The sequence below is a fragment of the Nomascus leucogenys genome, chromosome 6 (genome assembly GCF_006542625.1).
Source record: "Nomascus leucogenys isolate Asia chromosome 6, Asia_NLE_v1, whole genome shotgun sequence".
Lineage (NCBI taxonomy): Eukaryota > Metazoa > Chordata > Mammalia > Primates > Hylobatidae > Nomascus > Nomascus leucogenys.
This window is the reverse complement of record NC_044386.1, coordinates 100,132,973-100,235,992: the sequence shown is the minus strand read 5'-3', so window position 1 is coordinate 100,235,992 and position 103,020 is coordinate 100,132,973. Positions and strand designations below refer to the sequence as shown.

General features: G+C 43.0%; 1 protein-coding gene across 1 annotated transcript; it reads right to left on the bottom strand.

Moving 5' to 3' along the window:
* Positions 1-13,096: 13,096 nt before the first annotated feature.
* On the bottom strand, positions 13,097-74,916 carry ABHD17C (abhydrolase domain containing 17C). The gene is made up of 3 exons (XM_030814899.1): positions 74,008-74,916; positions 19,035-19,214; positions 13,097-14,570 (listed from the first exon to the last, which is right to left on the bottom strand). The coding sequence occupies exons 1-3, from the start codon at positions 74,595-74,597 to the stop codon at positions 14,351-14,353; spliced, it is 990 nt and encodes a 329-aa protein (XP_030670759.1). The 5' UTR covers positions 74,598-74,916; the 3' UTR covers positions 13,097-14,350.
* Positions 74,917-103,020: the final 28,104 nt, after the last annotated feature.

The window sequence follows — 103,020 nt, the reverse complement described above, 5'->3', positions numbered from 1 at the left end:
AATAAATCATCCTTACTTTACAGGTGAGGATGCACAGAGAGGTTAAATACTGTCCCTGTGACACAGCTAGTAGCAGGTGGATCTAAAATTCAAGCTCAGGTAAACAAATGCCACAGATACATGTCGAACCACCCTACCCTCATCCTCCCAAACGCCTAAAGATTTGATGCCTTTAATCACTTTCTCAGCATGTGTTTTTGTTGAGAAAAACAAAATGTGTGTAATACACACTATAAAGTGTGTATTACAATTTAATTTTTTTTATTTGCTCACTTGTTTATTGTCTGTTTCCTCTACTAGAATATAAGCTCCAAGAGGACAGGAGCTTTGTCTGTTCACTGCTGCATCCCTAGAACCAAACTGAGTGTTTAGAACCGGAAACATTTATTGAATTAATGAATGCATGAGTAAATTCTATCCATCAGTCAGCTTGGCAAATAAGGTCTGATTAAAAGAATGTGGGCCAGGTGCGGTGACTCACGCCTGTAACCCCAGCATTTTGGGAGGCTGAGCCAGGTGGATCACCTGAGGTCAGGAGTTTGAGACCAGCCTGGCCAACATGGTGAAAGCCCATCTCTACTAAGAACACAAAAGTTACCTGGGCATGGTGGTAGGTGCCTAACTGATTGCAGACTCCTGGGCTCAAGAGATCTGAGCCCCTAGGCCTCCCAAAGTGCTGGGATTACAGGTGTGAGCCACCCCACCCAGTCTATGCAATCTCTTGTTGGTGGACATTTAGGTTGTCTTCCAGGCTTTCGCTATTAAAGAGTTTTGTATGTCTTACAATGTGAGCGACTTCTGGTTGAAGGTTCTTAATCTTGGCAACACACTGAAATTACCTGAGAGGCATTTGCAAGTGCTGATGCCTGGGGTGCCACCCTCAGAGAGTCCAATTTAATCAGTCTGGAGGGGTTTCCAATGGGCACTTAGGGATTGAAAGCCACTGCTCCAGAAAGGGCCTCTCAGTCTCCAGTGTGTACATAAATCACCCAGGGATACAGGTTTTGACTCAGTAGGTTCATGGTAGGACCTGAGATTCTGTATTTGTGAGAAGCTCCCAGCTGCTGCTGGTCCATGGCCCCACTGAGGGCCAACTACTTGGGGACCTGAGCCAGAAGAATCGCTTGAACCCGGGAGGTGGAGGTTGCAGTGAGCTGAGATCATGCCACTGCACTCCAGCCTGGGCGACAATGCGAGACTCTGTCTCGAGAAAAAAAAAAAAAAAAGAATGTGTATTATATTTTTTATTGTTCTTTATGCACCAAATGGTCCTTTTCTTTTTTCCCCTGAGAGACAGGGTCTCACTATGTTGTGCTGGCTGGTCTTGAACTCCTGGCCTCAGGCGATTGCCCAGTGACCTCAGTCTTCTCTTTTTTAATTGTTCTATTTATTTATTTATTTTTTATTATTTTTTTTCTTGAGACAGAGTCTCACTCTGTTGCCCAGGCTGGAGTGCAGTAGCGTGATCTCAGCTCACTGCAACTTCTGCCTCCCGGGTTCAACTGATTCTCCTGGCTCAACCTCCAGAGTAGCTGGGACTACTGGCACCCACCACCACGCCCTGCTAATTTTTGTAGTTTTTCAGTAGAGACAGGGTTTCGCCATGTTGGCCAGGCTGGTCTCAAACTCCTGACCTCAGGTATCCACCCACCTCCGCCTTCCAAAGTGCTGGGATTACAGGCATGAGGCACCGTGCCTGGCCTCAGTCTGCTCTTTACATATATCTTTTCTTAAATGATTCTGAGAAGTTGATGGTGCTGAAATGGTTCATATGGGAGTGGCAAGAAATTAGAAACTAATTAGAAGCTTCCTAATTAGACACTAATATGTCAACTGGGATATCACTGGGAGGAAGAATCAGTAAATAAAATTCTCTTCAAAGGACAAATGGAGAGAATATATTGATCGTATATAAAGGATTTGTGTCCAGAATATATAAATAATTTCTTCGAAAAAGAAAAATATAGAACACTCTATCAGATAAGTAGTCAAGAGTCATGTACAGACATTTCGCAATATAGAACTTACAAATGACCGTATGTTTCTGAAAAGTTGCTTATTCTCATGTGTAATCAAGAGCATAACATTTCACATCCACTATTTCGGCAAAAATTTACAAAGTTAGAGGATGCCACGTGTGGATAACTAGAACGCCCATCCTCTGTTGGTGGGAGCGTAAATTGGTGCCCTTCCTTTGGAAAATGACTTGGCATTACCTGGTGAAGTTGAACAGGCAGATCCCCAATGACTCAGCAATACTCAGTGGGGCCATGGACCAGCAGCAGCTGGGAGCTTCTCACAAATACAGAATCTCAGGTCCTACCATGAACCTACCAAGTCAAAACCTGTATCCCTGGGTGATTTATGTACACACTGGAGACTGAGAGGCCCTTTCTGGAGCAGTGGCTTTCAATCCCTAAGTGCCCATTGGAAACCCCTCCAGACTGATTAAATTGGACTCTCTGAGGGTGGCACCCCAGGCATCAGCACTTGCAAATGCCTCTCAGGTAATTTCAGTGTGTTGCCAAGATTAAGAACCTTCAACCAGAAGTCGCTCACATTGTAAGACATACAAAACTCTTTAATGGCGAAAGCCTGGAAGACAACCTAAATGTCCACCAACAAGAGATTGCATAGACTGGGTGGGGTGGCTCACACCTGTAATCCCAGCACTTTGGGAGGCCTAGGGGCTCAGATCTCTTGAGCCCAGGAGTCTGCAATCAGCCTGGGCAACATGGCGAAACCCCGTCTCTACAAATAATACAAAAAAATCAGACGGGCATGGTGGTATGGGCCTGTAGTCCTAGCTACTTGGGAGGCTGAGGTGGGAGGATTGATTGAGCCTGGGAGTTGGTCAAGGCTGTAGTGAGCTGAGATGGCGCCACTGCACTCCAGCCTGGACAATAGAACGAGATGGTGTCTCAAAAAGAAAAAAAAACAGATTGCATAGAGTATATTTATACAATGCTACACAGCTATGAATATAAATAAACTAAACTACAGCTGTATGGATTAACATCGACAAATCTAAAAGGCATCATGTGGAGTAAAAGAAGAAAGCAAAAAGGCCAGGCACGGTGGCTCACGCCTGTAATCCCAGCACTTTGGGAGGCCGAGGCAGCTGGATCACGAGGTCAGGAGTTCAAGAGCAGCCTGGCCAAGATGGTGAAACCCTGTCTCACTAAAAATACAAAAATTAGCTGGGCATGGTGGCACATGTTTCAGTCCCAGCTACTCGGGACGCTGAGGCAGGAGGATCGCTTGAACCTGGGAGGCGGAGGTTGCAGTGAGTGGAGATCACGCTGCTGCGCTCCAGCTTGGTGGACTGAGTGAGACTGTGTCTCAAAAAAAAAAAAAGAAGAAAGCAAATGAAGAGTACAGCAGTAGGATTATACTTGTACAAAATCTTAAAGAGCAGATTATATAACATACATACATACCATACATATGTGATATATGCATATGCACATATATACATATACATATATCACATACATTTTTACTATATAGAAAAGAAAACGAGTGAGAGGAAATTCAAGATAGAGGTTATTCTGGAATACAAGAGGAAAGAGAATGTGATTGGGGGAGAACGGGAGAAAGTGAGTTTCTAAGGTCCTGGTAATATTCTATTTCAGGTTCAGTAGTAGGAATATGGGTTCCCCCTGCCTTAAACTGTAAAAATATCTGTTATCCACTTCTTTAGACAAAATGTTAAAATTTTAAATTTAAAAAAAAGTTGTTTAAAGGGCAACTTTCCTGTAAGTTCTTCTGAGCCCCCTTCTTAAATATAACTCAGGCTTCATCAAACATCCTTTTCTGCCCTCTTCTGAGCTGGCTCCCTCGGCCCTTGCTTTGATACCAGCATAGAGAGGGTCCACTTCTTTCCCAAACTGGCTTTTTATTTTAGGGACCCTGGCCCTCTCCAGGTCCCATCCTGGAATGTGCTGGAGGGGCTCAGAAGCCATGTGTGTCTCACAGACCTATCTGCAGGGCACGTGGGAGCCTGAAGAAGGGAGGTCAGGGGGAGTGGGATTCAGACAGAAGACAGTATCTGTGTAGGTCTGGAGGCCCTGGGCCCATCTCCACCCACACCCAGACAGAACCAGACAGGGCCAGGTGTGAACAAGCTGGGGCCAGCCAAATGGTAAATCATTTAGCAGCAGAGTAGTGATTTTAAGTAACAACCTAGTGAGGGCACAGACAGGGTAAACTGTCTTACCCAAGAGTTTTCAAAGTTTTTCTGTTTTGTTCTAAACCCAGACCTCGCCCATCCATTTAATGAGAGGGTCCAAGCCTCCATTACCTCTTGCAAGGTATTTATTTCTACCTACAGAATTTCACCTGATCCTTACTTGACTGTGTAGTCAAGGAATTACTACCATTTCAGAGATAAGGGACAGGCCCAGAGCTGTTAAGGGATTTGTCCAAGGTCACACGGTTCCCATGGCACAAAAACTCCCAGCTAGACCTGCTGTCTCTGCATCCAGGACTCTGTCACTGTCTTGTCTTCTTCTGGGCTTATAAACATTTCTACTGTCCACTCTGGTACATCCAGAGACCCCCTCCTTACTCAAAGAGTTCTAACAAATTCATGCCTCTCCCCGGGATTGACTGTGGGATAAATCCAAGCTCCTTAACCTCTCCATAATCTTCTCTCACAGTTCTCAGAGGCCAAAAATGTTGATTTTTAAAGAACCTGTAAATATCGTCTAGTTCTGTGTTCTTAACCTTTCAGAATCATTGATACCTTCTGCTGGAACTGTGGATTTTCTCCCCAGAAAAATGCCCATAGGTATAGGCATCCAAAGTACGGCATGCAGTTTCAAAGGGGGTCATAGATCCCAAGACTCCTGTTAAGAATTGCAGATTAGGCCAGGCGCAGTGGCTCACGCCTGTAATCCCAGCACTTTGGGAGGCTGAGGCGGGTGGATCACGAGATCAGGAGTTCAAGACCAGTCTGGCCAAGATGCTGAAACCCCGACTCTACTAAAATACAAAAAAAAAAAAAACTTAGCCGGGCGCGGTGGCAGGTACCTGTAATCCCAGCTACTTGGGAGGCTGAGGCAGGAGAATTGCTTGAATCGGAGGGTGGAGGTTACAGTGAGCCAAGATCGCGCCATTGCACTCCAGCCTGGGTGATAGAGAGTGAGACTCCATCTCAAAAAAAAAAAAAAAGAATTGCAGATTAGCTCATCAATGACAGACTGGATAAAGAAAATGTGATACATGTACACCATGGAATACTATGCAGCCATATAAAGGAACAAGATCATATTCTTTGCAGGGACATGGATGAAGCTGGAAGCCATTATCCTCAGCAAACTAATGCAGGAACAGAAAACCAGACACTGCACATTCTTGCTTATAAGTGGTAGCTGAACAATGAGAACACATGGACACAAAGAGGGGAACAACACACACTAGGGCCTGGCAGGGGAGGGTGGTGGGGAAGGAGTAGCATTAGAAAAAAGAGCTAATGCCTGCTGGGCTTAATACCTAGGTGATGGGCTGATAGGTGCAGCAAACCACCATGACACACGTTTACCTATGTAACAAACCTGCACATTCTGCGCATGTATCCCAGAACTTAAAAAATGAAAAAAAATTTTTTAAGAACTACAGATTAAATATGGTGGTTCCTCAAAAATTAAACATAGAATTACCATATGATCCAGCAATTCTATTTCTGGGTCTATACCCCAAAGAATTGAAAGCAGAGTCTCAGACATATTTGCACACCCATGTTCATAGCAGCACTATTCATAATAGCCAAAAGGTATAAATAACCCGAATGTTCACCAATGGATGAAAGGATAAAGAAAATATGGTTGATATGGTTTGGCTCTTTGTCCCCACCCAAATCTCATCTTGTAGCTCCCATAATTCCCACATGTTGTGGGAGGGACCCAGTGGGAGATGATTGACTCATGGGGGCGGGTCTTTCCCATGCTGTTCTCGTGATAGTGAATGGGTCTCACAAGATCCGATGGTTTTAAAAACAGGAGTTACTCTGCCCAAGCTCTCTCTTTGCCTGCTGCCAACGATGTATGATGTGACCTGCTCTTCTTGCCTTTCGCCATGATTGTGAGGCCTCCCCAGCCATGTGGAACTCTTAAGTCCAATAAACCTCTTTCTTTTGTAAATTGCCCAGTCTCTGTTACGTATTTATCAGCAGCATGAAAATGGACTAATACAGTGGTATATACATACAATGGAAACTTATTCAGCCTTAAAAAGGAACAAAATCTATCACATGAATGAATCTTGAAGACATTATGCTAAGTGAAATAGGTCAGACACAAAAGGACGAATACACTTAATGATTCCACACATATGAGATACCTAGAGTGGTCAAATTTATAGAGACGGAAAGTAGAATGGTGGATGCCAGGGGCTTGGGTGACAGGGGAATGGGGAGTTAGTGCTTAGTGGGTACAGAGTTTCAGTTTGGGATGATGAAAAATTTCTAGAGATGGATAGTGGTGATGGTCGCGCAACAATGTGAGCGTACTTAATGCCCCTGAACTGGCACACCTAAAAAAGGTTTAAAAGGTAAATTGTATGTTATGTATGTCTTACCATACACACATAAAAGAACTGCAGATGGAATGGACCCCTTACTTCACACAAGAGGATTCTGAGGCCCAGGCAGTGGCCAGGGTCTCTGGCTGAAAAGGAACAGGGTCAGGAGCAGGCGGGCCTCCTGCACCAGGGCTGCTTCCTGGCCCTCTGCCTGGAACCCATCCAGCAGGGCAAGCTCCGGGCAAGTTCCAATGGGAAATGCCTGTGTCTCCTGTTGAAATCCCAATGGGCAAAGCCTCAGATGGAAGTATTAGAGCTGGACAGAGTGAAATGCGGTATTTATATGCACTTCATTTATTGGCTGCATAACCCTCACACACAGCAGGAGGCGATTTGCCCCGAATACTTGTTCTTTTTAGTAAAAGCAGCATTTTCTGGGGGAGTTAGATAGTGCCATCCAGTGGTGTTCCAGAAAAAATTATGATAACAAAGGCTCTTACTGATACCATTTTATATAACTACTTCACATGAATCCTGAAGAATGGGTTTGGACATTCCTCTTTGTAAAGGCATATTAAGGAGACACTTAGAAGGCCAGGTGTGGTGGCTCATGCCTGTAATCACAGCACTTTGGGAGGCCAAGGCAGGAGGATCACTTGAGGCCAGGAGTTTGAGACCAGTCTGGGCAACATAGTGAGATCCCCACCTCTACGAAAAATGAAAAAATTAGCTGGGTGTGATGGCACACACCTGTGGTCCCAGCTACACGTGATGCTGGGGCAGACGGATTGCTTGAGCCCAAGAGTTTGAGGCTGCAGTGAACTAGGATCACACCACTGTGCTTCAGCCTGAGTGACAGAGCAAGACCCTATTTCTAAAAAAAAAAAAAAAAATTTTAAGATTTTCAAGATACATTGTTATGTGATAAAAGTGAATACCAAATAGTTCATGTGTATGACTTCCCCCCACTGCTTCCTGCACCTCCTCCACACCCCTAAACTTGGACAAACAGCTGACTATGCACCAAAATGTTAACAGAGGCACATTTCTGTTGATGAGATTCAACTGCCTCTCTTTTTTTTTTTCTTTTAAGAGATAGAGTCTCACTCTGTCACCCAGGCTGGAGTGCAGTGGCGTGATCATAGCTCACTGCAGCCTCAAATTCCTGGGCTCAAGTGATCCTCTGGCCTCAGCCTCCTGAGTAGCTGGGATTACAGGTGCGAGCCACCACGCCTAGCTCTTGAAAATATTTCCATGTCACTAAATGCTATTCTATGGCATTATCTTTTATGGTTGCAGAGTAATTCGTTGTATAAACATAATAATTAAATCCCTATGGCTGAAAACAGATTGAGAGCTTTCACTGTTACTAAGAGCAGAGCAGTAATTATCCCATATAATTCTATCTCATCTTGATTATTTCCTAAGGCTAAATTCCTAGAAACAATGAGTTAGATTAAATGAACACTGTTAGGATTTTTGAGTCAAGGTGTACTTTAGAAAGTTTGTACCTATGTGATATATAAAGTTAACGGCGTCATTTTAGAGAACCCATTTATCTACACCCTCATCACCAATGGGTATTATATTTTAAATATTTATACCAAGTTCATAATTTAAAATGAAATTTTACTATTTAAATCTGTAGTTGTTTGCTATATTTGATTATTTAATTAAATTTATATGATTATTACAGACAACAATCTCTTATGAACAATCTCTTCATGTCCTATACTCTTTTACACATGGAGTGTCTGAATCATTGGATAACTGAGTATATTTTTACGTTGTCTATCATATGCTTTGTAATGTTTTACTCCAAATTTGTCATTAGAGTATGCTATTTTTAATATGAAAGTTTTATATTTTAAATAAACCAAATCTAAAAATTTATTCCTTTGAGGTTTCAAGATTCATTTTGTCACCAATTATTTTATTAATCTCTGTTATTAATTCTAAATCATCATTCAATTGTTTCTCTTGGGTGTTACTGCATGAGATATACATATCTCATTCTTTTTTTCTTTTTTTAAACCATTTTATTTTACTTTATTTATTTTTTGAGACAGGGTCAGCCTCTGTCACCCAGGCTGGAGTGCAGTGGTGCAATTTTGGCTCACTGCAACCTCCCAGGTTCAAGCCATCCTCCCAAGTAGCTGGGATTATAGGCATGTGCCACCATGCCCGGCTAAATTTTTCTTGTCTTAATACATGGCTATAACTTCTGGAATTATATGAACCACAAAGAAACTATTTATATTAATAATATAATTATTAAGTATATTAATGATAACTGCGATGAGCAGGGGAGGACAGAATATGGAGACAGCACTTGGGAGGGGCATTAATCTAGAGTCAGGTGTCAGGCAAGGCTTTCTACACTACAGAATTGGAAGGATGGAGGCTTTTGAATCTTGAAATTTCTCACGTGGAATTCTTTATTCTGGTAAGGTATATATCTCCACCTTTTTCATCTTCAGTTATTCTGGCTATTTTTGGCCCTTTGTTCTTCCATACAAATTTCAGAATCACAAATTTCTAGAGTCAGGGTCCAGAAATAAACCTGTTGGGATGTTGATTGGAATCATATTAACCCCACAGATCTATTTTGGAGGCACTGATATATTTAAATAGTGAGACCTCTTATCCATAAACATGGTATATCTCTAATTTAGGTCTTCTTTCATGTCTTTCAAAAATAACTTTTTCTCCTGAATGTGTCTTGTGCATGGTGTGTCAGTCTCAGGTATTTAATGTTTTTTAATACTATTATAAGTGGCATTTTTCTTTTCTATGGCTTATTATTTTTCCTGATTATGGAAATAAGGTAGATTTTTGTATATTGATTTCGTATCTAGCAACCTAAACTCTTATTAAATCTAATAATTTATAGATACTTTCAGGTTTTCTACATAGACAATCATAACGTGAAAGTAAGTTTTTTTCATTTTTTATAATTTTTATTAAGGTATGTATACTTTACATATAAAATCTATCCATTTTATATGTACATTTGAATGATTTCTGACAAGTTTAGTGAGTTGTGCAACCATCACAATAGTTTGGATTTACAGCATATTCACTGCCTCTTCTTTTCCATGTCTTCTATCTTTTTACCTTTTTCACCCTACTGAACTTGCTAGAATTTTTTGTGTAACTTTGAAGAGAGTGAGGGTAGTGGATATTATCTTTAATTTCCAATCTAAAGTAGCATAATGCTTCTGATGTTTTGCCTCTGGTATAATGCTTATTATGTTTTGGGATAATCTCTCTATATAAAAGTTTCCCCCTATTCCTTGTTTAATAAGAGTTCTTTTTTTTTTTTTTTAACTTAAATGGGACATTGAATTCCAGAAAATATTTTCTCTGTGCCTATTGAAATGATCCTACAAATTTGCCCTAAAAGAAGATAGTTTCCAAGTAGATCTTCTGCCTTGGAGGGCGCTCTAGGTTTTGTTCACTGCTCTGAGATTCACCAGACCGGAAAACCAGTGTTCAGATTAAACCAGTCCAGCAAATTCCTTCAAAGAGAAAACTAGTTTCAGTGCTCCTCCTTCCTGTCAGTTCTTATCTTTACTTTGCATTTGGCCTGCACACAGGTCTTATTTTCTTGACAGTTCATGCATCTGTTTAGATTTTTACCATTTCATTCAGTAGTGTTAGTTGTTTTCAGTGGAAGGGGTGGTTCACATCCCAGGACCATCACAAAGCAGAAAACAGAAGTCACGAGATCTTCTAGGTTCATTATTGCACTGAGTATGTTTTCTGTGTTACTATTCTAAGTGAGGTATTATTGTAAGTGAGGTCTTTTGCCATGATATTTCCTAACTAGTTACTACTAGTAAACAGAAAGTAACATTATCTCCTAATGTTGTGTTTGTATAACTAGAATTTGATCATGCTATTTGTTCTTTTGATAGAGGATTGATTTTGCAGTATTTTGTTTAGCACTTTTGCCTCTGTACGTGAGCTCCACTTTAGTCTCTGAGTATGAATGGATGTGTGCATGCATGCACCTTTGGAACTGTTAATATACTATGGAATGATTTCTTAATAGTTTGAAGGAATTTATTCTTATAACTGCCTGGACCTAGTATACTTTTTTGAAGATAATTTGGTGCTTGCTTTCCCCTAGTTCTTCAAATGTTATTGTTCTATTCTCTTTTGAGAGCTTCATCTTAAGTAGCTCTGCTGTCAGTAGTACAATTTACAGTGCTTTACAAAGCACAAAATGCCGGGTGTGGAGGCTCACACCTGTAATCCCAGCACTTTGTGAGGCCAAGGTAGGAGGATCACTTGAGGCCAGGAGTTTGAGACCAGCCTGGGCAACATGGCGAAACCCCGTCTCTACAAAAAACATAAAAATTAGCCAGGCACGGTGGCTAATTCGGGAGGCTGAGATGGGAGGATCGGGAGGTTGAGGTTGCAGTGAGCCATGATCACATCACTGCATTCCAGCCTGGGCAACAGAGTGAGACCCTGTGTCAAAAATAAAGCAAAAAATGGACAGTATTTGCATAGCCATGATTTCATTTAATGACTATGTGCCCTAAGTGTGGTCAACAAGGGGGAAAAAAAGCATCAGAGGCCCAGAGAAATTAGGGAATGAGGTCAAAATCACCCAGCTTGGATACAAAGACAGATTAGATATGGTCCTAACCCTCTCTCTCTCTGAAAAGGCTCACCTGAAAAAGACCAGAACAGACAGACCCTCCTCATGTGTTTGCACTTTCAAGTCCTAGTTCTAAGAAAGGGCAGTAGCAGGTACCTATAGAAAGGGAGCACTGAGAGAGGGGGCATTCAATTTTCAACTTGAACCCAAGATGATCCCTCACATCAAGAAGACACACCTTGCCCTGTTCTGGGCAGGCTAATACACTTGTGATCATTTCCTGAAGTGATCAAGTCCCCGAAGTCTATAGATTCTATATTCCTCCTCCACACACCAAGAGTCACAGAAATGTTCCCAAAAAGAGTATTTTGACAATTCATTTGTCCTTTCAAATCTTTGATTTTCACATTCAAAATTCAGTCTTGAACAAGAGTGCTAACAGGTTTTTTTGTTTTTTAAACCACAGACTCATTCTATTTTGAGACAGTAGCAATCATCCCATTCTTGTTTTCAAACGACGCAACAATGATTTAAATTAGGATTTGAGATTTTCATGCAATTATAATGACTGATCCAAATCTGTATTACTCTGCTTAATTTTAGGGATCATAAAGCGTAATAATAATCAACAGAATGAATAATAATATGGTCACAATATCTTGCTCTGAATGTTACTTCTAGGCCTTTAATAGTTACAAGGATTTTCACAAGTTTAAGACATGAATTCATATATTAGAAATAATACATATACCTTCTCTGTACTTTGCAAGGACTTCAGGTAGCCACTTAATTTCTCCTTCTTGACTAGGGAGAAAGAAATAGTAAGGCACTCAGAAAGGAGACGCTTCCTCACTTAGTGGAAACCAAACACTTGGAATCCGGCCCCAGGTCTGAATGGAGAACAGCTCTAGAAAAAGCCTGCAGCTCAGGAGGGGTGTCTCTCAGAAACCAATAGAGGACTTCTCCCTGGGATTCCCACTGTTACCACACATGCAGTTCTCAGAGGAATGCTGTTCCCACGCCAAACCCTGGCAAAAGGTGAAGAAACTCCCCTCCTCAGTTTTGGGAAAGCATGAGCTGCTTCCAGTGGATACAAACCATCCACATCAAGTGACAAAACCAATGAAGCAAAAGGCTTTGCCACCTTAGTTTCTGTTATTGTCAATCTTATCATTTCCCGATATTTGGCTGACGAAAGGAAATTTACTAAATAGTTTAGGAGAAAAAAGGGAGGTAATGATTACAGAAGATGCAAGCAGCACTCAAATAGAATCAGAAATCAGGTCTCTGGCAACCCTGGTCCGCTGCTCTCTGGCCCCAAAGGCAGTTCATTGCTTGTGCTTTCTTCCCGCCTAGGTCTCCCAGACTTCTGGGACAGGCATCACCACTGAAGTTTGCTGATGCCCCCTCAGGTAAGCCAGCCCCACCCCCCTGATTCAAGATCAGGAAGTAGCCGGCATATGCATGTGTGCACACATTCACATGTGCATACTCTTAACGTCTTCATACCTTCCTGACCACCACTTCCTCCTAATGCACCCTCAGGAGAGTGCGTTCCAAGAGTTGAAAACTAGCATCCCTCAGTTGCTCTTTTCTGCTCAGGTGGTTAAAGGGCTGAAAACTACGGAACACACCTGTTTCAGGCTTCCCAAAAAAAGAGGCACTGTCCTTCCTCTGAGCCAGGTCACAATGAGGTCACCTTCATCAGTTTTGTTTCATAGCCAGAATCCACTGCATCCTCTATTTAGGTATCATCTGCACTTTACTGTTATATGCTTTATATCCTGGCTTCTTCCAAAAGTAATCCAAGGCCTTTTATAGAACAAAACCATATACCTTGAGAAAGATGGTGCAGTTTGAAAGCCTCAAGGGTTTCTTCTTACTTTAAGACAACAAGTTGTTTTCTTATTCACTATTTTCTTTGATGGGGAGAGGAAGAAAAAAACTGCACAAGCCCACACATTCTGATCCATGCATCCTTTATTCCATTACCAACCACTGTGCTGCATCCAAGCAACAGTACACAAACTGGCAATCAACCGCAGTCCAGTTGTACAACGATCTGAGGCTTACAGTACATTTAAGGCTTTTAAATTTGGAAAAAAAAATTAAAACCAAAGAACCCCCAAATCCAACCCCTAACCAATGCAAGTAGTATAGCAATGTTACGCATCTCCTATTTCTGATGCTTATTTGGCGCAACCTCCAGTGTCAAAACCCAAATAATTCCTAAACTAAAAAGATTAGTTTAGTGAAATTTTAATTACATAAATTCTTCAAAGCATAAACTTGGAATTTTTGTCTTGGAAATGTTATAAAATTTTTAATAGCAAAACATAGGAATAAAAACATATTAACAAAATGTATTCAATCATTTACATTACAAACAAGGAATTTGCAGTTCATTGTTGTAGCCTGACAAAAGAAATCATATCTACCATTAAGAATCTATGCACAACGTGATTGCAAATATGTACAGTACTTTAAAAAAGCCTACAAGGAGGACTTTACAGAAGGAAAGTCGGCTAGGCTCTTTGTTAAACCAACCAGACAATCAAAATATTAAAACTCTGTTGGCTAGTAATAAATTTACACTTAAAAAAACCCCTAGTTTCTTTTTGTTTAAGAATATTCCAGTTATATTTATATGGTTACAGTTGATGAAGCTGTACATGATAGTTCCAGTAAATTATACCCTTCAGTTCATTTGTCCGGGGAAAGATCAGCATGTTAACAAAAAATAATAAAGGAATTTTCACCACACTAGCTTTCCAGTTACACTACCACAGCTTCACAAATGGATTGAACCCATGGATCCAGTGGCAGAAAGAGAGCTGCATGTCAAATACTGAGAACATTGGTGGAGACAGGGGCAAGTCCTGCATGAATGTCAGAAATGATGGGTAAGGTTGAGAAACAGATGCGAGGCTACTTTATACAGCACTAAAAAATTGTCCCTACATTCAGCTCTCATTCCCATTCCCGCACGGTAATGAAGCTGGGAATCACGACTGTTCAGTTTAACGTGTTGTGTGAATTAGCAGAACCACCTCTAGATACAAAAGACTGAGATTTCATCAGCTCTTTGATTAGAACACCCTAAAGGCTGGGCACTTCTTCATGGTTATCAAGCCTTTACAGCTACCCAGTTAAAGCATGTGCAAAACAGAGGACTCTTCTGTTCACAGTAAATGAGGTAAGATCAAGTTGTTGTCTTCAGGAATTAGGAAGTTCGTGAGATATGAACTGTTTTAGTCTTTCTAGGTATTGTGCATAAAGCTCTATGTCATTATGCCCAGCCCCTTCAACCCAGAGGGGCTCCACGGCTCGGGGACAGCGCTCGTACATTGCTAGGCCATGGGAGAAATCAATGACCTCATCCTCTGTACCGTGAATGACCAACACAGGAGAGGTGACTTTAGATATCTTGTCAATGCTGCAAAACAGAAAGGGGGGAGGCAGAAAGAGGACTCCATTAGTTATGCTCACAGACAATACACATTGCATTTAATGATGTTAATAAATCTCCACAGGCAGGGAAATAACACCGCGGGTTTTGTTTGTTTGTTTTGTTTTGTTTTGTTTTTAAATTAAGGACTTTATCTTTTAAAGCAGTTTTAGGTTCACAGCATAATTGAGAGGAAGGTACAGAGATTTCCCAGATACCTCCTTGTCCCCACACATGCACAGCCTCCCCGATTATCAATATCCCCTACCACAGCAGTACATTTGATGAACCTACATTAACATATCATAACAGTATGGCTTTTTCTTGCTTTATTTTTTTCTGGTAATTTAGTTTTTTTTCTTAAATCAACTTTGCATTTTAGAATAATTTTGAATTTGCAGGAAAGGTGTAAAGATAATACAGTGTATACAAAAATCAGCCAGGCATGGTGGCACATGCCTGTAATCTCAGCTACTCGGAAGACTGAGGCAGGAGAATTGCTTGAACTGGGAGTGGGTGGTTGCAGTGAGCTGAGATCGCGCCACTGCACTCCAGCCTGGGCAACAGAGTGAGACTCTGTCTCAAAAAAAAGAAAAGAAAAGAAAAGAAAAAGATAATACAGTGCCCCGACATACTCCTAACACATTTCCTATAAGGTTAACATTGTACATTACCGTGATACATCTGTCAAAACTAAAACACCAACGTGGGTGCATTACTATGAACTAAACTCCAGACTTTATTTGGATTTCACTAGTTTTTCCACTAATGTCCTTTTTCTGTTCCAGGATCCAAACAATAATACCACACTGCATTTGGCTGTTGTGTTTGTTAAAGTATTTTATTAAAGACAGAACTCTTCAGAGCATCAGACTAGCAAACTAGTAACTACTATTTTTATATATTATTTTGTATATTATTTTTAGATATTTTTATATTTATATATTATTTTATATATTATTTTTCAAGAGAATTTTAAAAAGGGCCAGAACTTAACATATCAAATGAATGTCTCTTTGGAAAGCTGGACACTTAATCTGCTGCCACTCAAGTCTTCAGAATTCTGAAAGCTACCATCAGAATTGACTCAAAGATACACACCCCATTTCATAAAAGCAAGCACCTCGTTTAAAAAAAATAAAAACTGTACTATTTAGCTTGAAAACTTAATGTAATGCCTAGATTTTATTCCAAATGACTTCTCTACAAAAATCAAATCTACTCTCAAAGGATGAATATTTGAGGATCTTGAAAACAATATGCTTCAGGCTCTGAAAGCATATCCAAAAGAGGAATCCAAAAGACTTAAGCATTGGTTGAGCTGGGTGTGTAGGCGACTTCTCTGATCGGGATATCGGGATAACAGTCATTTCATCCACAAATAAATCAAGAGAAATGGCTCTCTCTCCATTCTGTCCTGCCAAAGAGCCTCTTGTAGTTTACTTCTCTTTCCATATTTGATCCTAGTCGAAGTTACAAAAGGATACCAATTAGTACTATTTGTGGGAATCTTTTTGTTAAAAGTAACAGCTAACATTTTTAAAACATTTACCATAGCCGGGTGCTTTGCACTTAACACACAAAATCTCTTTTAATATTTAATGAAACACAGTGAGAGGAATGACCACCTCTGTTTTATCAAGGAGGAAACTGAAGCTCAGAGAGATTATTAAATAACAGGAATGAGGTCGTGGAGATAATAAAGAGCTCTAACATCAATTACACATTCCAAAGATCTACAAACAACTGTCATCTAGCCTTTATTAAAAACTCAGGAAGCCGCGGACCATTTCAAGACATCCCAGAAAGATCGCAAAACCTCATCAGCCATGTAATTTGCAAAGATCAGAGCCACTGTGGCAGTATTCAATTATGCACATTAGAAATCTTATTTGGAAACCTGCTTTCCCCCTATATTTAATTTTAAAGTGACTTCCTTTAAGAGAGTTCAATTATACTCAATTAAAAAGATATTTACTCAACAGTTACAATGGGCCTGGGACTATGCTCCACGCTGTAGCTTAGGAGAATCTCCACTGCCTGCAGGGTGTATTTAAAGTTGACTGCCATCATCTGATCCCAAGTGTGAAGGAGGTAAAAGAAAATAAACTACAAATGAAATACTAATCTGTATTCTTTTTCCTTTTTTAAAAATTTGTTTTAATATTAAAAGGAAATGTGAAAGTATCCTCCTTTAAGGAGAGGGACACAGATGATTCTGCCATTTGGCAACAATGGACATACTAAGAAAATGTTTACCAAATTCAAATTCAATTCATGATGAAAGTCAATGCAACCATTAATGGTTTGAAATCTATCATATTAATAATTTATGGCATTAAATACGAGGATTTGTCTCCCTTGTTGTCTCCAATCACCAGCCTTTTAAAAAATTTTTTTAAGAGACAGGGTCTTGCTCTGTTGCCCAAGCTGGAGTAAAATAGTATAATCCTAGCTCACTGCCACCTCAAAGTCCTGGGCTCAAGGAATCTTCCCACCCCAGCCTCCTGAGGAGCTGGGACTATAGATGTGTACCACTATGGCTGGCTAACTTGTTAATCTTTTTCTGTAGTGACAGGATCTTGCTGTGGTGTTGCCCAGGTTGGTCTTGTACTCCTGGTCTCAAATGATACTCCGGCCTTGGCCTCAAAAAGTGCTGGCATTACAGGTGTAAGCCACTGTGCCTGTCCTCCAATTACTGACCTTAATTCAATAAATTACTTAACCTCTCATTTCCTCATCTGTAAAATGAGCACAGTAATTGGACAAACATCTTTTTTTTTTTTCTTTGGAGACAGAGTCTTGCTCTGTCACCTAGGCTGGAGTGAAGTGGTGCGATCTCTGCTCACTGCAACCTCCGCCTCCTGGGTTCAAGCAATTCTCATGCCTCAGCCTCCTCAGTAGCTGGGATTACAGGCGTGCACCACCATGCTCGTCTAATTTTTTTTTTTTGTATTTTTAGTAAAGACGGGGTTTCACCATGTTACCCAGGCTGGTTTCAAACTCCCGAATTCTGGCAATCCACCCTCCTCAGCCTCCCAAAGTACTGGGATTACAGGCGTGAGCAATCGTGCTCGGCTGACAACTTCTTAAGACTCTTGTAAAGATGAAGGGGGACCATGAACATGAAATGCATAGCCCGATACTTGCCATACCAAATAAACTCAGATAAGATTAGTTGCTAATTTGTTGTTAATCATTTAAAATTTGTTGGGATGGCTGTATTTTAAGGTATATGCTAATTTAAAAGCCAGGAAAAAAAAAAAACCTATTAGTTTTGTTGCCAGGGTAACTCCCCGCATTGCTTCCCACAAACATGCTAAGTATCCGTCTTTCAGCAAACTGGCCTCTCATTACCAATTCAGCACAAATAAGGCCACATTTGAGAGGCACATTAGCCCTACTTAGCATTCCCAGCCACGCCACTAGAAATTTGCAGTGCAACTTTCCCATGAAGCCAAATCTCATTGAATCCTGGTACAAACTGCACAAAACTGAAGTTCACCCAAGGTGTTAACAGAAGGTTCCCTTCTGTGAAAGGAGACAGTCTGTATAATAGATGTTTATGTAACCAAACGATGATCTTTTATTTTTTTTCCAGTAATAGCAGGATGAAAGCAATTAATGGGTCAATCAAAAACCCTAAAGCTATGTCTTCTTTCTGCTGGGGTTTTTCTATAAAATGGCAACATAAGCTGGGCCAGTCCTGGGGTAACAATCCTAGGCCCCTTTAGCAAGCACTGTGGGAAAGGCGTAAGGGGCAAAATATTTTGTATTAAAAATACTTTCCTCATGCAGGCACCTCTGCAGGAGTGAGATCTTCTGGTCAAAGTGGTAGAGCAGAATAAGGGGTGGCAGGTGAGTTTGTTCATTTATACCATTCCTGCGGCTATTTACTGAAGATTAAAGCCTGGCTTGTCAAGTAACTCACTTTGCCTTTATTCTTCTATTTACAAAGATTAACTGAGCATGGTACCTTTTCCCTTACCTGTACTGTCCAACTGAAAAAGTAAGAGAAATTTCTAAACTGTGCTTGCTTGAAGTTTTTGAGTGTCTACACCACCAGTTGCCCCATCACATATACTGTATGCAGCTCAAGATTCAACAAGAAGTGTCTCTGAATGAATGAGCGAGTGCTGAACTGTAAGTTCCTTTAGGATGTATGGGTGCTGTTAAAAATCCTGTATATTAGAGCTCAATCAATTAACCCTAGGCGTCAGTATACTCAAGGTCCTTATACATCATCTGGGAGATTTTCACAAGTGAGTCAGGCCTGGGAGGATAAAATCTCTGGATAATGTGTGTCATATTTGCTCCCACATGCCCTGTGGCACCCAGCACAGGGTCTGACGTATGGCTGCATTCAATAAATATTTACACAGCTAATGGGAGCATCAGATATAAACATGGTCATTGGCTGACTTACCACTTGTTGGACAAGCATGAACTTACCTGGGGAAAGCATCAAAACAGTATGTTTTCCTGGTATCCGGAAAAGCCACACGCAAACCAGACATCAGAGGGGAATGGAGAATTACCGCTGCGCATTCATACCTCGAGGCCAAGTCTACCGTGGGGACAGTCCCAATGCTCTGACCATAGAGGATAATGTTCTCGGGACTCACGCCATACCTGGAGAAATCAGAGGTTGTATGCCATTAGCTAAGGTATGAAGAAAGAGAGAAAGGGACAGAGAAACCCGTATCTTAAAGCCATTAAATTCCCACATCCACCAGCTTAAAACCGTATCATCTAACTTGTATACTTTAGTTTAAGATGAATGTGAGCCTGACAAAAACAAATGTTAGGGGCCTGTTTTGGTACTAAGTGACTATGATTCTGCCTTCCACAACATTTGCAAAAAACAATAAACATGATATTATTTTTCTGGCTAATTAAATATATGCTTTATAAATTTCATTTCAGTAGCTACAGAGATGGTCATCTCATTTCCTATTATTCCCCCTTTATATTTTCTTTGCTAATCATAAACACACTTCTGAAGTAAAAACAAAAGCAGGTTTGGCAAATTGCAATATTAAAAACTCGAAGCAAAGTTTTCATGATACAAAATATATTAACATTTATCAGAAAAAGATTTACTGGAAGACAATTAATTTGAAGACAATTATATTTTCTTTAGTCTCTCTCAGGGTTAAACCCATCCAAGTCTTTCAATCCATCAGTGGGTTCTGATCCATTCTCTTCAAATTGTTAGCTAAGTAAAGGGCTGTGTGGAATACAGGCTTCATTTCCCAGCCTCCCTTGCAGCCTGGTGTGTGCAGAGACCTAAGTTCCGGCCAACTGCATGTCAGCAGAAGTGACACGAGCAAGCTCCAGGTCATGCTTTAAAGTGAATGGTGTGCTTTCCCCATCCCTTCCGCCTTCCTGGTGGTGGCAAGTAGATCACAGTGAGCCACCTCAGCCCATGCAGAAGGATGCGGCACCCTAGATATGATTGTGGAACAAAATAGAAGGAACCCGGGAAAATGCACGCTCTCTTATTATCCTACAAAGGATATCCAGAATATCTAAGGAGTGCTTAGAAATGAAAAAGAAAAAGACAAATAGGCGAAAGAAATGAAGACGAATATCTAATACACACATAGAAAGATGTGATAATTTCACTAGAACATGAAGATGCAAATTAAATCCATGAGTTACTATTTTATACCCAAACAACAGGCAAAAATGAAGAAGCCAGACAATGTTGAAAGATGGCAAGGACATGGAAAAGTGGAACGCCGTTACTTTGTAAATTAGTACAAGCACTTGGGAAAACAATTCAACATTATCTGGAAAAGTTGAAGCCAGTGAGCCAACGATTCTCCTTTTCCGAATAAATACGTATTGTAGCTTCAGGACAATATGAAATGCTTTCTGATAACAGCCTTCAGTGAAAAAAACTATCAATCCATAGCTGATGGAAATGGCAGGATTTCAGCCCAACTTCCTCCCCTCCGAGCTCCACAAAACTCCATGGAAAAATGGAGGCCTCAAAGAAAGAATTCAGGGCATTGGAACATGCTTTATAGAGAGCACCACACCTGGGTTGTGCCATGGAGAGAGGAATTAAACACATGGAGGTGAGGACTTTCTATGGGAGGCGTGCAACGCATAACCAATGCAGCAGCAGGAAAGCACAGGGCCGGCCAGCCGGCGGGGGATGTGCTAGGATAGCGTGAATTGGAAGCTAAAGGGTTACGGGCTGTCCTGGAGATGAGGGCCACTGGAGTGTCCAAGGGCGAGGTGACAATGGCAGGCAGGAGATGACAGCATGAAAAGGAAGCTGGGAGATCCGGCAGGGGACTATTAAGAATCATGCAGAAGAGAGGAAATAAAAGACTGTAACAAAAACAGCATCCGTCCTCCATTTCTAAAGTGAAGTGTCTGTGTGGCCCTGCAACTTGACACCATCCAATAAAACTGTGCCTATAGAAGAGGCCCCCAGATGCAAGTTTTGCCTGGCGTTCTTGCCTGGGGCTTCATTCCCGTTGGCGTAACAGGTTATTAAAAAATGGTCAGCACGGGCAGTTTTGGTGGGGAGGTTTGAGGAAACAACTGATACAGCAGCATCCTGTGCCCAAATCCACATCAGAGACCACGGATTTTCAAACAGAAAGCACCCTCCACGAGGACTAAATGGGGAGAGGGGTTAGAAAGGAACACTGTTCTCATGTCTCAATGCTGAAGGTAAGCTGTCCCAGGGATCTCCCCAGCAGCAACTGCCACCAAGATCCTTCTTTCATGGCCTGGGAGGGCTGTTTCAGCAGGAGTTCTTAACCTAAAGCCCAGGGAGTCTTTGGGGAGGGCATAAATAACATCAGGGGTCTCCTCCTCCCTCCACAATGTTCATCAGATTTTCAAAGTAGTCTACGACCCCAGAAAGCATATGGACCATGAGATATGGCATTACAGGGAGTCTGCAGACACCTGGAGAGAGAGAGCCTCCAATTTCCACATTTGGGGATGGGTTCTTTCCACAATGACCACTCTTGTGGACAGGGCATTCATTTTGCTATCAGTTATTTTTAAAAATCGTACGTAAATCAAAGAAAATGTAAGAGGAGGAGAGAAGTGAAAACTGAAGGCAGTTAATGAATGACACACAGAAGATTAAGAGATGATTAATACTGAATATCAAAAATAAAGTAAAAGACTTCCAGGTAAAAATGGCAACCAGACTAGCCCTCACCTTCTTTGATAAAATCTGGTCTGAGAGGATTATATAGGATAACATTATCACAGTTATGAGGAAGTGTTCATTTTACTTCTCATGACGAGTCCAACATATGTTTTCAAGATCCTGTCTTCTATATAAGACGCCATGGGACTTTACAAGCTCAGAGGTTGCACTGAATAAAGGAAGGAACAGGCACTGACCCAAGAGGCACAGCCCAGGAGACGAGGCAGAGGGAAGCGCCCTGGCCATCAGGCAGGCAGCTCTTTCTCCTGCCAGTGTCCTGGACCAGCCATCCTCAGAGATCATGACCTTCTTTAAATGCCTTCTGGAGAAGCTAGAGCTATTGTGCTTGAGGATTCTCAGTCCCTAGCCTTCGGTTCTCAGCACTAGGACACACCCAGTACCAGTCTCTACAAAGCCCACCTTTGATTCCAATGGACTCACATCCTTCGTGACAACCAACTCAAAGTTTCACTGAAAAATGTCACCAGGTAAAACACAAAAAGCACTAGTCATAAAGAAAAAAAAAAGAAAGTATTACATTAAAATTAAGAACTTCCGGTCATCAGAAGACACCCATAAGGAAGTGAAAGGACAAGCCACCAAGTGGGAAAATATATTTGCCACAGAGCCTAGATCTAGCATATACAAATAACTACTACAAATGAATAAGACAGCTGACTAAACAAGAAAAATAGAATTTCACAAAATGAGAAAAAAAGAGGGGAGGAAAAGACAGAGAAAGAGAAAAAAAGAGAAGAGTTATTCAACTTCATTAGTAAAAAAGAAAATGCAAATTAAAATAATCATGTGATAACTCTACACATTTATCAGATTGACAAAAATTCAAAAGCCTAACAATATTAAGTGTTGGCAAGGATGTGTACAAGAATGCTTATTCACTGTTGATGGGGATTTATGTTGATAGAATCAGTTCAGAAAAAGTTTGGCAATATTAAGTGACATGATTTATTAGCACATACCCAGGAACCTAGCAGTTCTACTCCAAGATAAATTCAACACACAAATAAGCGCTTACATATACCAGAAATATCTACTAGACTGAGTGCATGCCTACACAGTTAGAGACAGCCCTGAGGTGTATCAACAGCAGAGTGGATAAAGAAACTGTGGTATGGTTGTGCTGTAGAATATGTACATGGACACTAAAAGATTCATATTTTTATTTCAATAGTTTTGGGGATACAGGTGGTTTTTGGTTACGTGGATAAGTTCTTTAGTGGTAATTTCTGAGATTTTGGTGCACCCGTCACCACCAGTGAATCTTAAAGTCATGCTGTTAAGGCTGGGCATGATGGCTCACGCCTGTAATCCCAGCACTTTGGAAGGCCAAGGTGGGAAGATCACTTCAGACCAGTAGTTTGAGACCAGCCTGAGCAAAAAAGCAAGACCCCATTTCCACAAAATAGAAAAAATTAGCTGGGCAAAGTGGCATCACCTGTAGTCCAAACTACTTGGGAGGCTGAGGTGGGAGGATCACTTGGGCCCAGGAGGTCGAGGCTGCAATGAGCAGTGTTCGTGCCACTGTACTCCAGCCTGGGTGACCCTCTTAAAAAAAAAAAAATGCTGTTAGGGAAAAGAGGCAGATACAACAGAACACATACTATGTGACACCATTTACAAAAACTTAAACCTACCAAAATTAAACATCATTGTTTAGGGATATTTAATTGGGTGGTAAGCCTATAAAGAAAAGCAAGGAAGTGAATCACTAAAGTTAGGATAGTGATTACAGGCAAAAAGGGAAAGGGTCATCACTGGAGAGAAGCATGTCCTTCCTGGGGGTTGTAAATGCTGGGGATAGTCTATGTCACACCACAAGTGTTCCTTTTATAAGTCATTAAGCTGGATATCCGTGTGTTATGAACTTTTATGTATGGCAGTTATATTTCATCACAAAAAATTCTTTAAAAGTTCACCAGATACTTCAGATATGGAGACAGCCCTCACAAAACTGTGACAACTCATGGTAGATTTTGTGCTAAAAATAAACCTCATAAGGCAACATCAGACCATTAAAAATGATGTCTCATAAAGAATTAACATGGGGAAACATTCGTTAATTTTAACAAAAAGCAATAAAACGGAGCTTACAAAAACAGGGTCACAATTACATTTCTAAAAAGAAAGCTTTACATGGAAAAGGGACTTGAAAGCAATACATGCAAATGTAATAACTGTTGTCTTCAGGTGGTGAGACTGAGTAGTTTTTCTTCTTTCAAATTTTCATTCCTAATTTCCTTTAGTTATTAGGCAGTGACTTGTTGGGAAAAAAAGGGAAGCAGTATCACTAGTCCTTTCTGTGTGGAGTCGGTAGGCATGCTGCTAACTGCCAGCGTTTTTCAAAGGGCTCAGAAAACAAGAGCGTGCTAAGTCAAACGCTCAGATTTGTTAGTACGGTGTTAAGGACTTTGTCATTGCTTTTTCCTGTCTTTACTATACTGTTTGACAACAAATGAGGAACCAAGGAGGTAGATAATTCTGTGAAAGTATCAGGATTTTTAGCAGAACAGTAAGAGGCCTCTGTTCTAACATCCGGTTTTAGCAGGTGAGGACAACTCTTTTTACTGTAGTACTAGGATTTTTTTTTTCTATCAAAGTATTAGACTAGTGACCTCTATGCCAATGGTTCCAAAATGAGAAGTGTCAGAATTACTTGGGAAATTATTATTATTTTTATTTATTTATTTTTCATGTAAACTCCCTGGCTCTACACTTATTAATTCTGATCCAGTGGGTGTGTGGATTCTTCAAACTAAACACTGACTGACATTGGGCAAAAAGAATTGGACTAGAGCCTAAGGCCCCTCTAGTTCTCAGATTAAATTACATAAAAGACAGAGGGGGGAAGAAGAGACAATGAATTAAGTTTGTGTGAAACATAGGTCAGTTTAACATCATAGCTTTAGAAAAAAGATAACAAGATCATGTGAAAAGTATTTTCTCAAAAACATTAACAGTTCCAAAGTCTAAAGCCTTTATTTTAGAATAAAACAGAAGTTAAACCCCACCAGTCTGGAATAAGGCAGTATTTTTGGAGCAGCCAGAAACAATATAGGTGACACAGAAAACGTATTCATGGCCGGGCACGGTGGCTCACGCTTGTAATCCCAGCACTTTAGGAGGCCGAGGTGGGCAGATCACGAGGTCAGGAGATCGAGACCATGGTGAAACCCCGTCTCTACTAAAAACACAAAAAATTAGCCGGGCGTGGTGGCGGGCGCCTGTAGTCCCAGCTACTCGGAGAGACTGAGGCAGGAGAATGGCGTGAACCCGGGAGGCGGAGCTTGCAGTGAGCCGAGATTGCACCACTGCACTCCAGCCTGGGTGACAGAGCGAGACTCCGTCTCAAAAAAACAAAAAAAAACAAAAAAAAAAACAGAAGTTAAACCCTACCTACCAGTCTGGAATAAGGCAGTATTTTTGGAGCAGCCAGAAACAATATAGGTGACACATGGCCGGGCAGGGTGGCTCACGCCTGTAATCCTAGCACTTTCGGAGGCCGAGGAGTGCGAACTCCTTGAGGCCAGCCTGGGCACAAAGTGAAACCTTATCTTTACTAAAAATACAAAAAATTAGTTGGGCATGGTGCTGTGCGCCTAGTAGCGTCCCTGCTACTAGGGAGGCTGAGGTGAGAGGATCACCTGAGCTCATGAAGTTGAGGCTGCAGTGAGCTGAGATCGCACCACTGCACTCCAGTCTGGGCAATGGGAGTGAGACCTTGTCTCCAAAAAAACAAAACAAAATAAAACAAAAAGATGTATTCATGCAGGATTTTTAGCATTTTTAGTTATGATTTACTATTTTGGGGAGTATCACAATGGGAAAAGGTCAAAAATGATTCCTGCTAGTAAGCATGACCTTTGTGGGAAAGACGCAGGGAGGACAGGAACAGCAGCAGGGCCTACACACAGTGCTTTCTATCCCTAAGGCAGCTTTTTAAAAGTAAACATTCCTGCTCCCCAAATACAAATACACAGCCGGTAGTGGGTGAGTGCGGATCTTGAGGCCTCGGGGGCACTCCTCCACAGAGGACACCAGGCCAGACCATTCTCCTTCCCCTGCCCATTTGCCCCTGCTCCCTGGCATTGTTGAAGACATGTTGGTTCTTAATAAGGGCTAACCTTCCGCTTGAGTGCCAGATTCTTACCCCTCCCAGAACTTGAAGAATCTCCTCCCCGCCCCTGTAAAATTTCAATCTTTATTCTCTCAATGCCACAGATATATCCAAGTCTCTGAATCTAAGAAAGGACCTGTTTTCATCAGCACTCAGTGCTTGAGGCCACAGCCCCATCTCTTACCTCCATTTCCCCACACACCATCCTCCCACGCACTCAACCCTAAGCCCTCTGAAACCTGCCTTCCGCTCCTATGACGTCTTGCAAACAGCTATCAGAAGTACCAAACCCAACCACTTTTTCTCACTTCTCATCCAGTTCAACTTCTCCTTGGCAGTTCACATTGAGAACGATGACTTCCTTCTTAAAATCCATTCCTAGGCCTCTGAGACACCGAGTCACTCTTGGTTCCTCCTCCTGCCCCTGCCACAAATGGGCCCGGCCTACTTCACTGGCTCATCTTCCCCAAGCTCTAGTCTTACTATCACACTCTTACATTTTCTCTCCTACAGTCTCATTTAACCCCAGGACTTCAACTAGCAGCTCTATGCTGGCCTGATGGCTAATTTTATGTATCAACTAGCTTGGGATAAGGGATGCCCAGACATCTGGTAAAACATTATTTCTGGGTGTGTCTGTGAGGGTGCTTCTGGAAGAGACTAGCGTTAAATCAGTAGACTGGGTAAAGAAAGCATCATCAATCCATTGAGGGCCTAGAAAGAACAAAAAGGTGGACAACAGGAAAATTCTCTCTCTCTTCTTGAGCTGGGACATTGATCTCCTGCCCTTGGACACTGGAGATCCTGGTTCTAAGACCTTCAGACTTCAGGACATACACTTGTATCCTTCCCCTGCCCACTCTCACCCCCCTGGCAAGATTCTCAGGCCTTTGGCCTCCAAGTGGGAATGCTGCACCATCAGCTCCTCCTGGTCCTCAGGCCTTTGGACTGGGATGAATTACATCACTGGCTTTCCTGGGTCTCCAGCTTGCAGATGGGAGATCACGGACTTGGCCTCCATAATCATGTGAGACAACTCCCATAAAAAAATCCCCTCTTAGATATCTATATACAGTAGAGTCCTCCCACCAGATTCATGGTTTTGCTTTTCATGGTTTCAATTACCTGCAGTTCAACTGCAGTCTGAAAATATTACATAGAAAATTCCAGAAATAAATAATTCCTAATTCTGAGCAGCATGATGAAATCTCACATTGTCTCACTCCGTCCCACCTGGGATGTGAACCCTCCCTTTGTCCAGCATACAGAGTCTACACTACCTGCCCATTAGTCACTTAGTAGCTGGCTGGATTATCAGATCAATTGTCATAGTATTGCAGACTTGTGTTCAAGTAACCCTTATTTTACTTCATGAGGGCTCCAAAGCACGAGAGGCGATGCTGGCAATTCGGATATGCCAAAGACAAGTTGCAACATGCTTCCTTTAAGTGAAAAGGAAGTTCCCAACTTAATAAGAAAAAAGACAACTGCTGCTGAAGTTGGTAAGATCTACAGTAAGAACAAATCTTTTACTTGTGAAATTACGAAGAGAAAAAATTGTGCTAGTTTTGCTGCATGTACAGGGCTCAGGACTATCCTCAGTTTCAGGTATCCACTGGGGGTCTTCATCTTTTTTTAATGCATTAAAAAAACAGCTGCTGGGCATCTCCCTTGGACCAGACATGAAACCTTTAGAGGACAGAAAGATGAATGCAATATGTTTGGTGGCCTCCAGGAGCTGAGAGTCTAACTGGGGAGCCAAAACATACATATAAAAGGGGAGCACAAGCAGAAGCAAGGCTATATGTAAGATGAGTAATTTGGACATAGATGTCATGGCAGATGAAGGAAGGGGATCAAGACCAGGCAGGGTACAAGCTATGTGGGCAATGGCAATGTCTGCTCTTGGTCAACTACTGATCTGTTTCCATGTCCACTAAACACATATTTTCATCAGATTCTCCCTGGACTTCATGAAATCTGTGGTCCTGACTTAAATGTGTAAGTAGATATTTTCTGCACACTCTTCTCCAGGGAAAGGTTATTCTCACCAGTGAGACTAAACATATTCACTTTACAACACAGTCTCAAGGTAGAGTGTCATCATATTTTGCCAAGATGAGTCTAGGACTGTACAGCTGGCCCCTGGGTCCCACGGCAGGTTCTGACACTGAAATCTGACTGAAGAGCTCAGACTTATGTAGAAGGACTGGAATTGGGACAAAACGTTTTGATATTAATGATGAGAATGCTGAGGCAGTAAAGAACCATCATCATGACCTGTATCCCCTCACATTTCTTCCAGGCCAGAATTCTTATCCATATGTCTCTGTACCTGAGCACAGTCCATCATCTTCAGCCCTTGGCGTTATAAACCCCAGAATCCTTTGACCTCTTGACCATCCTACTTTGGCCAACTCCCAGTCCTGGGAGTTGGCTTAGGTAAGGGGATTTGCCAGAGGGAGAAGGCAGGAAGGCAGACGGTTGATGTATTCTCCTACTACTGAAACCACAGGCCCATCCAAATGACCAGCACAGTGAGTACAGCCTAGAAAATGGAATCCATGATGTTTCTGATCAGCATCTATCGTAAGGGCTCAAAACTCATTCAGTCTTGGGACATGTGTTTCTTCCGTCTAAGGAACTCAAGATATAGCTCAGAAGAAAGGATACTAACATGGCAGCAACAGGCAGTGTCCTGTTGCAAGTGGAAGACCAGCAGGGAGAAGTCACAGAAAAGTAAGTAATGAGGTCAAGTCTACCACAGGTCTGAGCAGGTGGCAAGATGAAAGCTGTTGGACATAGTATCAAGGGCTTAGTTAAGCAATAGAATCAGGAAGTTGGCATGTGTGGAAAGGGTAGGGCAAGAAAACAAAACAAATGAAAACAAACCTAGGCACTGACCGGGCAGCAAGGATTAGGAAGTCAGACAGGGCGCTAGTGCAGACCCAAGCTCAGAACACACAAAGCATCTGCAGAATAGATGTGTGACACTGGAGGTTTAAAAAGAAAGACGAACAGGCCAAAAGGGAAAAGACTTGAGTTAGGGAGAACTCAGACAGCAGCCCACTTGCAAATTCAAGGAAATACCCAAATGACACAGAACAACGGCGGCTGTATTGGTCCACTTTGTGTTGCTATAAAGGAATACCTGAGACAGACTGAGTAATTTATAAAGAACAGAGGTTTATTTGGCTCATGGTTCTGCAGGCTTTACAAGCATGGGACCAGTACTTGCTCCACTTCTGGTGAGGCTTCAGGAAGCCTTTCTCATAGATGGTGAAGGGGGAAGCAGCATGTCACATGGTGAGGGAGAGAGCAAGAGAGATGTCAGGTTCTTTTTAAGCAACCAGCTCTCATATGAACTAATATAATAGAGAGAACTCATTACCATGGGGAGGGCACCAAGCCATTCATGAGGGATCCACCCCCATGACCCAAACAGCTCCCAACAGACCCCATCTCCAACACTGGGGGTCACATTTCAACATGAGATTTGGAGGGGACAAATATCTAAACCATATCAAGGGCAAAATCAGGAAGGATTCTGATTTAAAATACATACAAAACCGAAAATTCAACATGTAGGGCAGTAGCTAAGGCATGCTTAATGGAGTTGTTGCCTGTGGAACCTGGCAGTCAGGATGAAAGAGAGCTCACAGGTAGGCTGTGAGTTCAGGGGAGGCTTCTCTACCTTTGAAAGGATGAGGTGAAGAACAAAGTATTTTCTGCATCAGCGAAAGGTGCTTAATAAATGTTTGCTGTTGACTACACCATGTCATTCTGAAAATGTTCTCCTCTGGTTCCCTCAATACCACATTAGCTAGATTTACCCTGCTCTTTCTGGGCACTCTTCTTCTGTTTCCTTTGGTCACTCCTCTTTCTTCTCCCACACAACAGGTTGGCATCCCTCAAAGCTCAATCCTCACCCCTTTCTGGCATCTTTTATCTTCAAATTGATTTCCTTGTATTAATAGAACTTGTCCAATGCCAGCATCTAGCACAGTGGTTGACATATAGCAGTTATATGATAAATATTTATTAAATGAATAAATGGGTGGCCAGACTCTCTAAAGTTTGTTCATCTGCCCCCAGTATTTCATCTGAATTCTAGCCTCCCCACCCTTCCTTTCTTTTGATGCTTCTTCCTGAGCACTCCATCACTTCACATGTAACATCTCCCAAACTTGACACTTCATATTGATTCCCCAATCTTTCTGTTTCTATCAATCACCATGCCCTATATCTCATGGGCTTGGGAACTAGGATGAATTTTTCACCTTTCTCTCCCCTTTGTCTCTCACACACTTGTAGTCACTAAGTCCCACCATTTCTAACTTTGAGATGTTTTACAGACCCATTGTTTCTCTGACACCACTTCTGTTGCTTTGTGGTGGGCTACAAATGGCAGCATCTTTTGGACAATTAATCAGGGTCTGCCTTCTGTTTGGTTTGTGAACCCGCACAGTTTGCTCAATGATGAACATCTCCATCCAGGTACCCAGAGTCTGTTACCCAGAGTCTTTTTTTTTTTTTTTTTTTTGAGACAGAGTCTCGCTGTCGCCCAGGCTGGAGTGCAGTGGCGCGATCTCGGCTCACTGCAGGCTCTGCCCCCCGGGGTTCATGCCATTCTCCTGCCTCAGCCTCCCGAGTAGCTGGGACTACAGGTGTCTGCCACCTCGCCCGGCTAATTTTTTGTATTTTTAGTAGAGACCGGGTTTCACTGTGTTAGCCAGGATGGTCTCGATCTCCTGACCTCGTGATCTGCCCGCCTCGGCCTCCCAAAGTGCTGGCATTACAGGCGTGAGCCACCGCACTGGGCCTCCAGAGTCTTTCTGGAAACTTTACTCTTGCTGCCTGTACATCCCTCTCCATGGTGCTCAGACTGCCCCACAGGGACCTTGGCTGCTCAAATTTCCCACCAGTTCTGTCCTATCCTGTTGGTTTCTGTGTATCAGCTTATGGTTGAGAAGGAAGCAGGTGTTACGGTTCTTGACTACTGACCTGGTGTCAATCCATTGCTGTACCCTGACTCATGCTAACAGCATACACTCTGACAGCCTACCGGCTTCCATCCCAGCTTCTCCCTTTTTCCCAAGGCAGAACCTGAGAATCCCCCAGGTATAATCAATGCCCACAGCTGACCTCTTCTCTCCCAGACCTGTTTTCCTTCCAATTCTATCTATATAAACTGCCCCACTCATGTCACTCCCTACTCCAATCCATCCTTCCCAACAGATATATCTTCCTTGAAAAAAGAAAAAAAAAAAAACACTTTTTTTTATGCTGCTTTGTTCATCAAACTCTTTAGGCAATCACTATGCTTAGGATAAAAGTCCATGTCCACAATCTAACCCCATCCAACTATTCCAACCTTTTCTTTTCTCTCCAGGCGGCCCCCCTTCTGCTCTTGTGGCTCAGGCTCTTCCCTCACTGGCTCATGAACACCCCCTGCTAGGAATGTTCTCCCTCCTTGTCATCACCTGGACAACTCTGGGGTCTTTCAGGTCCATTCCAGTCCTACCTCGTCCTTTCATGTTTCTTGACTCCTCCAGTCTACAGACAGAATTTTCTTTCCTGAGCCATCCACTCAGATGCTTAATGACAGGAAGGTGGATGTGTTTAACCGTACCGTGGCCTGCCCTACACTTACAATGACGATGTAAGCTCCACAAGGGTAGATAAAATTGTATCTCCCTTTGGGCAAGTTAACAATTTCCAGGCTCATGGATCAGTGAGTTAGGGGGCACCTTTTGCTTTGAACAGAATGTGATTCTAGCCAAAAGCTGTTTTTGAACAAATTAAAATTAAATTTCAGACACAGTCATCATTCCAGTGGATATATAATCCATTCGAAGTTTACCATCATCTTGGGGATCTAGACAGGAACAGAATCTCTTGTAGCGAAAACAAAGACCGTAATAATATTTGGTAAGCATGTAAGCATTAACGTTTTTAAGCATGATGTAAGATTTTCTTAAAACAGAGCACAAGAAATTAAAGTCTCCCAATTTTTACCAGGGGGAAGCCACAGACCTGAATCATTACTCTTTGTCACAGGCAGTGCGATGTGTGCAGTAATCCCCTTTGCAAGTTTTTGTTCTCAGCCTCTCCCAATGTCTACCATCCTTTTGCAGTCACAGGCTATGCTGAGTACAGGTTGATCAGCACAAATTTAGGTTTTCATTCCCACTCAGCATATGGGAATGGGACATGCCCCCAAGAGCACCCTGAAACCGAGGGTTTGGCAGCCATCTCAGGAGCAAGAGGAAGCACTGAGGCAGGAAGTTCCTGGGATGGAGGCTGACAGCGCCAAGGAGATGGTGTCTCATGGGAATGATCACTTATAAGGTTAAAATCTGTTTGTTTTTGTTTTAATGTAAGGCTTGCTTTTCCTTCTACAACCATGAACAAGCCTGGCCTCCCTGAGACACACTGCATCCTGTTTAAGTTAATGGGCCTTGACTTTGTCCTTTGTCAGGAGCTCTCCCATTTATCTTCAGAGAGGCACGCTTGGCACAGTTCCACTGACTTTGAAGTCAACATTTTAAATATTTCAGAGTTAGAATTCCTAGCGGAAATATCTTAAGACATAGGACGAAGATAAATACACAAGGTAACGTGAATGTTAACTGAAGGATGAGGTCTGAGGATATTGAGAAATCCTAATAACTTTATAAACTTTAGATAAACATTAAAAAAATAAAAAGTAAACTTTAGAGAAAAGCCTCAGAATAAAAAGAGTGAATATGCAAGGGAAGCAGGTGCGTAAATAGGACGAGCCAGAAAACACAGTCGGCCATGTGGAATACTTTTGCCCTCAGACAAACCTTTTAGCCAAAACTTAACAAACATGCTTTATATTTTAATTATGAGGAAGAGGAGGAAAAAAGCATCAATCACCTAAAATGTACTTATTTTTCCTTAAAATACACCTTTGTTTTGAGGAACTGTCAAAAAAAACAAAACCACGTTTGTAGATTTAGAAAATTTTTTAGCATTATACTAAGTAAAATTTCACAAACAGATTTCTATCCGTTGTTCATTCCAATGGTGAAAACAAAGAAAACACATTTTAAAGTATCCGCTGTTTTGGTGCTATTTGAATAAAAATTTAAAGGTTAGTAATGTCTGCTGTATATTTTTTCCTTTTTCCAATTTTTAACTAATCTGATTAAAAGGGACATTTATAAACAGCTCATTATAACCCCTGGAAGTTTCTAAAACCTGGGCACAGTCCAGGAATTCTCCCAACAGTGGTTATAAAAGAAAACATACCAAATACAGCATTAAAAGTAGGCTGAGTCCCTTCAACTAACACTGGATGTAAGAAGGGTAAACCATGTGCCCTTGAGTTACAGGTCTTTGGGGAAATAATGAAGGAAATGAGATTCAAACCAAGAAATAACACTAAAACCAAGTATAAATGTAGGCAAAGTTAATATTATGGTCAAGTTCATTGGAGTACAGCAAAGAGAACGATCAAAATGGGGACCTGAAAGTCAGAAAAAGCTTCAGGTAGAAGGTGGAGCTTAAAGCCAATGTCAAAGGAGAGGAGATTTAAAAACATGAAGAAAGGCAACAGCAGCAGGGGAGGGAGAGTCTCTCATGCACACGGCACTGGAGCCTGCCCTGGCTGGAGCGAGGGTTTGATGTTAGGAAGGAGCAGGGAGGTAAAAACAAGGAGGAAACAGAGTGTGGAAAGGCTTGGGAATGTACACAAGATCTGACAAGGTGGAGGTGGGTGGTGAGTGTGGCAATGGGAAGGAGGGTGATGGGTGGGAAGAAGTGCTTTGCAGACGAGTGTTGCTCTCATCCCACATGTATGTAGCAGGTAGAGGGGCACAGCGAGAGATTCAAAGACAATTCTATAGCTAAGTGTTGAGAAAATTGGCACAAATTGGGAGGTTGGGAAGCAGATAATAGGTAGAGTTGGATTTTTGTTTGTTTCAGTAGGAAATAAATTTAGTTTGGGAATATATTGAGTTCCAGGGAAATTTGGAACACGCTAATAAGCAGGGCATAAAAGGTCAACCTCTCAGGGTTAATTACAAAGAAAAATCTTCCTGAAACTGTTTGGATATCTATGTTAAGAAAGAGCAGGCCGGGCGTGGTGGCTCACGCTTGTAATCCCAGCACTTTGGGAGGCCGAGGCGGGCGGATCACGAGGTCAGGAGATCGAGACCATGGTGAAACCCCGTCTCTACTAAAAATACAAAAAATTAGCCGGGCGTGGTGGCGGGTGCCTGTAGTCTCAGCTACTCAGAGAGGCTGAGGCAGGAGAATGGCGTGAACCCGGGAGGCGGAGCTTGCAGTGAGCCGAGATTGCGCCACTGCACTCCAGCCTGGGCGACAGAGCGAGACTCCATCTCAAAAAAAAAAAAAGAAAGACCAGTCCCTGAGCTCTCCACATTCTTTCTCCTGCCACAGTGCAGAGGAAGACAAGTGGCTGGAAGTAGCAGCCTGGGGGATATCTGTTCAAGCAAGGAGACAGCAGCAGATCTAACAGCAGAGGCTCTGGAAGGCCCAGGTCCCATGCAAGATGATGATAACGTAATGCACAGAGTAACAAGGGCATTTTAGGAAAACATAACTTACAAAAGGGCTTGGTGTGGTGAAATACCCGCTAATCAATGTAGCCTTTCCTAAACCTATTCACTCATTTCAATATATATGAAGACAAGCTTTATCTAATTTTTGTAAAGCGGCGTCCACCCTTAATGTATGACGCTTCATTCTATCCTAGATGTTTGAAATTCTTTTCAAATAGTGGTTCAAGGAAGGGCCCTCTGTGTCATGTCGAAATCTACCTTCAAAAGAACGTAATACTTTATGACATTCAAGACTATTCTCTCCTATCATATACCCTTTCTCTGTGCCAAAGCAAAAATAAACAAGACCTGACATGACTTCATTTTAATTTTTTAAAATTTTAAAAATTTTATCTTCTATTTTTCAGAGGAAAAGTTATAGTCCTAAAAAATATAAAATTACATCTCTTTGGATCTGCTACAAGTAAAATAGAATAATTTGCTTGAACTTATCTGAGTATAATTGCGCATGAAACTGTTCTAATAATAATGGAGATTCTTTTGGCATTCTATAATTATTTAACATGTTGGAAAAGCCAGAAAATGCTGCCTTCTCTCTACAACTGCACAAATATCTGTCCAATGGTTAGAATGCTACCTCCTCCACAGGGCATTTGAGCAGATTGCATGAGCTGGCTTATATAAAACATCTAGGCCAGGCATGGTGGTTCACACCTGTAATCCCAGTACTCTGGGAGGCCGAGGTGGGAGGATCGCATGAGCCCAGGAGTTCAAGACCAGTCTGGGCAACATGGTGAATCCCTATCTCTACCAAAAATACAAAAATTATTCTGGCATGGTGGTGCACATCTGTAGCCCCAGCTACTCGGGAGGCTGAGGTAAACCCAGCCAAAAGTTAAGGTACAGATTTCATGAATTCTCTATGTTGGGGAAAAAAAACTTTAAATATTGAATTTAATTATCAATTTGATTGCCAAGGCTGAAAAATATTTCTCAGAACTAGAAACTCAAGTATCTAATTTCTAATTGTTTTATCTCTTTGTAGGATGAGTTCATACAAGTGCTATAGTGGAGGAGACACAGATGGTTGGTGAGTTTGCCTGCTTGACACTGACTTGCAAATGACTGTGAATCTGAGTTGAGACAGCAATGCTACATTTAGTTCCTGCACTAAAACTGCTGAGATATTTGCCAGGAAGTTCTTGGATAGTGACTTACTGGGGATAGAGAACGTGTATGACCTGCTCTGTCTTTTTGGAGCATCCCTCTGCCTCCCAGTCCTTGAACTCTAGGTGTGAACACACATCCAGGTCTGGGCAATGAGAATATTGAATCCTCCTGGCCAGAGTGACTTCTTAGGGGATAAGCCTAGGACCCAAGCCTGGTCAATCCCTGTCCTCCCTAGGATGTCAGCACCCTCTTCTGCTGAGCCTGGGGCCTCCTTGAGAATTACACAAGGAAGAAAGCAAAGCTGAGAGCGAGTGAGCCTGCTTGATGCCATCGTCTGAGGCCCTGTACCCAGACATGAGAGGTTGGAGTCCTCTCTCTTAAGGCTGGGCTAAAACAGGGATTCTGTAAGTAACCTGGAGTATGTGGTCATGATCATGAGGAGGTCGGGGACAGGGGAGGGAAGGTGGAGATTCGTAGAGGACGTAGAAAGAAGAGCATGCTCTGCAATCAGACAGCACAAGGTCTGAACCCAGCTCTGCCTTGCACCTGTAGCACCCTCTCCACGGCCATAGAAAGGTGGAGTAAGGCTTGCCTCTGGGACTGCTGCAAGAATTAAACAGGCAGTGAGTGAAACTGACAGGCTGGGGCAGACCAGCCTTAATCCTCTCTCTTGCACTTGTAGTCCTTCACCCATCCAGGCCACCTTCCTGTTTCCATAAACAGCGAAGCCTAGGTGGAGTCAAATGCAGCCCCAGGACACCACAAGGCCACATGTGAACTGAAACCTGAATGCTGGCCCACTTATTCCATCAGCTCCGGCTCAGCACTGCCCACTGTTGCTGTTTACTCCCTTAAATGTGTTTTGCAAACATTCAAAATGGAAGTGTGTTAAACAGACACTTTCCGCTGGGCAGACCCCATGAAGCAGCTGAAGCAGCCCTTTGGCCCCTCCTTGATGGCATCTTCAGTTCTGTTCTCCTTGGCCTAATCCTCTCTTTGTGCCTGTCTTACCTTCTGTTTTCCTTGTATTTCCTACTTTCCATTCTGCAACCAGAAACCTTCTATCCCCCCACCCCGTCCTTTTTAAAAGCTTAAAAAGTTCATAGCATCATTTGTGGAAATATACCAAACACAGGATAGAAATGAAAAGGCCCTTAGAGAATCACACAGATGGTCCACTTTATTTCATAGAGAAGGAAACTAAAGCTCTGAGAAAGGTTAATGACATAACTCAGAATGGAAACTGCCAAGAGAGCTGCTTGCGATAAGCCTATCAGAGTCTGGGATATGGACTAAACATGGAGAAGCACGGTGAGCTCAGTGAATTACAGAAGCTGGCAGAAGCATCGCTAAATTGAGGTAGTTAGCACAGCTTCTGCATCAGGCACAACTGTCTGATTCCACCACTGCAGCTAACAAGTCTGGGGCAAGTGGTCCAACCCTGCTCTGGGTGTCCATTCTCTCGTGTGTAAAATGGGGCTCTGAACTAACAAAGCTGGTGTGCAGCTGCCCAGTCACATTAGTTATCACCACCCCCTCCTTTAGCTCACAAGGAAAAGCAATTTGGAAGGAGTCTGTCCAGAGCACCAGCCTGAGCATCTCAGATGTAAATGGCACTTTAAACGTGAACATTCCATACAATGAGTGCAGAATCTCAGTTTGAGAAGATGAAGTTCTAGAGATGAATGGTGATGATGGCTGCACAAGGCGAATATCCTCAATGCCACAGCACTGTACATTTAAAAATAGTTAAAATGGTAACCTTTATGTTATGTCTATTTTACCACAATTTAAAAAAAAAGAGTCAGCATTCCTCTTAAATCCGGCTCATGCTCATCATTTTCTTATTATATAAGTACCAAGGAAAATTCCAGCTCTCCTGAATTCTAAATGAGATTTTATTATAAAAGTAAAAACAGTAAACAGTAAAATTTGTCTTTTATTGTAAAATCTCTAAAATCCAAGGGCATTAACAATTTGCAAAAAAAAGAAAAAAAAGATTATAAAAATATACGTGTCACTAATACTGTATTCTTTTACAAATCCGGTAGAACATTCTACACATGATCTATCTTGCTGGTGAGGTAGAAGGTTCAGGGAAGCTTGGTGGCAATGACAAACCTGGGATCTTGTAAGAACTCTTTTATTTAAACATGATGATGACCTCCCTGTCATGAAGACCTTCCATTACCTCTCCTCCTTGCCTGGATTTTTAAAAAGTACAACGAAGGAAAACAACTCCTTGGAAAAGCTTAAGTCTGCCATCCTTTTTGGAGATGAAAGGATTCCCTGAGGAACGTCACTTCTAACAGGATGCCAGTGCAGTAAGCGGAAACACAGACAGAAGTATTTCTTTTAGCAGTACCTTTCATTTGAACAAAATGGTAACAGAACTCCAATTTCTATATTTGAACACTCAAGGGCAGTTGTTAAAGAGGTTGGCTGCATTCTAAAATATCACCCCCACCCGTCTGTCAAGGACATGGGATTTGGGGTTCTGCGTGCCAGATCTGGTCCCCACGGCCTCCACACAGACGACGGGGACTGTATGACTCACAAGCCTTACCACATGGACTCTTCCATTTCCTTTTAAAGTCAGTCTAAAATAAGGCCTTGAAGTAACTTCAACATTATATTTTAATTAAAATACTATGTAGTGTACAAACATAATGAAACAAATCCTACACCCTGATTTATCATAAACAGGAAGCCTTTATCGGCCACTAAAAACATTGAGCACCGTGACATTAATAATTCAAAATACCCAGCTAGCCACATGCCATCCTATTCATTTCACCATAAACAATTACAATATCCTTATAACCCAGTTTTTGGAGTAAAATGCAATAACCAGAGATAAAGCAGCATAAATAGCAGATTCCATTTCCTTTGCAAGCAACACAAGCCTGTAAAATCGTGTGCTCTGAAGTAAGCACTTCACACGCTTTTTGTCCTGCAAGTCCACGTTTCAACCCTCATTCTCAACCTTGGTGTCTTGCATTTATCCTGTCATGCTAATGACTTTTCTTTGGCAGCACATACAATACTGTGTCTCCTAGTTTAAATCATTTCAGAAATGGAGAGGCCTCATACAAGTTGCATGCCAACGTCTCAAACAGCTACAGAAGTAGAGCTGCGTTTTCATCCTGAAATAAAACTGTTTTGTCATTGCAAAAAATTCAGACTATGACAACATCTAGATGTATTTATCATACACACTAAGGAGCCTGGTGGAGAGGATCTCCATCCCCATCCATCCAACAGGAACTCAGGGAGGGAAGAGGAGGCCTGGCCACCAGAAGTGGATTCCATGGGCTATGCAGGACGGGGAACTACAGGACCCCAACTGGTGGTCCCAGATACTGGGGTTAAGATGTTCAAAGGAAAGGGATCAAGGTGGAGTTGTTCTGAGCATATGAAATTTATTCCATTTCTCTGGCGAGGCTTATCTATAACCATCATATGTCTATGCCTAGGTGCTCATTTTGAGCCCTTCTTGTCCCAGCTTTTTTTTTTTTGAGATGGAGTCTTGCTCTGTTGCCCAGGCTGGAGGGCAGTGGCACGATCTCGGCTCACTGCAGCTGGGTTCATGCGGTTCTCCTGCCTCAGCCTCCTGAGTGGTTGGGATTATAGGCACGCACCACCAAGCCTGGCTAATTTTTGTGTATTTTTTTAGTAGAGACAGAGTTTCACCATGTTGGCCCCCAGGCTGACCTTGAACTCCTGACCTCAAATGATCCTCCCACCTCAGCCTTCCAAAGTGCTGGGATTACAGGCGTAAGCCACTGCACCTGGCCTGAGTTCTCTCCTCTTTCAAAACCCACTGGACCTCAAACAGCCCTGTCTCTCTAAAATTCCACCCAAGATGCCATTAGCTTCTTGAACATATCAAACGTGCAAGTTCCTTTCCTCGGCCCTAGTATGCTCCTGCATTATTATTTCTAATACATCCGACTCCCTGTTGACAATTCACCATGATTTTTTAGTTCCCATCAAAGAAAAGCAATGTGGAAAAGGAGAGTTTTAACTATATAATTTTAAAGGTAGTCAAGAACTGTTTTTTTCACCCAAAACTTGAAAGCAATCAGAATGATACACAATCTTCTATACAGTATTAACAAATGCTTTCCATAACATAACTCCATTTGTATGCATTTTTATCATAAAAAGCATGTTTTTCACCCTTTTCTACAACATATTTCATCAGATTGAAAAATGTGAAACAATATGAACAAAATATTTATGAAAATATTAAGATTTTATTAAGATTTCATATTCACTAGTTCTTTGGCACAAAGCAAAATTTATGTAAATAAAATGAATATTTGAGTTGATATTACATAATAAATACCTCAGTTGAGCTTATTTTCTGCCCTGCTGGTTACACGCATACATGCTGGCTAGGTTCTCTCTGTGAGGCCTCCCAGGAACCAGAAACAGAGAAAGGAAGAATTTATTCCTCCAATGGTTACCAGGCACCCACAATGCACCTGTGGTGCCCACAAGCTGAAGATACGATAATAAACAAGGAAGACCTGAGTTTTGCCCCTCATGGGTCTTATAGTCTAACAATCTGATGATAAATGCTATTTCTACTCTAAAACAAGAATGGCTGCTTTTAAAGCCTTGCCAATTCGTTTCATATGGCTGGCACTCACGTGTCTCATCAACTTGAGAAAGATACAGACTTTAGAAAATCTGTGCTTTAGGCCGGGTGTGATGGCTTATTCCTGTAATCCCAGCACTTTGGGAGGCTGAGGCAAGAGGATCCCTTGAACGAAGGAGTTCGAGACCAGCCTGGACAACATAGTGAAACCACATCTCTACAATCAATCAATCAATCCAATCTGTGCTTTTTGATAACTAATTTGACTACTCGGGAGGAGATGCCCTTTTATCTTCAAAAAGTCTCAATTTGATTCACACGTCAGAAGGCCCTAAGTTTAGTGATTTACCTGGTTTCATCGACTTAGATGTACTAAAGAAAGTGAGGTCAAGGACTCTGAGCCCACAAATCACTAGTCCTGACTCTAATGCCCAATAAAAATGCCCATAGGCATTGAGGTGACTTACCTGCCTTTAGATTTCCTATCTATCAAGTGAGGGGAACGGATGAGGCCTGGATCTGCCTCCTCTGGTCCTTCTCAGCTAGTCACTGTCACTTCTCCTAAAAGCTCAGCTCTACCAGGTCATAAAGCATGCTTGATCAGGTCAGACCAAAGGTGTTTTCCAGGGAGGACTGAGGTCTCATCTGCGTGTGAATAGCAGTCCTGGCTCTTGGAAGGCCCCTGTACACCAGGAAGACGCCAGGGACCATTTTGGTGAGTTTGTAGGTGGGTGAGTGTGCGTGCACGTGTTCATACAGTCACTCTCCTTAACAGCAGGTGCTTGCTCTTGTTCATTATTAGAAGACACGTGGAACACAACAGAATAAAGTATAATAAAGTGATGATGGCACTCTACATACCCTATCTCTAATCCTGACAACAGTTTGCAAGGTGGTGTCATCAGCTCCATTACACAGACCAGGAAACTAAGGTTCCTGCCAGGTAGGTGAATCGCCCAAGACCACAACGCTCTTAGGCAGCAGAGCCTGGCTGTGAACCCAGGTCAGGTGCCTGCCTCCAGAGCTAAGCCCCTCTGCACAGAGCCATAAATCTCCATGGAGCCACCAATGACGGCTGCACCCAGGGAGGAGTGGCAGCAACAATGCTGTGTCTTGAGTGGCAAAGTGAAGTCTGGAGTGCAGAGGCCTGACAATCCCTATGGACGCACCCCAGCCCTTCCCCTAATGCCACACTCACATTTTTAAATGATGAAGAACCAGAACCTTACTCGAAAACCTCGGAATTCATTGTGCAGCAGCAATCAGGCCAAAGAACAGCACACATGTCACCTGACTGGTCATTGGCCCCCTCAACCTTGGGAATGCTCACAGACCCCACTGCATGCAGCTCCTCAAATAACGAGCATTGGTCCACAGTCCTCACCCGTACTGTTCCCTTTCTTCCCCACCTTTTGCTCACCCAATACTTGCCGAGTTACCTCTGGGAAATTATCTTTATTTCTGGAGACTGATTATATTCTAATTTGAAAAGAATGCTATGCTATGAAACTGATTGTTAGCCAAAGGATCAAGAGTGGCTCAAAGGAATCTGGACTATTCAAACCTTCTAGGATAGCAAGGCTAATGAGGGCACACACAACATTCCTTATCAGAGGCACAATGGGGCTATGTGGTTCCACCTGCCAAACAACCAGATAGTTTGAATTTCTCATCTTAAATTTCTCAAGCAACCAGATACTCTAACACGCCCTCTCCACTGGCTGAATTGCCCTCAATCTCTGCTTAAATGCACTAAACTACTCAGTGACCCTAGACGATTCAGATCTCTCACCATGTGGGAGAAGGAAAGATTGAAAGTTCAGCTGTTCAAGGGCATGGAAAAGACATCAAGGTCAGGTCTCCTTAAGAATTCATCACACCCCCTACAACACTTTCAGATGAGTTAACTGTATTTTCTTTTTGTACTTTAAGTTAAACCTTTCTTTCTCCCTGTCTTAAACTACAAGATTTGAATACAGCTATATATGACCTCTGACAGGACTTATTTCAACTTCCAGCACTAGGCAGCTACAGACACACAGAAGGAACAGACAATCAGAGGAAAGCTATAGACATGTAAAAATATTTTATAAAGTTTAAAAAGGGATCAACTTAAGAATCAAAGTAAATGAAAGCTATGGCACATTCCTTAACTACAATGCAAAGGTTAAGAAAGAAAAAGGGTTGGGTGTGGTGGCTCACGCCTGTAATCCCAGCACTTTGGGAGGCTGAGGCAGGTGGATCACGAGGCCAGGATACCATCCTGACTAACATGGTGAAACCCCATCTCTACTAAAAATACAAAAAATTAGCTGGGCGTGGTGGTGGGTGCCTGTAGTCCCAGCTACTCGGGAGGCTGAGGCAGGAGAATTGCCTGAACGCAGGGGGTGGAGCTTGCAGTGAGCCAAGATCTCGCCACCGCCCTCCAACCTGGGCGACAGAGCAAGACTCCGTCTCAAAAAAAAAAAAAAAAAAAAAAAAAAAAAAAACAGAAAAAGAAGCAATTAACCAAGAGAGAAGGGAAAATCCTTGAAACTGGAGGGAAAAAAACAGATGCAGAAAAATCTTTTCTAAACTATTCCTGAGTCAAAGAGAAATCAAAACAGCAATGTTGGGAGCAGGCCCCCCAAAATCTGGCCATAAACTGGCCCCAAAACTGGCCATAAACAAAATCTCTGCAGCACTGTAACATGTTCCTGATGGCCCTAACGCCCAAGCTGGAAGGTTGTAGGTTTACGGGAATGAGGGCAAAGAACACCTGGCCCGCCCAGGGTGGAAAACCGCTTAAAGGCATTCTTAAGCCACAAACAATAGCATGAGCGATCTGTGCCTTAAGGACATGCTCCTGCTGCAGTTAACTAGCCCAACCTATTCCTTTAATTCGGCCCATCCCTTCGTTTCCCATAAGGGATACTTTTAGTTAATTTAATATCTATAGAAACAATGCTAATGACTGGTTCGCTGTTAATAAATATGTGAGTAAATCTCTGTTCGGGGCTTTCGGCTCTGAAGGCTGTGAGACCCCTGATTTCCCACTTCACAGCTCTGTATTTCTGTGTGTGTATCTCTAATTCCTCCAGTGCTGCGGGCACAGCAACAATAGCCTATATAAACAAACAAACAAACAAACAAAAAACTGCTGGTGCAGCGGTTCACACCTGTAATCCCAGAGCTTTGGGAGGCCAATGTGGGAGGATCACAGGAGTTCAAACCCAGCCTGGGCTACATAGCAAGACCACATCTCTATAAAAATAAATAAATAAAAATTAGCTAGTCATGATGGCACACACCTGTAGTCCTAGCTACTCAGGAAGCCGAAGCAGGAGGATCACTTGAGCCCAGAAGTTCAAGGCTGCAATGAGTTAGGATCATGCTACTGAACTCCATCACGGGCAACAGAGTGAGACCCTGTCTCTAAATAAATAAATAAATAAAATACATAAAAATTATAAAAATAATGACACCAGGTATTGAGAGGTGATATAATGAGAGTCATCTTGACCCTCAAAATAAGCAAAGCTATAATAATACTAAACTAGAATGTGAAATTTGAGCTTAAAGAACCTGCAGATAATCACATAGAGTGGGAATTCTCAACTATCCCATGTCTGCAATAGCCCATCACTCTGAGAATGTCTGAGGAAGAAGACACTTTAGATCATCTCCATTCCAAGGGTCTGCTAACTCAGAAATGGCGGAGAAATTTTTCTGTATTTATGGGTTAAGTGTTTGGGGCAAATTTTGGTTCATGAGGTTGTATTCGTTTTTATATTCTCTGTAAGACTAGACCCTGATACCCAATAGGCAGTCACATCCATAAATGAAACTATCCCATAGACGAAATCATGTTCGTTAGGTACACTGCCTTAGTGTCTTCATACCTCTCCCCTGCAATTGTTTGACTCTGGTCACTCTGTAAGACACTAGGGTATAAAAACATAACAACAGTGGTTATATAATGAAGATAACAAGGAAGTACTACTTGGTGCAGGATTTAAAAGACCTTTGATGGGATTTGTAATAGCAATTGTCAAAGTAAAAGCATGTCACTCTGTTCTCCACTGAAACCCACCACAAATAAAAAGATTCCAAGAAAGGGCCAGGGGCAGAAAACTCCATCCTTGATAAAACTAGGAATAGAAGGAACAATAGGAGGAGGGAACCGGAGAAGGAGAAAGAGGAGGAGGGGGAGAAAACAGCACTGCAGGTTACTTTTACGCAGGAGCATCCATCACCCTCACAGACCCATAGAGCTTGGGGGCAACTCTACCCAGTACAGACACCAGAGACCAAGCAGCAGCTGACTACAGGAGGCATTTCTAAACCTTATTTGTAGCTCCATTTTATATTTTTTCAGCCTTATTTATGTTTTTTCCTTATGAGAATTTATCCCTTTTAATATTTTATACATCATTCTAGACAAGACATAAATCAATCATCAATCAAACATCACTGCACTGTATAATACCCAACTTCCATAGGGATGACCCTGAGTCATTAATAAATTATTACACTGCCGATTTTCTGCTTTGATGGAAAAGAAGTACACAAGATATTTTAGGCCTATTTCATCACAAATTATAAGGGGTTTTTTTGGAGGGGATGGGGCAGGAGGAGACAGGGTCTTGCTCTGTTGCCCAGGCTGGAGTGCAGTGTCATAATCGCAGCTCACTGCAGCCTCAACCTCCTGGGCTCAAGTAATCCTCCCACCTTCTGGGATTAAAGGTGTGCCCCACCATGCCTGACGATTTTTTTTAAATTTTTTTTGTAGAGGTGGAGTTTTGCCATGCTGCCCAGGCTGGTCTTGAATTTTTGGACTCAAGCAACCCTCTCACCTCAGCCTCCGAAATATCAAGGACTACAGGTGTCCACCACCACACCCAGCTAATTTTTGTATTTTCAGTAGAGACAAGGTTTCACCATGTTGGCCAGGCTGGTCTCGAACTCGCGACATCAAGTGATCCACCCACCTCAGCCTCCCAAAGTGCTGGAATTACAGGTGCGAGCTACTGCGCCTGGCCTGAAAATGATTTTAAATTCATTCTGCTCAAAGGCCATCAGGAGGACAGACCATACTGACAGGCAAATGCAAGCAGCCCGTTCACCTCAGCTGCAGCAGGAAGATGCCACAGGGGGTGGTCGGATTAGAAAGGACTCATGCCATCAGCCACGCAAAGCAGCAGCCTCTCTTCCTGCACTGATTCTGTGTGCCCCAGGAAATCTGTGGCAATGTGACTTTCTTTAAGTTGTGCCTGAACAGCGACAATGTGTTTATAACAACACAAACATCCACTTGACCTAATATTTCTCATTGTAAGTTAATAAACTATCTATTAAGAGTCATTTAGTGTGTACTAGCTGAGTCTGATAAACTGTGGAACACTGATAAGACGGAGTTTTGGAATCCCTAATACTATCCATGGTAAATTCCCCCTTAGACTATGGTAATTCAACAAGAGATAATGAGCATAGGCCCTAACAACACGATCTAGTCGGTTCCTTCCTTATGGGACACCAAATGAAACTAATCTGGCTGTCAGCATGATTAAAATTACAGGACAGTCTCACCCATGGAGAAGTTCACCTGCAACTGTGCAGGCCTCGTTCACAGCAACTTCTGTTCACATAGGCTGAGAAGTCAGCAGTGACCCCTGGGTCATGGGATGGGGTGCCCTGATCACCAGCACATGTAACAGCCTTGGCAGCTCACAATGAAAAACACAGGTTTATAATACTGGAATTTAAAAGATTCCTTTGTGTCATTCAGACAAATGTGATATATATTTGTGTGTGTGTGTGTGTGTGTATATGTATATATATGTATATATACACACACACACACAAACAATGGAATACAGCCATCCCTCAGTATCCTCGGGGGACTGGTTCCAGGACGACAATCCTCAGATGCTCAAGTCCCACAGTCAGCCCCGCAGAACCTAAGGATGTGAATGGTTGGTCCTCCGTATCCACAAGTTGTGCATCGCTTAAATACTGTTATTTTCCATCCAAGGTTGGTTGAATCTGTAGATGCAAAAGCTAACTGTACTACTCAGCCCTTAGAAAGATGGAAATCCTGCCATTTACAACAACATGGATGGTCCTGCAGAACTTTATGCTACATGAAATAAGCCAGACACAGAAAGATACATGCTACGTGATCTCACATGTGGAATCTAAATAGGCAAACACATTGAAGCAGAGAGTAGAATGGTGGTTGCCAGGGGTTAGGGGAGATGGTAATGGGGAGGTGTTGGTTAAAGGGTACCAAGTTTCAGTTATATGAAATAAATATCTGGAGGTCTACTGTACAGTATAGAGCCTATGATTAACAATACTGCATTGTATACTTAAAAATTTACCAACAGGGAAGATCTCATGTAAAGTGCTCTTACCACAAAAGGAAAAAAAAGGGTGGGCAAGAGAAAACTTCTGGAGTGATGCATAAGTTTATGGCAACAACAGTGATGATGACAGTTTGATGGTTTCATAGATGTAAACTTCAAATACATCAAGTTATATATATTAAATATCTACAGCTTTTTGTATGTCAATCATAGCGCAACAAAGCAGTTCTTTTAAAAAAGATTCCTTTCTCATAGTGAAGATAAAGGGGAAACATTAAAAAAAAAAAGATTCCTTTGGCTTCTAGTTCAAAATGATGACCTGAGCCCATCTGTTCACTTCTCAACCAATCCAAACATCACTGGAAAAGCAGCGTAAAAATTAGAAAGAAATAAACTTACAACAGCAGAGAGAATAGGAAGACAGGGAAAAATCAGAAGGAATTTCAGTGCACTTCTCAGTAACAGAAGGTGTATGGAAACAAACTGACGGAAAAAACCGAGTGGAGAACTCTGTCCAGGACATGCTATATATAACAGGGCTGCAGGGAAGATGGAAACCACCTGAATCCCAGAGAGGATTCCAACTCAAAATTAGCATGCAACTAAAAATAGTAAATTATACGAAGTCTGAACAAAAGTTATACAAATCCGACTCCCTTCCCAACACAAAGTATAAAGCCCTCCAGGGTGAGCTAAGACTTTTAGTTGGTGCTCTCAAGGAAAGTCATCCTTATTCTGGCACTGGGGGGCCTCCTTCCCTCCAGAAACAAAGTCTACCACAACAAGGAAGGAGGCCCCCAGTGCCCTACTGGCTACCTGTGTCTGAAAGCCCCCAGCCAAATTTCCTCTTGCGAGAGAGGCCTGGCAAGGAATACCAGCTTACACCGCACAGAGGAAACCCAACCTGGTTACCCAATCTTTCCTTCCTCAGTGTAAACTGAAGAACAAAAGTGATGACAATGACAATAGCATTTATGGCACATCTGCTATTTTGCCTGTGATGACAATGACAATGACGATAGCATTTATGGCACATCTGCTATTTTGCCTGTGATGATGATGACAATGACGATAGCATTTACGGCACATTTGCTATTTGCCTGGCACAATTCTAAAAGTACATGTACTAAATGATTTAATGTTCAATACCTCTAGCAGTTGGATATCACTATTATTAAAGTACTTTGCAATTAGTATATGAAAAAGCCAAGATTCAGCCCAAATCTGAGCCATACAAGGAAAGCTAGCAGCATGAAAGACCCAAGCATCTTTCACAGAGGACACAGACAGGTATGGGACCAGCATACAGGGCTTAAAAAAAATAAGTATACTCTTGGATTTATGAAAATATATCCTTAAAACAAGAGCAGGATGTTATGAAAAAGGGAAGTCAAAGAGTTAAAAAAAAAGATAAAAAATGATGGGTAAACACAAAATCTAACTCACAGTCCCAAAAATAAAGTTGAAGAGGCCTCTCAGAATATCAAAGTAGACAAAAAGATGGCGAATATGGGAGACAAGGAAAATCCAGAGGTCAGTATAATAGAAGTTGTAATAAAAGAGGCCTATGAAAATGGAGGAAAAGAAATTTTGAAAGAAATATTAAAGAAAATCTCTGAGACCAAAGGATCCAAGTCTTCAGTTGGTAAGGGCCCCCATTAAGTGTTCAACATAAATTAATAATCTTTTTTTTTTTTTTTTTTTTTTTTTTTTGACAGTCTCACTCTGTCGCCAGGCTGGAGTGCAGTGGCATGATCTCGGCTCACTGCAACCTCCACCTCCTGGGTTCAAGTGATTCTCCTGCCTCAGCCACCCAAGTAGCTGGGATTACAGGCACCCGTCACCATGCCTGGCTAATTTTTGTATTTTTAGTAGAGATAGGCTTTCACCATGTTGCCCAGGTTGGTCACAAACTCCTGACCTCAGGTGATCTGCCTGCCTAGGCCTCCCAAAGTGCTGGGATTACAGGCATGAGCCACCGCGTCCAGCCATTAATAATCGTTTTTAAAAGACCCTCCCTTGGAATATCTTTGTAAAACTTCAGAACACAAAGAATATATTTTTTAAAAATCCTAAAAGCTTCCTTAGAAGAAAAAACAGGCCAGTGTCAAGAAACCAGAACCAGTCCAGCGCCAGGCTCTGCATTCCAGGTGCCTACAGGATAACGCCTTCTACGTTCTCAGGTCAACTGATCTTCAGACATGGATCCATCAAGCGGTTTCTAGAAAGTTCACCTCCTACATTCCCATTCCTTTGAAGATATTACAAACTTCCTCTAGCAAAACTAGAAAGAGAACCAAGAAAGAACAAGTAGAATCTGGAAAACAGGGGGCCCACCAAGAAAGGGGAAAGGCCTCAGGTGATCCCTGAGTCCTGGGCAGAGAAGCAGAAAATTAAATTGGCAGAAAGTGAAAGGTTCCAGAAGACAAGGGAGAGTGTGATGCAAAAGACAGTGTAACAAAGAAGACAGAAACATCTGAACAAATGATGAAAGCCCATGATCCTTTTCTAAACAAGAAAAAGAAAAGGAGGCTGGTTGCGGTAGCTGACGCCTGTAATCTCAGCACTTTGGGAGGCTAAGGTGGGGGGACTTCTTGAGCCCAGGAGTTCAAGACTAGCTGGGCCAACATGGCAAAACCCCACCTCAACAAAGAATACAAAAAAATTGGTTGGGCATGGTGGTGTGCACTTGTAGTCCCAGCTACTTAGAAGGCTGAGGTGGGAGGATTGTTGGAGCCTGGGAGGCGGAGGCTGCAGTGAGCTGAGATCACACTACTGCACTCCATCCTGAGCGATAGAACAAGACTCTTTCCAAAAAGAAAAGAAAAAGAAAAGGTGATCACAAAATTCAGGAAATGTAAAATGCAATATAAAGAAATCATGATTCAAAGATGAAATTAAATATATAGCAGTTTTTAAGCCATGATTGGAGTACACATTTGCCTTGAACCAGAAAGACCTACAAAACATGATCTTTGAGTGGGCTGGAAGCCCTGAAACCATGTGTAGAGATGAAAATGTTACTGTAGCATATCACATATCCCAAGAGTAATGATATTTGCTGATTTTTTAAGCTTATAAATTCAAATGATAGAAATCAATGGAAAGTCACTTGTGACTACCAGAAAGAATGGAGATGTTTGCAAGCTTAATCCTGTAGTAGTAGAAGTTAGGCTGACAGCAAGTAGGAACTGCGGGTAAGGAAAGGGAGGAGAGTTCAGGTGCTCATGCAAGGGGACACAAGAAGAAATAAAGCTTATGTACATTACCTAAAAATCACAAACACTCTCAATGAAGAACCAAAAATAACTATAAAACACTAGAAATAGTAAAAGGAAGTCAGCAAGACTGGTTAACTAAGAAAAATTCTCACTTCTTAGCAGAAAGTCAACAAATAACTGTCTAAAGTTGTTCCTGGGTATTAGGAGTCAAGAGGAAGAGGGATGGCTCTTGCTTTTCTTCACGATCTTTTCTGTTTGACTTGTTACATTGTCTGCATACATTATTTAAATAGAAACATTAAATGTTATCATTAAAATGCTACTCATGTCATTTATTACTAAGTCTTCTCACTGGAAGGCTGGTATATCTTAGTACCTAATGACACATCTTACTGTACTTATCAAGGCATATTCTCCATTAATACCCCAAAGGCATTCCTTCTTTAAAAAAATAGAAGAGGGAGTTACTACCCTGTATGTCGCCATCATCACTGTATGAGGACATGAAATGCTGGCATTATTCAGACTGACTGACAAAGTTACACAAAGTTATCTCTCCTCTACCCTCGTCTGCCCTTCACAAATCAACCCTGTCTCTTTAGCTGTAGCAAAATGACGCCACTCTGTTGGAATGATGCTGCAGTCCTCCAAGTCACCAGATGCTAATTTGCTGTAATTACACTTAAGAATCTGATCTAAAAACCAAGACTGAATATTAATAAGGTCAGTGGCAAGGAGATATTGATGGGCAAAGTGTGAGGTTGAAAATTACAAGAAGTGGCTGGGCGTGGGTGGCTCACGTCTGTAATCCCAGCACTTTGGGAGGCTGAGGTGGGAGGATCACTTGAGGTCAGAAGTTCAAGACTAACCTGGCCAACATGGTGAAACCTCACCTCTACTAAAAAATACAAAAATTAGCTGGGCATGGTGGCACATGCTTGTTGTAATCTCAGCTACTCCAGAGGCGGAGGCAGGAGAATCACTTGAACTCGGGAAGCAAAGGCTGCAGTGAGCTGAGATTGTGCTACTGTGCTCCAGCCTGGGCAACAGAGTAAGACTCTATCTCAAAAAAATAAATAAATAAAATTTAAAAATAAAATAAAATTACAAGAAGACCTTTAATATAGATAAATATTTTAAAGTCTTCAAAGCCAGTTTAAAAAAAAAAAAAAAACTACAAGCTACAGACCTGATTTGGCAATAGTTTATGGGGGGAAATTTTTTGAGGGAGGATCTTATAATTGATCAAAAGCATGGGACTGTTAGAAAAGCTTACACGGGCAATGTTCAAATCTCAAACAATCCTATGGTCCTAATCGAAACCACCTTCCTGACAACTCAAGTGGGCTTCTGTTTTGTTTTGTTTTTATTTAACTATTTATTTATTTTTCAATAATCAGGCAGTCTGAACTATCTGAACTAGAACAGGTTCAGAGAGACTCCCCAGGCAGACCTCTGTATTCCATGATGATGGGGCTACCAGCTAGTAGTTCAGTTAGGCAAGCAGCAGCATCCTTAATCAGCAGTACTTGTGAAATCATGTGAATATTTTATTGCAACCATTTTCAAATTCTGTTTCAGAGCATCTTAAGCTCCTCAGGAATCTAGTCCAGGGGAGAAGTCTGGGCTTCCTACTTTGGTTCAATCCTAATTCAACTTTTGAAGAAAAATGGTTCCAATTTTTAAAAATAAAGATTGCCAAATAAAGATTTTAAAACCACTGTCAAAATGCATTTTGCAGCTGGGCACAATGGCTCATGCCTGTAATCCCAGCACTTTGGGAGGCCGAGACAGGTGGATCACTTGAGGTCAGGAATTCAAGACCAGCTGGCTAACATGATGAAACTACTAAAGATACAAAAATTAGCCGGGCGTGGTGGTGCACATCTGTAATCCCAGATACTCAGGTGGCTGAGGCATGAGAATCGCTTGAACCTGGGAAGCAGAGGTTGCAGTGAGCCAAGATCATGCCACCGCCCTCCAGCCTGTGCAACAAATTGAGAGTCTGTCTCAAAAAAAAAAAAAAAATTTTGCTATAATTTTATAAAATGAGTGGAAAATATAAAAAAATTAAAGTGCTCAAATTAATAATAAGCACAAGACTCAAACTTAATATGGATGAGGTCAAGATGAAAAGTATTAGCTATGCCAAAACTCTTTTTTTTTTTTTGGCCCCCATCAAATGCTCGCTGACCTCTTGCTGATAGAGTGCATGTTCAATTGTAAAGGAAAACAAGAACATGTAAAGCACATGTGTGAAAACCTAGAAATAAATGTCATTTAAAAAACTATTAATAAAAATAAAAATATACCTAGGGAAATATTTTTAAGTAAGCTTTCAATGAATGGAATCTTCCCTATAACAAGTCTATCATCCTGCTCAAAGCAATATTTTCAGAAATGCTTTTCAGATAATAGCAGGCTATTTGTTCATCTTTAAGCCTCATTAACTGGCGAGATGAGGTCATGGGGGAACAGACCCACTGCACTGCCCCTCATCAGACCGCACCTGCACTACGGGCCTGTCTCAGAAATTCTGCTCAACAGGATGTGTTCAGAGAGAAGGACATGGATGGTGAAGAATTTGGAAATACCTTATACAAAGAATGGTCAAGAGAACTGGGAATATTTAGGCTGCAAAAGAGACGATTAAGTAAGACAATAATTTAATCTACTTCACCCAGGATTTATTGAGGCTCCACTTCATGTTAGGTTCTGTAGGGAATTCAAATATGAACAAGATGCCACTTCTGCCTTCATGGAGCTTACTAACCAGCAGTTTCCAAATATCTGACAGGATGTAAAGTGGAACGACAACCGAGAATTAGGACTGCAGGGAAAATTAAGACAGACTGGAACTTGGAGAAAACATTGTTCTTCCTAGAAGGATTCAACTGTTGATATTCAAATGTTAATTCAGTTATGCATTCAAACAACATTTACTGAGACTGAATTACTATTAATAATATTAAAAGAATTACTGACAGAGATAAATTCAGGATTCAGGTGGCTAGCCACCTGGGGATTGGAGGGGGTTTGCAGGAGGGAGGGGGAAGCAAGACAGAGATCATACGGTTAGAGGTAAATTATTATTTCCCTAGAAATGAGGTTTATTTATTACATTATTCAAATAAACACAAAAGCTAAACAAACATAAATTGCTAACAGGCTATGAAACTATACTAAGAATCTAAGATTACAATCAAATTTTGCACTTGACATTAGCATTTTTCTAAAAAAGAATTTAAAAAGTCTTGAATAAAGTATGAGTTAGACTAAATGAGTAGATCCTATACTTCTAGATTTCATACACTTGCAAACTGCCCCCCCATCCCCCCTCCAGTAAAAATAGGCAAATGATTTGGGTTGCCAAATAAAATATTTTTAAAGACTATTTGAAGAACAAAAAGCAGAAGAGGCAAAAATCTCAGAATACTGGACCTACTAAATAGATTTGGCTTCAAGGATTCACCATTGTTTTCGTTTTTCCTATTTTGCTGTGGATAAGTAAAAATGTCATCCTGCACCACGCCCTGGCATGAGGGATCCACTGGATTACCTCAACTCTACTGTCCCTTCTGAGGATCATCTGACTGTATACTGTAATGGTTTCCCCAGCAACAGAGGGGCTAAAACCTTATAATCCACTCATAAATATAATGGTCTTTATAGGACACAACATAAGTAAGCAGAGACCATGCCCCTTCATCTATCTGGCTATAATTCAAGAAGACTAAACTTCAATGGAGTGAAAGGAGAGGGGAGGGATTTAAGATGATTTCCTTTATTAATGGCATCTTACACTAGAGATCCAATCTACCAAGAAACCTACAGAGGCTCTGGACATCATCGTAGCTCTTCTATTGCCAGGGCCCTCTCATTTTAGGGTTAAAGGGAACTTCTTACTTTGTAGAAATTGTGGGGGACCTACAGACTGGCAAGAACCCATGAAGCAGAGACATTTCCAACAAGGTCACAGGGCTTGTCTTATGTGGCTGTCCCTGTGGTCTTGAGACAGAAGCATGTCAGAGCTTAGTCTGCGGGATTAGGTCAAAGAGCCTTTACTGAGAACTGCCAAGGGCCAGGCTCCTGAGCAGCTAGTTATAATCAACATCCTTTATCCCTGGAGTATGCACATCTCCAGAAAGCCACCTGCAATGATAAGCCAAGCTCTTGGAAGATAAGAACCCCCTTCTTTAGTTCTTAGAGTTAGGCACGTTGCAGAGACTTCATACACACACCAGGCTGACTTTTAAAGATTTTGACTCCCTGCCTAAAAAGATGCAAGTCAGTAAGAAAAACTGGTCCTTGTTTAAATAATCAGGAATAAAACGTTGCTCCAGATTATTTAATATAGATTATCATGGCTCAAGAAAACAATTACAGTAATGTCCATAAGCAGACTGTAAGAATTAAAATTCAATTGCTCTAAATTTTTTTTTCAGGTCAAATAGGGAGAGGCTATGTTGCTAGACCATTTGGACACACTGCTTTATTTAGACTGACAAAAGCATTACAAAGCAAATGACAAAAATGACTACTAATGGCAACAAGTTAATCCAGGCAACTGAAACACTGAAAACATGTAAAAGTCAAAAGAAATACATGGAAACCTTGCACTCACTAGTTAACAGCCATGTGGGCTGCACAGAACCGTTCTTAGGAACCAAGAGAGTGTACGTGAAAGCGCTTTGAAGATCACAAAACCCATTTAGAAATAGGTGGGTAGCTATTCTTCAAATCTTTGAAAGCTGTCTACTACTATAAATTCATTCATTCATATCTTTCCCTCATTCCTTTCAGTTTTTTAAAAACGTATTCTATCCAACTTACATGTAAGCACTTTGCAAACACTCACTCATTTACTATGAATAACAATCCTACTATATTCACAATTATCATTTCCCCGCTTTACAGAAGAGGAAACTGAGGCACAGAGATTAAACAGTGTAGGCAGGATTCAGACCCAGGTGGTCTGGCTCTACTGTCCTTGCTCTTAACCCAGGCCCACCTACAGTTATCCAGGTTTCCGTTTATTAATCCTTAGCCACCTTCCTCTGATCAGAATCAACAGTAAAAAACGGTAAAGTGGTCAGAACTACCCAATCCAAATGGTGAGAGGAATCTGAATGGCCATTGCAATTCTTTCCTTCCTTTCAATTGCTTTCCAAAGACTCAGGAGAAATTTTATGTCATCAGAAAACAGTTAGACAATACAGAATTCCATGGGGGGAAAACCTTTCTAGGGGTATACAAAGTAATCTTTTAAAATGCAAACTGTGTAGGCCGGGCGCGGTGGCTCACGTCTGTAATCCCAGCACTTTGGGAGGCCGAGGCGGGCGGATCATGAGGTCAGGAGATCGAGACCATCCTGGCTAACACTGTGTATTTTTTTTTACTGCAGAAGATTATACCTAGCACTTAGCCCCACACCTGACATATATCAAGTACTCGATTTGTTGAAAGACTGCAATTTCTAAGCATTTTAATTTACTGTCATGCTCAGATACTGTATTTCTGAGAAAAGAAATCCAAAAATATATTAAGTAACACTATGAATTGAGAACACTGGTGTCTCAACTTTTAATCATGCATCCTTCTTCATAGAAATGAGAGCATGCGCTCCTGATTTGTACATGCCTGTGTGTGTTTTAAAACACTACAAAATCTACAGAAATTGAAAACACACAAAAAACAATGAAAAATAATAAATATTAAGCCAAAACATAAGTTCTGGTGTTATCTTTCTGTACCCCTGGCGTACGTCTTGAGTATTTTCTAGATGTCCACTCCCCGCCACCTTGGAAGACTATGCATGTACTGAATATTTTCTAGTTTTAGAGCATGGGCTCCAGGGTCAGACTGCCTGGGTTCAAATCCTGGCTCACCTTTTAACATGGTGTGACCTGGGACAAATCATTCATCTATCCTGGTCCTAAGTTTCTGCATCTGTGAAATGGAGACAACAACAGTTCGTGCCTCACAGATGGGTGGCGATTAAAATTATGTAATGTGTGAAATGTGTTTAGCATAAAACAGACGTTCAAGGAATGCTGGTTACACCAGAACTACAATCTTATGCAAACTGCCTACTTTATAAATGGAGACAGGCTGGGCATGATGGCTCACGCCTGTAATCCTAGCACTTTGGGAGGCCAAGGTAAGCAGATTGCTTGAGCCCAGAAATTCAAGACCAGCCTGGACAAAATGGCAAAAATCTCTTCTCTACAAAAAATACAAAAATTAGGCAGGTGTGGTGCCCCACACCTGTAGTCCCAGCTACTCAGGAGGCTGAGATGGGAGGACTACCCGAGACAGGAGGTCAGGAGTGTGATGAGCCATGATTGCGCCACTGAACTCCAGCCTGGGTGACAGAGCAAGACCATGTCTCAAAAAAGAAAAATAATAAATAAATAAATGTGTGTGTGTGTGTGTGTGTGTGTGTGTGTGTGTGTGTGTGTGTAGACAATGAGATCCAAAGATATTATAAGACTACCCAGGCCACACAGCTGTGTACCTCAATGTTTTTTGTTTTTGTTTTTTTTTTTTGAGACGGAGTCTCGCTCTGTCACTCAGGCTGGAGTGCAATGGCACGATCTCTGCTCACTGCAACCCCCGCCTCCCAGGTTCAAGCCATTCTCCTGCCTCAGCCTCCCGAGTAGTTGGGATTACAGGCGCCTGCCACCACTCTTGGCTAATTTTTTGTATTTTTAGTAGAGACGGAGTTTCACTATGTTGGCCAGGGTGGTCTCGAACTCCTGACCTCGTGATCCGCCCGCCTTGGCCTCCCGAAGTGCTGGGATTACAGGCGTGAGCCACTGCACCCGGCCTGTACCTCAATGTTAATGAAAGCCACTGTTCTCCCAGCTCCAGACCAGGGCTCTGTTTATGGCATACCACTAATTCTGGATAAATGGGACACACTCCTGGAGTTCCCTATCTTTCTTTCTGTTTTCCTTTCTAAGACTGATTTTGGAAAAAAAAAAAAAAAAAAAATGAACAAGACCTCAGTGGCTTTCCTTTGGTAACTATTTGGTATTAAATTTATCCACAACCTCCCTTAACTATACTCTCATAGTGCAATCCACATCCCAAAAACGGCAGGACACTGTTACCAGGCACACCAAGGACAGCTTGGCTCTGCGGCTGGCTCATCACTGCGCCTGAGAGCTTCTGTGGGTGGCAAGAAGACACTGCTAGGAAGTTAAGAGAGCTATGATTTGTACATTTCAATGCATGCACATTTTTCCTTAAAAAAAAAAAAAAAAAGACTTACAAAGTAGTAATAATAGGCTGGGGGTGGAGTGTGAGTGGAACTGTAGATGCTGTAAGAATGGTGGAATGTTAATAGTTGCTGCAGGTGATGAGACCGCCATGGAATTTATCTTAATATTTTCTGTACATTGTGTATAATTTGAGATTTTTCCATTATAAAGTTTTGTTTTGTTTTTAATAAAACAACATGGCAAAGTAACAAAAAGACAGCAAATGCACAGGTCTCATGGATCCGAGGAGATGAGGCCGATAGGCAGGCAGTCAGTAAAACTATAGATTTTAGAAAAAAATTGTTTGAATTCTGCATTTTCATTATCAAGTGACACTTGACGTATAGGCATATCCTTCAATCATAACAACCACAGTCACTTTTCCCAAGTATTATAAAAACATATTAGAATGAGATGGCTGTCAATCCACATATGGAGGGCTGTACTACACTGACAGATGGACACACTCCTCCCCAACACACCACAAGAGGAACAAACATTCCCCTTCTCCTCTGAGCACTTCTATGACTCTTCTTGGACCCCACCCACAGACAGGTGAGGCTGGTCTTAAGAAAATAAGCTTTGTCTTCTATATAGAAGTCCAGGCAGTTGAAGGATCGATGGCAGGCTGTTTCCTGGGCCCAGATGGCTCCTTCTACCCCTCCTTGGCTGGGCTACACATTCACATCCATGCCTAGAGAGGAACCTCAGCAGGAAGCTGGGGCTGCACCAGCCACCTGACTGATGCCTCCATTCCAAGAATCAAAGGAGATGAAGGCCCCACATCCTGAACCTGAAAAGAATGAGCTCTCAATACAAATCCTACCTCTTACAGTGATTCTACCCAGTCCTTCGACACAATAACTATTGTACTGGGCTCCGGGTGAGTCTAAAGAGTTAGATACTACCTCTGTCCTCAAGGAGATCACATTCCAACGGAGGAGTCCAGGTACAGTCATCAGTAACCAAAGGACCGGGGGATAAGGGCTAGAACAAAGGCATAATCTTAGAACTATGGGAGCAGAGAACGGGAAGTCTGTCTTGTTGGCAAGGGAGATGTGAATGGTGCAGGAGGGCTAATGGATACCAGCATCTGACGACTGCAGAAAAGCAGGTTAAGAGCAAAGAAAGGCCATGGCATTTTTCTTCCTTCATAAATATACAGGCAGCAGTCTTTCATTCTACCTAGAACTTTTCAAAAAAGAGTTGCAAATGAAGGGACAAGTCCTGAGAAATACAGACTCCCAATTGTTTGGTGTGTTTGTTAGTTAGCTTTGCAGTTCTTTAGCAAATGTAAGTAAGAGGAAAACTCAAAAATAATACAAGAATGGGTTTCAGAAGATCCAGTGCCTGCAAAAGTCCCCAAGAAACTGGTCCCATTTTCAGTTCAGAGAGGAAATACAGGGAAACAGACAGGCAGGAGGCATTATGCAAATTAAAACTGTAATCTTCACCACACTTAATCCTGCCAAAGTAATTATGGTTCTCTCACATTTTACAAATCAAGAAACACTAGTCCACACCGAGTCAGTAGGAGGGTTTTTTTTGGAAATAATCTAGTGGAAGCCAGGAAGCATGCAGTAACGACAAGACCTCTGGCAAAACTGCAGTGCGTAGAGCCTCCTATGGGAAATCACCTGCGGGCTGCCTGGGGCTGCTACAGCAAGCATGGAGCTGTCCTGCTGCTCTTCTGGGTGCTAGAAAGAAATCTCGGGGGAAATGAGCGATCACTCTCCAGCCACAGAAAGTGACCAAAGAGCCACAACCCACAACCTGATGTCACAATCTGATGTCAGGATGCTCTCTCCTACAGAGAGAGACCTGTCATTCAGTGATTCATGTGAGCATCTGATCTTCAACACTGGGTTCTTTTAAAGGCCTGGTGGCAACACTGATCAAAGATGCTACAGAGCCAGATGAGCAGAGCGCCTACAGGGTGATTTTGGCACAGAAGCAGAGGTAGGTCTACCCCAGGAAAAACTGCCAATTCTTTCAGGTTTGTTTTTGGCTTAATTGCCTTTCCTTCTCTGAAGGGAGAATTCCCAAATTTATTTCTAGCCCAGACCTCCCTCCTGAACTCTAGACTTATATTCTATTGCTTACTCTACATCTCCACTTAAAGGTCTGACGAGCACCTCCAGCTCAACAATACTCCTGACCTATACCCTGCCCCACAATCCTGAGCCACTCACAGCCCTCCCCATCTCAATCAACAGCAATTCTGCCGGGCACGGTGGCTCATGCCTGTAATCCCAGCACTTAGGCAGGCAGAGGCAGGGGCAGAAAGATTGCTTGAGCCCAGGAGTTCCAGCCTGGACAACATAGTGAGACCCTATCTCCACAAAAAGAAAAAAGTTAATGAAACTGAAAGAAAAAAAATCAGTCTCAGTTTCTAGTTTTCCTGTTTCTCAAGCCAAAATCCTAGGCGTTATCCTTGACACTCCCCTTCCCCACTCTGCATCAGCAAATACTGTTGTTGGTTCCGCCTTTAAAATACATCCAAAATCTCACCACTGCTGTTGCTAACACTCTGGCCCAAGCCACCAGCATCTCTCATCTAAAATACTGCATTTGAATCCTAATTGGTCTCTCACCTTCCTCCCTTGACATATCAGCTCCTCCAATTTGTCATTAACACAGAGTGATCCTTCCGAAACCTAAGTCAAATCATGTCACATCTCTACCCAAAGCCCTCCAATGGCTCCCATTTCCTGCTGTCAAAGCCAAAGTCCCTGCAATGGTCTGCAAGGCCCTATGTGACCAATGCCCTCACCCCTCCCCAGTTACTCCCAGTCCTCATCTCCTACTACTCATCTTACCCCTACACCCCTTACATGCCCTGCTCTAGCCCCCCGCTGGCTTCCTTGATGATCTCTACATCTGCCAACCATGCCCCATCTTAGGACCCTGGTCCCTCAGCGCATTTCTGCACATAGCTAACCCCTCACTGCTTGGGGCCACGTGTCATTCTCTGAATGAAGCATACCCTAATCATCCTTTAAAAGTTGCAGCCAACCCATCCATTCTCTAGTACTCCAATGCCCTTGCCCTGTTCTGTGTTTTCCTCTAGCACTTATCATATTTGAATAATAAACTATCATTCACATAATCATTATGATGACTGTTTTTCATGGGCACTTATGAAACAAAGCTTCACAAGAGCAGGGGTTTTGCTTGTTTTGTTCTGGAAGAAAGCCTGGCCCACAGTGGACACTTAATATGTTTGTTAAACACGCAGATCCAACAGGATATGACGTGTGTCAGAAAGGAGTATTTCAGAATTCAAAATCCTGGAAGCAGAGCATTCCAGGTGATCACGAGGTATAAGGTGTGGCCACAGGTGTGGGCTGCTGCAGAGTGGTGCAGGGTGGAGGAGGAGAACAATGAGGGAGAGGCCGGGAAGTGTGAGGCGGAGCTGCTGAACAGGCTCTCAACACACCAGGATATTCACACTACACGGGACGAAAGCAGGAGATCCAGGGGCAAAGAAAATGGTGATCCAGATGTGTGAGTCTTCGAGGAGTATGCAACTACATCCTGGAGGCCAACAACAGCTACCAATAGCTTTTTTATGTGTGTGGTTTTTTTTTGTTGTTTTGTTTTTGAGACAGAGTCTCGCTTTGTCATCCAGGCTGAAGTACAGTGGTGTAATCTCAGCTTACTGCAATCTCTGCCTCCTGGGTTCAAGTGATTCTCATGCTTCCGCCTCCCAAGTAGCTGGGACTACAGGCGTGCGCTACCACACCTGGCTAATTTTTGTACTTTGGGTAGAGATGGGGTTTCACCATGTTGACCAGGCTGGTCTCAAACTCCTGACCTCAAGTGGTCTGTCCGCCTCGGCCTCCCAAAGTGCTGGGATTATAGGCGTGAGCCACCACGCCAGGCCCCAATAGCTTTTTTAAAAAAACTATATATTTATATTTACAATATATACATATATTTATAAAAGTATATATTTACTGCTAAAAAAATGTTGAAACCCCTGGTATAATATAAACTGCAAGTTGCCCAGTGACTATCACTGCTCCGGCAAAGGAGATTCAGAAAAGGAGATTTGCAGAAACTTCCAAGGAGCAGGTAATATTGTACAAGCATGGTCACTATGTGGGGTCTCCAACTGCCTCCCTCAGGAACTTCATGTCCCCAGGTTCCTAAAATACAGACAACCCACCCTCCCTACAGGCCTGCGGGTTTAAAATGACTGCATCTGGGCCTGCTCCACAACTATTCTCTCAGAGTCTCTGAGGATGGGGTCTGGCATCTATTTTAACAAGGCCTCTCAGTAATTCTTACACTAAAGTTTGTGAACTCTGTTATTACCAACTTACTTGTTTATTTACTCAACCAATATCCAGTGAGTACCCATTACCCGCCAGGCTGCACTGGTCCAGGTGCCTGAGAGGAAGGAGTGAGTGAAGCTGACCACGCAGAGTTAAGCCTGCCCCCTGTACTGGAGAATTCAGGCTTAACTCACAAAACATATGTACAATTCACGCCTGTAATCCCAGCACTTTCGGAGGTTGAGGCGGGAGGATTGCTTGAGCTTAGGAGTTCGAGACCAGTCTGGCCAACATGGCGAAACGCTGTCTCTACTAAAAATACAAAAATTAGCTGGGCGTGGTGGCACATGCCTGTGATCCCAGCTATTTGGGAGGCTGAGGTGTGAGGATCACTTGAACCCAGGAGGCAGAGGCTGCAGTGAGCTGAGATCATGCCACTGTACTCCAGCCTGGGCGACAGAGCAAGACTCTGTCTGGAAAAACAAACAAAACAAAACAAAAAAATAGAGAAGAATGTGAGGTGGGGAGAACGGGCTAGTGTAGTAATTCCGGGACAAGCTATCAAGAGCCTAGAATAAAGAAAGGAGGAGAAGGAAAAGAAGGAAAACAGAGGAAATAATAATAGAAACATGTGGCTGACCAGATATTCAGATGAAGAAGAGAAAGGGACCACAGAGGACTCTGTGACTTGGAGCCTGGATAAAAGGAAGAGTGACAGCATGAAGAGCTGCGCTGACAGTGCCCGGGGACCAGGTATGGAAGGACTGTCCTGTGGCTGCAGCCAGAGGCAGCTGGAACCCTTGCACTGCAAGCTCCCCCTGAGCTTCAGGGATGGAAACAGGAATTGGAAACCATTTATATTTTTAGTGTAATACCTTCTTAGCCTTTTTGGGGTTTTCTTGGAATTTTTAGTAGGAAAGCCTAATTTATTCCAATTAAATATATGATGGTATTGGGGCTCAAAAATGGATATCCCCTTTGACACGCGGAGCTGTAGAAGCCTTAGGAAGCCTCCCTGTCCCTCCCCACCAAAACTCTGACCCTCCCAAACCACAGCATGAAGTTGTTCTCTAAAGTTCCCTTATCTGCCTTAAGTCCAGATTAAGCTTGTCCAACCCTCGGCCCAGATGGCTTTGGATGATGTGGCCCAACACAAATTCGTAAACTTTCTGAAAACATTGTGAGAATTTTTTGTGTTTTTTTTTGGCGGGGGGGGGCTCATCAGCTATCGTCAGTATTAGTATATTTCATGTGTGGCCCAAGACAATTCTTCTTCCAATGTGGCCCAAAAAGATTGGACACCCCTGATCTAGATTCACCAGAGAAGAAAACAATTACTTCTGGTGCCTTCTGTAAGTTTTCATTAACTGAACTCCTATTGCAGGAAGAAAGACTGCAGTTTGTCAACACACCTAGACAGACTTTTGTCACAAACCACTGTCTGTCCTACAGATCCAACAGACTTTATCTCAGGCCACTGTATGTTCTTTAAGTCCATTAAATTCTCCTAAAAATCATTTACCATCCCTCTAAAATCATCCACACTTTCCCATTTCCCTTTCCCCTAAGAAGTAGGGCATATAAGAATATGCACCCCGTTGGGATACTGGGTATTCTGTAATTTTTCCCCTGTGCACGCAGATAAATTTATATGCCATTTCTCCTATTAATCTGCTTTTTTATCAAGTGATTTTTCAGCAAACCTTCAGCACACATAGAAGTTTTCCCTTGGCCTTTACAATGGCATGCTCATTTTTTAATGTACTTATTTTATCCAGTCTTCTTGTATACTATAAAACATGCTTCAAAGTGATTAGCATGCGAATTGTCCTTTCCTAATAGTTACATTAAAATTAAAATAGTATAAAGTTTACACATTATAAGGACAACAGTGATAGTTAAACATCACGACAACAATCAAAACTGGAGAAACTGAAATACCCTTGGGTTATTTATGATAATAGGGATAAATCAAATTATTTAAGTGAGATCAGCACACAAAATTCTTGTTCTAGTATCATAAACCTTTGCAATCCATATAATCATCACTGCACAGGGTTTAGTTATGTCCATGACAGTCTCTAAAAACAGTCTGAGATTAGGTAAGAATTATCATCTCGTTATCAATCATAATCACAGAGATTTTAGCTAGTAGATTTATACTTAACATCTGGAAACTCACTTTTTGTGGATATATTCTGAACACAGGCTTCTTTACATTTTTCCCCCAAAGTAACTGCCCAGATTTCATTGTAACCATGAAAAAATGTAAAGTGAAGGAGCAAACTAATCATGAGTACTGGCCGTTCTCTACGCTCGTTTTTCCTTTGGAAATTTAAACAGTACTCTGTTAACAAGTAAGCTTGAGGTTACGCTCCTCTCAGCGATTCAGCAAGTAATTGACGTACAACGGTTAACTATTCGTCTGAGCATTGAATCTGAATGACCTCGACTTCCTGGAAAACAGAAGTTTCCAATTTCACCATGGAGCCATGGTCCTTTAACACTCTAAAGTGAATCAATACTGTGGGAGTTATCAATGAGCTCCATTACACAGAGCTGTGAAAACGCCACATGAATCTGAGGTGCAAGGCATTATGGGAGCATTCATATTTTAAAAGGAAGCTTGCTGTTCAGGTCCCCTGGCCAACTAGGAAAAGGGAAGGTTAACTCTATTCAGGATCGTCCCATAAGTAAAGCACAACCAGAACATCTTGAATGGTGCACACAATACAGGCTTTTGCCTTCTGGTCCTTGCCATCCCTAACTCTGCTCAGAGAAGTCTCTGATTCCTGCCCAGCTCCAAAAAGTGCAAAGTGGAGGGGGCAAACCAGGAATGGTTTGCAAAGTAACTGCAGGTGTTGGATTACAGGTAGGGTTTCCTCTCCTTTAAAGATCTCCCTTGGGGACATAAACACCTAGGTAGATGAAATGCTATCAGATTTAAAATACTAATGCATACCACTCTCCAAAGCTCTTGAGGCCATAAGCAACAATTCCAAACAGACGTCCCCCTTAGCTACAAATAAAACTAAAACATCTTTACCGTTCCTCCACTTCCACATCCACCAAGCTAGGCTTGACCTGGGTATTTGTATCTACACAGTGGGAAAAGAAGCAATTTCTTTAACACTCCTTCCGATCTAAGCACCTAGTTTTCAGCATGATCTGAGCATTTGGTTATTATAGCTCTAAAAATTTTATCAATAATCCTAAACAATACCATCCTCTTACTATGTGGAAAGCACTGTGTTAAGCACCTGACAAGGTGGTTGCAGCTATTGTAACCATCATCATTATTTTAACTGAGGCTCGAAATGGTAGAAAACTTGCCTGAGGTCAAGCAGCTAACCACAGGCAGGACCTAAAATTAGGTCTGTTGAACTCTAAAATATATGCTCCTAACCACACACATACACACACACACACACACACACACACACACACACACACACACAAATCATAGGAAGCTCAGAACTGCAGGGAACATTTCTCCCCAGGTTACCCTTGAGACAACCTTGCCCATGTGACTCTGACATAAGAGCCAGAATCAGTTCCGGTTGTAAACCTTCTAAATGAAGAATTAAATCATTAAACCATTTCACGCCAGGAACTTCCAACCCAAGCCACACAGAAGTCCGCTGGCACCATCAAGTTTTGGCCATCTTCCCTCCCTTGCCTCTTTTCTCCTGCCTTCTTCACCTGATGCCTGGGCTGACCTCCACTGCCCCACAGGCTGTTCAGAATTATGTCCACACCACAGATCACTTATCATCATCAGTCCCATAGCCCGACGGTGGATGGTGTGTCAGCTGCAGGACAGGAGACAGCAGAGTCAACAAAAGGGAACAGACCTATTTTTCCATAGCCTTTCACTTCCAGGCTTGCAATGGGCACCCACACACACGTGGTCTCAAAAAGGCAATGATGTCACCGCTCTACTGACCTGGTTTAAGGAATTAATTGTAGTCTATTCTTCAAGGTCGATGCTCTCTTGTCAGACTGAGCTCTGTGTCACACAGGGAGCTCAGTGGAGAGCAGTGACCATTCCATGCAACCCTCCATCCACAACTGGAGGAGGGGCAGGAGCCTGACTCAGGAGGCACAGAAGTGACAGCATCCTGGGGTGTCCACATGCTCACCCAGCCACAGCCCCCGTCTCTCAGGACTGTGCCCTCCTGCAGGCTCCAAGGAGGTGGCTGCATTTCTTACATTGCTTTAGCACCAGCCCTCACTAAGCCGGGGGTACAACCAGGTGAAGCAAGGATGGGAACTGAGCATGAAGGAGCCCAGCTCCAGGCAGCCAGGTCAGAACAAGGCTAGGTGGGGTGGGCCACAGTGATGTGCAGCGAGTGTGAATGAGGGAAAAGGCTTGGGTGTAGAAAGAGCAATGGGACAGGCATGTGGACAGGAGATGAGAGGAGCCAACCCCAGAGAGGCAGCTGGAGAGAGAGGAACAGGGCAGGAGCTTCAGGCTCCCTGGAATCTCACAAATACGAATGTGATTTCTTTTCAACCACTGCCCCTTCATATGGTTTACTCTAGTGGGTTCCTGGCCACCAAAGATCTTTATCTGAAACCATCTACAGCACTCTCCCCTCATCCACTGTTTTGCTTTCTGCAGTTTCAGCTATCCACGGTACAGAACAAGACACTCTGTGAGAGAGAGATCACACTCACTTAACTTTCCTTACAGTATATTGGCACAATTGTTCTATGTTATTATTACCTATTACTGATAATCTCTTACTGTGCCTATTTTGTAAATTAAACTTTATTGTAGATATGTATGTATAGGAAAAAACATAATGTAAACCAGATTTGGCACTCTCCAAGGCTCAGGCATCCACTGGGGGTCTTTGAATGTATCCCCCACAGGTAAGGGGGGATAGCTGTATATAAATGTGTAAAAACTCTTTTCTAACATTCCATTTTTTTCAACTCTTAACAAATTATAATCGGGGCTGATCTTAATATACTCACTGGCTCTTGGACATTTCTAGGCTAGTGTGTCTCAACTCTGGCTGTGTGTGTGCACACACGCACACTCATATACATCGACTGCACACTTAAAAAAAATCTACCTAGGAGATTCTAAAGTATAGCTAAGGGGGAGATCCACTGTACCAGAATGAATCCACTGTATTTCCCAGTGTAGTTAAGAAAAAGCAAATTCAAAAACATTAGGTGGTTTCCCTGAAAGTCACAAAACACAGACTTACCAGAAGACATCTCAGAAGCCACTGCAGTTGGATCACATTTCATTATTGCAGGTTTCAAACAGTGGAATGTGAAGCCCAAAAGTGTGAAGTATCTTGTTTAAGGGGGCTGCTATGGTTTGAATGCTTGTGCTCTCCCAAATCCATGGTAACTGGATTAAGAGGTGGGACCCTTAACAGGTGATCAGGCCATGTGGGCTCCATTCTTATGAACAGATAATGCCTTATCTCAGAGAAGCTTCTTTATCAAAGAGGGAGTCTGCGCCTCTCTCCCCTCCCTCGCTTGCCCTTTGGCTTTTCTGAAGGAAGGCTTTGAGCAAGAGCCTTCCTCCCGCCTTTGGTTCAAGAAGCCAGCCAGGAAGCAGAGCAGTCATCATTAGACACCAAACATGCAAGTGCCTCGATCTTGCATTTCCCAGCCTCCAGAAATTGGGAAGGAAACCTCTTTCTTTATAAACTACCCAGTCACAGGTCTTCTGTTACAGCTGCACAAAACTCACATAGGGAATTAGTGGGAGTGCTACAGTCAGAACTAATTTTTCTAGTCTAAAAGGTTTTGGTCTTTTTTGAATCACATCTTTTAGATGAAATTAGAAAGCCTATTATTTAAAGCAGCCCTAACAAAAAAAAGCACTCTGTTATCCAAATAATAATCTCCTAACTGTATATGTTGAGACTCTGGATTCCTGTACACAGGCTTCTTAAAGTAGAGCAGATTTATAGTTTCAACACGAGCCTAAGCAGAATCCAGTACAGAGGGTAAAGCTGCTACCAAAATGAACACTGCAATTCCTAAAGCCAGATTTTGGAGTCTTATATGGGATTATCAACACTGAAGAGAGTTGTTACTAAATTTGGAGACAGAGTGAGGAATAGAAGCAGTAATATAAGGTAGGGAATGACCTTAAAGGGAAGCTCTAAGTAATCTCAGGACTGTATGATTTAAGTGACTTCTGCAGGGGAAAAAAAATGCTTTTTACACCAATATGCCATGGCATTATTAGAGTTTTAAGACTTGATTTTGGTTTTTGGAGACAGGTTCTTGCTATGTTGCCCAGGCTGGTCTCAAACTCCTGGGTTCAGAGACTACAGGCATGAGCCACCATGCCCAGCTAATTTATTTTTTGTAGAGACAAGGCCTCACTATGTTGCCCAGGCTGGTCTGAGACTCCTGGGCTCAAGCAATCCTCCCACCTCGGCCTCCCAGTAGCTGAGACTACAGGGAGGTCTCAGTGAGGCTGTGTCACCGTGCCTGAGCTAAGAGTGAATTTTAGAGAAGACTGAGCCTCTAAGAGTGCCCTAAATGAAAACAACCATGCTCGGAAGAGAACACATTAAGGAGTTATTGCCCATTAACACAGAAAATGAAGTCATCTGTCAGATCTTTTGCAACTGGATTACTGGAGAAAAGCAAGGCCCCTCAAAACAGAACCATGGGTAAGTAAATTGTGGTGAGAGGAGAGTGAGAGCTCAGATTCTGGTACTGATAAAGAGAGAAAACCTGCCGAACCACACGGTGAGGCAAGCCGGAAGAGCCAGGTATGACAAAAGAGCACTTGGAAACAGGCTGAAGGTGGACCAAAGAGAAGGGCTCTGAGTGGATCCCCAAAACGGACTGTGCCTACTTCAATTTCAACAGGTCTGTTCTTAAGAGTTACATTCTTCCTGTTCACATACTGACTGCCTTGAATTGCAAGCCAACATTCTATTTCCTTTCTAGAAATATCATTGTGCTTTCCCCTTATGTCAAACAGTATTCATAACATTTCTGTTTTTCTTTTTTTTTTTTTTTGAGATGGAGTCTCGCTCTGTCGCCCAGGCTGGAGTGCAGTGGCGTAATCTTGGCTCACTGCAACCTCTGCCTCCCTGGTTCAAGCCATTCTTATGCCTCAGCCTCTTGAGTAGCTGGGATTACAGGTGCCTGCCACCACGCCCAGCTAATTTTTGTATTTTTAGTAGAGATAGGGTTTCACCATGTTGGCCAGGCTAGTCTCAAACTCCTGACCTCAAGTGATCCGCCCACCTCAGCCTCCCAAAGTGCTGGGATTACAGCTGTGAGCCACCACGCCCAATACATTTCTGTTTTTCTGTTGCCTAATCAGTCAAACTCAAGCAGAAATTCTAAGCTGTCTTTCCTTAATGGCATCATAGTATTCCCTCTGAGAACACTGAGAACAAAGAAGTTAGGTTATTAACTTCAACATGCCCAGGAAAGTAACTTGCTACTCGAGGAGAATTCCACCCTGAGACTGCTGGCCGTGAACACCATTCACAACCAACAGAAGGTGTTTTTCAAGGATCCCACGACCTGAGAGGACGTCTCTACAGCTTTGCTGTGACATGGATTTTCCAATTACGGATCCTGTGAATCACCGACACAAAAGTTATAAAACAGCAAATCATAGTTATGTATTCAAAATGCCTCTGAAATCTATCCATCCTTTTACAACAAAAAGAAACAGCTTGGGATTAACAATACTTCAAGAGTACGTAGTACACGGTCTGGCACAAGCAGTGCAAAAATAAATGTGTGTTTAACAGTTTGGGATTTTTTATTTGTTTTGTTTTTTGAGACAGGATCTCACTCTGTTGCCCAGGCTAGAGAGCAGTGGCGTGATCACGGCTCACTGCAGCCTCAAACTCTGGGGCTTAGACGATCCTCCCACCTCAGCCTCCTGAGTAGCTGGAACTACAGGCACACACCACCACACCTGGCTACTTTCAAAAATTTTTTGTAGAGATGGGGGTCCCAACTATGTTGCCCAGGATGGTCTTGAACTCCTGGGCTCAAGTGATCCTCCTGCCTAGGCCTCCCAAATTGCTGGGTTTACAGGCATGAGCCACCACACCCAGCCTATGTTTAATGGTTTACTGGTCAAATAAAGGAATAAATGAAATATTAAGTCTTTTCTAATTTGCCTTTTGTACTAAAGGCACTGAAGAGTCATTTATCTTCTTCTCTCTGCATCTGCTTTCTCTGACTGTATCAACGTTTCTCTGCCTACATTACCAAACGCCACTCTCCTCCACAGCTTTTGTCACCAGCATCAAAAAGAAGGATCAAAGACGACTTCTGTGGATGGCATCAGCAGACACCTGAGTTACAAATGTCCAAACAGGAGAGTCCCACTCTCCTGTTTCTCCAGATTAAAATATTTCAGCTAAAATACTCTGCCTCCTTTACGCCTCATTCTTCGGGCTATTTGCTTGTTTGGGTTTATAGTTTCAAATCAGTCTGATTCACTGTCTCTTGAGTCATGGTGCCACTTGTGCACACACAGTCTAAAACTGTTCAGCCCTAAGAGGATCCCCTGGAAGGATGTGTGTTGAGGAGGCTGAATCTGCCTACTCCCACCTTAACCAATAGGCAGCCGTTCCTGCACAAATTAATCACTTTACTTCCCCAACTCAAGTGACAACAATACACTCCAATAAGGTGACCCTGATTTTCAGTGTCTTTTCCACAGATATGTCTGAGTGATTTCAATTCATTCCCTCACTTGTTTGTATTCACAACATACTTACATGACTTACCAGTAATGCAAACGTAAAACAAGTCTTGATCTTGGGGATCTCCGTCATGCTCAATGAGCTCTCCTCATTGTTCATGCCACTCTTCCTGGCTCCTTCAAACCCTGCCTCTCCGCTACACTCTTTTCAGTAACTTTTCAAGAGTTTAAAATAATCATCTATTGGCCAAATGGCAACAACCACCTTTCTTACCAAATCTACTTCCTCCTGAAACCCTTACTCTGGATTACGTGCCCACCTTAATACTCATCATCTGGGGGGATTCACTGTCTTTATCCATGCATGAGGGGTCTGCACATTGGTAGTATTTACATCTGTTTCAAGGGCTGGACAGCTCACTCTAGCATGCGCAGGAGCTGGCACAAACAGGTAATGGATAAAAGATGTAGAGACATACAAAGGATGGGTTAGTATTGTTCTTCTCTTCAATACAGACATTTCAGTGTCACAAGAACACCAATACAATGAATACAAAGTGGATCAGGCCTCAAGCCAATACATCTGGCCCCCTTTTTTTGTCTATGGTTGTACCCATGGATATTAAACCCTGAAGATAAAATAAGATCCAAGTACTTGTAAGAGTCCAACTTAGGAAAAATTAAATTTACCCCACTTATTTATGGGGCACCCATTATGTGCAATTCGTTCAACAAATACCAATGAGTGCCTATTATTTTAAGACATTTTGCCAACTGTCAGGAATAGAGAAGACGTAGTGTCCCTGCCCTCAGAGATCTTTCAATTTAGTGGAGATACAGTTAAATAACAGATATAGCAACACTTGTGATAACTCAAGCAAAGGGGCTGAGTACCAGGTGCACAGGGAACACAAAGGGTCTCCTAATCCAATTAAGATCCAGTCAGGATCCATTGTTCCTAGCACAGGAGAAGGGCAGATACAAAAGGCTAGGTGTGAGCCGAAGAGTGGGGCAAAGTCCTGAGTGTGGGGCTTTGGGGCCTGCCGGGCACTGCACCCTACAGTCCTCCTGGGGGCATAATCTAAGTACAGAGATGAAGATGACTCAGAACAAGGCAAGCTCTCCAATCAGTGTCCTGGAGAGTGTGGTTAACTAGGAGGGCAGGAAAGATACAGATTCCCAAAGACGACATGGGGGATGGCCGGTGGAAAACAGAGTCTGACCCAGTAGCAGAAGAATGGGTACATGGGATGGAAGGCATTCCTGCCATGGCACTGACCTGAATTAAGCTGTAAAAGAACAGAGAAGAGGGTATGTTCCAGGCAAGTAAGAGCAGAAGAACCATACTGAACAGCAAGAGGAAAGTGGTGGAGGGGCTGATTGGCTTCAGAATTAGGTAACTCCTATGTCAGCAGAATAACCAAGACACACAAATGCACCTCTTGAAGAATCTGATAAATATGATTACCGTGGCAATGGTGCCCTAGCAAGAGTACTAAACTGGTAATCAAGAGACCTACTGCTGATTTGCCGCCAGTCTATCCTCTTGTCAGATGAGCTGGATGAACGTGAGCAGTGTCCATACATGAGCTGGGAAATAAATTTAGCAATTCACAACCATCATTTTTTTTTTCTTTTTTATAAAAGTGAAATAAGCCAGGCGCGGTGGCTGACGCCTGTAATCCCAGCACTTTGGGAGTCCCGGGTGAGCGGATCATGAGGTCAGGAGATCAAGACCATCCTGGCTAACACGGTGAAACCCTGTCTCTACTAAAAATACAAAAAAGTAGCCGGATGCGGTGGTGGGCGCCTGTAGTACCAGCTACTCGGGAGGCTGAGGCAGGAGAATGGCGTGAACCCGGGAGGCGGAGCTTGCAGTGAGCCAAGATGGCGCCACTGCACTCCAGCCTGGGCGACAGAACGAGACTCCGTCTCAAAAAAAAAAAAAAGTGAAATAACATATTCTGCTATGTGTGCTGCCCATAGAAAAATTACTGTTTTGTGAAGCATTGGCTTCAGGTATGTAGATACAGACGTGTATGTGTGCTTGATCAAAATGTAAAATGTGTTTCTTACTGTGAGGTTACAGTCAAAACGGTTTGAAAAGCACAAGACATGAGAATCTGTAAGGTTCCTTCAAATTCTAAGCTTCGCATGCAGCCTTTAAATTCTAACCTATTTTACAGGTGAATAAATTAACTTAGATATGAGTTCTGGTATAACATTAAATAAATCATGGGCAATCTTTAGACATACCATCAGATAATTCAAAATTATCCAAAACAATTACCCTTAATTCAACTGATACACTATCAGATAATTCAACATTATCCAAAACAACGCCCCTTAATTCAGCTAAATATGACCAAAAAAAAAAAGTTTCCAGGAAATAACTACGCTCCACGTATGCTGTAACACAGACACACCTATATATTTGGGGCAAAGGGTCAGCCATGTGAAAGGCTTTCATTGAAATGTAGACATGCACACATAGGAGCAATGTTCTATGGAAACTCTTAAATTAAAAAATCTACTCAAGGTAGGATTTTCATGTTTCAAATTTTAAAGATCTAATGCCAACCTTATTTTTAATACCTTTGCCAACAGCAAATTCTAGCAAGCTATCGACTGTGTATGACACATACTTTTGAAACCCTTTACTGGAACAGGTGGCTTTTAACTACTTACAGACTCTGACCCAATGCATCTGCATATGATACATCTCATCTGCCTAAGCCACTTTCGAAAAGCTATAATCCCAATGAGGGCATCCCCTTCAGGACTTCAGGAGGGCATAAACATGCAACATAGAGCAAATACTAAGTACTTCCCTGTTGGACAAGCCATTTTCCCAGACAGGCAAGGAGTCACTTAGGAACATATGCGTGAGTACGAATGAAAAAAAAAAAAAAAAAAATCATTAACGTTGGTGATGTGCATAAGCCAAGCAAACAGGTTTTAGATAAAAGCTATAGAAGGGTCCATGGCGACAATAATGCCCGGTGTACTTCTTCTGGGGACTCTTTCATCCGAAGAAATCAAATCTCATCATAGACATGGCCTCAGGTTATTTTCACCATCACTGCTATGAGGCAGGTCGGAAAGGTCACAGATACGCAAACTGGAGCACAAACAGGTAACCTGACCTGCCCATGTATCAGACTTTTGTCTAATAGGGAATAAAAGTCACGTTTTTGGTTTGCTTGTTATAAAACAACCAGGTCTAACCCCTAAACCATGCCCCCAGTTTGTGCCTGGCTCACAGATGGCCCACCCTAAACACTTTTCAGTCCTTCTGTGAATGCTAATTCAAGGTCAGAGATTTCCCAGCCCCTGCAAGTTTCGAACTTATCCTGGGCTGTTATGGAAGCCGTGTGGAAGGTGCCAGGCCCATAGCTACCAGCTAACTTCCTGCCCCAAAGTGCCACTACTCTGCCCCACCAGGAGGCAAACTCCCCGCTCCACCCGACCCTCCAGGTGCCTCCAAGGTTGCCCAGACATTGTCCTGCCGGCACTTTACAACCAGAAAGTCTTTTAGAGGCCATCCTGTCTCGCCCACTGACTTTACAGGGAAGGAAACTGAGTCTAGAAACCCATGTGCCTTGCCCAAGGTCACTTCAGCTCGTACAAACGAAACACGAACCAAGTTGTTTCTTTCTGCCCGGTACTTAAGCACCCACATGCTGCCACTCGCGGTGACTGGAACCACAAAAGACCCAGCCGGTGGGCCGGCGACACCCAGGCGAGCCAAAGCAGGCAAAACCTCTGAGTCCGAGCTCTCCAGCAACCTGAAGGCTGGCGCGGTTTTTGGAGAGGGTGGGAGCAAGCCAGGGAGGGACAAGAAAAGCGAATTTACGGCGGCCAGGGGGCTCTCCGCTGGCCCTCAGCCCCAGAGGAGGGGCCCCTCTCCTGGCAGGCCGCCCCAGGGGCCCCAAGAGACCCCCATCCCGCCTCCCCACAGCTGGAAGTCAGGCCTGGCGACCCCGGGTGCTCACCGGGTGCGCAGCGCCTGCCACGCGGCGTCGATGTCGGCGTAGAGGTTCTTCTCGGAGGGCTTGCCCGAGCTGACGCCGTAGCCCGAGTAGTCGTAGGAGAAGATGTTGCAGTTGATGCGGGAGCCGAGGCCGATGTAGAAGCTGCACATCTGGCCCAGGTCCACGGCGTTGCCGTGCGAGAAGAGCAGCGTGTAGCGGCTGGAGGGCGCGCAGCGCACGAACATGCAGCCGAGCCGGTTGTCCCGGGCCGTGCGCGAGAAGAAGACCTCGACGGCGTCCAGCTCGCGCTGCGAGTACTGCCAGTCGGCGCGCTCGCTGAGGTGCAGGCTGCACGCACCGGGCCCCGCGCCCGCGCCCTCCTCGGGCTGCTGCGGTGCCGGCTGGGCCGCGCCGGCGGCGGCGGTAGCCTGGGCCGGGGCCGGGGCGGGCGCGCCGGCGCCGCGCTGCTCCGGCGCCAGCACCGTGTAGGTGGGCTCGGGCGGCAGGAAGGCCAGCTTGGCGGCGATGCGGCTCGGGCAGGGCGGGCAGCAGAAGAGCCAGCACAGCTCGCCCAGCGAGAAGCCGTTCATCCTGGGGCCTGGTTCGGGCATCGGGACGGCCTGGTGCCCGCCGCCGGCCCGGCTGGCTGGCTGGCTGGCTGGCCCGGGAGGACGGAGGGCGGACGCGCGGCGAGGGAGCGGGCAGGCGAGCGTGGAGGGCGGCTGCAGCCCGCCCGCCCGGCGGCAGGAGGAGGCGGAGGCGGAGGCGGAGGAGGGCAGGAGGCGGGGCCTGCCCGGCGGGCGCGGCGCTCGGAGCCCGGGCGGGTCAGCGGCGGCCCCAGAGCCCAGGAGAGGCGCGGGCGGCCCGGGCCCGCGCGCGGCACACAAAGCCGGCGGCGGCGGCCATGGCCGGCTTGTGCGCGCCGCCCCCCGCTCCCGTTCCCGCTCCCGCACGCCCGCCGCCGCCGCCGCCACTTCCGGGTTACCGCGCGGCGGCGCCCCCGCCGGGACGCGGCGCAGGGCCGGGCATCGGGGCGGGGCGCTGCGGGAAAGGGCGCGGGCACCTTTCCCGGCCTGGGAAGCACGTTCTCGACCTGCGGCCGACGGGGGCTTCCAGGAGGCTCCAGGGCCCAGAGGAGCTGGGTGCCGGGGCTGGGGGCTCTGCGCCCCGACAGCTGGGCCGATCTGCAGGGGGGACCCTGGAGGGGGTGCATGTGTCCCGGGGTGGACCGCTCCCCTCCCCTCCCCCTGGGATTCCCTTCCCCAAATCCAGGTTTCTCCCGTGGATGGAGGTTCTTGGGAATCTACTGAAAAGGAAACTAAGGGGTGGACAAGAGTTGGAATGTACCCGAAATATTTGGCTCTCTGCTGCTTTCTGAACTGGCTCAGTATCAAAAGTTCTCAGCACCGTAAGGGATACCGGGGTTGTGGGATAGGGTGGTCATCAGTGTGTTTCTTATCAGGAGAGGCTGTTTCTGTATAGGTAGCAACAGCGTTTCCTTTCTAAGGGCATGGTTTTACCCTTAGTACATTTCTGTATCTATAAAAGTCAGCTGTTAGAACAGGAGGGTACTGTATTTAGCAACAAACTATGTTGAGGTTGTCATTTCTAATCCCACGTGTGGCAGATTTTCCGGTAGTAAGTATATACTAGGTATCCTTTACAGTGTTTGTGTCTCTAGAGTTGTTTTGGGTCCAGGATTTTTAAGTGGTCTTAGTCATGAACGATTCTTATACTGCTTTAAATCCACTGTAATCTTGGCAGCCACCTTTACATGATTTTTCAAATATAACTCTCGGTGCCTTGAAACTGTGCTCTGGTGCCAATTTCCACAGATCCTTCTATACTTCCTTTTTCCCGCCTGATTTGGCAGCTGAAGAATTCCCTTTCAGGAACTGACAGGAGATACCCTTCCTGGACTGCCAGCAGGGCAGCTAGAGACTGGGAGGTTGGCACAACAATCCCTACGCTGGATCTGTTGTTTTAACTCACAGATGTCCTGAGAATTTTACCTTTTGTTGCGGCTTTCTACAGGACGAGTATTTTGAGCACCGTCATCTAAATGAATTGCCCATACTGATTTCATTAACCTTCAGGACCTCTCTTTTAATTTTTTCTTTTTTAAGAGACAGGGTCTTAATGTATTGTCCTGGCTGGACTCCCAACTCCTGGGCTCAAATGACCCGCCGGCCTGCCTCCCAAGTAGCTCTGACTACCGGCACATGCCACCTTCCCCAGCTAGGACCTGGGTTTTAAAAGGCCATTTCTTCACTAAAACAATTTTAGTTGTTTTTGAACTATTCAAACTTGATTTTTAAAAATCTGGTAACAAAGCCTGTTCAGGTTGCATATTTGAAGTCTGTTTTGAACGTTTTCACACTTGGTGAAACTATTCACATAAAGCCAAATTTTAGTTTTGCAGGTTTGCATTTCCTTTTTTTTTTTTTTTAAAGACAATTTTTCTGTGAAAATCCTTTAAAAAAAAAAAAAGCTTTATACAGCTGGGCACAGTGACTCATGCCTGTAATCCCACCACTTTGGGAGGCTGAGGCGGGTGGATCACTTGAGGTCAGAAGTTCAAGACCAGCCTGGCCAACATGGTGAAACCCCGTCTCTACTAAAAATACAAAAATTAGCCAGACATGGTGGCGCGCATCTATAATCCCAACTACTAAGGAGGCCGAGGCACGAGAATCGCTTGAAGCCAGGAGGCAGAGGTTACAGTGAGCCGAGATCACACAACTGCACTCCAGCCTGGGCGACAGAGCGAGACTCCGTCTCAAAATAAATAAATAAATAAATAAAAATAAAATAAAATAAAAAGGCTTTCTAACTTGCTACACATTGGTATACTTTGGTCACTTTATCGTATTCAGCATTTATGTATGTAATGTTTTATGTGCTCACAGCATCCACTGTGTTAGGTGCCACAGCTACCAAGTTGAGTAAGATAGTCCCTGCTCTCAGATACCTTACAATCTAATTAGGACATCAGCAGAAGATTCAAAACAGTTTTTATGTGCCTTAAAAAAAAAATCAAGTCCTCATAAAAGCTAAGAAGATAGTCTTGCGTCCTGATTCAGTGGTGAGATTTCTGTGGGGAGCTAAGGTTATAGTCGAGTGCATTAGTCCCTAATCTAATTCAGAACAAGAATCAAACTTTGGGAACTGAGATGAAAGGGTATCTTAACAGCCCCCTCAGTCAGTCTTTCTCAGATACCACTCCTCTCACCTGTCCTTTGATAAGAATTGAATAGCCCTTAGTTCATGAAAGGGGGAAATGATGAGAGTCTCAAGTACTCGTCTTCTGTGCTGCTGATGGAAAAGACAGTCTTTATATTTGAGATGGCCTGGCAGCAGTGTTAGCATTGTTAGAAAAATCTAAAAGCTAGATACTTGTTTGTTTATACCTGGTCTCATTCCACAAAGGATTTGGAGAGTGTGATTCGGTATAATATAAATGCATAAGCAAATAAATAAAAGCCTGGCTTTTGTTTTCATCCTATTACAAGGCTACACAGAGGTGGGCTGAAAGAGCATTTATTCCCCAGGAAAACATGTTGGTTCAGGTTTGTGTGAATATTCAGTTGAGACCCTAAAATTATATGCCATAGAGTGGAGCTACCAAGCCTTTCTTATATCATGCCACATATAGCCAGTGGTAGAGTTTCTGTAGCCCACTGACATGAGATGTGCTGCCCAGGGGATAAGAGGTTAAAGATTTCAGCACGTCTCTAATATCTAACATCTAACATCTTTAACAACAAATGTGTTAGTGTGCCTTGTCATATTAGTTTGGAAACTTTAACATACAGCACAGAAAGAATGCGTTTGCCCTATAAAATGTGAAAATTGGGGATTACCAGCTGTCCACTTTGACCTTAAAGCAGCAGTCCCCAACCATTGTGGCACTAGGGACTGGTTTCATGGAAGGCAGTTTTTTCCGTGAAAATCCTAGTTAGATTCTCACAAGGAGTGCGCAATCTAGATCCCTCATATGCGCTCTTCACAATAGGGTTTGCACTCCTATGAGAAGCGAATGCTGCCACTAATTTGACAGGAGGCGGAACTCAGGCAGTAATGTTCATCCACCAGCTACCCACGTCCTGCTGTGTGGCCCAGTTCCTAACCGGCCACTTACTAGTACAGGTCCACGGCCCGGGGTTTGGGGACCTCTGCCTTAAATTTCTATGTCATTCTGATCATCCTAGTAGAGAAAGATCTAACTCTGAGTTCAGGTCAGCAAACATATTTACTCTGCTAGGTACTTACCATGAGTCAGTCACTGAGTTGACTTGGGAATGTAAAGGTGGCTAATGCACAGCTCCTCCTGCCCTCAGCAAGTGCATTGTATGATCTGTCTCTTAGGTGACTCTACATCCTGCCAAGTCAGCCAGTATTGATGAACTAAACAATATTCCACATAACTAAATACCCTGATCTCTATTACTTAATATTGGCCCTTTACACACTGAATTTTGGCTTCCACACTAGTCAGCTGGATGTGGAGTTGCTCAAGACCACTTTTATTTGTAAAAGTAGAACCAACTTTTGACCATAAGAGAAGGATACTCATGCTTAAAAACAGAATCTGGTTGTCTTGATGGAATCTAAGGTAATGTTGTCCCATTGTACATTTTTTTAAAAATTTGGGACTGGGTACTCAGTGAAATCAGGGATCATGTCTATTCTGTTCATCATTGTTTCCCCTATGACTGGCATAGAGAAATGCTCAGTAAATGTTAATTAAATTGCTAAATTAAAGAATGAGAGGCCAGGTGCAGGGGTTCCCACCTGTAATCCCAGCACTTCGGGAGGCCGAGGCAAGCAAATTGCTCGAGTTCAGGAGTTTAAGACCAGCCTGGGCAACATGGCAAAACCCCGTCTCTATAAAAAATACAAAAAGAAATTAGCCAGGTGTGGTGGTGCACTCCTGTAGTCTTGGCTACTCCAGAGGCTGAGATGGGAGGATCACTTGAGCCCAGGAGGTCGAGGCTGTAAAGAGGTGTCATCATGCCACTGTACTTCAGCCTTGGTGATAGATCAAGACCCTGTCTCAAAAATAATAATAAAATAAAAGAACAAATGAGTGATTTAGTGAATGCTTCCAAAAGACCAAGCCTGTTCCTTCTGGTTTGGGCAGTGTTATTGGAGTTATGGGCTTTGAAGAAGATACAAAGTGGTCCAGAGCCAATGCCAGCATCACACTGTGTCCTCTGGCTAAGGAATTGTGACATTCTCTCCCTATTTATTACCAATAGAGCTCAAATTTTGTTAGGGTAACAATGTACCCAGTTAAGACAGTCACTCAACCTCCCCTGCTGCCAGGATGGCCACATGAAAGGATTCTGTCCAAGGCCCTAACTGGAGAATATTGGGGGATCTTCTGGAGAGACATTTAACAGAGCCAGGCTCAGCTGTAATGTTTCCCTTCACTTTTTTTTGTTGTTCCTGCCTGGGTTGCAGGCATTGTTTTTTGAGCAACAGCAGCCATCTTGCAAGCATGAGGGTAGATTTCACAGCTGAAGGCAGTGGTGCAGAAAGATAGTCTATTTCCTTCATGGTTTAATAGCTGCCCAGATCTCGCCTGTATTTGTCGAGCCTTCTTATGTGAAAAAAACTAAGTCTTTTTATGTCATTGTAGTTGGTTTGTTACCTGTAACCTAATGCAGCATTAACTGATTGAGGAATCAGAAGCAAAGATCTTACATTGTTCTTAACTGCTTTCTCAATGAGAACAATGAGTACTTTGTTGATCGGTAGTGGAACAGTGTGCCTAAATCCTGCTTGCCCCTCCGTAGAAAAATATTGGCCGGGCGCGGTGGCTCACGCTTGTAATCCCAGCACTTCGGGAGGCCGAGGCGGGCGGATCACGAGGTCAGGAGATCGAGACCACGGTGAAACCCCGTCTCTACTAAAAAAAAAAATACAAAAAATTAGCGGGGCGTGGTGGCGGGCGCCTGTAGTCCCAGCTGCTCGGAGAGGCTGAGGCAGGAGAATGGCGTGAACCCGGGAGGCGGAGCTTGCAGTGAGCCGAGATTGCGCCACTGCACTCCAGCCTGGGCAACAGAGCGAGACTCTGTCTCAAAAAAAAAAAAAAAAAAAGAAAAATATTTAAGTATGACTGACTAAAGATGGGAAAATGTTTTAAGGAGATAACCAGTAAAGTAACAAATCTGAAATGTGAAAACATGAAAAGCTTACAATTTTTAAAATAAGATAAATGATACTTTGAGGCTATTCCAGAAGTTCTGTGCTGACATTAATTAGGATAAGAGGCCTGCCATTCAACTAAACACTTTTAGAGGCAAAATATCTTTTCCCAGAATCTTTTTCAGTCTGAAGGCCCTTATCCAAAGTGTTGTAAATGAGATGACTGGAACCCAGCCGGGGAGAGCTCTGAGATCCACAAACCGCTGAGAAAGCACTGCAGAGATAAAGATTGAAAGAAATAAAACACCAACCACCCACAGAAATGTGTTTTCACAGTTCCTATAACCACGGTCATTCCATGGATGATAATGCCCTCAAACCTGCATTTCTGACTAGTCTCATCCAATCTCCTATTCATAGATTCTTAACAGGGGATCCAGAGTCCCTGAACTTGATGACAGAATTTTGAGTTGGTAAAGTACTTCACAGGATCGGTGTCCACCTGTTTTTCCCTGTGTAATCGGCACCAAACATCATATCCTAGTACACAATGGGAACATAAAACACCTTTGTCACTTGATTGGAATTAAACTTCTGGTGATTTCCAAACACTTAAAAATATGCAAAGATGTAGTAGACTGGATTTAAGTAATAAGTAAATTTAAACTTAATAAGTAATTTTTTAAATGGAAAGTGGGAAGGAACAGCCATTTGCAAATCTAATTTTAAGATGATGATGAACTATATCATGGCATCAATTTTAAGGGTTTTTTAAAAGAATTTTGGATAGTTGCACATTAACGCAATATACGTGGATGATTATAGTATTATTCCTGGAAATTTTTAATAACAAATGTTAAATGCATGTTCCAAAAAATAGTAATACCAGCATGAGACCAGAGAGAGAAACCAACATGACCTAGCAGTGTATAAGTATTTCGCATATGATGAAGTTGATATTTCAAATCAGTGAGGATACATTAACATATTCAATTAGCTACATATTTGGAAAAAATCAGTTCTGATGGATTAAAAAATCAAAGATTTATTTTTAATGAAAGCAAGAGACAACCAAAAAAGAAATTTAGATAAAAATTCATAGGCTGAGTGTGGTGGCTCATGCCTATAATCCTAGCACTTTGGGAGGCTGAGGTGGGAGGATCACTTGAGACCAGAAGTTCAAATATAGTGAGACTCCATCTTTACAAAAATAAATTTTAAAAAGTAGCTGGGTGTGGTGGTGCACATCTGTGGTCTGAGCTACTCAGGAGGCCTAGGTGGAAAAATTGCTTGAGCCTAGGAGGCTGCAGTGAGCCATGCTTGCACCATTGCACTGCAGCCTGGGTGACAGAGTGAGACCTTGTCTAAAAAAAAAAAAAAAAAAAAAAAAAAAATTGGTAACGTAAATTTTCAGTCTTCTCTATACTAAAATATTTACAGATGAGATGACATGGTGTTAAGGATTTGCTTAAAAAAAAAAAAATCATCTGCCCAGTGCTGTGGCTCATGCCTGTAATCCCAGCACTTCAGGGAGCCGAGGCAGGCTAATCGCTTGAGCCCAGGAGTTTCAGACCAACCTGGGCAACATGGCAAAACTTCGACTCTACCAAAATTGCTAAAGTTAGCCAGGCATAGTGGTGCTTGCCTGTAGTCCTGGCTACTTGGGAGGCTGAGATGGGAGGATTGCTAGAGTCCGGGAAGCAGAGGTTGCAGGGAGCAGAGGTCACACCACTGCACTCCAGCCTTGACGACAGAGCAAGACCCTGTCTTAAAAAGAATAATCAAATCAAATCAAATAATGTGAGGAGAGGGTGAGGAAGGAAGATAGACAAGAAACAAGATTGATTGGCCATGAGTTGATAATCGTTGAATCATGGGTTGATGGGTATATGGGGGGTTGATAGACTGTTCTCTACTTGTGTATATGTTTGAAAATTTTCATAATAAAATTTACATATTTTTTAATCTTCAGGATTTTGACAAACTGGGCAAAAATATTTGCTACAAATTTATTTTTTTAAAAAAAGTCAAACACCCCACTGGAGAAAAATTGGTAGAATAAATGATCAAGCATTTTATAAAAAGGAGTACAGATGGCCAATGAGCATATGAAAAAATATTTAGAGTCATTAGTTTTAAAAAAACAAATTTGAAAAACTGTATCTTTTACTCCCTTCAATTGACCCAAACTAAAAGATCTTTTTTTGAAAAGGAATAAAGACCACTAGCACTCTGTTGGACATGGTGCTGGAGTGCAGGCACTGTCATATACAACTTTCTGGCAAGAGTGTTAATTGGTATAACTTTCTGGAAGGAAATTTGACAATATATATCTAAAGGCTTAACAACATACCTTCTGGTAATCCAGTAATTCAGACTGGAAGTTACCTAAGTAAATAGCTCATTTCTCACATAGATTTTAAATACTAGGATGTTTGTGACAGCATTGTTTATCATAGCCAAAAAAAAAAAAAAAAAATTGAGAACACCAAAAACTAAAGTAAATAATAGTACATTCAAACAACGGAGTAATATGTGCCACTAAAATGGAAATTGAAGAACCGTATTTACTATGATAGAAAAATATCCACAATATGTTGAGTGAAAACAGAGCACAAAGTATATACAGCAATATGTAAATATACTTTAAAAGTTCAAGCCCTGAAGAACACTATCACTGGCTTTATTAAGTCATTCTTGCATTGCTATAAAGAAATACCTGACACTGTGTAATTTATAGGGAGAGAGGTATAATTGGCTCATGGTTCTGCAGGCTGTACAGGAAGTGTAGTCCTGTCGTCTGCTTCTGAGGAGGCCTCAGGAAGCTCACAATCACGGTGGAGGGTGAAGGGGGAACAGCTGTCTCATGTGGCAGGAGCAGGAGCAAGAAAGATGGGGAAAGGTGCCACACTTTTAAAGAACCAGATCCTGCAGGCACTCACTCGCTATGGCAAGGACAGCACCAAGCCATGAGGGATCCGCCCCCATGACCCAAACACCTCCCACCACACCCCACTTCCAACGCTGGGGATTACATTACTCTTCTAACATGAGATTTGGCAGAGACACAAATCCAAACCATATCACTGGCTAGTGAGATTACAGGAGATTTGTTTTGGTTTGATGGTTGTGTCTTGTGAATGCATATATTCTGTAAGTTCTAAGCATGTGTTATTTTTGTAATTAACATTAAAATAATAAAGGCCATTTTTATGCAACACACACAAAAAAGGAGGAAAGTACTCATGAATAATGAAAATGTTCTTCTAGCTATTCTAAGATACTTTATTTTTTCTTTTTTAAAAATATTTCTTTTAAAAATTTAATTGTTCTTCTTACATTTTGTTAACTGTATTTTTTATTTTTTTTGAGACAGATTCACTCTGTCACCCAGGCTGGATTTTGGAGTGCAGTGGCGTGAGCTCAGCTCACTGCAAACTTCGCCTCCCAGGTTCAAGTGATTCGCATGCTTCAGCCTCCCAAGTAGCTGGAATTACAGACATATGCCACCACATCCAGCTAATTTTTGTATTTTTAGTCGAGACAGGGTTTCACCATGTTAGACAGGCTGGTCTCGAACCCCTGACCTTCAGTGACCCACCTGCCTCAGCCTTCCAAAATGCTAGGATTACAGGCATGAGTCACCGTGCTGGACCTATTTAAGATACTTTAAAATTAATATCTCAGAGATAAAGTAATTTTCTATTAATATAAGAACAAAACAATGTTATCACAATTGAGTTCAGCAAAGCTCTACCAAGACCTACTATGAGCCAGAAATACGGTAATTTCTGAAGAAAATACAAAGATGAACAAGACAGCCCATGCCCACCCTCAAGGACGTTCTCTCCCTCTCACATCCCTCTCTCTTTTACAATCCAAATGATCTGGTTATATAAACTTTCTCAATGTTGGTACCTGCTGTGACAGTTAATATCATACGTCAACTTGACGGAGCTAGGGGATGCCCATGTAGTTGGTAAAACATTATTTTTGGCTGTATCTGGGAGGGTGTTTCTGGAAGAGACTAGCATTGGAATCAGTAGACTGAATGCAGAAGATTCACCCTCATTAATGTGGAAGGGCATCATCCAATCCCTTGAGGGCACAGATAGAACAAAAAGGTAGAGAAAGAGTGATTCTCTCCCACCAACAATCCCTCCACTCCACATACTGTTGTCCAGTTCCTAGGCCTTTGGCCTGAGACTGAGAGTGACACCATCGGCTCCCCTAGTTCAGGCCCTTGGACTAAATTACACCACGGGCTTTCCTGGTTCTGCCATCTTGCAGACAGCAGATCATGGTACTTCACAGCCTCCATGATTGTGTGAACCAGTTCCCATAATAAACCTCCTCTCTCTCACCCTGTCTCTCCTATTGATTCAGTTTCTCTGAAAAACTCTGACTAATACACTTGCTTAGCCCAAGGATGTGCTTTTGTCTTCTGTGATGGTTTTTGCAGCAGGCTTACTGCCTTCTCCTCTCTTCTCTACCTTCTTCTCCATAATGATGACAGCAGTAGTCATAGTGAGGATGCCCACATAAAGAACCTGACCTCACAGTTCTGTATTGCCTCATCTCTCCTGACCCTTTTACTTATTCTCTACTGAACTACCCCTAACATTGCCACTCCCTTGTCCTTGTTATCGCATGGCACTGTGTCATTCCTAGGATGATGCAGTCCCCTTCCCTGACCACAGCCTCCTACTCCTCCACTCTTCTTCTACTGACCCCCTTCTAGATTCTTATTAATTAGTCCCTCCTTGACCTGACACTCCAGAATGTTCTTCCTGTCCTTGACTTTGTAGTAAATCATATCTGGAATGCTCTGTTGCCACTTTAAACTGCAACCCGCCTCCATCCCCATACTTCTTCGGCTTCTGTTGTGCCCATTTTGCTAGTCCCCTTCTCTGGACAGAACAAATATATAACAAAATATTATTGAGCATCTACTCTGTGCCACGTAGATCAGTAAAGAGCTGGATATCCAGATCACATCCTTTTTAAAAACTACTTTTCTATCACTAAGTTTAACAGAATAAGAGGCATCTTGGTTCAGTGGAGAAGCTTAGGATTTAGACCAGAGTAGGTCTGGATTTGAATCCTGGTTCTGCCACCTTGGGCAAACCACTTCTGTGAACTTCAGCTTCCCTATCTGTAAAAAGGATGACAACACCTTTTGAGAGAAAATACCTTGTAAACTGATAAGAAGTCCAGGGTTATGAATACAAGCACTTCAGCAGCACATGACTCAATTCTGGCCCCTAATAAAAGTTTTGTGAAGACTACCTTTTACCCTTTTGGCAGGCTAAGTAATGACTAAGAACCTGGGTTCAAATTCCAGCTCTTTCTGTTACCAGCTAGGTAAACTTGGGCCCATGACCTAATCTGTCTGTTCCTTTGTTTCTTAGGGCTTTGTGAAGATTGAAGGAAATATGTGTGTAGTATTCAGCACTTGGCACATAGAAATTGCTCACCAAATGTATGCTGCTTTCTCTATTGGCAGTTCTGAGTATGCAGCAGAGAGAAACAGACCATGGCATTTTTGCCTGTTTCCAGAAAATTCCTTCTTACTAAATTTGCTTTGTGCTCTGGAAAACATAGTACCTGGCATGCAATGGTGATAATGGTGCTGATGGTAATTATAGAAGCTAACACTTGTTGAGAACTTACTGTGCTCATAGATTAATACATGTACTTTACAGTTGTTAGCTCAGTTTACCCTCAGAACAATCTTTCTGATGTATACACTACTGTTTCTTTCCATTTGTAGATGAAGAAACTGACTGTATTAGTCCGTTTTCACACTGCCGATAAAGGCACACCTGAGACAGGGCAATTTACAAAACAAAGAGTTTTAATGGACTCACAGTTCCATGTGGCTGGGGAGGCCTCATAATCATGGTGGAAGACAAAAGACACGTCTCACATGGCAGCAGACAAGAGAATGAGAGCCAAGCAAAGGGGTTTCCCTTTATAAAGCCATCAGATGTCATGAGACGTATTCACTACCATGAGAACAGTGTGGGGGAAACCACCCCCATGATTCAGTTATCTCACACTGGGTCCCTCCCACAACACCAGGGAATTATGGGAGCTACAATTCAAGATGAAATTTGGGTGGGGACACAGCCAAATTATATCACTGACACAGTGAAGTAAAGTAACTTCTAAGGTCACACCACTAACAAGTGGAAAAGCCTAGATTCACCCTTGCTTTTAACCACTACTGTATACTACCTCTCACTGAAAATACTTCATAACTATTTGTTGAATGAAAGCATAGACTTATGAATAAATCAGTGTCACAGACTATGCTGAAAAGATGGTATAAGAAATAGTCTATGGGCCGGGCACGGTGGTTCACACCTGTAATTCCAGCACTTTGGGAGGCCGAGGCGGGCGGATCACGAGGTCAGGAGATCGAAACCATCCTGGCTAACACGGTGAAACACTGTCTCTACTAAAAATACAAAAAATTAGCCGGGCGCCATGGCGGATGCCTGTAGTCCCAGCTACTTGGAAGGCAGAGGCGAGAGAATGGTGTGAACCCAGGAGGCGGAGCTTGCAGTGAGCCGAGAACGTGCCACTGCACTCCAGCCTGGGTGACAGAGCGAGACTCCGTCTCAAAAAAATAAAAATAAAAATCTATGAAGAATTACATATATTTTAAACATGTTTAGAATTATAGTAGCTTGTCTCCAAGATGGCCTCTGCTAATTCCTTCACTCCCTTTACAAGCAATTTCCCCATTGAGAGATGTATTCTTTTTTTTTTTTTTGAGACGGAGTCTTGCTCTGTTGCCCAGGCTGGAGTGCAGTGGTGCAATCTCGGCTCACTGCAAGCTCCGCCTCCCAGGTTCACGCCATTCTCCTGCCTCAGCCTCTCCGAGTAGCTGGGACTACAGGCGCCTGCCACCACGCCCGGCTAATTTTTTTGTATTTTTAGTAGAGACGGGGTTTCACCGTGGTCTCGATCTCCTGACCTCGTGATCTGGCCGCCTCGGCCTCCCAAAGTGCTGGGATTACAAGCATGAGCCACCGCGCCCAGCGGAGAGATGTATTCTCTTCCTCTACTTGCTTGAGATTGGGTTTGCCTGTGACTGCTTTCATTAACAGAATGTAGTTGAAGTGGTTCTGTGAGACTCCCAAGCCCATATCCTACGAAGCTTTCCAGCTTCTGTCTGACTCTCTTGATATGCTTCCTCTGGGGAAAACCAGCTGGCATGCTGTGAAGAAGTTCAAGTTATCCAAATGGAGGGTCTGCCTTGAGAGTGTTTGATCAACCTCCCAGATTCTCCAGTTGTTCCAGCCCAGGTATCAGACATTCAAGTGAATGATCAGATTCAGCTGCCATCTGACCCCAACCTTATAAAAGATCCCAAGTGAGAACCACCTAGTTAAGCCTATCAACCCTCAGAACCATGAATAATAAGAATAAATTGTCATCTTAGCCACCCATCTTTGGAGTAGTTTCTTATGTAGCATTAGAAAACTGAAACAAAAATGTTTTTTATCATGCCAAATGAAGTCCTCTTCATTAGGATTCCTTAGGAGAAATTCCTATTTTATCTTGATGCCAAAAAGTATTGAGTAATTAATTGTCTTGCTCTCACCTACCCACATCCAACCATGGACATTGTGACTTGTATGGCCCGGAAGTTGACCCTTTCACTTTAGCTGCTAGAAAGCCCAGAGCCAAGTGCTGCCCCTCTTGAAACTGGTGTGATTGTTGTAATCATTTGCAATCATAGCTTTTTTTTAAATTTTACTTTGTTGTCTGTTTTTTACCTTAAAAAAAACCGACATATAATTTATGTGAGCTTACATTTCAAGTATCCTTGTAAGCTTTCTTAACTTATTCCTATAACAAGGTAGAATGTAATAAATATAAATAAATAGACTAGTTTCCAGGAACTGTGCAGGGTTTATGGAAGAGTCATAAAGTTGAATCAGCCACGGTGTTGTTCCCAGGGAGAGACACCCATACAAAAATAACTCTCATGCTTATTCTATAACTTGTATGGTAGCAGTAATATAAGAAATACTGAAAGTGCTCTGAGAACACAGAATGATTTATTCCATTGTGGGGCCTCGTAGATGCCTTCTCAGAGCTGGACTTTGGAGGAAGAAGGGGCAATTCAAAGCAAAGGGAAGTGTGCAGAGGACACAGATGAGTGTAAATGTTTGGATCCCGGGGAAACCAACAGGTGATATGGCTTGCATGGGTTTAGAGCCAGATATGGCAGGATGGCAGGAGATGAAAAGAAAATCAGAAGTTGAAACTAAATTGACAGAGGCCTCATATTGCTTGTTCCCTTCCTCCATGTGATCCATCTCATTGGTCCTCCTCTTAAAAGGGTACTCAGACTCAAACTTCACACTCCACAGAGCAGCGCAAAGTCAGTGTCCACACTGACAAGAGCAGAGCAAAGCAAAGGGGTACCATTCCGTTCCTTATTCCACACAGTTTCTATTAATACTGCCTGAAATTGCACTGGTTTCTTGGATATGCTTATAGTGTGATCCCAGCTATGTCCTACAACCAACAAAAGATGTTCAGTGGGGAGAAATATTGGCAGTATCTCCAAATACTGGGAGCAGTTGTCGTTAGCTATAAGACTATGGGTAATGTCTGTCTACTTATTTTTATTCCCTTGTGGTTTCCAGTTTTCCTATGATGAACATAATTACATTTGGCATGTTGGAGAATAAAAATACGTTTTATTTGTTAATGCCTTCTATGCTACACTAAAGAGTTTTTATTTCATTTTGTAGGCAACAGAGAGACATTGGGGTATTTAGGAAGGTAATAATCCTATCTGGTTTGGGAAGGATGCCCCCAGTGCCTTGGAGAGGTGTCTTTTTAAGGCATCTGCTTGTTGCTGGGGGTGGTGGCTCACACCCATAATCCCAGAACTTTGGGAAGCGGAGGTGGGAGGATTGCTTGAGCCCAGGAGTCCAAGGCTGCAGTGAGCCATGAGCGTGCCACTGAATTCTAGCCTGGGCGACAGAGAGAGACCCTGACTCAAAAATAAAAAATAAAATAAATCTCTTCATTAGTGCCACTGACCCATCACCTCCAGGGATTATTCTAGAAGCTTCAGTCTCCACTGCCTTTTGGATTTTTCCCTTCAGCTGATAAGGATTCTCAAGTTATCCATATTGTAAACAAATAAACCCTCGCCTTCCTGGTATCCTCTTATCTCCTACCTTCTGTGCACCTTTATCTCTTCACTGCCAAGCTCTTTTGAGAAGGGTGGTCTATATTCACTATCTCGGTTTTGTCAATATCCAATAATCCCACAACCCAGTGGTTCCCAAGCTTGTCTGCAAACCAAAACTATCTGAGTATTTTTAAAACTTCCAAAACCCTGGTGATATGGTTTGGCTCTGTCAAATCTCATGTCAAATTGTACAATAATTCCCAGCGTTGAGGGAGGGACCTGGTGGGAGGTGATTGGATCATGAGGGCGATTTCCCCCTTAGTGTTCTCATGATATTTCTAGTGAATTTTCACAAGAAATAGTTGTTTAAAAAAGTGTAGCACTTTCCACTTCTCTCTCTCCTACCACCATGCGAAGATGTACTTGCTTCCCCTTCTCCCTTCTGCCATGATTATACGTTTCCTTAGGCCACCCCAGCCATGACTTCTATATAGCCTGTGGAACTGTGAGTCAATTAAGCCTCTTTTCTTTATAAATTTCCAAGTCTCCAGTAGTTCTTTATAGCAGTGTGAGAACAGACTAATACACTTGGTCATACTCTAGATCAGAAATCCCAGTCTCTGGTGGAGGGACTAAGTAATCCCATTGTGTGGACCAGTTTGAAAAGGACTGCCATAACCCTTGCAGGTTGCTCCCTTGAAGATCACTAAAAGCAAAGTTTAATGTTATCTTCTTATTCTTTTTTTTTTTTTTTTTGACACAAGGTCTTGCTCTGTTGCCCAGGCTGCAGTACAGTGGCACAATCATAGCTCACTGCAGCCTCAACCTCTCCTAGGTGCAAGTCATCCTCCCATCTCAGCCTCCCCACTAGCTGCAACTACAGGTATGCACCACTAAACACGGCTAATTTTTAAAAATTGTTTTGTAGAGTTGGAGGTCTCAACATGTTGCCCAGGCTGGTCTCAAACTCCTGGGCTCAATAGATCCTTCTGCCTTGGCCTCTGAAAATTTGGGGATTACAGGCATGAGCCACTGCACCCCATTATGTTCTTATTTTTTTTTATCATGCTCCATTTTCCCAAAGCATTGGAAATAATTGGCCACCAACTAGGTATACACTCTTAGCATTCAAAGCCTTCCATGGAATTGCTTCTAATAAAATTGGAACCTTGCACTGCTTACATAAGTAGGTGTTTTGGGACATTATAAACAAAGTGGGGCAGGGCCAGGAATCCAGAAATGATACATATTCTTTGCCCTGGGATAGGCACCAGGCAGGTGGACCCAGCTTCTGACAACAGAAAATTATCCTGCTAGACAGGCAGAACTTCCCGTTCACTCAGCAATCCCTGTCTGTGCTGAGCCAGTACAGTGACACATTAACTGAGGCAAACAGGAAATGCTATGGGGCATCAAGGAAGTAGTCACTCTCCACCCCTGGGAAAGTAGTCAGTCAGAAAAGGCTTCAAGAAGGTGACTTTAGAGCAGAGGAAAGTGTCCAGAATATGTACCAACAAGCAGTGTAAGTGGCAACCCAGGAAGCTTGGTCAGAATCAGGAAGGCGATAATTCACATTTGCGGAGCCTGCCTCTGTGCCAGGCGGTAGTAAACATGCCAGAGGTGTTTCAATGGGGGCAGCTCCATCTTGAACAGGGACTGAGTAAAGTGAGGCTGAGACTTGCCAGGCTGCATTCCCAGGAGGTTAAGCATCCTTTGTCACAGGATGGGATAGGAGTTCGGCAGGACCGAACAAGCTTCATTCAGGTCACAAAGACCTGGCTGATAAAACAGGATGTGGTGAAGAAGCGGGCCAAAACCCTCCAAAACCAAGATGGCAGTGAAAGTGACTCTGGTCGTCCTCACTGCTCATTAAATGCTAATTATAACTCATTAGCATGCCAAAAAGACACTCCCACCAGCTCATGACAGTTTACGAATGCCATGGCAATATCTGGAAGTTACCCTATAGAGTCTAAAAGGGGGAGAAACCCTCAGTTCCGAGAACTCCCCACCTCTTTCCCGAATGAATAATCCACCCCTCACACAGCAAATAATCAATAAAAAACCGTAAGTATGCTCCGTCAAGCAGCCCATGCTGCCATTCTGCCTATGGGATAGCCATTCTTTTATTCCTTTGCTTTCTTTCTTTTTTTTTTTTTGAGACGGAGTTTCGCTCTTGTTTCCCAGGCTGGAGTGCAATGGTGCAATCTGGCTTACCTGTGACCTCCGCCTCCTGGGTTCAAGTGATCATCCTGCCTCAGCCTTCCGAGTAGCTGAGATTACAGGCATGTGCCACCATGACCGGCTTATTTTTTTTTTTTTAAGCAGAAACGGGGTTTCTCCATGTTGGTCAGGCTGGTCTTGAACTCCCGACCTCAGGCAATCTGCTCGCCTTGGCCTCCCAAAGTGCTGGGATTACAGGCGTGAGCCACCGTGCCCGGCCTCCTTTGCTTTCTTAATAAACTTGCTTTCACTTTACTGTCAGCTCACTCTTGAATTCTTTCCTACACAAAGCCAAGAACCCACGTGGGCTCCCAGGCTGAACTGCAGTTTTGCGGTTCACCCTGTGACAAACAGGGCACTGTGAAAGGCTGTGCCCCAGAAAGCAGACTCTGAGCTGGAGATCAACATGCAGGAAGTTTATCAGGGAGTGACCTTGGCATCAACATCTGTTGATGGGAAAGGGAAAGAAGGAAAGCAGGATTGGGCAGAAGGAAAGTTGGACTGTAGTGCGGTCTCACTGAATATCTTAGCTGCCAGCACGGGAGCATTGAAGATCAGAGAGAACACTGAACAACTTGTTTATATCATATATCACACAGCTTACACATCTCAGAGCGGAAATTTGAGTCTGGTTCTGATTCCAAAGTTCGTATTCTCTCTAGGATGTGCATTCTCAATGGCAGATATGGGGGCAAGGAGTAATATTGTCTTCAAGGGTATAAAACTGGTTCTTCTTTTTTTTGAGGCAGGATCTCACTTTGTCAAGGCTGGAGTGCAGTGGTGCAACCTCAGCTCACTGCAGCCTCGACTTTCCTACATTCAGGCAATCCTTCCACCTCAGCCTCCCAAGTAGCTGGGACTATGGGCATGTGCCACCACACCCCACTAAGTTTTAAAAAATTTCTTATAGAGATGGAGGTCTCGCTATGTTGCTTGGGCTGGTCTGGAACTCCTGGCCTCAAGCAATCCTCTCGCCTTGGCCTCCCAAGATGTTGGGATTATAGGCATGAGCTGCCACACCTGGCAGAAAACTGTTTTTTGGCGGGGACAAAATGATCGTAGATATTACAGGGTTTGTGACCTTCAAAGGGCCACAGAACATAAACACATAGACAGTGTATCTGTGCTGTTACATTACAGTTTCATGAGGAGGAACAATTAGGGAAAAAATATCAAAGAAGTGATAAAAAGCCAGGCACGGTGGCTCACGCTTGTAATCCCAGCACTTTGGGAGGCTGAGGCAGGTGGATCACCTGAGATCGGGAGTTTGAGACCAGCCTGACCAACATGGAGAAACCCCGTCTCTACTAAAAATACAAAGTTAGCCGGGTGTGGTGGCACATGCCTGTAATCCCAGATACTCAGGAGGCTGAGGCAGGAGAATCGCTGAACCCAGGAAGTGGAGGTTGCAGTGAGCCGAGATCACGCCATTGCACTCCAGCCTGAGCAACAAGAGTGAAATTCTGTCTCAAAAAAAAAAAAAAAAGAAGTGATAAAAGAAAAACTTCAGCCTAATTAAATTTAAAGGAGTTTAATTGAGCAATGAATGATTCACGGGCAGCCTCCCAAGCCAGAGTAGACTCTGACACTCCCGTGCAGCCACATGGTGGAAGATTAATGGATAGAAAAAGGAAGTGATGTGCAAAAAAAGAAAGTGAGGTACAGAAACAGCTGGATTGGTTACATGGTGGCGTTGCCTTATTTGAACACAGTTCGAACAGTCGGCTACATTTGATTGGCTAAAACCAGGTGACTGGCGCAAGTGTAGGCTGTGGTCTGTTTACACCTCCACTTGTTATAGTTCACAATGTACAGAAAAACCTTTGGGCCAAATTTAAAATATGTAAGGAGGCAGCTTTAGGCTAAACTTGGCTTAACAGGAGGTGGATGTGGTAGAAAGTCAATAATGACAAATAGATTGACAAATTGCTCTAGGGAATATTGAAGGTGGGGCTAAGAGGTATAAGGTAAAACTTGGTGTCTATGAAAAGAGTCAAACTCTAAAATATTTGAAGAGATTTATTCTAGCCAAATATGAGTGCCCAATGAACCATGACACAGCCCTCACGAGATCCTGAGAACATGTGCCCAAGGTGGTTGGGGTACAGCTTAGTTTCATTTACATTTTAGGGAGACATGGGACATCAATCAAATACATGTGAGATGTACATTGGTTCAGTCCAGAAAGGTGCGACAACTCAAAATGGGGCATTGGGATGAGGGAGGGGCTACCAGGTTAAGGGTAGATTCAAAATTTTTCTGATGGGCAATTGGTTGAAATAGTTGTTATTGTCTAAAACTTAGGAATGTCTAGGTCAAGATTAGGGGATGTGGAATCCACAGTTTTATCATGCAGGTAAAGCCTCCGGGTAGCAGGCTTCAGAGAGAATACATTGTAAATGTTACTTGTCAGACGTAAAGAGTCTGTTTTATCAGTAATTCCAAAAAGGAGGAGGGTATAATGAGGCATGTCAGATGGCCCCTGCCCATCATGACCTGAGCCAGTTTTTCAAGTTAGCTTTGAAATGCCCTTGCCAAGAGGAGGGGTCCATTCACATGTTCGGGGGGCTTAGACTTTTATTTTTGGTTTACATAGGTATTCCACACTGAGACAAAATTATGGAGGGGTAAGAAAATGCAGAGGCAGCACCTGGACCTGCTCTCTAGACAATGAGGACCCATTTGGGATTTTCAACAAGGAAATCCATGTGTTTGGATAAACACATGGCAGGAGCAGTAGTGTGAAGCATGGATTGGAGATGGGGACAATGAAGATAGGAGGCCATTGCAACAAACCAAATGAGAGACAGAGCCTGACTCAAACATTGACAAAAGGATGGAGAGAAGAGGAGAGTTTTGCGAGAGATTAAGAAAGAAGAATCAACAATAAGATTCATACACTAACTCCGTGGGGGTAGAGTATGGAAATAACAAACCCACTGTGTTTTTTCTATTTTCTCACCCCATGACAATCCATACAGAAGACTTCTGTGACTAAATGTCAAGAGCAGGGGACGGGATGCTCACAAATGTTGCAGGGCATTTCCCACCCACACCAAGCAAGCGAGCAGTGCTGCGGCAGACACCACCTGGGTGTTCTCTACCTCAATTCGGACATGGTCTACCTGGAGATAGCATCAGATCCCACAGGGTGAGGGCTCAGTCCCACAAGACTGGCCCCATATCAAATGCCGGTTGCAAGCCCCAGATTATTTTACCCGTGCTTCTGACTGACTGGCTATAAATTGGGATTCCCATGACCCCCTCCTTGGTTTTGAATAATTTGCTAGAGTGGCTTATGAACTCTATAACCAGTTTATTATTGTAAACCAAAAAGTATCTGAGACAAGTCTCAATCAGTTTAGGAAATACTTTATGTTGCCAAGGTTAAGAACACACCCACAACACAGCCTCAGGAGGTCCTGATGACATGTGCCCAAGCTTGGTTGGGGCGAGCTTGGTTTTATACATTTTAGGGAGACATGAGATATCAATCAATATATGCGAGATGTACATTGATTCAATCCAGAAAGGCAGGACAACTGAAGCGGGGTGGGGGCTTCCAGGTCATAGGTAGATAAGAGAAACATGGTTGTATTCTTTTGAGTTTCTGATTAGCCTCTCCAAGGAAGCAATCCGATATGCATTTATCTCAGTGAGCAGAGGGGTGACTTTGAGCTCTGTCTGTCCTTTGCCCACAAATTGTGACAGAGGTATGTAACTTTTTTTTTTTAATCTTAGTGTTACAGGAAAGGGGTCCAGATCCAGACCCCGAGAGAGGGTTCTTGGATATTGCCTAAGAAAGAATTCAGGGTGAGTCCATACAGTAAAGTGAAAGCAAGTTTATTAAGAAAGTAAAGGAATAAAAGAATGGCTACTCCATAGGCAGAGCAGCTCTGAGGGCTGCTGTTTGCCCATTTTTATGGGCATTTCTTGATGCTATGCTAAACAAGGGATGGATTATTCATGCCTCCCCTTTTTAGACTATATAGGGTAACTTCCTGACATTGTCATGGCATTTGTAAACTGTCATGGCACCGGTGGGAATGTAGCAGCGAGGACAGCCAAAGGTCACTCTTGTGGCCATCTTGGTTTTGGTGGATTTTGGCTGCCTTTTTACTGCAAACTGTTTTATCAGCAAGGTCTTTAAGACCTGTATCTTGTGCTGAGCTCCTATCTCATCCTGTGACTTTAGAATGCCTTAACCATCTGGGAATGCAGCCCAGTAGGTCTCAGCCTCATTTTACCTAGTTCCTATTTAAGACGGAGTTGCTCTGGTTCACGTGCCTCTGACATTAGTAGCTATCTCTTTTTTGGAATAGAATGGGAGGCAGGTTTACCCTAAGCCGTTCCGAGCTCGACTTTCCCTTTTAGCTTAGTGATTTTTGGGTTTCAAGATTTATTTTCCTTTCACGTTTTAGAGAATATTACAAAGAATGTGGATGAAGTGACATATAGGGTCTGGTGTGTGGAAGGGAACAGAGCTTCTAGGTCTTCCCTGGAGCACCACCCTCCAGGAGCCTCCACATGTTCAACCATCTGGAAATTCTCCAAACCCTGTCCTTTGGGTTTTTCTGGAGGCTTCATTATGCAGGCATGATTGAGGAAGCCACTGGCCCTGTCCCTTCCCTGGAGGTTGGTGGGTGAGGCTGAAAGTCCCAACCCTTTAAGCACAAAGCTGCTTCCTCTGGCAACCAACCCCCTTCCAGTGGTTTCAGGGACTTTCCAAACATTGCCTCGTTCACATAAGCTCAGATGTATTTGAAAGGACTTGTAAATAATAAAAGATTGTCTTTCACCTTTATCCTTCAGGAGCTACTTTAGGAACCAAAACCAAAAGGCCAAATACCTTAGCAAAAAATATTCTTACTGTACTAGTCCAAAATAACAAGGGCTACTGGGGCTGAGAACCGGGAATCCTTGATGAAAACCAAATATATTTCTGTCATAATAACACGGATAGAGGGCAGGTATCACATGTGGCCATGAGTCTTACAGGGCAGAGATGGTTCTATAATCAGAGCTAATCTAGAGTGAGAGGCACTTTTGCAAGGGTGATCACATGAGTAAGGTTGCTGCGGGACCTCCGGGAGGAGGGCTGGAGGAAGAAGACGGTAATGCTGGTTTGAAGCTGGTTCCCCAAAGGAGGGCAGCATTTTTGAGGTAGAAGAGATGATTGAAGCTGTGGAGGTAGACCATGTCTCTGGGGAAGAGAGTGCAGAGGTAGAAGAAAGTTAAGCAGATGCCACTGTGGAAAAGACATCCGTGAAGAATCAGGGTAAGAAAATGAGTACTTTTCCATGTGGATGGAGGAGTTACAAGAAGGGATTAACGGAAAAATAATTTTTATCTGAGGAATGTGAGTCCTTTTAAATCATCAGGCCCGGAGAAGCATTAGCATGAGACAGCAACTGTACCCTCTCGAGCTATGTATTCGTCTCTTAAAACTGCTTGCCATTGCCACAGGTAGCTGTAAATTAATGTAACAATGCCTTACTGGACACTGTAGCCCACACTCTGTAGTCACTGTACCTCATTTTTGTCTTTAAAAATCTGCTTGTGTTTGGGAGGCCAAGGTGGGTCATTCGCTTGAGGCCAGGAGTTTGAGACTAGCCTGGCCAATATGGCAAAACTCTGTCTCTACTGAAAATACAAAAATTAGTTGGGCATGGTGGTGCACACCTGTAATCCCAGCTACTCGGGAGGCTGAGGCAGAGGATCGCTTGAACCTGGGAAGCAGAAGTTGCAGTGAGCCGAGATCATGCCACTGGACTCCAGCCTGGGTGACAGAGCGAGACTCCATCTCAAAAAAAAAAAAAAAAAAAAAAATCTGCTTGTGGCCCAGTGCAGTGACTCACGCCATGCTTGCGATCCCAGTGCTTTGGGAGGCGGAGGCAGGAGGATCCCTTAAGGCCAAGAGGTCGAGACCAGCGTGGGAAACATAGCAAGATTCCCATCTCTACAAAATATTAAAAAATTATCCAGGCGTGGTGACGCACACCTGTAGTCCCAGCTACTTACAAGGCTGAGGTGGGAGGGTCACTTGAGCCGAGGAGTTTGAGGGTGAAGTGAGCCATGATTGTGCCACTCTACTCCACCCTGGGCAACAGTGTGAGACCCCATCCAAAAACAAAACCTGCTTGTAACAAAGGTCAAACAGAGCTCACATCCAAGGTTAACTGAGTCTGAGTCTTCCTGGAAGCTGTCCTCACTTTGGCGCAAGTACATTCTTTAAATTATATTTTGTGCTGGAAGCACTGGCCCACACTTGTCTCAACTACTCGGGAGGCTAAGGTGGAAGGATCCCTTGAGCCCAGGCGTTCAAAGCTGCAGCAAGCCATTGTCACACCACTGCACTCCAGCCTAGGTAACAGAGCAAGACCTTGTCTCTAAGTGTAAATCAATAAATTATATTTTGTGCCTCAGTCTCTTCTTTTTAGGTCAACAGGGCTAAATATGAAATGTTATACAGTGGACCAGAAAAACACTACAGTTAGTTATTAAGGAAACATTGTCATATTTTGAGTGGAACCCAAATTGCAAGAAATTGAGGATCATGTAGTGGCCAGTTGTGATTATGATTGACAGTTTGGACTATGGAATCTGCTAGACCTGGGCCTGAACCCTAACTCTTCCCTTTAGCTGTGTGATCTTGTAAGCACTCTAAGCTTCAGTTACTTCAGCTATATAAATTTGGATAATAATGGCCCCTACCTCTAAGAGACTAAAGATCAAATGAGATATATGTATAAAGAAGTTGGAATAGGCTGGACATGATGGCTCATGCCTGCAGTCCCAGGATTTTGGGAGGCTGAGGCAGGAGGATCGCTTGAGCTTAGGAGCTCAAGACCAGCCTGGGCAACAAAGTGAGATCATGTCACTACAAAAATTTAAAAAGTTAGCAGAGCATGGTGATGTGCGCCTGCAGTCCCAGCTACTGGAGAGACTGAGGTGGGAAGATCACTTGAGTCCAGAAATTTGAGATTATAGTGAGCTATCATTGCACCATTGTACTCCAGCCTGGGTAACAGAGTAAGACTCTGTCTCTATTTAAAATAAAATAATAAAAAAGAAAACAGAAAATAAACTTGGAAATAGGAATATATTAGGTGCTCAATAAAATTTCAGTTATGATTCTTGCTCAAACATCTGGTAAGCAGGAGGAAGGAGGATTTTATTAATTTCCTAGGGCTGCCATAACAAATTGCCAAAACCTGGGTGGCTTAAAGCATCAGAGATTCATTCTCTTGTACTGCTGGCAGCCTGAAATAACAGTATCAGGCCATACTTTCTCAGATGACTTGAAGGAAGGATCTTTCCTTGATTGTTCCAGCTTCTGGGAGCTCCAGACATTCCTTGGCTTGTGGCTGCATTGCTCTAATCTCTGCCTCTGTCTTCACATGGCCTTCTCTGTGTCTCTCAGTATATCAAAATATCCCTCTCCTTTCTTTATAAAGACACCAGTCATTGGATTTAGAGCCCACCATAGATCTCTGATTATTTAAATCTAATGATTCTGAAGTAATTAATTCTGCAAAGACTCTATTTCCAAATAAGCTCACGTTCTGAGGCTCTAGTAAAATGGGCGAGTTCCCTGACTTGGGTGTGGAGTGACCGAACAGGGATGTGGCTTGCCTGTTTGGTCACCCTGCACTCAAACCCCTAGGGGGAGCATGCAGACAGGTAGGTACAGAGAGGCTGGGGAGAGTGCTTTGGGCTCTCGGCCCCGTAGTTGCATCTAGGGGTGGGTGTCTGTGACTCCCAAAGCCCAAGTGGGCATGTGTTACAGTGTGCTCCTTTAGCTTTGCCATCTGCAGATGGCTTGTGTGTTAATCAGCTCAATGGACCCTCTGCCTTATCACAAGGGCAGAGAGGGGCCCGATGTGACAGCCTTCTGTATCCCAAGCTGTTACCCAGTATCCTAAAAGAATCAGATCACACACAGGCTCAAAGGATGAGTGCAAGGTTTTATTGAGTGGTGAAGATGGCTCTCAGAGAGATGGATGGGGAGCCAGAAGGGGGATGGAGTGGGAAGGTGATCTTCCTTGGGAGTCAGTCAACCCAGTGGCCAGACTCTTCTCCGACCGCCCATGGCCAAACTCCCCTCTGTGTCCAGACATCCCTCCTCTTCTCTGTTTCTCTGCCATGTCATTCTGCTATCGCTGGCCTGCTGGTCTACTTGCCTCCTTGTCTCCTCACTTGTGGGTCTTGTCTGGAGTTTGGGATTCGGGGTTTATATGGGGGCAGGATAGGGAGCATGGTGAGCCATAAGGCAACTTTTTGGGTGTGAAAACAGAAACGCCTGTCTCATGTAGGGCCATGAGTCTTCAGGCTTGAGGGTGGGCCTTTGCCAGGGAGCTGCCCTCTTCTACCCAGTATTTCCCTGTCTCCTTCTGTATCACTGGGTGGACATGAATTTTGTTGGGACACTATTTGACCCACTACATGGGTGTAGAATGTTTTAGAGGAGCTTGGTGGTGAAGGGTGGAAGAGAAACATGACTATATTTTGTTTTTAGGGAAGGTTATTTCTTTGATAAGCTAGAAGAGACTTTGTGGTTTTGCAGGCAGGGGGAAGGAGACAATGAGAAGAAATGGAAAATTCAGGAGGGAATGCCTGATGTGCCCAGAAGAGAAGGAGGGCAGTAGAGAAACAGAAGTACAAATAGAGGACCAGGCTTGACCAAAGACAACGTTTCACCTGTAAGGTCAGTCGTGAAGACATAAAGAGTATGAGGCTATAAGTATGGAAGTTGAAGAAGTTTTCACCTGGTCACTGAACTGTTTGGGCAGTTATTTACTGAGAATAAGTGAAGATAGAAAAGATTAGATGGGTTAACAAGGAACACTGAGGTTTGAAGAATTGCCTTGGAGTATGTGACAATGTGTGACCATGTGTGGAGCGCACCAAGGACCCAGCTGAGTTACCAGAAAGCCACTCATTGGAAAAGAACTTTGCTTAGTAATGACATTTACAAAACCAGCCAGCTGTGCTTGGTCAAATACGGAACTTTAGAAGAGAATCTCAGGACAGGTCATTCTTCTTTAAAATGACTCATCTAACGAAACAAAGCAAGACCTAAGCATAATAGTCACCATTAAATCAGAAGAAGAAAAAAACACTGCACAATTTAACATTCATCTCATTTCACATTTACTGCAAAAAACATTTCTAACAAATCCAGCCCACAAATTCAAATGATTTCCAGCTCTACAAACTTGGGGACAGGATTTATGGTTTATAATGAAAGAAAAAAATCTTGGAGGGCTAGGAGGGGCAGATGTGTTCTCAGTGAATCAGATATAGAATGACAGAGGGTTATCATTTCCATATGGATTCTGCTATAGATTTCCAGGATAGCAAGACAACAAAAGTCACGTATCCACATATATAGCCATGCACCTATGTGGTAGCATATATACATAGCTATCTTTTCAATCACATGGGATGTAATTGAAAGTGCTGGCTATTGTGATTTGCATTAGTATTTCTTTGGGGCTGCTATCAATCAGAATGGTAAAATTAACCACCCATAAATAGATATAAAGCTTTGTCAGAATCTTTGTGATCAGGGTCCATGCCCAACCCTTATGGGTGATGAGCAGGAATAAGGTGATGGCATCCCATATTCACTATTTCAGATTCAGACAACTTTCCATTCTGGGTCCTGATGGCCACTGTCCAGTCACAAGAGATAGAACTCCCAGCAGAGCCCAGAAAACTGTTAGACCCAGGGGATAAAGAACAGGGAAGCCAAAGTTAGCTCACTTTAAAAGGTAATAGCAGAAGTCCACTCACAGCTCTTGCTGTTACCGAACCAAACTGGGGTCTTCTCACCTGGTGCAGCAAAACCAAGCACTGGCATTGGGATTGCAGCCACAGAAAATGGGGCATTTTTTGCAGGACACCTAGCAAGGAGAATCAGGCAGCTCATGCTTAAGACCTGAAGTCCCTGATGGATTACAGGTAAGAGTTTGTAAAGGTAGGGAGGCAGAGGTTACAGGCAAAGTCATAAATCAATACATGGCAACTATATATTGGTTTGACCTAGAAAGGCAGGATGTCTGGGTCAGGGAGGGCACGGGTCACAGGTGGATTCAAAGATTTTCTGATTTGCCGTGGTTCAGGAGGCAGAGCTTTATCTAAAAATTTGGGATCCGCAAAAAAGAATGTAAATTCTGGCTTGTGGGGATGACCTCCTCCAGGCCCTTCAGGAAGAAATTTAGAACAAAGAACTCTTGTCAGAGTTCATTCCTCAGTTCCCCTTTATCTGAGGTGTATGTGCCAGCGGTTCCATTTGTTGGGGGTTTAAGTTTCTGAAACAACTCAGAGAGATATGGTAAGACATTATCTTTAGTTTCTATGTGGAACCAAACATCTTGTGATTCTAACTTCCTTGGCTATAGTTTTAAGCTACTATTACTTTCTTGCTTGTCAAGTTGCTCACTTACTTCTCAGGGTGAGCTAGATGCCTGGAATTTCTCTAGAAAGAACTCAAGATTTTCCTTGACTTCCACGCTTGTGAGAGGCTGTCTGGCAGGCCCCTAAGAGGCATCCCTGCTCCGTCTCATTGCCTTGTTAGCCTGGTGGTTGCAAGGACTTTAGGCTCCTGAGGTTCCATTGAACTAGCTGGGCTAGTCCAGTCCTTAGACCTTTGAACTCAAGACAGTGTCTTTTTACCTTTAGCACAGTTTCTTGGTGTCCCATTGACCTAACCAACCTTACCAAGCAGGTCTTTGCTTTAGTATGAATGCTCAACCACCCCTGACCTGCCCAAGTGACTTGGGACTGTAACTCCCAGGTGCCATCATTGGACAACTGATTCATACCTTGTTTCTCCATCTCGAAGGTCCAGAAAACAGGAACATCTGGTATCCCAAGTATGTGAGAGATTTAGATTAAGTCAGCCTACATACAATCTGATTAAAGAGCACTGTGAAAATGTCAAATGCTATAAATATGGATAATATAGTAGTAACTGAGAAGCAGCTTGGTTAATTGAAGCCAGTCCCAAGAGCTATCCTATAATTATGGGGTGATTGTGTCTGGTATGCCCTGAAGCATGGCAAAGATCTTTTATGCAAAGAGACAACTCAAATAATTTTGCATCCCATTAATGTCTAAGATACAACTTTAACCTAGGAAATAATGCTAAGCATTCTTAAGAGTTTGATAAGTAAAGAGAATGTCTTGACTTAGGCACCAACTGTTTGTCTTTATGGCATGTGATCCCAGTCACCAGCTGGCAGTTCTAAAAGAGAATGGGTCCTCCATTGTACCTCAGGCTCTTGACAAATCCATCTGAGTGTGAAATAACTAGAAAAGTTTTTCTCTGACCTGAATAGATGAGAAAAAAATATGAAAAATCAGGGATGAGGATTACACTCTCAAGGTCAACAATTCCTAAGTCAATAACCAGGACTCCAGTGTTTACAATACTGACATTACCTTTTCTTTTTCTTTTTCTTTTCTTTTCTTTTCTTTCCTTTTTT

Excerpts from the sequence above, each read along its gene's own strand:
- ABHD17C (XM_030814899.1), bottom strand. The coding sequence starts at position 74,597 with ATGCCCGAACCAGGCCCCAGGATGAACGGCTTCTCGCTGGGCGAGCTG. Across the intron at positions 19,215-74,007 it reads TGGCAGGCGCTGCGCACCCG|GTATGGCGTGAGTCCCGAGA; the intron begins GTGAGCACCCGG and ends TGATTTCTCCAG. Across the intron at positions 14,571-19,034 it reads TGTTTTGATGCTTTCCCCAG|CATTGACAAGATATCTAAAG; the intron begins GTAAGTTCATGC and ends TCTGTTTTGCAG.